At 37.2% G+C, this 119,573-nt stretch overlaps 1 protein-coding gene across 1 annotated transcript; it reads right to left on the bottom strand.

Moving 5' to 3' along the window:
- Positions 1-20,362: 20,362 nt before the first annotated feature.
- GUCY1A1 (guanylate cyclase 1 soluble subunit alpha 1) lies at positions 20,363-90,715 on the bottom strand. Its single transcript, XM_032148576.2, has 10 exons — positions 90,558-90,715; positions 90,100-90,173; positions 60,396-60,762; positions 53,506-53,567; positions 49,196-49,254; positions 46,211-46,920; positions 43,895-44,380; positions 40,178-40,321; positions 35,187-35,341; positions 20,363-27,395 (listed from the first exon to the last, which is right to left on the bottom strand). Exons 3-10 carry the CDS (start codon positions 60,648-60,650, stop codon positions 27,194-27,196), a joined length of 2,073 nt encoding a protein of 690 aa, XP_032004467.1. The 5' UTR covers positions 60,651-60,762; positions 90,100-90,173; positions 90,558-90,715; the 3' UTR covers positions 20,363-27,193.
- Positions 90,716-119,573: the final 28,858 nt, after the last annotated feature.

The raw sequence follows: 119,573 nt of genomic DNA, 5'->3' as shown, positions 1-119,573 counted from the left end.
ATCTTTTGATTATTTTTCTACATACATGAATTTTCTTTACTGTTACATAATTGAATTTTTTTTTAACTTTTAGTTTCAGGGGTACATATGCAGGTTTGTTATATAGGCAAATTACATGTTTTGGGGGTTTGGTGTACAGATTACTTTGTCACCCCAGCACTAAGCATGGTACCCAATAAATGGTTTTTTGATCCTCACCCTCTTCCCACCTTCCATCCTCAAGTAGGCCCCAGTGGCTATTGTTCCCTTCTTTGTATTCATGTGTACTCCATGTTTAGCTCCCACTTGCAAGTGAGAACATGTGGTATTTGGTTTTCTGTTTCTGTTAATTCACATAGGATAATGGTCTCCAGCTCCATCCATGTTGCTGCAAAGGACATGATCTCATTCTTTTTGATGTCTGCATAGTATTCCATGGTATATATGTACCACATTCTCTATCCAGTCTACCATTGATGGGCATCTAGATTGAGTCCATGTCTTTGCATATAGTGAATTCACATATTAATTCACATATATTCACAGGTATTCATTTTGTGAATAGTTTATTTCATTCCATGTCTAGTGCTGCGATGAATGTATATGTGTGCATGTGCCTTTATGGTAGAATGATTTATACTTCTTTGGGTATATACTCAGTAATGAGATTGCTGGGTCAAATGATGTTTCTGTTTTAAGTTCTTTGTGAAATCACCAAACTGCTTTCTGCAATGGCTGAACTAATTTACATTCTCACCAGCACTATATAGGATTTCCCTTTTCTCTATAACCTTGCCAGAATCTGTTGTTATTTGACTTTTTAATAATATACATAAAATAATTTTTAACTTGTTAAAAATACTTAAAAAAAAAAGCTATGTCTTTTATCTGTTCACCTTTGAGCAGCAATGGACCCATGCTGTCTGGTTTAGGGTGTGTCGTGGTGTCCTCCACGTTAAACTTTACATAGGCAAAAGATAAAGAGATTGAATTATTCTCTGGGAATGAAAAATGAGGAAAGCTCACTTAGAAAAAGATATGAGAGGAAATGAATAATGAGCATTTCTGCCAATGTCCCTTTCTCTCTGTCTCTTTCTATTTCTGTTCTTCTACCCTCACTTTCCCTTTTGTCCAGTAACTTTTTGCACTTATTGTTGTTTTTGTCCAACACATTTTTGCATTTGTAAATGTTTATAGTGTTTTATTTTCCAATTGTCTTATATTCATTCTGAATCTAAAAGAAGTTCTAGACACTAAACATTTACTGACTTTTGTTTGGCCCACAAGATATTACACAGGCTGTGATGTTCAGGGACAGAAGGATGCCTGCCAGCTATAGAGGATCTCAAAAGAGGGGTCACAATGCTTCTATAAAAGCTCCCTACCTATTGTCACCACTGCTGGCCAAGTAGCATAGGAATCATATCAGGAAGTAGTTTATGCTATATTCTCTGAACAATGCATTGTATTCTTGTATGTATGCCCCGAACTGAGGAGAATCAGTTAAAGATGAAAAGGAAGAGCTTAGGGAATGGCTTAGCCAGCCCTAAAAACAACATGAAGGTCAGTCTAATGAATTAACAATAAGTAAAAAGGCAATATGTGGCTTTCAGAAATGTCAGCTGAGGTGACTCACATTTTCAGCTAATAAAAATAAATTACTTTTGTAAGTTAAGTATTAAAAGTATCGTAATCGGCCGGGCGTGGTGACTCATGCCTGTAATCCCAGCACTTTGGGAGGCTGAGGCAGGCAGATCTCAAGGTCAGGAGATCGAGACCATCCTGGCTAACACGGTGAAACCCTGTCTCTACTAAAAATACAAAAAATTAGCCGGGTATGGTGGCGGTCTCCTGTAGTCCCAGCTACTGGGGAGGTTGAGGCAGGAGAATGGCGTGAACCTGGGAGGCAGAGCTTGCAGTGAGCCGAGATAGTGCCACTGCACTCCAGCCTGGACGACAGAGCGAGACTCCGTCTCAAAAAAAAAAAAAAAAAAAGAAGTGTTGTAATCATTGTTTTCAAGGCTTTGCTAGTTAATGTGAAAATTAGAAACGTTTGATTAAGGATAAAGGAAGATACATGTATATTTGGGGGTGTTCCCGGGTCTGTGCATGTGTTTCTCAAAGCTTTGGTGTTTTGCCGGTTTTTTCTATCATGGAAGCATGGCTTCCATTTTTGGATCATTTTATGGAGCAGCATGTCATTTAATTTCAACTATTTCTTATACAATGATTTGCTTTATATTCATGTGCCTCTTTAAGCTCTGTGGCTAAGAGCCGGATATTGATTCTTTGTGAAGCTTCTGCTGCTGGTCTTGGTTAGTCACACAATAATCACATCTGTTGTCATGATTTTTGCTAATATAGTCACTCAATACTTCAAGCAAGGAATTCAGAATACTTACAAGCAAAGAGAAAAGCAAATTCTAAATGACACATTCTGTGATGTGATTCTAGATCAATAGAACAAAGAGAGATCTAAGAATTCAGATTCCTAAAGAACTGACATTCAGATTTATTGTTAACTTGCCAATGAACTGTAAGTTTTGTCATATGAAAAAGGTAGTATTGAATATTAAAAGAAGCACTTTTTAAGTTACTTTTTTCTACATCAAATTCTTTTAATATTTACCTTGCCATCAGAACTTATAAACAAAAAACATTAGTCATGCATACATATATATATATATATCCATTTATTTATAAGGTTTAAACAACTATGTATGAAAGTTAAAAGAAATTAAAAGAGAATTAAAGATGATGCTTAGTATCAATGTTATAATAATTGAAAGCATTAAGTTAATTAAACACATCACTATAGCATACTGGGAGTATATGAAATTAAATAAAAATATGTTTTATTTTCAAGAAAAGGTTATGAATACCAGATTGAGCTATAAAGTTATGCTTCTGAAGTCAAATTGCTTAAAATAAAAACTAACTTGTTCTCATCTTCTTTACAGCCTAAGCTTGTACACGGCTGGGAGAGATTATCTTAGTCATTTTTTTTTTTAGCTTGGTAAGGACAGATCTGCCATGATTACGTCAAAGATTGATTGACTTTGAGCACTGAAAGGTATTTTAGAGGTCATTTAGTCAATGATATTTTCCTATATCTGGAAATCTCTTTATGAACTTGTTGGGGAACAGTGAAAACTTAAAATCTTAGCCAAGAAGTATAATTAGTAAAGTTATGAATTGTTGTCCTCAGAAAGTATGGAGGATATTAAGATTCCCATCAAACTAGAGCTAAATATACTTTCTTTCCCATAGTCTCACCCAGTGGAAGTTGGAATCTAGCTTTCAAAAGCTGTCCACAACTCTCAAAAGCCTCTAGATACTATATTAAAATATTGTTCTTCTCTAGTCTATGTTGAAACTACTTATTAGTATAGATATAAATAGAAAATAGCAGGGAATAAGAGCCACTAATTCAAGTATTTGGTTGCTTCTTTTTGTAACTTTATTTGATTTAAAAAACAAAAATTAGCTATGGGGACAGTTTAGTGTAGGAGTTAATTGTACAGATTCTTTAGTCAGACTGCCTGTTTTTCACCATTGGACAAATTACTTAATGTATTTGAACTACGGTTTCCTCACTTGTAAAATAGGAAAAATAACAGGTCAATATACTCCAGTGCTGAGAAGGTTAAAGATATTACCTACCCCACAGGTTTGCAAGTGTGATGCTTAAAGCAATGATTGGAAAATGTTAAGTCCTCACAAATTGTTAGTTAATATTGTTTTTGAGGTGGTGGTTGTTATTGCTGTGTTCGAAGTCAATGATTAATGAAACTAAACCCCATTTATATAAATAAATGTAATATGTCCACTGACAGTGAATGCATAGTGAAAAGAGCTGAACCATGTCAAACTAAAAGATCTAGATCACCCTTGTCAGTTACTTGCTTGGCAATTCAACCTGTCTGAGCCTGGAACTTCCCATTTTATAATGGTGATAGCATTGCCTGGCCCACCTTGCTCAACTAAGATACTAAGAGGATCAAATGAGACATCTTTGAAAGCTTCTTATAAAATTTAAAGGACTACATAACTCTGTTACTGATCATTTGGAGTTAGTAACAATAAGCCAAAGACTCACGTATGAAACATTGAGGGAGAACTGACAATCTGCAAGAAGATCTCTTGCCTACATCTACAATCTGAACTTTTCATGTTCAGATTACTGGTTTTGTTGTTGTTGAAAATAAAATCCAAATCTAACTAGATTCATAACATACAACTATATTATCAGTTTTCTAAGAAATATAGCATGAATAAAAATAATGAAAAGGAGGTAAATTGTCCATTAATATGTTTACATAAAGTATGAGCTTTTTTTTCCTGAATGGGTGCTTCATGGGCAACATAAAAAGTTAAAATTAGCTTGTGCTAATGTATTAAAATCTTACTAAGTTTTATTGACATTTGAAGCAAAAGAATTGCATTGAGTGTATTTACTGGTATGCTTATAAAACATACATCTGTAATAAAATGCCATTTAGAATATATTTTGAAGGATCTTTAACTATGATTTACAGTGTCTCCGCACGATAGTTCCCCCATGTGACAAAGAACATTAAGATATCAACCTGAAATACGGAAACAAAAATGCTTAAACTGGTTTGGCCACATTTAAGGAACCATTAATGATGCTTCACTTGAGAAGCATCAATACCCTATTGAAAAAATTGGAAAGCAAAGCAATATTTGTTCCAGTGGAATGATTCTAATGCTTTGTAGTTAAAAGAAAAACAAAAAACAGGAGACCTTACCTCTAAATTACCTTTGCAGTTTACAAAGTACTTTCACAGGAGTTATCCCTTGTGGTTTTCTATCACGTAGACAGTGTTTTGCTGTTTTTGCACATGAGGACCTGCAGCCCAGAGCAGTGAGGGGCTCACACGTTACTCAGGGTCTTCACTTGCCTCATTGACCCATTGCAGATCACCTAACCCAAACCCACAACTCTTTCCTGAAGATATCATTTTTTTTTCCTTTACGTGTCACGAGAATCAACAGTTGGTGTTTTTTGTTATAACACCTAGTAGAGTGGAAAGAAATTAGAAGATAAATATCTGCAACATTATAGATATGTAAATTGGGAGAATTCACATCATTTCCCTAAACTTTACTTTTCTTGTCTGTGAAAATGAGGTAATACAAATAGCAACTTAAATAGTTTTGTAGGGTTTTTGGTAAGGATCAAAAGAGTTAACACATATGAAAGCATTTTATATATAGTAATATGTAATGTACATTTAATTTTCTGTCTTTATTAAAAGGTTCTCTATTTGAATTATATGAATTTTAAACATTCTTAAAATGAGAAAATACCACAAAGGAGATAAGAGCATGAGTGGTATTCCTAATGGTATTCTAGCCTTGGACCCTGCTGTGGACAAATTGCTGAACCTCTCTAAACCTTAGTTTTCTCTCCTGAAAATAAAGCAATTACAGAGATTAAATGTGATGATATCTATAAAGGACATATTACAGTGATTGATACATGGTGATATGGTTTGGCTGTGTCTCCACACAAATCTCATCTTGAATTGTAGCTCCCATAATTCCCACGTGTTGTGGGAGGGACACCGTGAGAGATAATTGAATCACGGGGGCAGTTTCCCCCATACTGTTCTCATGGTAGTGAGTAAGTCTCACCAGATCTGATGGTTTTATAAGGGGAAACCGCTTTGGCTTGGTTCTCATTTTCTTCTGTCTGCTGCCATGTCAGATGTGCCTTTTGCCTTTCGCCATGGTTGTGAGGCCTCCCCAGCCATGTGGCACTGTGAATCCATTAAGCCTTCTTTCTCTTTATAAATTACCCAGTCTTGAGTATGTCTTTATCAGCAGTGTAAAAACGGACGAATATACACCGTAAATGTGACTTTTATCATTCATTTAAACATCCTGTTTATAAAAATGTAAATAATCCATTTTCACATATGCTGTGTTTTCAATAAAATAACTTGCTTAAATCCCATCCTGGCATGATAGAGAATTTAAGCCACGGTTTTCTGATCCTGTCCTCTTTTATGACTCCAGTCCCACAGACAGGAACCAAAGCCAGCAGAACAAAGCAGCCCCCAATGTGTTCTACTCTATTATCTAAAGTAAATGAAAATCAACCCGAGGTATGTTTTTATATTCTGTCTACCAAAATAATGTGCATTCTGTTTATTGAACTGCTCTTATTTCTTCTTTGCAATCTGTTACTTTCATTTTAATTCCTGCCAAGAGACAAATAAAAAAGTTGCTCATAATTTCTAAGGCGATTTAGACCTACTTTTTTGGCCTGTAATGGAAATCTGCGGTTTCTTTAGTCTGATCCTAGGTAAAGCTGATTTTAGTGAAGCCAGGGGTTTTTACACATTAAAAAGAAAAAAATAGAATGGTGGAATAAACTGAGTTCGGGAGTCCTGAGGTTTATGTGGATTCTCTTACCTATGTAACCACTAGGCATGCCGTGGTAGATAGAATAATTCCCACCCCCACACCCCTTCCCTGACAAGATGTCCATATCCTAATCCTCAGAGCCTGTGACTAGGTCACCTTACAAAGCAAAAGGTACTTTGCATATGTGATTAAGTCAAGGACATTGATATGCAAAGATTATCCTGAATTCTGAGTGGGCCCAATTTAATCACAACAGTTCTTATAAGGGAGAGTCAGGAGTGACAAAGTAAGAGAAGCAGGTATGATGATGGAAGCCAAGGTCACAATGATGCCAGGAAGAGGCCATGAGCCAAGGAAGGCAGAGGGCCTCCGGATGCTGCAAAAGGAAAGGAAATAGATTACCTCTTGGAAACTTTAGAAGGAAAGCAGCCCTGCTGACACTTTGATATTTGGACTTCTGATCTCTAGACCTATAAGCTAAAAAAATTCTGTTTTTTTTTAAGTCATTAAGATTATAACAATTTGTCACAGCAGCAGTAGGATGCTAATTCAGTATGTCAAGTAGATTTCCTAACCCAAATTCTGAGACATCTCAGGGACCTGGGTATGGACTGAATGTTTGTGTCTTTCTAAAATTCATATGTTGAAGCTCTAACCTCCACTGTGATGGTTTTTAGGGCCTTTGGGAGGTAATTCTATTTAGATGAAGACATTGATATGGGCCCTCCAAGGTGGGATTAGTATCCTTATAAGAGAAAGAGACCAGAGCTTCCTCTCTACCATGTGAGGATACATCAAAAAGATAACCATCTGTAAGTCAGGAAGCGGGACTTTACCAAGAACTGAATCTGCCTGTATCTTGATCTTGGACTTCTCAGTTTCCAGAACTATAAGAAATTGATTTGTGTTGTTTAAGCCACCCAGTCTATGGTATTTTGTTATAGCAGTCTGAGCTGACAAAGCAGACCTAGAAGTTACATTTCTATGTTAATCTTTCAGAAATATCAATAATAGTAGAAAGTCTCCCACTCTACTTCTATATACATCCTAGTACTGTGTGTGTCAATCTTATATTCTACTGTTGGCCATGCTGTGTTTCACTGAGAAAATGGCAATACCAGTGCTGCTTATATATAAGGTGGGATTCTCCTCTCACAGATAGCCACAGCTTTCTTTGAAAGAAGGTACATTTCCCGAGGATTAATTGTTAGGGAAATTATTGGTTTCTCCACTAGCCAGAGTTGTGCATCGCCAGCAGCAGAAGCCAGCTATAGCTGACTTAAAGGGAAAAGAAACATAAATATTTGGTAGCTCACAATATCATAAGGAAGACTGAAAAGATGGTGAGGGAAACATAAACTATGTGTAAATTCTACTCATTTCCTCCACAAAAGGGAATGCAAAACATCATTGATTTGGGTTAGTTGTACTTCATATATTACATAAGTATGAAGATTTGGGGTGACTTTTTACAAGGAGATAGCATTATTTAATCATTTTTGACTTGGGGAGTTAAAAAAGTATCTTTGCTTTTTGTGCTGGTAGGTGCATTATAGGGTCTAAAGTTTTTTTCCTACCTTCCTTCTCACAGCTAGAGAACCTCCTTCTACTACCATCAAAGTCCTTGATCTGTTTCCCAACATGAATTAACCTTTCCATGTTTTCATTACATTTGAACATCAGGAATGTGTAGATGGAAGCAGTTCATCCTGGGAGGTGAGAATGAGCATTGAAAGAGCCATCAGTGAAGCTGTAAGGCTGGGAAAGAGAAGTGAAGAGGCACATGGAAGTGTTCATCTCTGGGGCAGGGAAAAACAATCCGGAGAAGATGAGTCACACCTCATTTATAACCCGTGAATGAAAATCAATACTGTTACTTATCGTAAATTACACTGAACATAGTGCTTACACTTGAGTATCAATGCAGTAAAACCACTATGAGCCAATTGATTGACTTTTCTAGATCCCAATTCTATCATTCATCTTCTGGTATTCACCTTCTGGCTTAGCTACTATTTCCTGGCACAGATTTTTAATAAAGATCCTTTCTCCTTGGTCCCAGATGTAACCCTATGGTGTATGGTCTGGCATTTTAGGGGCTATCTATCTCTTCTGTTCTTACCTCAGTGTCCTGAACCACGCATATCGTCTCTGTAACCTATTGAGCCTAGGGGAGATAGGAACAAACAAAATAGAAGGGGTTCTAGGAAGCTTGGTGTTTCTCTGCCTCCCTAAATATGTCCGTGGTCCAGGAAGTAGGGAAATTATGAACTGACATGCTTATCTAACAATCCACAAAGTTATGGAAATGTTAGCTGTTAGTAGAGCTTGCCATCCTGTGGGCAAATACTAATAGAGTTACCCCAACCCTTAGGGAAGGACTGCAATAGTCTCCTGGGATTGAAAATGCTGATAAATATCTCTTGGGGCATTTCTTTAAAATACAGATCTCTGGAACCCAACCCTGCTGTTTTAATTGATAAATAAGTTGTTTCCGCGAGTCTGCACTTTTACAAGCACTCCCTCCCTCCAATGACCCTCAAGCAGGTGGGCCACATTTAGAGGTCCACTGTCTGGTTTCCAGGTGAAGTCTAATTCATAGCACTCTGATTTTCTCTTACCTGATCTCAAAGTTGAAAAGTAAATGGCACCCAATGTGCAGGGAACTCCCTGAGATTCCTAAGCAGTTTGCATCAAATATAAGGAAATTACATACAGAATATTTCCAGCTATGACAGTAATGAACTTCTTTTAGCAACTGCATGGCCAAACTCCTGCTCTTAGTGCAAAACTCCTCCTGGGAAGAAGCTACCCTTGGTATGGAATTGGTGGGGTGGGAGGCAACCAGACTGCAAGAAGTGATAGTCCAGAACTCGGTTTATTCTCCCTTTAACTAAAGATGGGAGACAGGAGGGAACTCTGAAGTCTCTTCTCATCCCACACTGCAGCCAAAGAGAAGTGGCACCCTCTATCCACATTTTTTTTTTACCTGTCAGTAAGAGATATTTCCCTGCCTTTGCCAGGTGATAAAAGTCCGCTTTATTTTGGTATGTCCTTTCGGGGAGGCGGAGGCAGGGTGGTGCCCTACCTCTCCCACCTGGAACCACTCAGGTTTATAATAGGTAGGGCATGCATTGCTCTCAACTCAGGTGTATTTCATCTTTATCTGTAGCTAAAGGATTCTGGCTCTGATTCACCAGGCTCAGTAATTGATGGACACAATCCATGGAGCACTATGAGGGTTTTCTTGATTTGGGAGCACGAAGAGGGGACTTCAGACTCTCCCCATGCAGGCTCAGATGGCTTGTCACATTGATTCTTCCTTTATTGTCACTTAAACTCAGGATTACATTGCTCCCAGGCTTCAAGATGGGCCTGGTCTAGACAAAAACTTTCAGTCTCATGATTATGTGAAACTCTCAAATAATGTGTACCATGAAGTGTGGAACATTGCCTGACACTGAGTTAGCCCTCAGTAAATTACTTGTAGCAGGAATTGTACTGATAATGCAAATCATTCCAATCTTCTTTTAGCCTTTCTTGCAGTGAGGTTGGCTGTGTCACTTGTTCAAGGAAACAGAATGTGAACAGAAGGAATATGTGTGTCCTCCAGGACTGAACTTAAAAATTTGCCACACATACTCCCCAAGATTCTTTCTCCAACTGCCCAGTAGATATCTACACTCAAGGTGACATTGAAGATGAGAGTGATCTGTTGGTCCAGGTCGTGAGTGGCTGGTGGAGCTTCACCCCTCATCAGCCTCATCCTTAGACAATATGTGAGAAAGGAACTGCTCCTGTGAGTCACTCAAATTTTGAGTTTGTTTATTGAAAGATTAGGCTACTTTCAAAGACACAGTACCAGCTCAGGACCTTGCAGCCTGCAGATTGCTTACTGTGATAACTCTGCTTCCATGAACATCCTTCTTAGGGCAAGAAGCTGAGTTAATTGTTTATCCCACACTCTATCCATCCAAACAGGTAAGGGGCTGTGCCTTGCCCTTGTGTGAAGAAACCAGGTTCTATTCAAAAGTGTTACTCTTTCTGTGAACAGGAGGCAAAGGTATGAGCTGAGACTCTACCTGCTCTCAAAATCATCAGAAAGAGGGCTCAGAAGGAGTCACGATTACGGAACTGTTGACTGAAAGACTCTCTGGGGACTCGACCCATGGCTATTAATGTCAGTGTCACTGGGCCACCTCAGATGCAAACCCACCACTGCTGTGTCATCCACAAAATACATACGGCTATCTCATATCAGCATTGTGGGAGAACCGTATTAAAGTGAACCTCACTTTATAGAAACTGTATTCCTGACAGCCACATACAGTTCTTATGACCTTGAATCAAATCGCATTTATATGAACCAAGGCAAGTAATTTAATAGAACCCTATTACAGAATATAGGATTCTCTACAGGACAGACTTTACACAGTGAACATTCACACTTAGTTTTATCATTAATTTTCATAGGGCAGGTTTGCTGTACTAGCTAGACATGCAAAGACTATGGGGCTCAGCAGGTAATATAAAGTGATGAGGCAGGTTGGGTGGGCTTGAGGTAAAAGTGAGTGTTGGGGAATGCAGTAAATCATGAATATTTATCCCACCCAAACGAGGCAGCTCCCACTCAGGGACAACGATTCATTGTAGAGACATTGTGGGCCAACTGATGCTACATACAATGAGTGATCTCGATTTCTTTGTGAAATCATATGATTTAAAAATGTTAGCATGATAACCTGATCCTACTTGGAAGTTAGTAAGTTAGCCTGCTGCATTCTGTAATGCTGGCAAAAACCATCAGATTTCTGGGTCAGTGAGTAAAGAATGTATTACTCACAGCAATAGCAATAGCCAGAGTAGCCAGTTTCTTGAGTCCCAAGTCCACAGGGTGACGAAAAGAGGTCCAGGTAACACCTGTCCATGCGGTAGGTTACATTACAAGAGAGGAACCCTGAGCTTAGGGAACATGAATCTTTTATACTGAGCAGTAAGCATGCCAGCCCCTTGTTCCAGAAAGAAATACTGTCTCTGTCTTCCAAGACGATTTGCTGTACAAACACCCCAGGAAAGCTGGTGCAGAACAAAGACACTCAGAACCTCTTCTCATAAGACATGCATAAATATGAGAGACCGCCTCCCAACAATATTCTCCCCCAGTTTCTACAACATCTTGTCTTCTGGAGAATTTTCCCATGGATACATCACTCCATCAGCACTCTGATTAATGTGATCAAGAGAGCTGGGCCTAAGTCTGTTCAATTTGGGTTACATAGCATTTAACTGTAGTTACTACCAACAGGACTCCAAGCAGTAGAATGAGGCCAACCTGCAAAATTGACCTGTCATGCCCTGCCTCACCGCCTTATCCAGTCCTGGACTCAACCAGCTGAACTAATCCCCAAACCACCAAGTCTACCTTAGAAAAACAGGTATGTTTTTCCTCAAGTTTCTCTAGTGATCTTTCCACTTAGCCAAAGGCATTATTGCAGATACAGCAGGGTGTATTTGCAATTACACAGACTCCACCTTGGCCCGCAAGGGGAAAGTCTAGGGTGATTTTATTACCATTCATAAGGACCCTGGCCAGCAAGTTGTGCATTAGCTGAATGCCTTTGGCAGAAAAGGTGATATATTTAATCCTTTCAGCTAAAAGGGAAAATTTTTAACTGTGTGATTCCCATCACAGGGATAACTGCTTGCATTGTGTGCATAAATGATTAATTAGTTATTCCTTAAGGAAGCTTCTCTAGAAATCAAGGATGGCTTCCCTTTGGAAACATCTCATAGTCTCATGCAGGTATCATGATCTACTCCTGGGATTTCCTTGAAGACACTTGAAGATCTCTTATCCTTCCTATGATGGTTACTTTTATGTGTCAACTTGACTTGGCGTCGGGGTGCCAAGATTAAACATTATTTCTGGGTGTGTTTGTGAGGGTGTTTCTGAATGAGATTAGCATCAAATTGATGGACTCAGTGGAGTGATTGCCCTCCCCCGTGTTGGTAGGCATCACCTGATCCATTTGAAAGCCTGAATAGAACAAAAGGCAGAGGAAAGAAGAATTCAGTCTTTTTTTCTCCCTCGTTGCCTGAGCTAGACCATCTGCATTAGTCCGTTCTCATGTTGCTATGAAGAAATAACTGAGACTGGGTAATTTATAAAGAAAAGAGGTTTAATTGACTCACAGTTCCACAAGACCAGGGTGGCCTTGGGAAACTTACAGTTGTGGCAGAAGGCAGCTCTTCACAGGGCAGCAGGAGAGAGAATGAGTGCTCAGCAAAGGGGGAAGAGTCCCATATAAAACCCTTAGGTCTCATGAGAACTCGCTCACTGTCACGAGAACAATGTGAGGTAATCAGCCCCCATGATTTAATTATCTTCACCTGATCCTACCCTCGACATGCGGGGATTATTACAATTCAAGGTGAGATTTTGGTAGTGACACAGAGCCAAACTATATCACCGTCTCATCTCATTGTTTCCTGCCCTTGGACTGGGATTTAGATAAACTCCCCTCAGTCTCAGTTCTTCAGATTTGGATTGAATTATACCACCAGCATTCTTGGGACTCTGGCTTGCCGGCAGACAGCAGATTGTGGGACTTTTCAGCTTCCATAATTACCTGAGCCAGTTTCTCAAAATAATATGTATTTTTGGAAAACTCTAATGTAGATTTTGGTACTGAGGCTGACTCTAAAGGAATGTATTAAGGATGAGTTTTCTGAATTCATTCCAAGGTTTATGGAATTGGCTGTCTTATCTGATTAGATTTAAAGATACCAGACTCTATTTCCTGCAGTAAAGAGTGCAGGGATAGTCAGTGGCATGATCTGGCAATAGAGATATGCAAAATACCTGCACTATATGCTTCCAGTGAGCCACTAATAAGAAGTAAGGAGGTGGGAGACTTTCTATACGATATTTTTGAACGTTTCTGGAAAACTAATGCATATAACAACATAGACTAGTTTGTCCTAATGTCATTGGAAAAGTTGCACAAAAAAAGAATGAGCTCAGGGATTCAAATTCCCAGCCATATAAATAATCAAAGAGCTTCTATGTGTACCCTGAAAAAGACCCTTATCTCCTGCAGCCACAGGACTGAAACTGCTAAAAATTAAACATAAAACCTCATTCTGCAACTGGCTAAATTACAATGAAGTTGACTTTCCAGCTTTGCAGGATTTCTACACTAAAGTGAGGGCATCAATTGGAAAGAATGGGATTCTGTAAATTAAAGATAAAGACATGAGCAAAGATCCTGATGAAGCTGGAGACACTGAGTCCCTAAATTCTGATGAGTCTTCTTTGCCAGTGGAAGAAGTCTTCTGATCCTCACTGAAAGCGGCCTCCCCAGCCCCAGTGGAACTAATTCCCTAACCCCTGGCAAAGTGGCCTCCCAGCCCTCCATGACAGTGGCATCCTCACCCCCAGTTGTATTGGGCTTTCCATCCTCATCTGAGGGGTTAACTTTGCATTACCTGACAAAATGGTAATAGTCTCTCTGAGGCATTGCTAAGCAAGACAATGCTGTTTCTTCTCAGGGCCCATCCGAACCATCCCTCTTTCCTTTTAGACCTATAACTAGACTCTAGTTTTAGCAGGCCCCTGAACGTGAGGTACAATATATGACCCATGAGGAGGTGCATCACACTCTAAAAGAACCACTTTTGCTTTCTAATTTATGCAGACAAAAATCCAGAGAATATGGTGAGAATGGATACGAAGCGTGTGGGATGATGGTAGAAGCAGTATACAGTTGGATCAGGCTGAATTTATTGACATGGGCTCGCTATGCAGAGATTCTGCATTTAGTGCCGCAGCTTAGGGAGTTAGAAAGGGCTCTAAAAGTTTCTTTGGTTGGTTGACTGAATCATGGACCACAAGATGGCCCACAGAGAGTGAACTGGAAATGTCAGACATTCCTTGGTTTAATGTAGAAGAAGGGATTCGAAAGCTTAGGGAGGTTGAAATGTTAGAATGGATTTGTCATGTAAGACCTACTCACTCACACTGGCAGTGTCCAGAAGACATACCTTTTGCCAATACTGTGAGAAATAAATTTGTGAGAGGAGCACTGGCATCCTTGAAGGGCTCCGTAATTTCTCTTTTCTGTAGGCCAGGCCTTATTTTGGGATCTGCAGTCACTGAATTAAGAAATCTACAGACAATGAGGGTAATAAAATCTGGAGTGGCAGGGGCCAAGTGGCAGTACTCAACCACCAAGAGCAAAATAGACGTGGTAACCTTAATAGAGAGCAGAGTCAAAGCATCCATCAGAATAGTGTGACTCATGTAGATATATATAACATTGGCTACTTAATCATGATGTTCTTATAAATGAAATAGATAGAAAGCCTACTAAATTCTTACCTGACGTATGTAAGCAAAAATTTTCACGTTAAGCAAACAAAAGTTTAACTTGAATCTTAAAAGCAGAGAATCATGGCCCTCAATCAATTCCCGGATTTGAGCCAGTTTACAAAGCCAGAGCCCCTTGATTGAAGGCAATGCTTGGCCCCCTTGAGGATGCAGTCAGTATACCACCAAAAACATATACTGGTAATGTTTCTCTCATTCTTCCCCAAAGGAATCTCCAGCCTTTTACCAGTGTAGTTGTGCAATGGGGAAAAGGAAATCATCAGACCTTCTGGGGAAGGAGATACTGATATTGATTTGAGAGCCTTGAAAGGTCTCTGTGGTCCTTTAGCTAGAGTATGTCCTAATGGAGGTCAGGTGTTCAATGGAGTTTTAGCTCAGGTTTAAATCACAATGGGTCCATTTCATCACTGAACCCATCCCGTGGTTATTTCCCCGGTTCCAGAATGCGTAATTGGCATATACATAATTAACAGCTGGAGGAAGCTCCACATTTGTTCCCTGACCTATGGAGTGAGGACCTGGTAAGAAAGGCCTTTGGAACTTCCTCTACCTAGAACAATACTAAACCAAAAGTAATACCACATACCTGGAGGGATGAGAAAAATTAGTGCCAATATAAAGAAAAAAGATACAGTGGATGGTGATTCTCACCATATACCTGTTCAACTCTCCTATTTGGCCTGTGCAGAAGACAGATGGCTCTTGGAGAATGACAGTTGATTATCTGAAGCTTAATTAGGTGGTTACTTCAATTCCACTGCTGTACCAGATGTGGTTTGATTGCTTGAGCAAACTAACACATTTCCTGGTAACTGGTATACATACAGCTATTAATCTGACAAATGCCTTTTTCTCCATACCTGCCTATAAGGCCCACCAGAAGCAGTTTGTTTTCAGCTGGCAAGGACAGCAATATACCTTCACTGTCCTACTTCAGGGGTATATCAACTCTCCAGCTGTGTGTCATAATTTAGTTTCCAGAAATCTTGATCACCTTTCCCTTCCACAAAATGTTACACTGGTCCATTATATTGATGACATTATATTGATTGAACATAATGAGCCAAAAGTAGCAACTACTCTCTACTTATTGGTAAGACATTTGTGTATCAGTGGGTGGGAAATAAATTGGACTAAAATTCAGAGGCCTTCTATCTCAGTAAGCTTTCTAGGGGTCCAGTGGAGTGGAGCATGTCAAGATATTCCTTCCAAGGTGAAGGATAAATTATCGCATTTGGCCCCTTCTACAACCAAGAAAGAGGCACAAGGCCTAGTGGGTCTATTTGGATTCTGCAGACAACATATTGGGATATGTTTCTCTAGCCCATTCATCCAGCAACCCAAAAAGCTTCTAGTTTTGAGTGGGGCCTAGAACAAGAAAAGACACTGAAACAGGTCCAGGCTGCTGTTCAAGCTGTACTACCACTTGGGCAGCATGATCCAGCCAGTGTCCTTACAGAACAGGTCCTTGCCATTGTAATTTACATGAATAATACAGACATAATCAATTACAACTTGTTTCCAGAGTTCATGATCCCCAAAATGGGTGCCTTCAATCTTCCAATATGTAGTATTCCAAATAGCAGACCAAACAGCTAGGACATTAGCAGCAACCTAAGAATAAGTAAAAATAGGACACAATTGGGTTTCAGATTAGCTGAACTATCAGGGAAACAGGCATGGACACACAGGAAAAATCTGTGACTTGAAGGTTCCATTGAGCCAGCACCTTTGCTGTAAATGGCAAAGTGACGAATAAAGGTTTCCCCAGAGTGATAGCAGCTACTTTTTATTTAAAGACAAGGTGCTGCTAGCAGTGGGATAGCTGCATTCTTGAATATACTATTTCCACTTACCAAGTAGGGATTGTCAGGCCCTCTTCATCTTATTAATCATTGAGTCTGAGTCAACCCACCCAAAATGAAATTATCAGGCTGGAGAGCCACAAGACTTTTATGGGTCAGGTATTTGGTTTTGAAGGAGCATAGTAGCAAGCCAAAAATGCTTTAAATCAAAGTGATTTAACAGCTGTGTCAAGGAGGTGATGAGTCGAGACTTCAACAAAGACTTCTGGGTGAAAGCTGACCCCCTTTATCAGAGGCTCCAATCACCAAGACTATCAGACATGGAGACTTGTATCTCAGAGAGGTCATGGGGGTTGTGGAGCTCCTTTGTTGCTTGCACTTATCTACTTACTGCTGTTACTGATCAGGAGAATTTTCCACCACTTCCTGGATAAGGCGTATGAGCACATCAATTTCTAATGTATATTCAGACATGGATATGACAAAAAATAATACACTGTATTGGCCAAAAAGACCACAAGCACAAGGTCACCCTTGCCTCCTTTCCCAACTCTAATTCCTGACAAAACTCTGTTAATGGAAGGTTTGCGTGTCCCATTCTGACAAGGGCCCTGAGTGTCAGTATATGACAGAGGCATAAAATTATGATTCCCTCTCCTCCCCAAAGTCTCTGCCCCCGGCTGTACTTGGGCAGTTGCTTGTGGCCTTTGATTCCACTTGGAGGCAAGGAGAGCTTGACCTCACCTCTAATAGTTTATCTCCTTAAAGTAGCTGAGATCAGAGTAGAGAGAGAGGGATGGGTTAGGTGTAAGATGTAGAGAGTAGCTTTCCACCAATAAGGGAGGAGCACTTACTTTTAGTTATGAGCACACACAGGCAGCTCAATCAAATGAACTTGCAGTGTATTCGACCTGCCCAACACTCTAATAGGTGGCAGAGTCCTCATAACTGACACCATCTGTTTCAGCTTTGGGGGTCCCTTGACCAAGCAGCCATAGCAGCATTGTATTCCAACTGTGGGTATGGATTTGTACCCATCACCTGACATGGGATTGACTGGCACAGAGACAACTTTTAAAAAGGGATGCACCTTAATCTGAGACATTTGGTGCCCCATTATCAAGCAAATACACTTAAGTTCTTGTCCAATTTAAATGCAAGTGCTATAGGAGTTTTCCAAGGCTACAGGTCTGACCTTAGCAATTTATCTACAATGTCAGTCTCTCATTCTCCAGTGAGTCACTTTCATCAGCATTGCAAACCCAATTCAGGGGCATTAAAAGCCCAAAGATTAGTCAATGCCTGTATTCATTTGTTAGGGTTTCCTCGATAAAGAACTATAATGCCTGGGTGACTTAAATAAAATAAATTTATTGTTTCTTAGTTCTGGAGGCTGCAAGTCCAAGATCGAGGTGTCACCATCATTGGTTGCTTCTGGGGGCTGTTGAGAAAGAACGAGTTCCATGACTCCCACCTAGCATCTAAAGGTTTGCTGAACATCTTTAGTGTTTCTGGGTATATCCAAGTAACACTGACTCTCTGCCTTCATCTTCACATGATGTTCTTCCTGTGTGTCTCTATGTTCAAATTTCTCCTTTGTATAAGGACACCAGGTATATTGCATTAGTGGCCCACCCTGCTCTAGTATGACCTCATCTTAACTTACCTCATTATATTTGCCATGACCCTATTCCACATAAAGACACACTCTAAGGTACTTGAGGCTATGACTTCTGTGGGGACACAGTTTAACACATAACAATGCCTTATGTATGCTTTCCTGTAGAAGTTCGTCAGCTCCAGAGAAATCTCCCCAAAAGGGACAAAGCTCCCATGGGAGCCAGGACCTACTGAAAAACACTCTGAGATCTTTGACTGTCATCTCTGAAAGAATCCAAGGTTGACATGAAAGACTGCAAGAAGGGCTCAGCCTTAAGACTTCCCAGCTGTTGCCATTCTTCCTCAACAAGCGTTATGCATCTACTGCCCTCATCTCTCAAATGAACTGGCCAAGTTCTAATAACTTACTCAATTTCTGCTCATAGGGGCCATATATTTTCTTCTTTGTGGTCAGTGTAAGTGTACATTGTGTTGGTCAAAAGATACAAAATTTCACTTAGGAGAAATAAATTTAGGAGATCTATTGTGCAATATGGTGACTATAATTAATAACAATGTACTGCATATTGGAAAATTGCTACAAGAGCAGATTTTAAATGTTCCCTCCAAAAAAAAGTGTGTGAGGTAATGGATATGTCAATCAGATTGGCTTAGCCTTTCCACATATATCAACAGATCATGTTGTGTATCAAAAATATGTACAATTTTTATTTGTCCATTTAAAATAATTACTTGACTAATTTTTGTTTTTAAAATGGATATATCTGTAACTCTTGTCTGAAGAAGGTCAGAACCTTCCTCTCACCCAGGATGGTTATATGTTATGACCTATAAGAATTTTCCAGGGCTACAGGTCTAACCTCAATTGTTTATCTCGTTGACTTGAGGCTTGAGGAGTAGACTTGAGGCTGACATCCAGTGGAGGGAGAATCTGCTCACCCAGTGAGAGTTAACAACAACCAAGCCACTGTCTAGGCCGCTGCTTTTGAACCTACTTTCTGATGCTTGAGATGCAATGTTTTCTTAATTCATTCTCAATAGCAGGTGATAAAATTGGGGACCATTTCTCACTCTGCTGATTTATAATTTGGTTACCACATTTGCCATCGATTCCCATGAACTTTTTCCTCCAATCTCATTAATCAGCTCACAATACCCCTACTCTTTCTCTTCCAGGAAGCCAAGTTTCTGTCGGCATCCCAACCTCATTTCCAAACTGTCAATAATTGTGAAGGATCTGAGATTTTACTCTACCTGCAAGTTAAACAGCTAGACTGCCACAATTTCATGGATGCTGGCAGAAGACGTGAGACTCCTGGGTCAGAGAAACAGAACTTCACAGACTCACACAACTATATCACCTGACCAAGGGCATCAGCATTATCTTGCACTGGTTCACTGGGTCACACACAGCAATGTGAAAATAAATAAACTACACCTGCACACAGTGAGTTGCATGGCAGAAGATAAATCCTGAGTTTAGGAACACAAATCTTTTATAATGGGCAGTAAGCCTGCCGGCTCCTTGTTCTTGGGAGAGACATTATCTCTGTCTTCTAAGGCTGCTTGCTATACAAACATCTTTGAAAAGATAATATAAAACAAAGGCAGTAGGTATCCCTGCCCTCTATAACATTCAAGCGACTGATAGAAAACTGTCTCCCAACAGAGTGCAATGGAGACACATTTATCCCCCAGTTTCTGCTACAAACCACTACACTTGGATAAGCCAAGCACAGTTTTATTTCTAAAGTTGGTGTTTTTTAAAACAGTTTTGACTTTATATATGATTTGAAAAACCGAGATTTTTTTAATTTTGTTTTTTATAAATAGAAATTAAAATGTTATTTTTAAATTTAGGTTTTAAAACAATTGTGATTTTATGTATAATATGAGTTTTGTTGGAAATAGGAGCTTTAGAAACACATGTATTTTGATTATGTTAGTACACTATTTAACAATAACTTTTTGAAAAGGGATTTGAATACATTGACCTGTACAGAGCAAATGCCTGACATAATAGTTGTTAATCCTGGTTTTCCATACTGTTACGTTGGAAGTTTTCTCTCTCTTTAGTAGCAAGACCTACATCAAAGCAAATATATTTGTATAACTTGGGACAATGGTGTTTTTCCTTGATACAAAGTTCATTTTTCTTTTTAAACATAACTCATTTTAAATTTTAAGAAGATTTTTATTTAAACACTTTTATTACAATATTTAGTTGGCAGCAATATCTAACAAGCTTCTGAGACAGGAGGTAACATTCTCATAGACTTTGCAACTCAGCTAGAAGTAAAACTTGAAATAAATATGTCATTTAAAGCAACTATGAAGGTAATAATAAAAGGAGTGTTGTTAGTACTAAGAAGGTTTTCAATGCAGGGTCCAATAGCTATATTTATATATACAGAAAAAATGAAATTAGTTACTAAACATAACAAAAAAACTTAGTGTACCTATAGCAATGCATATTTACCAAAAACTGGTGAAAAATATATTGAGAGATATGTGAAATATTTGCTGAAAAGAAAATTACTTGTCTGTATGTGAAACCCCATGAATCATTTCACACATCAGGACCAAAAAACTAACTCCTTTTATTCCTCAAAAATCAAAAGTGGTCTCATCTAAACCAAAAGTCACAGACTTGTCAGTTATTTATTGTCTTCTCATTTTGAACATTATCTACTATTTTTTCTCTCTACACAGTAAGTTCTTCATCAAAATTTATTATTTTGTCCCATCTAGACAATATGGTCTATGGTACTTCACTAGGGTGGTCTAAGAGTAGATTCTAGGGACTTCCCCAAGCTCTGGCAGTGCATGTGTCTTGTACGGGGCCATATGCACGTTTTTGGAGGGGTGATAGTCTATGTCTTTTATCCAGTTCTCAAAGCGATAAAAGTGAAGACCCACTAGCCAACTGTAGCAGTTTCCCAAGTAAAATATAAAGATGATTCACTGGGGTAGGTGAAGAAAATACTAGAATTTCTATTTATATTCATGCTCATTTAGAAAAGAAAAGCTGTCCTAATATGTAGTATATGGATTGGGAGCAGCATGTATCAGTCTACAGAGTTGTTGTGCTACAATATTAACAGATTGCAGGAATCTAAAAGGTTGGAGAATAGTGCTCTAGGGCAGTGAACATCAAGTTCTCGTATTTTCCAAAACATCTTTAATTTACATGTGCAAGGAGGTGAAGGAATAGTAAATTCTCAAATACTAATACATTTTCATTCACTTCAATGTCATAAGATACAATTTATTCAGGGGAGATGGCAGCTCATTGTGTTTAAGCAGTGTCCAGATGCTGCACATCGCTGTATCACTGAGAGTCATTATTTCTAAAGGCCCAGAATTCCCAGACCACTGTTGCCATAACTTTCCAAAGAGCTTCAGTTTTGCTGCTCTTGTTCCAGGTGTATAATACTTAACACATTGGGCTGTCCAACTTCTGTAGTAGCATTTTTGTTTTGCTTTGTTTTGTTTTCACTTTCTCTGAAACTACCTCATAGCTCTTTCCTCAATACAGATGGATTTGGCAGCATTTCAGATGGAACAAACATCTGAGTGGATACTTTAAGATTTGGGCATTATGCAAAGTCATTTTTGGCCAAGTAATTTTCCTCATAATCTGGAAGGCTCATTTGTGATTTAATTTTCTGACATAATATAATTTAAAAAATTAAAAAACTTGACAGGCAGCCACAACCTTATCTAAATACCTTCTACCAGAATATGTGAGATTAAGTCCTGGATATGCCATTTAAATTTTGTCCTGATTTTTACCCCAATGTTTAAATCCAAGATATTAATGTTTTCATAAAACTAAGTTTATGATGATGGAAAAAACTGCACTGGTGATAAAAGAAGTGTGGCTTTTAGAATATCACATTTTTTTCCTTTTGCTTAGGTTTTTCTGATTGAAATCTACGCATTGATAAAACTTTTGCTACTATTTTGGCAGATACTATATATGAAAATAAATGGACATAAATAAGGTAATGGGATAGTTTTGGATGAAAAATGTGTGGGTTATGTGGGCTAGTCAAAACAGATGCAGGTGTGGCTGTAATAAGCAAAACTGCTTCAAGGGAAATACAGATGGCAATCAAATGTACAGTGATTACTGCAGCTTAAAATAAGAATACTGAATGAGTGCACATCATCAATATAATAAAAGAAACATTTAAAGAGGAGCAACAGTTCATCAAAGATCTACTAGCTGATGTGCAAACAGCAGAAGAAAACTAAACTCAACAAAGATGACAAAGGATTAATTGCCTCCATTACTGTAAGCTTACGGCTTTCAGTAATTGATTCTTCCCATTTTCACTAAAGGATACAAATATTTCCCAGGTCTTGAAAAGTATCATAACAAAGACCATAAACTCTAACAGTCAATTTTGGTTGAAAATGACATTCTGGTTTTCTCTGCTTAATAAGTTAAGCAGTCCCTGCTTTTAGCCTGTGTTTTAACAAGAGAACTGCACTTTGCTACCATCTCTGCAGCACTGAATTTCTGTTTTGGAGGAGATGGTTAAGTCCCTCCTCACAGGAATTGCAAGGCGTCTCTGCCCTCCCGCCTCTCACATATGTTGTATTCTCCATCCCTGCACCCTTAAAGACAGTCTTCATTTAACTGTCAAAGTACAACCACCTAAAGAGTGAAATTGCATCCAAGTGCAAAATGAGGTGAAATAAATGATCCATGTTTTACTGTTCAGTGAAAGGTAGTGATCTAACAAGCTCCTCAACAAATATGTATCAAAGATTCAATTTTACTTATTAAAATGATTTATGTGGGTCAAACCCATGCACCTAAAACCACTGCAGTAATTCATTAACCCATTCTGCTTTGGGCTTCTAACATTTGCATCAACAAGGGCTTGACGGTGGATTTAAAGCATTTTACAGCACTAGACTTCATTGGAGCTTTGCATGTAAAGCTCCATCTGGGCAGTTTTCCAGCTGGGTAATCTCAGAGGACTGATGTCTATTCCTCAGGCACTACTTAGACTAGACACTCTTGTTTATTCATCTCTTTCATTTGCTAGGCCTACCACAGACCACCCTCTTCCATCCTATGCCTTCTTTTAACCTAACCTGGGACGGAGCTGGGAAGTCTTTGCCTTGGTGTGGCTGGAAATATCAGGGAGAAGAAATTTGGAAGAAAGGTTAGTAAAAATGCTGAAGCAACTCTTCTTTCCTCCCTACCAAATGATCTGAAAGACTAATAGCCTTGAGAGTGATATAAAATTCTAATGCCCGACATCCCAGCTTTATGCTCATACTTATGGTAAAATATCCAGGATATAAAATGAATCATTTTCCCTTGAGGTATAAACAGATGTTCATTCAGTCACCTGTGCAAGTAAATATCCACCCTATCCTTATCCATGCTGTTTCTAATAGTCTTTGGAAAACACGCATCTGATCATACCATTCTCTTGCTTTAAGACTTGATGCCTCTCTTATCTAGTAGCTTTAAAACTGTTGGAGAGGGAGTCAGTAGCCAATGGATCTAATTTTACTCATGTTGCTGCTGCTTTTTTTCTTTTCTTTTGTAAGATCTATTTTGAACAAGTGCCTCAAGTGAATAATAATAGCTCTTATTATAGTTATTAATATTACTATTATGGTAATGTTGATAACTATTTAAGATCATGTAAAGCTGTGTCATGTGTAGTTAATTACTATATATTAATATTACAATAGCAATATTAATAACTATCATGGCACACCTTTACATGACACACATACCCCTTCGTGATTTTTGCCCAGATGGTCTTTTGTCCTTATTCTCCTCCCTCCCAACTCATCCCAGGTAACTGGCTGTCCAGAATGCACTATGCACCCCCAAGATCCCATCTTTTTGTGTGCTAATTTATTTTCCTGGATCATGTCCTTCCCCATCTCTGCTTGATGAACTCTAAGACCAAAAGACTTCTCTCTAAGAACTGAGTCCCCTACTTTGTGCTCCCACAGAATGTTGCAATTATGTCTTACATTTGTCTTTCACTTTCCTTTCTTGATAGATTGGGCCATACTTTATCCTTAAATTTCAAAAATATAGCAATATTCCTGGCACATAGTAGGCATTCAATAAATTCTTCATGAATGAATAAATGAAAATGAGTAAATGAATCTATTCTTATTTAGGTTTTCTTAAATATACGCTTTGCATTTTCCTACAAAGTCTAGATAGATATAGAAAGACAAAGCAAAATGGAAAGAACCATTTTAATTCTGTATTTCCCTTTGCTTCTTGATGCAAAGCATCTTTAGAAACCTTCAGTATAACTCTGTGCTTGCCTGAGAAATATGTATAAGAAGCTAATTTATATAGTGTACCCAACACAAAAAAAACAACACGACAAGAAGCCATGAATGGAAACTGTATAACCAGAACAGAAGGAACAGCCTCTGCATTTTCAGGAGAAACAGTCTGTTAGGGAAGCAGTCTTGAGACCCAGTCTTATTTTTTAGAATAGTTAAATGGCAACATAATTCATTACCTGTAGTCCCCAACCTGATTACAGGCTGTTTGTCCACTATTTTTCCATCTTCAATACCTCAAAGCTCTGACTTGGGCCCCTTATTTATTTTAAGAATCTATGCTCCAGGGTGTCTACTCGGCTACCATCAGTGGTCTGGATCTGAAAAGTTTCTCCCTAATCTCTATGCTTCAAAGCAGGTTAGAGAAAAAAAGAAATTCCTTAAATTTTTTAGCATCTAAATTGTGAATTTTCTATGGACTCTGTCATGGAAATGTATGTTCATCCTCTTTAAGGTCCACAAATTATTCTCTATTTAATGGGCCTTTGTAGGCTGGTCTGGGGAACCTATCACAGATGATTTAACTTCTCTGTGAAAATATATTTTTTGGTAATTTTTTATTTAGATATAATGCCAAATTTATAGAAAAGTTGCAGGAATCATACAAAAAACTCCCATACAACTTTTCACCAAGATTATATACATTCCCCTCATTTGTTTTGTGTATATGCTAATACACCACAAACACACAAAATACTTTTTGAATTCTGATTGAATTTTAAACTTTTTGAGTACAGATGGCAAGCAAATTGAGGTCTGCTGAAATGTTTGATCAAGACTACATTCCATTTCATGCTTTTACATTTTCTTTATTTCTATTATTTCCCCATAATAAGAGTTCGGTTCCAGAAAGAAAAATGTATTTACATTTTTATTTTCCTTGTAAGTAGTGACTTAACTTCATATATTTGTGAGGATGTAACTATACTTTCTCAAGGCCTATGGCACTTTCCAATAATAGGGTGAGTGTTTATTGAGTCAAAGTCAGTCCTGTAAGATACTGGGTTATCACTTAGTAAACAGCATCATTGTAATATCTATAGTAGTACCCTTGGAATACTAGAGGCCAATCAGTAACGAATATTCCTGATGTCACCATGGGCTAACCTGGGCACTAATAGGGGAGTTAAAGAACTTTTAAACTCAGTTATTTCTCAGAACCCCAAATAAGAGTTCAGCCTATCTATGGCTCTGCTAACATTGATTTTAAAACTATAACATTCATCTTTTTCTTGCTTTAAATTCGAGCTGTTTTTAAAATCAAATCCTTATCCCCAACCAAAATGTAGATTTTTTAGTTCACCAGAGAACTTCAACTGACCTAATTAAAAATAAAAGTTCCTAGCTGCTTAAAGGTTTATGTAAAACAAAAAGAAAAAAGTTGAAGCTCCAGAAAAAATACTTAGACATTTCCATAATGTGGTCACTGCCTCATTTGCTTCATCAATACTAACAGTTTTTTTAATCAAGATATTTCAAGTAGAATAAAAACACTTCATATATGTACATTTAATGAGACAAAAAACTTGATTCTTAGTTCATAGACATACACCAAAATGTTCAGCACAAATACTCAAGAAAAATGAGATATCCACCAAAAGAACAAGTCTTATTTTCTACTTCCGTACTTAGATTTTCTTCTTAAAACTTTAAATGGCTCAGCATGGCAACAGAAGATGTCTGCTGAAGTAGGTCCATATTGTTCCAAGTGCGCCTGCACGTGTGTGTACGTGTGTAAATGTTTTACCAATGTCCTTTATGGTGGGTCCCCTGGATGATTACTTTACTCCCATGTTGCTTCCAGCTAAATTAGATTTGAATAGTATTACTGCATTTTAACAGAAGATATAAACCTCTTTTATTCTGAATAATTTGCTATTATGATAGTAAAATGAATTAATAGGAATTAAATTGCTAATATGGATTAAAATAGCTTTTACCATTGTAGAATTAAAAAAAAAGTCAAACAAAAGAAATATGTATTATTAAAACACACGTTACTATGGGAAGTATTTTTAACTTCCAGAACTAAAAATAATATTTGAAATTTACAGAACTATTTTATATTCATATTGCATCTAACCCCTAATTGCTTATTTTCTAAAAAGAAAAAAAGAAGAAAGTGCAATAGAGAAAAAAAGTCAGCCTATATTCAAACATATACTAACAGTTCAATGAGAAAATGCAATAAAATTCAGAGTTGAAAGTTTGAAAGAACTGAGGGTGACAAAGAATGTAATTTCTATTCAAAAACTTTTTTTTTAGACAACACTATCACAAACACACTTTAATAACCATGGCATTCCACCAGGATATGAGATTGCAGGTGACTCCATCAGTTTGTACAATTGACTACAATTATCTGATACATGTACAAGGTGCTGAATTTTGAGTACAGGTAGTAAGTGCTGGTTATATAATAGAAATACTCCCCCCAAAGTAGTTTTTTAAGGTTTTTTTTTTTTTTTTTCCAGAAAAGCTGAAGTACTGAAGTGAGTACATTTTGTTATGTTAAACAGGAGAAAGAGTAGATTGTGACTTGGCTCCTGAAATTTTAATACTGCTCGTTAGCCATCTACAATCCCTAAAGTGCTTTCAGAGGCTCTACACATCTTCAATGAGTCAAACCCCAAAGACTTATAAATAGGTATATAGGTTGCTAATCTATTCCCGATGCTTTGCCTAAAAAATTGGCGTTGCCATCTTCCACATCTTTCTTTTGGAAGCATGGTTTTGAGTTTGTTCCTTGTTGGTAAGCATCCAGAAAATGGCAGATTCCGGGGATTTCACTAGGGAAGTTTGGTGGAAGTTCCTCCCTTGATCGAGGGGTAAACACAAAACCAGGACAGTCTTTGAGTAATCTGAAAATATTAAAATAAAAATATTAAAATATAATACTGACATAAATGTCCACTCAAAAAAAGAAGACAACACAATTAACTGAATGTTACTGAGAACATTAATAAACCAGTGATTTTAGGTGTGACAGAAAAAGTCTAATGAGGTTAACAGACATCTTCACAGAAGTACAATGAAGAATCAATTCACAGTAAGAAAATTGTGTCAATTAATGTATTTCACTTTACATTATAAAATATTTTTGCAAAAATAATATCCACACAACAGTGCAATTCGCAGTAGTGAAAAAATAATCCAAAGATTTAATAGTAGCAAAGTATCCACACATAACCATAACAGTATTAAGATTTCCTGAGTTGAAAGAGGTAAGATGTCCATTTATCAATTCATTAATTTTGTAAATATTACCGTAATCATAGGCAAAAAAGGTAATCATGGGCAAGAAATTGTGAACCAAAATTACAATGACAAAAATGATGTGAGAACAACTTTTGAATCTTTCAGTAAAATTTTTATGAATTCTAGATTAGTAGGACTCAAATGAGATTTAATTGTACATATCACCACTCTACTTACTAATTGTTATTAGCAATATTTTTTCTCTTGAAATTCATCAGTTTACCAAATTATATTGTTTGCTATTTTACTACTTGTTCATTATGCTAAACCCATTTTAAATTCTAATCTTACTGATTAAGCTATTGGCGTCTCTTTCCATTTGCTTCCCTAGCTTTCCGTCAAATGAGAACTTAATGAGCCTTCTCTCTAACCTAATATTCAGGCCATAGATGAAAAATGTTGCATAGTTGTGGGCTCTCAACCAACTTCTACAGAAAAGCATTTATTATATTTACCCAAACAGACCATGGTCTTCTATCACTAGTCTCTAATGTCATGTCTACATTAAATAGAATGATGATGTTGAATTAGATTTTGGTACTGTGACAATGTCTGTGTACTGAAGACACCAACTGAATAGAAATCTGTCTCAAGAATGACAGTTTAATTTTCATCAGTACATCAATAAATATGTAATCTGCTAAACAATAAAACTAATGAAAATGATGCCTTAGTCATGAATTTATAAATATTTTTGAGTGACTATTATTTGAGAATATATAATGAAAGGTATAGAATTAGACAGTATTAAAAGTATAAACTTCAAAGTCTGATAGCTCTAGCAGCAAAGATGTCCATTATCCAGACTTTCAAATGGGGATAATAATAGTACATATTCCTTAGGACAGTTGTGAAAATTAAATAAATCAATTTTTAAAAACTGACTAGGCATCAGTTAGAAATCACACCACACCTATCATATTGGTAACAGTAAGTCTGACAATGTCAGGCCTTGGGGAATAGCACCCTTCATACACTGTTGGTGGAGCGTAGATTGGTAAAATCATTTTGAACAGCTAATTAATGCTTGGTAAAGTTGAAACTGGGTATAGCCTATGGTCTGGGAATACCATTTTTAGTTATATTATCTAAAGACATATGTATAAAGATATCTATTGAATCACTTTTTGTAATAATGAAAAATTGGATACACTCTAATTAACCACGGGTAGAAGATAGAGTGTGGCTCATTCATACTCTAGAATACATCTTATATCACATGCACATATAGTAACATGCTATATCTGGTTCATACTGGCTTGTGAGAGCCAACTGTCAAACATTCAGGAACTTTGTAAGACAGTTAAGCCATCCACAGCCTGAAACTTGCCAGAGTGGACATAGTAACACCACAGAAATTGGCAAATGCTAGAATCATGGATTCTCTACCTCATCCTCCAAAGCTGATTTACCAGCAAACCACTCCATTAGCAATAGTTAAAATGAATAATCTAGATTTATGACTAGATTTACATTTTATTAAGGAAACTATCACAGAAACATAATACTGAGTGGATTCAAGGCAAGTCTTAAAAGGATATGGACATGTTGATTGGGAATCTATTTTCCTCTGGCTTTATTTTTCTATCTGGAAGGACCTAAATGAAAGTGATATTCCTGCCTCTCTCTACCCATTTTCCTTCCTGGAAAGCAGAAGTGACATCTTACTGATGAGTTGTGGAGAAGCTGCTGAACATGCATCTGTATTTGGGAGACTGTCTGCAGAGAATACATATTCTCAGCTCCTACAAGCTATACAGCACATAGGATCCATTGTGTCAGAGCATATGACAGGAACCATGTAATAGTTTATATTTATATTTTATTATATTAATAGCTATTTACTTCACATTTTATTTTATTGTTTTTATAAAACAGAAACCCGAAAGAAATGTGGCAAAATGTTGATACTTAAATATTAGTATTGGCTACATGAGTGTCATCTTGTTTGCTTTGTTTTTTTCATATATTTAAAAATTAAATATAAAAATGTATACAACTATAAGAGTCTAATAAATAAAAACGTATAAAACTATAGGTGATTGAAAACATTTATCTATTATTTTTTCTATCTATAGCAACCCAACATTTCCTACTAAATATGGTAATGACAATTATAATCTCTTATTTAAATGTATTATATAAAAAGATTCAGCCTTTAGAAGTGGCTTTAAAGTGCATCATTTGAATTTATTAAGGGCCTTGCTCTGGATCGCACGTCTGGTAAGTGCTGTGTGTGGGAATCTAAGGCATGTCTTCTGAATACAACTTCTATGCTTTTTAAAGAAACTTAACAGACAAACATAATTAGAATGCTATGGAGTTAGAAATGTTCATTATATTGTCTTTTTTAAAAATCAGAATATATAAGAAAAACCATTCAGAAAAACAAACCATTTAGATGAAAGCTTGATGATAGTAACACCCAAAAAAGGCAGCAACAGCCCAGATGTCCTCACAGGTGGACATTTTTCTCTACACCTTCTTCACCAGACACCATTTTCCCCAAATTACTGCATCAACGCTCCAATTCTCTGTTATCTTTCCTATATTCCTTTATTCACTTTGTTTTTTCTTTTTACAGAAGTCAATTCTTGCTTCTCTAGCACAATATGCTCAGACTTCTCCTAAAAATAAGAGATTCTAGGCCTGTTTACCTCACACACTGGACAGCATCCATGCATCCTCCCCACTTGCCATTTTTGTTTCTAATGATCCCTGGATCACCACATAAACCTCTGACCTGAAACTAATGTAGTAGACTTGGATCCACTGACCCACTGATCTAATGTAGTCTCTATTATTCTCTATTAGTTTTCCTTACTTCAAAAAAGCAAACAAAATGCAGAATATTATCCCCTAAAATTAAAGTAAAACTCTTGACAATGTTTAAAAGACAGGAATGTATAATTGTCATTACACTGCTACATTCTGAATCACTGATTAGAATTTGGAAGTGGAAATTTGAAGATACAGGTTTTTGTTTGGTATAGATATGTATTCTGTGTCCTAAATTTACCTGTATTTCAGAAATATATCATGGAAGCTACATTCAATATTAAACAGATTATTTTATTATTAAAGAAATATCATTCCAGAATTTAATGTATTGTCAATAAAGCTCTCCAAAGAAAACTGAGTTTTGTATCTGTACACCTTCTTTAGCATCCGCTTCTTGTACTGTACTTTGAGTAAAACTAAAATTATGCCCCTACTGTTGACTAAATTTCCCAAAGCATTGGATGTTTAATTGAAATTTAAATTATTTATATTATTTTAAGTTTTCCTAGCATATGTAAAAGTGAAGTATCTCTCAAAGAAAGGAATTTAAAATGCTGTTAAAAGCATTTCACTTTAAGTATTTATATTTTGCCTAAATAAGCCAGTATTAACTACTGCTTTCTTTCCCTTAGGCAAGACATAAATATCTCATATATGAGAATAAAAGGAAATTAAATTATTATTGAAATCAATACAAAAGGAAAAAAGCTATATCATATTTGTCTATAAAAAGTAGAAATGACTTCAGCAAATGAGCTGAAGTTCAATATAAATTAAATTAAAATTTCAATGTCATTCATGTATGTGCATATAAACGTAACTGAAACAAAGAAAGGCAGAAATGTTAATAGTTACTATCTCTGGGTAGTGAGATTATGACTTATTCCTATTCTTTACCTATTCTTTATAATTTACTAATTTTGTAAATTTTCTGAAATGGGCATGTGTTACTACAGTAATAAAAAATTTATTTAAAAGATAACACCATTTATGCTATAAAAACCTATATGTGCATTTCTAGTAACATTGCCAATATAGTGAATCTAAGATTTAAGTCATGAGCATTGTCCTGTTGCCAGAAATATATGTCAACATGTTGTGGTCCTCTGCTGAAATACATGAGATCCTGAATTATATTTTGAAGAAAAATGAGTAGTTAATATCAGTGCCTCCTAACATGACTCAAGACCACCAGACTTTGAGATACAAAATGCAAGATTTTTAAAGAGTTCAGTTTTATACTGTTAAAAACAATCAATATAGAAGAAAAAGGAAAATATGGTTTTTATATGTAGAAGTTTTGTTTTAAGGTAGGATTCCTCAGTATGCACATATACACATAACACATCACTTAACATTGAAAGAGAAACACGGGTATCAGTGAAAGGATAGGCAACTGACTCCTACTTAATAGGATGATTCCTCTTAATGCCTACAGAGAGAGTAGACTCATATTATCCCAGGGCATGGATTCTCATCCCTACCTATTATACCCGGTAGGACCATAGGCCAATTACCATTACAATAAACCCCAGGGATTTTTCCAATTCTTAGGTTATACCGAGTTGTTTTCATATCCAGGAGTCAACAGTCAATCAGTACATACTTCTTGCTTTCCTTCTGCGTTCCACGTGCTGATCTAGGAGCTGGGGATATAGAATGTGTACCACAGGAAGCTAACATTCTGCAAAGGGAGGCAGGCAATCCACCCATAAATAAATACTGCATAAGACAATTTCAGATACAGGTGTGAACTGAGAAGATGAAATAGGATAATGAGAGGGTATGTGAGGAGAAGGTTGTTGCTATAGTTATGATAGTTAAGGAGTGTCTCTTTAAAGAGAGGAGAAGAAATGATCACTGTTAAGGTCGATGGTCTGAGTAAATAGGTGGATGGTGATATCATTTTAAGGTGATTGGTAAGCTTGCCCAGGTGGGAAGTGGATTTCATCAGTCTGTGTCGGAAATCACTCATCCTAATTCGGTCCAGTTCATTTTAATATGTGAATTAGTCATCCAAATGGAAATATGGAATAGGATATATGAGTCTGTAGCTCCGCAGAGAATCATAGGCTGGGCTAAAGACTTTTTAAAAAAAAAACAGAGTCATAAAAGTTCAGACACAGAAGAGAACAGGAACAGAGGCTCTGGGCACTGCAACAAAAGGTTTGGTAGGGAAGGAGTACCAAGAGAAGACACTGAGAAGGTATAGACATGGGGTAGTGAGAAAACTAGGTGAGTGTGGTGCCAAAAATTTAAGGAAGAAAATATTTAAATGAGGGAGTTCTCAGCCTATTCAAATGCTTCTGAGATGATAAGGAGAGAAAACTGACAGTGATTTTAGCAGGGCACAATGAAGACCTTGATAAGAACCGTTTGAGTGGAGTAAACACTGACTGGAGTGAGTTGAAGAGAAAATAAGAGGTGGAAAAATACAGAGAGTGAGTATAGACAACTTCTTTCAGTTTTGTTATAAAACAGAGCAGAAATTTAAAATTGTAGCAGAAGCCGGACTTCGAAATAAGGAAGTTTTTATTTTTCAATTCAGAGCTTTAATAGATATGGTTGTATTCTGTTGGGAATAATCATTTCATCAAAGAGAAATTGATCATAGAGAGAAAGAGTTAATTTCCATAGAAAAGTTATTGAGAAGGTGAGAGGAAATAGCACTCAGAGTAAAACTGTATCAACCAGGGGCAGGAGGGGAGCTGGCCCAATGTAACGGGAACAAAGAAGGAGGAGATGGGTACTGGGGCAGCTCTGCTGAGAGAACCTACAGCACAAAGATGGCAAAGCTCCTATCTGACTTCTATGCTGGTGGTGAAATATGAGGCGAGATTATCAACTGAGAGTCTGGGCTGGAAAAGAAAGGATGCTGGTGCTTTAAGAAGGGAGAAGGCCAGGTGCAGTGGCTCACGCCTGTAATCCTGCAATTTGGGAGGCCAAGGTGGGCAGATCACTTGAGGTCAGGAGTTCGAGACCAGCCTGGCCAACACGGCAAAACCCAGTATCTACTAAAAATACAAAAATTAGCCGGACGTGGAGGTAGGCGCCTGTAATCCCAGCTACTTGGGAGGCTGAGGCAGGAGAATCACTTGAAACCGGGAGGCAGAGCTTGCAGTGAGGCAAGACTGAGCTGCTGTACTCCAACCTGGGCCATAGAGAAATAAATAAGTGCAGAAGAAGAAGGGAGAAGATGTTATTAAAGAGTTATCTCTGAGAATAGGAAAGCTAACTTGCTTGGTGTAATTTAGCTACTGTATAAATCTGAAAAACTTTTTTGTTACTTAAGAGTTTCCAATATAATTAGACAAAATGTACATGATAGATATATTTCTACTTACCACAGATTGGTTTATTTTCTGGTTAAAGGTGGATAAGTGATACCAAAATGGTAGATTTTATTGACTCAGGCTGTACACTACATGTTGTCAAGGTGACAGTGAAAATAGAGGTTCTTCTGATGCTAGATGACACATGGCTCCTCTGACCATGTTAACACTTGCTGCCAGTCCATAAAACTGCAATCTTTGAAAAATGCTTGATGACCAGCTAGTTTTCCTCCGGTAAATTCTTCCCTGTATGATAGGGAGTTTGACTGGCTGTTGTCCTTGATTGCAGGGAGGGAGCTTCTAAAATTCTTGGATTTTTTGAGTTATAGGAGTATCTGTTTTCCATGAGGCTCTTGGATCACTTTTGAGTTTATATTAATGAGATGACTCAGAATGGGGGCAGGGCCCCAGGAAAATCAATCTTGTGGATAGAAGGTGGGGGTTTTGTGCTAGCCTAACCTCTGGGGAGGAGAGTGGGGGTGGTGACTGAGTTCAATCACATGGCCAATGACTCAACCAATCATGCCCACATAATGAAAACAATAAGACTCCATAAACCAAACTCAAAGCTCAATGAGGTGGAGCTTCCTGGTTTGTGAACCCACTGATGTGGTTGGAGGGAGATAAGTTCCGATTCTATGGAAGCTCTGCATTTGGGACCCTCCGAAACCTTACCCAATCTGTTTCCTCATTTGGTTGGTTTTGATTTGTATCCTTCAAAATAAAACTTTAGTAGTAAGTACAGCAATTCCCTAAGTATTGTGAGTCATTTTAGCTAATTGTCTAACTTGAGAGGCTCATGGGAACCCCCAAAATTGTAGCTCAGTCAGTCTAAATGCATCCTTAGGTCCTGAAGGGTGGCTGGCATCTGAATTAAGGGCAGGCTTGTTGGGTTCTGTGCCCTGTAACTTGTGGTTATGACCGTACTCAGTCTGGGTGGTTACTGACAGAATTGCACTGCAGTGTATTAGTTGATGTCAGAACACCTATCTACATACTGAGAGTATTAATATGTGCTTCTAAATGAAGAATGATGGAAGAATATGTAACATCTGTCATGGATTTATGGCTGGGCCACAAACACCTCAGGCGAGTCATTCTTAGGAGGCTAATAAGCAGTGTAAAAAAAGTTAAAGTGAGGATGATAAAAGTTATCACGTTTCTTTTTTCTTTATGACTAAGGAAGAAAAAAGTTATGAAGAATGAATCAAATCAGTGGGGCAAAAGGCAATTGAATATAAATAAAAACAAGAGATTTTAGGTGTTTAACATAATTACTACCTGTAAGTTGTTGGGCTGACATTGATTTTTCGTGGTACACTGCAGGACTCAAATTTGTTAGCCAGAGTGACATTATTTCCAAAAAGACAGTAACGGGGCATTTTAACTCCAACAACGCCAGCAAAAACTGATCCAGAATGCAGTCCAATTCGCATCTGAAAGCAAAAAATAACATGATGTTCCCAATCACTAGTAGAACACTTCCTACTTGTCAGTGTCGTTTGAATACCGTCTAAATTATTTTACCATTCACCCTCAGGACACTACCCCTCTCCTCAAAACCTTCAGCCAACTTCCCTCTACTCCTCACATGCAATTAAAAATTACTAGCGCAGAATCAATAGTCACACTTCTTAACTTTTTTCCATTTAGGTTTATTACACAAACCATCTTAATTGTGTCTGTCTTCAACATCTGAAACAAGTTTTCATGCACAGGGATCATAGTTACCACAGCAACATAGCAAGGGGAATATGAGCTGTTTATGTGAACCTGCCACCTCTCATTCAAGTGAGATAGACATAATTTCTGGACTCCTGGAATCGTTTTCCCAAACACTGACAAAGAAGGGCAAATGAAGCTAGCTCTAAGGATATTAAATATATTTTTTAGACATTTTACCTCAAAATAGCTTTACACCAAACACTATCCCACTGTTCTAATGACTTACAACTGAGGAAATGAAATTGTAATACTTAAGCAGAAAATGACAGAGGAAGCAGAAAGTGGAAGTTACTTGAGTCCGATGACAATGTCTGTATACATGAAACTAAAAATCCAGACTGATGAAAGATCAGATTTGTGCCACGCCCAGATATAAGAGGTAGACTGGGATGTGTTGTGGCAAAATTTTAGGAATTCTGGAAGTCTCCAGTGATTTGGAAAGCCACTGAGACAGAATGTTTTATTTTATTTATTTTTTAGAGACAAAGTCTTGCTCTGTCACTCAGGCTGTAGTGCAGCGGCACCATCATAGTTCACTGTAACCTCAAACCCCTGGGCCCAAATGATCCTCCCATCTCAGCCTCCTGAGTAGCTGGAACTACAGGCATGCACCACCACACCTGGTTAAGTTTTAATTTTTTTGTAGAGACAGGGCCTTGCTATGTTGCCCAGTTGATTCTCAAACTCTTGGGCTCAAGTGATCCTCCTGCCTCAACCTCCCAAAGTGCTAGGATTACAAATATAAGTCACCTTGCCTAGCCAAAGCAGGATATTTAACAATGGAATCTTCAAAGGTCTGATTACTTGATGATCTTAAAGGATTCACAAATACTTAAATAACTGCTACTACAAAACAAGCTAAAGTGGGGATATTTTAAATGACAATGATGACACCATGTTCATTATTTTCAAACTCTATGTTTACTCAACCATTTTAAAAAGTTGTATTAGATGTATGCCTTTTGAATGAAGACCAAGAACTCAGTAACTTAGATATAATTTAGAAATCAGAAGAATTCAGTTATGTCTAGTTTTAATAACTAATTTCAGATATCTGCTAGAAACTTTCCAGACTCATTTACTTTTAAGATGTCATATGAATTCTTCAAAATTTTCAAACAAAAGCACTAGATTGTGAATCAGGAACTTTGTATTCTAACAAACTCTACTAGTAACTAGTAGTCTGGCTTCCTTAAGTCTCTTTACTTCCCTCTGATGATTTTTTCACCTATAAAATGCAGGGGTTTGATTATTTTTAAAGACCTTTCTTCATCAAAGTTTTACTTCAACAAGAAAAACTTAAATGTCTGTTATATATCTGACTTTGTCTCTTTTAGGAGAATACTAATTTACACCTATAACAAGTGACAGAGAGAGAGAGAGATAGAATAAGGCTCTTCTGCCCATAAATATTGACTACGACTTTAGCATATTTAGATTGAGAAACTTTTGCTTTCTGTGAGCACTCTTCTGGTTAAACCAGTTTTTCTTCCTATACTTAGTTACTCCAGCTTATTATATGTTAAATTTACCATAGCATTTTTATCTTATTTCATGATTAAAATGTAAATATATTCTGCTCGTAAAAACCGAAGCCGTGCAGACAAGGCAAGTGTCCCTCCTAGTCCTTACACGCTGTGCTGCCTTCTTCCCCTTCTCCAGTTTTGAAACTCTCAACCCTAACATTTTCTTACAGAGCTTTTCAAATTCATCAGCAAGATTTAAAACACAACGTGTTTAAGACACACATCGTGCCCCGAGCATATCTCTTTTCGCTGGTAACAGACTTCTGTGTGAAATAGTGAAAGGCAAAGGCAGAATTCTGGCTCCCAGGAAAAGTTTGAATGGGAATCTACTAAGGGCATCTTCTACTTGGGATCACTTGTGGCATAGCCCATTTCTCATCATAAGCTTCTAGGCTTATGAAAGGAGGGGTACTAAAAGTTTGATTCCGTGTTCACTTGTCACCTACTGACTTTCACGGTTACACTCAGCCCACTGGTCTCTGTCACCAACCCACCTGCTGCTTTCTAAGCCTGACTGGATGGATGTTAGTGAGGAAATCAATAGGAATAAGTGAATAGATGAATGATTTGCACATGTGACGTGCTAGAGGAAACCATAGTGTTTGAAAAATAAAAAAAGAAAATATTTTCTATTCTTTCACTTCAATTCTATACCAAGAGGTAGCAGGGCAAGAAGCAGAAAAAGCCTGGGCTTTGAAGCCACATGGACATGACACAAAATACTGACACATAGGAGACTTGACTGCTCCTGTCTGCAAGTGAATTGTAGATTCCTCTTTAAAGTGTTATTGTAAGGATTAAATGAGACGATGTTTAAGTCACAATATGCTCCTTTTTGATACATGTTAAAGTTTCCCTACTAAAAATACTCTCCACTCTGCCTCTGTGATGTTTCACAGGTATCTCTTAAGGACATCAGATATTTCCCAGGACTGCAGGTTAGTACAAATAAAAAGGTATGATTAATGACTCCCTTTATAGGTCTTTTAAACTAACCTATCATTACCCAGGTAACTATATTTGAAACTAGCTATAAATAATTCCTCCATCTTACAAAAATCTAAAAATACATTTCTACGAATAACAAAAATGCCATAAATTCCCCCACCCCAAACATACACATCTTAATTATAAAATGCATCTGTGTGAAAATCACTTAAAAGGTTAATAGTCTAGATATTTTTAACATTTACGTTGATGCTACAAGCCCCCTCAAACAAATCAGAAAGAGAAAGAAATATATAGTCCTCCTCTAAAAAAATGCAATTATTGAAACTAAATCTGAAAAAGTCTGGTATTGTGATGCTTTTAAAACATACTTGCAAATTATTTTACACTCCTTCTATGGATTCATGGGCTCTGAGCCCTCTCTCCTCTGGGCAGACTTATGATTGCTCTGGCTGATAGAGTACAGTGGAAGTGTTGCTGTGTGTCTTCCAAGACTAAGTCATGCAGCTTCCACCAGTCTTGTTCAGTGGGACAAGAACCACCTCATAAAAAATACATATTAGCGCATCACATGTAACACTAACAATCCCAGCTGAACCCAATCTTTCAGCCATCCCCACCAAGGAATCTGACATGTAAGTGAAGCAGCAGTCTTGGAATGAATCCTCCAGCTCCAATCGTTGCAATCCCAGATATTCCAGGCACCCTCACCCATTTCAGTATTCCCAGCTGAGGTCCCATAGATTGTAGAGCACAGACGAGGTATTCCTGCTATGCCTTATCCAAATTTTTGATGCACAGAATCCATGCATAATAAAAGTTTGTGATTTTATACCATTAAATTTAGAAAAGTATGTTGCACAGAAACATATAAATGGGATGACAATAGACTTAGAAAATAGTTACGAAGGCTTAAACCTATGGCTTCTATTAAGGTTAAAGAGAGTTAAGGATAAACCTCTAAATATAGTTTTGTTTTTAAATTTCTTCTTTCTTCTCTATATGTTTTATAGCATACCAGATAAGATTTTACAATACCTCAAAGGCTTATTTCTGAACGTAGTCAACTGTGGACTGTCCTATAAAAATTAAGGGGCAGATTCAGTGTGAGACAAACAAAGGTAATCTGCTTATATTCTATCTGTTAAACCAATGCCTGCCATGTTAACTTTATTTCCTCATGTGTGGTGAGATATTAGTCTGGAATCTGGCTCATCTAGAAATTAACTTTATTTCTCCATGTGTGCTGAGATATTATTCTGGAATCTGGCTCATCTAGAAATTAACTTTATTTCTCCATGTGTGCTGAGATATTATTCTGGAATCTGGCTCATCTAGAAATTTTGAAATGTCATGTGCCTTGGAAAATATTGGTGAATTAACAGTCAACATCCATTCAAATGTAATATCCTCTCCTCCAGGGATTGGAAAACTAAAACTACATTTTCTAAACTAACTTGCAGCTTCTAAATGTGTTAGGCTTGGTAAATCAGATGCACAGTTGCATGGGATTTGGCAGGCACAATCTCCACTATAACTCAAGCACAATTGTGGAAGCCTTTGTGCTTTCTATAGCATGCTTAGTAGAGAGTCCATTTTCCCGTTACTCATTTTGTAAGTCATGATGCAGGATTGCCATCTTGCTGATTATACAGTAGACGTGGTTTTGGAGAGGCAGCAGCTTTCTGAACATGGCAGTTTCCTGACTGTGGCTTTGGTAGGATAGTTTTGGAATCAGCTTCCAGATTTTTGAAAATGCAGTTGTTCTGAAGTTTGCCTTTAGGAGCCATTTTACTTGGACAATAGAAAATACCCATACTGTGGGAGACGTTTTTTGAAAGCCCAACTTATAGATGGGTTCTTCTGTCCTCTCAATGATTCTGTAAGCCATTTAATATCCTATAATAAATTTCTTCCGATGTAAACAAGTTAGAGAAGATTGTGCTCTCTATATAGATTTTGCTTTCTCTCTCTCTCTCAACTAACCCCCAAATGATACACCACGGTTTTGGTAATCAACTAATACGCATTTGCTCTTGTGACATCTCCTGGACTATATATCATCTGTCTTACCTTGATAGGTTCTCCATGGGGAGACATAACTTCATCAGAGAGCTCCATCATCTTCAGGGCCATCAGCGCTATCTGAACAGCATGAGTATCACTCTCTTTGTGTAATCCCCCAGCTACACAATAGGCATCGCCAATGGTCTCCACCTAGACATAATATATTTTCCATACTATAAATAAACGCTCAGGAAGAATCACAGCCTACATTGGATAGAAGAAATTAAGTCATATAGCAGAAATCTCATTGCTCAGGCCTTTTGGAGGATCAGGGTTAATCAGATACGCCCAGAAATGGCTGTCTCAGGAAATGCACAAGGTTTAGACCAATTACATTGAGGCACTGCACTGAGAGGCAGCACAGTCCTATGAACACAATAACAGTTGGCTTCTACTCCCAGATTTGCCACGGACTCATCATATCATTTCATCCCTTTTTTTTCACCACATAAGATAGTTTTTGTAGAAACCGTGTATTTTTGAATTATAATAAATTGTTTAAAGATGTTGGGATCATTTACTCATTTTATATCCTCCTCATCATAAAATAGTATTTTGCCTCAAGTCACTACCCAATAAATGTCATATGAATGTAGTAAAATTGTGCAATGTAAAACCAAGATATTAATAGTCATAAGAGTAAAGAGAAATGGTTTTTCTAAAGGACTTTTGGGGTCCTCACAGCAATTACATGTCTACTGGATACTAATCACAATTATAGAAACCAAGACGTTGAACCAGCAGGTAAAAACAATGGTGGTGTTTGAAAGACCACTGGAAATCAGGCTATTATCAAAACTCTAAGTATTAACCTTATCATTATCATCATCATTATTGTTTTTGTTACAGGCAATTTTTATCTGTCTGTGATGCTGGCTGCAGAAAGCAGATAGTTAATTTTAGTCCACAAATAACCCCCTAATTCTAAGAGCTGCATTCTTCTTCTTCTCCAAATGTTTGTTGTAATTATAAGACCCTATTATTCTTACGCAAAGCCTCAAATGTGAAAGGATGAGGGTGAGAAAGGAAACAAGAAAGGAGGTGCAAATCTTCAGAAATTCCCTACTCAGAGTAAATGCTGATATCCTTATTATGGCTCCAGATTTCTTCCTGACTTGTCTTTCTCCTAATCTCTGACTTTATCTTCTTATTCTCCATATTGCTCACTTAGTTCCAATGTCACTGCCTTCCATTATCCCTTAAGCACATCAGACATGCTCCCACTTGCTATTCCTTTCTCCTGGAGCAATCTCTCTGCAGATAACCACTTGGTTGTCCCTCCTTTCCTTCAGTCCCTGCTAAAACCTCACCTTATTAGAAAAGCTGATTCCTACCCCCCTCTAAGAAACAGCAATCACCCCTTACCCACTGCCTTTCTTCTTCCCCTTAACCTACTTTACTTTTCTTTCACATTATTATACTAACTGAAATACTATAAATTTGCTCATTTGTTTATTGTCTTTCTTCCCCCTAATCATATGTAAGCCCTTTGAGTTTGTCTAGTTTATTGACTCCTACATTACCTGTGCCCAGTAATGAATGAACCAGGTGGCAATGCCACCCATAAGCTTTTTCTCAGCAATGAGTACATAAGAAGTGCTCATCATGATGGCCATCACAGGTGCTCAATAAATATGCTAATTAGAAGAAGTCCTACCCCCACCCCTACCTGATGTTAGGGGCCTACCATATCTGCTTTTGCAGCCCCTTGTGCATGTTGCATCCCTTCGTCATGTCATATGGAAATCTGGCATTGGTCCATTCTGCCCTCTTCTCCCTCTCCATATGTGAACTTTCCTCACAGGGATTGTACCCTCTAGCTCTGTAGCCATTGCCCACCCATGCTGGCAAATGCTGGATAACCAGTACATATTTGCTGAAACAATGGGTAAATGAACACGGAGAGAAACAGAAAAATGGCCAAAAACCCCAGAAAGACAGAGATAAAATAAAATTAAATAAAGCGCTAGTATAGTCCAGTCTCGGAATAAATAAGGTTGACTATTCTTTCAAAGCCATTTGCACTCATAGGGTAGGCTATGATTATACATTTTGTGTATCTGAAACCCTTCTATATTTATTTTCAGCTATCTCCAAGTAATCTCAAGCAAAATCAGAAGTGAAAAAAAAGTAGAAATGAGGACTGGCATAGAAGGTAATTTACTATCTAGCTACAACTCTAGTTAGATTAATCAGGGAACTCTGTGGCTGTTGTCCTTATAACTTACAGTGAGGAGCAGTTTCAAAATGCTTGTTAGGATATTTAAAAACTATACCCTATATCCTTGATAGAAATAACCAAAAGTAGAAGAGGGCTACTTCTGTTAGCAATTACAGCAGTTTGCAAGGAAGAAAGACTTCCTTCTCACAATTCTAGGAGAGGAGACAGTCTCAAGATAGAAAATATCTGCAAATAAATACAGTAAATTCCACAAGAGGCCATCAAACTTAACCTAACTGAAGCCAATTATTTTTTCTGTAATTATACATGGACCTCTTTTTCCCCACGGGAATCATGGCTCTGTTTGGAATTTCCTGTTAGGAATTTTTAAAAGTAAGGTTTTACTTCTAGCATCTAGAACAAAACAAGAGAAGAGCTTATGTATTATCATGAATAATATTTGTTTCTTCCTCAATAATTTATTTATTTCCTGTTGGGTTCAGCTCTGAAATGTGAGATTGTTATGTGGCAAGTTAAGAAGATGATTCAAGCCATACAAACGAGAAGTATGCTTTATTCTTAGTGCCAATGTCTAAAAGAAAGCAAAGTAATTTAAATCAGTAAAAACTTTTAATTCTAAAGAAGCAGGCAGAACTTGAAATCTCTTCATTAGCTCTCTTACTAATGGTAGTTACGTTTAAAAAAATAGGTATCAGGGACGGTCCCTGCTGTATCCCCAGTGCCTACAATGATGCCTGGCTCATCCTGTATGCCTGATGAATATCATGTATTATCTAACATAATCTTTATAACAATCCTGTTCATGAAGATTATGGGACATAATGTGTGTTATTCATGCGTATAAACTCTGTAAGTGAACATTATTTTCTCTGTCTTAGAAGTGATGAGAAAGGTTTTTTAACTTGGTCAGTTTACAAAGAAAGTAAGGCAGAGAACAAGATTTGAAGACAGGTCTTTCTTTTTCAAATGTCTCTGCCCTTGGCCAAGCTGCAAAAATGCCTTAAGTAGGTGATTTTGATTTCTGTTAACTGGCCATGAAAAGTATCATGTTAACTCTATATTGAATTAATCTATTTGAAGGCAATTTTTATAATCCTCATGTGTCTTTACTCTTACAGATACAAAGGATAATGTTTCCTTGTATAAGCCATACTTTGAATTATCTCACACTTAATAATTCAACTCAGTTTCCACAGTGAAGTGACAGGTTCACTGACTATTAAACTTCTCCTATTCACAGGTCCTACACCCCATCCTCCATTCTTTGAGCACCCTATCCTCCCTCCATTCTCTGCTCATTCTTTGAGAAGACAGTGTGGCAGTCCTCCCAGAACAACTATCTCTGTTTCTGGGCAGATCCAGAGCTATTTCTGGCTGGAAAACACCCACATAATGAATGCACCATACCTGCTCCCAGGACTGGGCTTACAAGACCCTACAGAGGTGGCCTTTCAGTTGGATTATAATTCAGGTCCTAGGCACAGTGCTTGTTCCCTGGTGAGTTTGCTGGTAAAACAATCATTGCCCTGGTCCACCCCTACCTTGTAGACATCCAGCTCTCCACACTGCTGGTCGAAGCGAGTGTAGAGTGCATTGAGCATGGTGATGACCTGCAGCGGTGAGCACTGGGAGCAGATGGCAGTGAACCCAACGATGTCTGAGAAGAGCATGGTGACATTACTGAACTTCTTGGCTTGCACAACTTGCCCTTGCCACAGCTGCTGAGCAACCTCACAGGGAAATATGGAGCACAGAAGATCTACTGTCTTTTTCTTCTCCTCCTCCAGGGCTTGGTGGGCTTGCTCAAGGGTGGCCTTCAGCTTCCCCAGCCTCTTCTTCAGGCCATCTTGAGCTCGGGCTTGTTCCCCTATTAAGACCACATCCCTCAGTGCATTGTGAATTGGGATGTCTGAGAGGTAGAGCCCTCGTCCTGTAAAATCTTCTAATCTGTCCACACAGGGTGACCCCAAAAACAAGATTGCACTGGATTCAACAATGTAGATCATTTGGCCTTTGAGGTCCATAACCTATGAAGGAAAGGATAACCAATTGTGGTTTATTCAAGTTTCCAACATCTTTCTGAGACAAAAGAAGGGGAAGTAGATACAGTAATAATCCCTTTGTGTTTAAACCTGCTGAAAAGGAACAATTTGCTTTCTTATAGTTCCAATTTTCTATGAGTTCTAAAATGCATGTGGACGTTTGAAGAGTATCTTAGAGTATACTCTACACAGAAATCAAGATTTACAATGAAAAATGCAAAACGCTCTTGCTTCAAGGCTGATGCTTCTGCTACTATATTCTTGTTAATAGTCTCACTTGATTAATCTGAAGTTCTATTTTTTGTATAATATGGTACTCATGAAAATGTGTCCTTCCTTTCTTCCTTCTTCCCTCCCTCCCTTTTACTTTTTTCTTTGTTCTATTTTTTTGGCTTCCTTCTCTTTTAGCATGTTTCTCTTCTCTTCCCCACTTCTCCCATAAGTACTTGCTCCATCTGGCAGGTATGGAAGTGAAAAAGTCTCTAAAGGTAAGATTTTTATCCTAATTTTTTTTCTGTCGTGAGAGAGATGGGGCTTCAAGTGATCATCCTGGACCACAAGAAGGTTTACTTCCATATGTGTGGACAAAGATGTGCATGTGTGTTCTTGCGGCAAAAAGCCAAAAGCAACCCAAATATCCTTCAATTGGGTACTGGTTAAATAAAGTAGAGCTTGGGAGACCCAGGCGGGCAGATCACCTGAGGACAGGAGTTCAAGACCAGCCTGGCCAATATGGCGAAACTTCGTCTGTACTAAAAAACACAAAAATTAGCCGGGTGTGGTGGTGCATGCCTATAATCCCAGCTACTCAGCATGCTGAGGCACAGAGAATTGCTTGAACCCCGGAGTTGGAGGTTAGAGTGAGCTGAGAACACGACACTGCACTCCAGCCTGGGCAACAGAGCAAGACGCCGTCTAAATAAATAAAAGTAGAGCACAACCATATAATGGGATACCACTAAGACTCCAAGAAAGCCAAATAGACCTATATCTAATGACATGGGAGGATGCACAAAATATATTGTTTTGTGATAAAAGAAGTTATAAAATAGCATTTTTTTGTTTTAAACAAAAATATATAAAAGTAGTTTTTTCATTTTTTTGCTACAATAAACACCTTTCAATATTACTCATTTTTTAAACATCTCAATATATTTTATTATTTTTTAGATAGAAAAACAATAATAAAGCTGTTTTCCTTTTGGGGAACAAATGGTGCTTCTGCTAAACTTATACATGTGTGAAACCTCTCTCTTAGCTTTGCTTGTATTATCAACTATGAGTTAGCAAACTTTCTTCCCTGAGACTAAATAATTACCAAAGTTCTCTACCATGAGATGACAGAATATGTTTTAACCTCCACATTTGCTAACAATTAATTAAATAAATTATTTGTTTTTTTCATGTCTATTAAATGTTGATTACAAGTCCATTTAGTTGCCTCCTACAAGAAACAAGTGACTTTTGTTTGTTGTAAAACAATACCTCTTATTATTCAACCTAAGTCAGCTATTTGGCAATTGAAAAACATATTTTTATATAAACCTTTATCAAATTTCATTATAAAACATTCCATAAAGATACTAAAAGGCAGACTGCATTCAATAAATATTTTTGGAGTAATTAATCAAGTAAGCAAACAAATGCAGAAAGAATTTTGTGTTAAGTTTACTACAGCTTTACAATTCTTTTACCATTGTTTTAAATATGTTTTATCAAAACATTTGAAGTGATGCATATATTTTTACCCTTTTGTTTCTTGCTCTTAAATGTGAAATAGCTTTCATATTCAAGATAATATTATGTTTTCCTTACCCTCGAAGATTTCTTCACAGAGTTGTCCCATCTCCTCACTCGTACAACAAACTGCATATTCAACATAGTCATGATCCCGCTAAATGTCTGGTTGATTTTTGGAGTCAGAATTTCAAAGTATTCTTCAAAATTAGGCTTTCCTTGAAAGTCTCTCCTGTTCATCAGCCTTCTGATGCCATTGCCAAATTGCAGAATTGTCATATCTTTGTCAAACATGAAATGGAATGGAAATGTCTTGCAGAAGAGCGATGTGGGAATCACCAGCGAGGACTGGGGTTTGCTGGGGGACAGGGATGGCTTGGTGCTTTTCACGTGAACGGAGTACAACAAATAGGGCTGATTCACAAACTCGCTGCAATCATTATGGAAGCATGGAGGCATTAACGACACTTCCACTTCCGTTTCATATAATACGCGAGCAGCTGCCTTTATGATGCCGGGAAGAATCAAGGAGGTGGTTTTCTTAGGGAAGAAGTAGTAAACATGTAGAAAATCATCCTCCTTATCCAGGCATAGAATGGAGGCGTCCTCAAGCCTGCCCCTTTTTCCTGCTTCTTGGCAATGGCTGCTCTGTTTCAGAAGGGTACTGAAGCTGTTTAAAAAATCTTTAAGGGTGCCTCCAACCACCCCAAGGATGTTTTCATCTTCCTCGTAACATATTTTAAAAAGTTCTTCACCAAGAGATTCTTTGATAACCTCCACTGGAACTCCTGAAATCACATAACACACGTTCTGCCATATCAAATATGCCACCTTGGTAAAGCTGTGCCATTATTCCTATTTTCAACTTGTGTTATTTGCTGATTTAGCTCCCTTTATATCTGCTAATAACATTTCCAACCAAAATAACAGCTCCAACCCCTATATCCAAATTATCTACCTAGGTTAGCTTCTACAATTCTAGTAACTGAAGAAAAATCCCAAACTAGTTCATTAAAAAAGAATGACCAGTTGAGTATAATACACAACTTTTTATCTCCCTGAAACCTAACTATAAAAGAACAATTTGAATTCCAGTATTAAGTACATTTTGGCAAAAGTCCTCTAATCTTTCTGTTAACAACAAAAGCAATCCATCCTCGTGAAGAGGATCTTCCTCTATGAGGGTTTCCAGCAGCAAAAGGGTCAGACACGGAAGTTAATTTAAAATTACTGGCATGAAACTCAGTTTTGTCTAGAAATGATTACAAAGCATTTTTTTTCCTGAATAAAATAGCATTCTTGTTGTTTAGTGTTAGCTGAATGAATATCTGCCTGAAATATATAATTTACTTTCTATAGCATTTTCATGAGTGCTATAAGGTTAGAAATAAGCCTCTGTATGTCTGTGTCTTTTTACAATGTTAGGCTTTTATTAATATTTTTTTAAATCATAAAAGCCATGAGTTACATGAACTTTTTAAGGAGGCAATTTTTTTTTTCTTCTTTGAGACAGAGTCTCGCTCTGTCGCCCAGGCTGGAATGCAGTGGTGCGATCTCTGCTCACTGCAAGCTCCGTCTCCCAGGTTCAGGTGATTCTCATAACTCAGCCTCCAGAGCAGCTGGGACTACAGGCGCACACGGCCATGCCTGACTAGTATTTGTATTTTTAGTAGAGACGGGTTTTTGCCATGTTGGCCAGGCTGGTCTTGAACTCCTGACCTCAGGTGATCTGCCCACCTTGGCCTCCTAAAATGCTGGGATTACAGGATCGAACCACCGTGACTTGCCAAGAGGCAGTTTTTTTTAGTACTTTCTGTTTACTTGTTTCTTAGAGCTACAAGCACACAGGCTCAAGTCACTCCACAAGTCAGTATTGTAAATGATACATAATAGTATGCTTAATTAATATAGAAAATATAAATGTTATAGGTTAAATATTTTGTAACAAAGTAACATTTGACATCAAAAGGAAAAAGAGATAGGAGAAAGAATTAACAAATGAGGGTGGGTATGGTGAAGAAGACAAAAGGAGTCTTGGTTTGGGTCAGGCCGTCTGTTGGTCTTATAAGAAAGACTCTTTGAGGTGGCAGAGGCTTTGGTGGCATATGTCTAGTTTTTTATCACGAGTGAATGTAAGAAGGTGTCAGTTAGGACAACTGTTTTGAGTTGTTGAAGGTTTAATTTTTTATAGTTACAGAGTCCTCTGGTGAGACCTGATAGTGGAAAAGTGTGTTTGTGTTTTCATCTGGTTGTATGTAGTTTTCATTTTTTAAATTTTGTTTATTAAATAAAACGTTATTTTTATTGGCAAAATACCCTACAAAATACAAAATGGAGTCTTTTTTAAAGATGAAGTTAGTTATGTCAAGGGTGCTCTGTATGATCTTCCCTTTCTATAATCTCCTTTAATCTTTAAACTCTGAGTACCACATTTTTTCTTATCTGTAACATGGGAAAAAGAATAGTGCCCTCTTCATAGCACTGTTGTGGGGCTTATGTTCAGAATAGGGCCTTGCTCCTAGGAGGGGCTCAATATACATTAGTCATTATTATTATTATTATTATCATTATCAATATCTTATACTTTTAGAAAGATGCAACCTTGTGGTTCACGTACTGAAACTTTGGAAAGGACAGCAATACAGTCACACATCAATTTTTTCTCTCAAACTAATGATTAATGTGAGAACACTGTTAACTTTTTTTCCCATGACTGTTCCTAACCTTTAAAAGCGTTCTTTATTTTACCTTGTTGAGTAGAATTTTTCATGCATAAATGAGGAACACTTAGTTAGGTTCAAGATCAAAACCTGTGAATGTCTGTGAGTCAGCTTCCCATCTAGCCTTATCTACTCCTCAGCAAGTAAACATAAACAGAGAAAATGCTTTAGGTCAAACAAAAAATATAGTATCAAAAAGAGTTACTCTTTACATTAACAGAATACCTAATATTGAACACTTCATACTGGGAGTCACCAACAAATAAATATGAATATTTTTGGAGAAAATGTGAGTTCTACAGGTATACGACATACTTTCTAATTACATAAACAATTCTATTACCTGCTGCAACTGCTTGCTCTGCAATTATTTTTTCAAAGTCTTCTCTTTCCAAAGATTTCCTGGAAATATTTCAATATTTTAAGTTATAAACTTATAAATACATGCTAAAAGTTCAGATTATAATATAAAGAAATAATGATAGAAAATAGTTTAAATTAGCCCAGGTATGGTGGCTCACGCCTGTAATCCCAGCACTTTGGGAGGCCGAGGTGGGTGGATCACAAGGTCAGGAGTTCAAGACCAGCCTGGCCAACATGGTGAAATCCCATCTCTGCTAAAAATACAAAAATTAGCTGGGCATGGTGGCATGTGCCTATAATCCCAGCTACTTGGGAGGCTGAGGCAGAAGAATTACTTGAACCAGGACCCAGGGGGCAGAGGTAGCAGTGAGCCGAGATTGGCCACCACTGCACTCTAGCCTGGGCAACAGAGTGAGACTGTCTCAAAAAAAAAAAAAAAAAAAAAAGAACGAAAGAAAATAGTTTAAATTCCCTTTTCTGTAGAAGCAAATCTTGACTATCAATTTTATGAGAAAGGAGCAACGACATGTACCATCCCGAACAATGTTGGAAAACCCCAAAATATACATGACATAGAATGTTTTGTTATTCTTCATAAGAAATATTTACCTTTAGTGAGCTTTACATAGACTAATACAGACAGTCTCAGACTTAGCATTTTTTTTTTTACCTTTATATTGGTTCAAAAGCTGTAAGCATTCAGTGGAAACTGTACTTCAAAGTCTGAATTTTGATTTTCTCCCATGCTACAGGTATGGAGTACAATGCTCTCATGTGATGCTGGGTAGTGGCAGTGAGCCACAGCTCTCATGTGGACATGAAATTGTGAGGGTAAACAACCGGTACTCTACAGTGCACTGTGTTGCGAGATGATTTTGCCCAATTGTATGCTACTTTAAGTTGCTGAGCACATGTAAGGTAGGCAAGGCTAAGCTATTCAGTAGGTTAAGCGTGCTAAATGCATTTTCGACTTAGGGTGTTTTCAAGTTATGATGGGTTTATCTGGACGTAACTCCACTGTAAGTCAAGGAGCCTCTGTACTCAAGAGAACCTTCCCTGGCTAGCAACCTCAAACATGAAATGACCAAGAAGAGGATGGTAATTCTGATAACCAAGAAAAACCTACATACGGATAGAATTCACTTTTAAGTAATATTATATATTTTCCTAAAGCAAATATATAGAATCTTTTGCTTCTTAGTTTAAGGCTCTATTTATCTCTCAGATATCATTATATTAAACTTTAATCCTTGATTTTGTATAAAAAATTAGTAATGAAAGAAACCTATTCTTCATTCAATTACTGCACTTGTTTTACAGCATAGAAATTGAGACCATAATAGCATGCTTTTTTACTGATAAAATTTTTTTGCCGTTTTAACTGCACAACTTGTTGATTCATGTTTGCCTAATTGTTTGTGATGATTTCTGATAGTGATGAGTGATTATGACAAAATTTGCCACGTGAGCAAAGCTAGTTTGTCCAAACAGCACATAGTGCAATTCAAACTACAGTTCCTACCCTCACCTTCAAAAAATACAAGTGGGTGTAAGCATTGCACATGCACCAGCAAACACATGTGTGCCTCATACAAATACACACACACACACACACCAGCATGACTTCATACATCTAGTGATGTGATCAAAAGATCCCAGAAAAAGAAACTAAGCAAGAACTCTCTGAGCAACCAATCCTGAGGGACATGATGGCTGTACTAACACTCATTCACTGAAAAAAAAAGAGGAGGGGGGCAGCTCTAGTCCTTCTTTCAAGGGCAGTTTATTGGTTGATATATTGGATTTTTGTCTGTCAATTCATAGAAGAGAATAAGCAGCACAAAAAAGAGTTAAAATTCAGCAGTTGGCAAACTGACAGCAATAAAATCAGCAGTGACTTAGCAACAAGCAAGTGAAGTAAAAAATCTTTAAGCAAGAGGATACCCCAAAACTAAAAAAAGCACAGAGGAGCCACTTAACACATCAGCAGGCAGCCTTATGAGCAAAAATCTTGTTTCAACAACTGAATAGTTCTCATCAAGACAATTTAAAAGTATAATCAGATTTCTTCTTTTATATTTAAGGAAATCAGGGAAGTGGTAAACAGAAATTTCAAAATTTCAAAAAAAATTATTGTTGACTTAAGTTTATTTTAAGAGATATACTGCTGGAAACACATCATAACTGACTATTGCAAGAAGCTGTAGGAACAATTCAGAACACAAAGCCCTGAGAATAAATTTTGAGTAAACTGGCTGCCAAGGACTTAAGCAGACAGACACAGTAGCACAGTGAGAGACTTGAGGCTATCTTATCAGCTTGACTGGGAATTAAGGTCAGAGGTGTTCTGGAATGCTTTTCATATTACTCGTGTAAACAAAGCTTCTGTCAGACACACAGATTCACACTCTCTACTTCTGGACCTGTCCATGACCCTTTCTTGGCTTGGTCCTGCTGCCTGCAGTCTGGGACCAGCTAGTCAGCAAGGAAAATCAGGCACATGTGATCCACAGAGCAGATGATCACTCATGAGTAGGAGACAGATGAATGAATTGTTAAAACATTCCTGACAATAGTACTGGTTTGTAAAACTTCAATGTTCAGTTCTGCAGATTTCAACACCAGTATTTATTCTATTATTTATAAATTAAATAATCCTTGAAATTTCAGGGAATCAAAAACGGGGCCTATTAATTTTTTTTTTTTTTTTTTTTTTTGAGACAGAGTCTCGCTCTGTCGCCCAGGCTAGAGTGCAGTGACACAATCTCGGCTCACTGCAACCTCTGTCTCCCGGGTTCAGGCCGTTCTCCTGCCTCAGTCTCCCGAGTAGCTGGGATTATAGGCATCTGCCACCACGCCTGGCTAATTTTTGTGTTTTTAGCAGAGACGGGGTTTTGCCATGTTGGCCAGTCTGGTCTTGAACTCCTGACTGCGGGTGATCTGTCCACCTTGACCTCCCAAAGGGCTGGGATTATAGGGATGAGCCACCGTGCCTGGCCCCTATTACATTTTCTGTCAGCAGTAAATGTGCTAAATTGTATTTGATTAACTAAATCAGATTTTAAAAATGTAACTTTAGAGACAAGGGGCAGTGGCGCATGCCTGTAATTCTAGCAGTTTTGGAGGCCAACGCAGGTGAATGCTTGAGCTCATGAGTTTGAGACCAGCCTGAGCAACACGGTGAAACCCCGTCTCTACAAAACAAAACAAAACAAAACAAAAATTAGCTGAGCATGATGGCATATGCCTGTAGTCCCAGCTACTCGAGAGGTTGATGTGGGAAAATGGCTTGAGCCAGGGAGGCAGAAGTTGTAGTGAGCCAAGATTGCACCACTGCACTCCAGCCTGGGCAACAGAGCAAGATCCTGTCTCAAAAAAATAAAAATAAATTTACAAAAAGTAACTTCAGGCCCATGCCCATAATCTCCGCTTTTTGGGAGGCTGAGGCAGAAGGATGGCCTGAGCCCAGGAGTTCTGGGCGCAGTGAGCTATGATCACACCACTGCATTCAGCCTGGATGACAGAGTGAGATCCTGTTTCTAAAAAAAAAATAAAAATAAAAAAATAAAAAGTAACTTTATATTAAGCCTCTTCAGAAGTGCTTTAAAGGAAAATTTCAAAGAATACTAGAAAAAAAGTGTAAACAAAGCTGATGTTCTGCAGTGCAAGCAAACTAGTTAGGAGACTACAGAAACATTTCCCTAAGGATGAATAAACAGCTGCTACCCCTGGAACCCGGAGTCCCCCTCCTCTTAAGCCCTTGATCCTTCTACCTCCTCCTGATGCAGACGCTAAAGTGTTAACATGTTGTTGAGGTGTGTGTTGGGGATGGGGTACCTGCTGGGACCTGGCTCAAAACTTTGGCAGCATCCTTCAGGCAAGAAGTCTTGATCGTTTGGGATCCATGACTTACCTGTTGTTAAATATTTTAGAAGTTACTGATTAGTACGAAAGAATTGGCCTTGCAGGAGCTTGTTAAAGCAGCAGTTTATAACCACACGTTTAAAATAATGGGCTTTGAAAAACCCAGGCTGGAACCCCAGCTCTGTCTTTTCCTCAAACAGCTATAAAATTCTAAACACTTCATATAAACCTGAGTTTAATCATTTATAAAATGTGATAAATAGATGCACTTACTATGAAATTAGTATCAGCTAAAGCGCTAAGTCCAGTTTCTGACGTACCACAATGATTCAATAAAGGGGTGACACATGCAGTAAATGCTGGCCATTAGTAGCAGTACTAGTCATTGTAATAAGAAGTTCACACAACTAAAGTGGTTTGACTTACCTGCTTTCTTTTATTTTGTGCTTTGCCAATGTTCTCTGAAATGCAAGGTTCAGCCGTTCAAACTGAAAGTTCAAAAGAAATGCTTTAAACATTCCTTTAAATAATAATTTGTTTGAAATTACATATTTAAAAATGCATCCTGAAGATTTATTTTAGAGAAGCAAACACATTATACAATTGCTTGAATGATAAATGTTGTGAATTTTCACTTTGGAAACTGGAAGTGATTTTCTGTGTGTTTTTCAAACTGGAGAAGAAGCAACGTGCTGAGACTAATCTGAGATTGGATATGTGTTGTGGCCCACAGGTTTAGCCTTTGGTGGTGGTCTCACTGACAGCCACAGAATAGTTGAGCTGAGCGTGAATCCAAACAGAAGATTTCAGTTTGGTAGTGTTAGGTCTTCTGCAATATAGGATTCCATGGGCATCGCTTCCTCTGAGTCAGGAAATCCCTCAATGGGCAGCCAATACTTCAATCTCAGCATGGACCAAGCCAAGCAAATTTCTGTTCCTTTCACAAACTCCACACCCAGCTGCCCCAGTGACTCTCTGCCCTTAACTATACATTCATATCATCTTCTTGTCTAGCAAACTCTGGAGTTATCTCTGTCTCTTCCTTTTTTGATCTCTTAAATGTAATCTGTCACCAAAGTTAGTTGATCATTTATTTGAAATGAGCCTTGGGTTTACCTTGGCTTATACTGATTTCCTTTCTTTGAACCAATAATCCTCATCAAATACTTATGGTTTTATTTTCTTTTATTGATTTCTGAGAATTTCATGAGTTTTCTTATTTTGCAAGACATTTGTATGTAAGCTTTTATATTTAATAAATACATGTTGAGTAGCTATTAATTTATCTTAACAGCTGATTGTCTCTAATAAATAAGTGGAAAGTAGAGCATTGATAAGCAGTATTGTCCATTTTTATGCATTCCATGTAAAAATCATATGTATCTACGTATGTACCTCTCTCTTGCTATATATGTGTGTATATATATAGATATGTATATAAAACTATATATTATATATATAGAACCATTGATTCTTTCTATATTTTCCCCAGAGGAAAGTGAAAAATTTTTTGCTGTTCCAAGTTAAGAAATTCCTTTTTCCTTAAGAACTATTTATATCTCTTGTAGAGTTTCCACCAGTCAAGTGAGGCACTGGAGTAAACCGAAATAGAGCAAGGTTCTGTTTTAATGACATGAGTTATGAAAAGGGCTTTTAGTTTTAAATATACACATACAAAGCTTAGAAAGAAAATTTAAAAATGTATTGAAAGAAAACACAATTGCTGAAAAAAATTAAAGAGAATTTAAATTTACAATGTGGAACAATTTTTCAGTCTGTTCAGGTATAGAGAGAAAGAATACTATCTGCCACAGGATGAAAGAAAAGCTGGTGGAAGACACACCCAGAGGGCAGATTTTGACTCGGGCCTGGTGAGCTATGTAAAGCCAAAGGGCAGCTGAGAAACATGTTCAAAAAAGAAACTATGGGCATATTTCCTAGACATCTTTCTCATCAAGGAAAAAGGAAGGTAACATTAAATTAGTGACACTGTACATGAAGTAAATCAGCCAGGGTGCTTGAAATGTTTAAATATCTCAAGAACCATCTACTTGGTACAGTAGAGAGTTACTCCAGTAACAGAGTATTAATGTGGATACAAATCCATGAAATCATGAGTGGCTATGAATTATTTGTTCCTGCAAAATATATTCATATGAAAAAAGAAGTCTTTAATAAAATAAGGGTTGCTGCCTTTGTGCTTGAGCTCTCAGTTTTTCTTCATAGCATTTGCTCACCAACTTTGTAAATTTTTCATAATCTGTCTCTTCCATTACAACAGAAGCTCCAAAAGGGCAGAGAGTGTCTGTTTTGCTTACCCTTCTATCCAAAACCTACAATGGTACCTATCCATAGGAGATGTTCAATACATATTTATTGAATGAATGAATGAATGAATGAATGATGTCCACCTGCCAGCTACTCAAAGTCTTGAAGGCTTAATCTATAAAATTTTATCTGTGAAGTGATAAAGCCAAATATAGAGGCGTTACTCTCTTAGCTTGTTTACAAACAAATTTAGGTTGTTTCCAATGTAAACTATTTCAATTATATTTGTTTATATACATATTAATTGCTTCTCGGACCAGGAACTTCTTTTTTTTTTTTTGGATATAGAGTTTTGCTCTGTCGTCCAGGCAGGAGTGCAGTGGTGATCACAGTTCACTACAGCCAAGAACTCCTGAGCTCCAGTGATCCTCTTGCCTCAGCCTCCCAAGTAGCTGGGACTACAGGTATGAGCCACCATGCTCGCCCTGACCAGGAACATTTTATGGGCAAGGGAGAAAGAAAACCCAACCAATTCTGCTACTGAAGAATGCTTTCTTCTTCCTCTTCAATGCTACTGGAGACACTCTACTCATTATGTCTCTGATTAAGCCATTGGGTATACTCTTTTACCCTTTCAGTCAAGATCCTTATTTCTCTTTCATTTCCTTCCTACTGCCACCAGAAATGTCTTTTTCTGGTCTTTTCCTCCTAACGTATACACTATCATTGTAAGAGGGGAGGAGAAATGGTCTCTTCCAATTGCTAAGGTTGGTGGAGCAAATGTATTTTTGGCTTTCCATTTTGAATCAAAATTTACTTTCCTAAAGCAAAAAGGAATAAAGTCCATGCAAAGCATTAGTAGCATACTTGACCAATATTATGAGTGAATAGGCTTTTATGGAAATTTACATTCATCTTATACCATTGCTCCTCTGGAAAATTTTTGTAAATTCAAAACAAAACCCATAAGAGACAGAGCTCACATGTTTTCCAGGCAGATTATTTATTGGTAGAGGCTGCTAGTGCATTGAATTTCCTACCTTGGTGCTGTACTTCCTGTGGTATATCCTGACCCTGAGATGATATGAGTCCACAATAAAATTATAAGCAGGATTCAACTATAAGTGAGATCTGTCACACACACAGCCAAACCTCAGGGCCTCATGACATAAAATCAACCACTTCAGGACTGCTCCATACCCCGACAATTCTATATATTAATTTTTGGTTTCAGATTTTAGAACTAAATCCAATATTGCCTTCCAAATTCATTCCTTACAGTTCAATATATGTAAATACTGTGTAGCAGTCTTTTGTAGATCTTTTAGTTGTCTATCACTAAAATGCCCTACTATTTGGGAAAGACTTTATTTTGAATTTTGGAGGAACACATCCTCTTATTTGTACAATCACTGGAACCTGAAGTATTGTAGATTGTGGACTTTCTGATTCACAGAGGGGACACTTGTTCCCCAGTTCAAATAGTTTGTAATGCTCTCAAGTCTGTTTCTCTTCACTAAACAATTATCTTTTGGCTTCATAAAGAATAAATCTGATTAAATTGTTAAAACAAGTACTTTTGCCACAAATATACCATATATGAATACTTCAGGAATAACTGCTATTTGATGCAACATTGCGGTCAACAATGTGAATTTTAATGAAAATATCATTGGTGTGGTTTACGGATAAGTCACTATTTTTATTGGCTTTTAAATTTTTCTATAGTGTTTAATGTTTTTCTAGACCAAGGATATTTTAATTCATAAGATAAATTGTAATACTGTTTCTTTATTTCTTCTTTCAACCTAATATTCTAGAACACATCTACAGATCTCATGATTCTCTTCAAATCCTCCTACTCTTACTAGGTACTTGATTTTGGATCTTATCATTTATGTAAGCATATCCAATTCAATTGATTCAATTCAGTAAGTGGTTTCTGATTTGCTGTGACTGTGGCTCCATTAAAAGCTCCTTCAAGACAGTATGCCTGAAGGAGCTTACAGAATTATTGGGAAACAATACCCATGGAAAAAGAGCAAACAATATTATATTATATTATGAAGAGCAATGGATTATGAATGAAATGCAGAGAGTTTTCCATTTCTCCAGTTATCTTTTGCTTTAAGCAAGAGATCTAAATTTATGTGCCTCCATTTCTTAAAATAGAAATGATAAGTTTGCATTAGATGATCAAGAAGACTTTTTAAAGCTCTAGTATTCCATTACTTGGGAACCTCCTCTCACATGTTACATTTGCTAAGGATAATACATTTTTATACTTGCCCGTTCACTAATAAAAATATAACCAGGAAGTTAATTCTGATTCTCTAAAACAAAAATTGTGATGTCAAATGCTATTTTAAGTATCTTCTTCTGGATTATTAATACAACGGAAACTAAATAGTAGTCTAAGAATTAAATCTATAAACTTAACAAATAATCAGTAAAAAAAATAACAAGTATTTATCAAAGATAAGTAGATGTTTGAAGTCATCTAGATTGACTACTACACAGCTCAAATGTATTCAACACTGGAACATTTACTGCCATGAGGATAATGTCTCAGTTGGAGAGGAGTTTTAGTCACTAACGCCAAACATACCTCTTCCATCTCCTATAGTCTTGCCCTCTCTGTTGCATGACACTGTGGTCAAATCTTAATGCTTATTCTTATAAACTCATGAACAAACAACATAGACTACTAAATTTTTTATATATAATTTTAACCTGGTATTGCATCCTAGTCTTTCAGTACATTTTCCTAGGAAAAAGGGAAGCGAAGTTTACAGCAGCCTGTATGGCTCTTCAGGATCAGGAGAAGGCACATCACCCAGAAACTTCTCCCTCAGCAAGAAAAGAGAGGAATGGAACATGCACATCCACAGAAAATGTTTGAAAGGTTCTCAAAATCTCTAGCTGAGCCAGCTGGTGAATGTCTTTTCCTGTCAAAACCAGTCTAAAAAGAAGCAAAGAGATGACTGCATACTCAAGTGTGCAGGCACCAAAGCAAAGCTACAAGGAACAGGAAAAATCAGGGAAATACGACACAACCAAATAAATAAATAAATAAATAAATAAACAAACAAACAAACAGATAAGTAAATTTACAGTAACCAGCTCTAAAGAAATGAAGAACAATGAATTCCCTGACAAAAAATTCAATATAATGAAATTTAGTGAGTTATAAGAAAACACAGACAACTAAATAAAATAGCAAGACTATGCATGAGCAAAATGTAAATATCAACAAAGAGATAACCACAAAAATAGAGCCAAGCAAAAATTCTGGAATGAAAGAATAACTGAACTGAAAAACTCAATGGAAAGGATTAATAGCAGACTTAAGCCGAAGAATCAGCAAATTCAGGGGAGGTCATTTGAAGTTATTCAGTCAGAAGGGCAAAAAGAAAAATGAATGAAAAAGAGTGAAGGAAGCCTGTGGAACTTTTGAGGGCACCATCAAGTGAACCAGATTTTTTTTTTTTTTTTTTTTTTTGAGACGGAGTCTTGCTCTGTCACACAGGCTGGAGGTGAACCATAATGTTTTTTAAAAAAGAGTCCAATATGTGTATGGCTTCCATTGTAGAAATTCAAAATTTACCAAACAAAATAATAAAGCCAACATAGTAAGGACAGGATTCAGGGAAAACACCGAAGCTATCTTAGCTTCCTCATCATCACCATCTGTTCATTTCTGTTCGTTTCACTCTGTCCTTGGAAATGAGAGCACCGATTGTTTCCCAGACTGTGCCACAAACCAGCTCCTTGAGGAGGGCTATATCTCTTAACCTAGCCAATGCTGGCTGTCTAGCAACTAGCGTGGCGTAAGAATAATTAAACATTTCCATTTCAAAGGTTATCTGCCAAAGTACTATTGTGTTAGTATTATATCTGAAGTAAACTCCCTCAACTTTCTGCTAAGTCTAATTTATCCATCTTTCAAAATTCAATTTATTCTTCCTCAGTCATTCCAGCCTGGATTGTTTACAGCAGGAATTAATTGCTCTATCCTTTGAAAGCTGTGTAATTTTGGTCAAGTCACTGAACTTCCCTAGCACTTCCTGGGAGTGAAACAAGATTATCTGTGAAATTCCTTTCAGTTCTGAAAATCAGCCAGTCTGTGGTTCTTTGGTGCTTTGCACACAGCAGAGGGTTGGTATTGAGTCAATTAAAAATTATCAATGTATTATGTTAGCTGGTGTCTGATTAAGTCAATCTCCAGCGAAATTCATAGGTTAAGCAAATCTATATAAAACTATGAAGACTGACAGAGGGAGGAAGACATCATGAAGACCTTCAACTGCTCTTCTATTTATTTGGGTCTGTGTTCTCTTCCCAGAAGTTTCCTTAAAGGTGGATTGACAGAAGGTGCTCTAGATCTCAACATGACACTATACTATGCAGCTTGCAGGGCTATATGAAGAAGTGTGAGAGCCACAGGTGTAGGCAATCACAGGCTCATGACTCCGACCCAAGGGAGAAGGTCAAGACTGGTTTGAGCAGAACTTCAGAATCAGAGCAAGCAGCCAAGCGAGATTTTCACAACTATGAAAATTGGCAGGGGATGTATGATGCTCTTTAAAATTAGGAGAGAAAACCCCAGCAGAAAATAAGTTATTCTTTGAAGAATTTAATTTTAAGATAGTAGCTAACAACTACTGACAGCTTATGGTATGGCAAGAGCTATGGATAGTTTCACTTAAAACTCATTAAAACTCTAGAAGGTGGGTACTATTATCATTTCCATTTCAGGGATAAGGAAGCTGAGGTAAAGAGGCATTAAGCCTGTTGCCCAAAATCATAAGGATTGTCAGACTGCAGTGTTCTTTTGAAAAGAGTTCAAGATCATAAATATTTTAAGATAAAACACAACCTAAGAACACAATTGCTTTAAAAGAATATTTTTATGTGTTTCAAGAAAATATTCTACATTTATTGTAGCCCTGAAAGTGAGAAAGGAAGTGTTTAAATTCTCCTTAGAAAAACATTCTTCTACAATTTCAAAGTATTACAATTTCAAAATCTGAAAAGCAAGTACTCACCTCTGGGAAAATCAGTTTGCAAATACTCTCTGCCAAAGTGTGAAGATAGACTCGGCTCCGACTGGTTTTTCTTTGAGGAAGACTTTCTTGTATGTTCTTCTCAGGAATGTCTTGACAGATGGGCACGGTTGCTTTGCAGCTCTCTGAGCTTCCTGCTGCCTCCTCTGCAGACTCGTTAGGAACTTGACCTGGTGCCAGTAAGGAGAAAGGACACTCTCCTGTGATCTTGAGATCCTTGAGCTTCGTGCAGAACATGGTGTTGGTGTCTCTTACCCTGCTGCGATCTCCTCCTGATGAGCTGTAGTTCTTATATGAGACTGACAAACAGAAGCCACTATCAATTCAAGGACACTGGTAACTGGGATGTCTATGGGCAGCAAAAAGTCAGAACAGAAAGAGGAGTGACTTTATGCACTGATGAAAACAGAAAAAGACAGGTGAGAAAAAGCAATAGTCATGTCATTTTCAAGTTAAAAAAAATTCTGCTGGAAATGCCACTTATAAAATGAGCAGGACATTTGGCAAAGATCTTTACTTAATATGTATGAATTTCACTATATTAGCAAAATACTTGCTGTTACTATTTTAACTTTTAAAATAAAAGATATTTTTCCAAAATGTTCTTAGCATCAACTACTGATTTCCATTTTTTATACTCATCTGGTCCAGTTTGATTTCACATGAGTGGAACACCACGGTTTTATGACAAAAGCCACATCTAAGTCTATGTTTTATTAATGCTTATACTACTACATTCTCATTACGCTCTCCTTTCTGAAAAGTCAGAACAGTAAAAACCAATGGCTTCCAAAATTACCTAAGAGAAAACAATATGTATAATGATCCCCAAGTACATGTTTTCAGATTTGAAACACCAACTTACAAAAAAAAAAAAGTTCAATGAAAAAAAAGTTCAATGAAGATGATTATGGCAGAAGAGAAATTTTATCACTTTAAATAGTAAAGCAATTTAAAAATATTATCATCAAAATGGAAAAACATCAGAACTCCTGATCCCCAAGAACATACGATGGGATTTGCAGGGGTCTCTGGATCCAAATCTAGTCAGCACTGTGGTGAGGCAAAGACTACCCCACTTCCCACTGAAATCATAAGCATCGCCATTCCAGCGTATTTTCCCCTGTAGTTTTGTTTTTGTTGATGTTTTGGTTGTAAATTCTCTCACAATTCACAACCCATTTATCATTAGCTGTTTGTTACTGGAACTGTCAAGTTGTGAATTCAGTTCATCAACAATACTAATTATCTTGATTAACTGGGTCTACCAGCTATTTCCTACTCTTGGGGAAGAAAAACAGAGTGGAAAAGAGCTCATATTTGCTAATCCCCACATGTACTAAGTACTATGTGCCTGACACAGTGCTGGGAACTCTATGTTTACAATTAATCCTCACAGCAACCACGTAACATAGGTATTATTATCCCCAATGGTTAAGAAGCTCAAAAGTTTAGGTAGTTTTCTCTCATTTGAAATGCTAGAGAATGACTGAACTAGGGTTCAAATGCAGATTCAGCTGACTCCGAAGCCAACGTGTTTTCTATAACTCCAAACTAATATTACTAAATTAGAGCAGTTTCCACATAATTGGGCTTTGTTTATCAACTAAAAATAGATTTGTATCTTGAAAATATGGTTTACAAATTTATATTAAAATTCAGTGAGGAACATAATTTCCTGCTCATTGGGTGGTGGTATCTGAAACATCCAAGATACAGCCTTATATTTGAATCTTTAGAGTTGGGGTTCAATTAGTTTCTTTTTTTTATTTTCTATGCTCCTCAATGTCCTTAATATGTTCCCAGTATGTAAAAGCAACAGCCTGTAAATTGTCACACCTAAGTCATCTAATAAGTTTAGAACAATGAACAACTCATTTTCTGAACTGGGACAAACAAGGAAGCTAAATTCAGTATCTGATCTCCATGGGATGTCATGGGACATTAGGTATAGAGGAAGATTATGGATGCTGGCAGGCCAGAAGAAGCTGCCGGGGCTCTGTTACCTGAAGTTATAACCAAAATCTATGCTCATATATAATTTATGAATCTTCAAGAAGGGACAAAAGAAAATCCTATGCATTTATGAGTAGAAAATTTGTTCTGCCAGAATAGAATGGAAGCGGTCTACCTCGAAAGACTACTGAAGTGGTCCAAAGGTAATATGGCTATAGGGGGAATGATTACTTAGATTCTACAAAACCTAAATATCTAATAATTTTACCCACATTTGTTTTGGGACTTAATGTAATAAATATTTGTTTCTTAGTCTTTACTACATCTCAACATAATTCTATTGTTGTTTAATAACTTCTCTTCCGATTTAAGCTTCAAATCAGTGATCAACTTTAAGCTTTAAAAGTGCTTTAACCTTTTCTGTAAAGGGCATGAGAACAGATACTGTCAGCTTTGCAGGTTACATGGTCTTTATTGCAACTATTCAACCCTACCATTGCAGTGTGAAGCCAGCCAGAGATGATATACAAATGAATGGGCACAGATGTGTTCCAATACAACCTTGTTTGTAAAAGCAGACTGTGAACATAGCCAGCAGTTTGCTGACCCCTGGTTGTAGAAAGCTGAGTATATTAACTAAAGCATTTTAATTAAAATATAATTTTGACTATAGGAGCAAAGTTATTTCCTCATCTCCTCTAGTCACTCCTCTCCAAAAATAACAGCCTATGCAGGTCCAGTTTTGGCTGGGGTCGGGGAGCTTGGAGAGTTTTTTTCATTATTATTTGTAGAGAAAAGGTCTCACTATGTTGCCCAGGCTGGTCTCTAACTCCTGGGCTCAAGCAATCCTCCTGCCCTGGCTTCACAAAGTGCTGGAATTACAGGCATGAGCCGCTGTACCTGGCTGGGATCCAGTTTTTGAACAACTTCAAAGTAATCAAAGAGAGTGTAATAGATAATACTAAATAACTATTTATACAAAAAATAGTACCATTATTTTATATTAATTTTCAGGGAAAAGAGCTGTATTAACTGAATGCCACTATTTCAGTTATATCAAAATCTAACTACAATAACTAGCAGAAAAGGGTACACAAAAACAAAAGGGAGACAACAAGAAATGGAAGATTATAGGTTAGGTCTGAGGATGGCATAGAATTATTACCAAAACAAATTATTCTAGTATATATTAGAATTTTAGTATTGGACTTAGAAGTTCGCCATAATATAGTTTATAATAGATCTTTCCATTAAACTTAACTCTCTCATTCACATTGGATTTCAATGCTGGTACCCAAGCCCAATATTTTAATTCTTATCTTCCTACTGAATCCAGCTGCAGCAGAATACAATTGACCAGTCAACCTTCCTTGAAATAATTTCTTTTCCTGTACTGCACAGTACTATAATTTCCAGGAAGTGTGCCGAACAGTGTTTTTTATTAAAGCAAAAACAGCCAACAGGAAGCAAGTTGTGCTTACTTTAAGATAGTTAAGTGTTTGGTCTCATTAAATTACATATGTATAAACAAACTAATTAGCATTCTTCATCTACTCAACTGATGAAATTACACTATGAAGCAGATGCACGCAGTGTTGATACCTTGGAAACCTGTTTGTCTTGCTTTTGCCTGCCAGGAATATTCCGTATTCCTGGCAGGCAAAAGATTGTTCCTCAACTAAACTAGTGATGATTTTTATGGGTAACGTTAGCAGTAACTTCAGAAATGGTTTGGTCAGTTGGTGAATTCAGTACATAGTTGGTTGTAGAAATGGTAGTAACATGGTAAGGGAAAAACAAATAAATTAAAATAATAAATTTGGCGACAGGCCTTGGCAAGAAGTGGAATAATATGTTCTCAGAAACTTGAAGAGGTACTTCTCATTCCAAAAGTTGATAATTAAACAGCCTCCAAATAAACTTAATGCTCGCTCTCTTTTTACTAGTGAGTGATTAACTTTGCCGTGGTGAGAATACTGACCCAGCTACTGGCCTAGTATTAATAACAGGGACAGAATATTGTGCAAGTAAGGCAACCCTCAATCATTTAAACTCTAGAATTTAAAATTTAATTAAGTGTGAACTTTTTTTTTTTTTTTTGAGACAGAGTCTCACTCTGTCGCCCAGGCTGGAGTGCAGTGGCATGATCCTGGATCACTGAAAGCTCCGCCTCCTGGGTTCAAGCAATTCTCCTGCCTCAGCCTCCCAAGTAGCTGGGATTACAGGTGGCAGCCACCATGCCCGGCTAATCTTTGTGTTTTTAGTAGGGATGGGGTTTTGCCATGCTGGCCAGGCTGGTCACGAACTCCTGACCGGAGTCAGATGAGTTCAGGTGATCCACCTGTCTCAGTCTCCCAAAGCGTTGGGATTACAGATGTGAGCCACCATGCCCATCCTAGAATTTAATTAAGCATGAACATCTTGTTTACTACATGTAACAAGATCATGTAGACATGTAACAATATCATGTAAGGAAAACACCCCTTATCACACTCTCTGGCACTGATATACTTTTCTCCAAAAGCAGGTCTTAAGGAGCAGATGAAAAGTTAGAAGAAGACACTTTTCAAAAGATGGCATACATGTGACCAACAATCATAGGAAAAGGAGCTCAACATCACTGCTCATTAGAGAAATGCAAATCAAAACCACAATGAGATACCATCTAACACCAGTCAGAATGGCTATTATTAAAAAGTCAAAAAATAACAGATGCTGAGAAGGTTGTGGAGAAAAAGGAATGCTTTTTAATTTACACTCTTCATGGGAGTATAAATTACTTCAGCCATTGTGGAAGAGAGTGTGGCAATTCCTCAAAGACCTAAAGACAGAAATACCATTTGACCCAGCAATCCTACTACTGGGTATATACGCAAAAGAATATAAATCATTCTATTATAAAGACACATGCACACATATGTTTGTTGGAACACTATTCACAATAGTAAAACATGGAATCAATCTAATTGCCCATCAATGATAAACTGGATAAAGAAAATGTCATACATACACACCATGGAATAATATGCAGTCATAAAAAAGAATGAGATCATGTCCTTTGCAGGAAGATGGATGGAGCTGGAGGCCATTATCCTGAGCAAACTAACCCAGGAATAGAAAACCAAACACCGCATGTTCTCACTTATAAGTGGGAGCTAAATAATGAGAACACATGGACACATAGAGGGGAACAACACTCACTGGGGCCTTTTGGAGCATAAAGGGTGAAAGGAGGGAGAGGATCAATAAAAGTAACTAATGGGTACTGGGCTTAAAACCTGGCTGATGAAATAATCTGTGCAACAAACTCCCATGACACAAGTTTACTTATGTAACAAACTGCACTTGTACCCCTAAACTTAAAATAAAACTTAAAATAAAGAAATAATAAAAAAAAATCGAAAAAAGAGGGAAGAGGCAAGCCTAAAAATTATGTATCCATCACAAAAGCAATTAGCTGTATCAAATGTCTACCATCAGACCTGGTACCTGGACATGCCAATATCTGTGATTAAAAAGATATGAGCTTTTTAAGATTAAACTTAAAAGTGCAGATTTTTAAGAGTAGCCAAAAGGAGGAGAAAACTTAAAAGCAAATTGCCTTAGTAAGGATAAAGTTTGTATACTTCAGTACAAATTGTAACAACTATTTTCATAAATAAGGAAAAAGGCTTAATTTTCAGGTAGACTGAAACTTAGAAAATTTTCCTTTCTCAAAAATTGAAAAATATTACATAAAATCCCATAAACCAGTCTTTTAAAATAGGTTTCTTTTCACTGTGTAGTAGGAAATGTTTATGGAACTTTCCCTCTGATATATCAGGAAAGCAGGACAAAGTAGTAGAAAAATTGGTGAGCATGTCCAATTCTCTCCGCCACAAAGTTAAAAAGTTAAAAAGAGACAAAGAAATCTCAGACTCCTTCATCCCATCATTCCTCTCTAGCACTACCATTCTTTCTTTACTGTTATCTCCTTTTTGAAAGGTTGGCTTTATGGGCTGTGTTCATTTCCTTACATCATACTTATTCTTAAGCTTAAAACTATCTGGCTTTTGCTTTAGTATGTTAGTGATATCTCTTTATTAAATTTGATGATGCCTAAAAGTCAAAGCTTAAGACTCTTTCGGCTTTTAACATAAATTCTCCATTCATCTGCATTTTCTTTTTAATCATTTCGATTCCAGTAGATTGCTTGGTATCACTGGATTGTCTTCTACGTCATTCATGCATTCATGCACTTGTTCATTTTTCTTCCTATTCAACAAATATTTATGGAGGTCCTGCTCTGTGCCAGGCATTCTTCTAGACATAAGGGCAGAGTGATGTGTAAAGAACACCCCTTGCTCTCAAGAACTTACAATCCAGGAGGAAAACTATTTCTGATATGTCAGTTCCAAGGGTGGCCTGTGCTGCAAAAAGGGGAGGCATATAGTGCTCTGAGAATGTAAATCAGAGATCTGAACCTAGTCCTCTCAGAAACATCTGAGCTGGGCCAGGCCACGAGAGTTCCAGAAAGAACAGCATGCTTGGGAGCCTGTGTTCTAGGAACGGAAATAATTCCAGTGTAGCAAAGGCATGAATGAGGTTAAGAAGGAGCAAGGTAATGGTGATGAGAGACAAAATAGGCAGAGGTCAGGATTTTGCAGAGTTCTACAAACCACATTAAACAAGATAATACTCTATTCTAAGGGCAGTCAACTAAATAACTAATAAGCAAGAGGGTAAGTAAATTAGATTGCATTTGTAAAAGATTATTTGGAATGTAGAATGAAAAATGGGTCAGAGTAGGACAGATGGTAGAACTGGGTTGGACAAAAACAGGACCCTGGGGGGAAAAATGAATCAATTGCAGAAGTGATTCTGAGAGAGAATCCGCAGGCCTGGGCTACTGACTGGGTGTGGGGACTGAAGCAGAGGGAAGACACATTCCTCTGACTTTACTTCTCAATACCCCAGCCAAGGAAAACTCCAGGGACCATAGAGCACAATCAAAATAGTCCATAATACATTTCCCATGACTTTGGTTATTCAATCTTAACCAAGCCTAGAGCTTGGATTTCAAATATTATATAACACCTTGTGGGAGTTAGGTTACTCCAATTCTGCTGTTAAAATCTCATTTTGGGAAGCAATTTCCCCTTGTTCAAAAGTCCAGAAATTGTTCACTCCAATTTCTGTTACTGAGTAGGGCATTCACCTTCCTAACGGACTGCACCTACATGTAAGTGTGAGCTGTCTCAAGCTACTTTTAAGGAGGAGGATGCTTACCTTAATTTTTTGTAACTCAAGAGCCCATATTGATGATTCTCCCAAAACAGAGAGAGGTCAACTCTAAAGACAACGGCAACCTCACTTTCAATAATCATATTGGACACCCCCTGCCCCCCGACCTGCCGGGTGGCAACCGCCTTGACAAAACTACAGTACTGGACACAAATTGTGTTTAATAAGCTGCATTAAATCTTTATTTAAAATAAGATGAGTGCAATCCATAATCTTTTAAAATTAGATTTAAGAGGCAATTCTATGGCATCTTTGAAGTAATAGCAAAATTCAGTACACTCTATAGTAGGAGATTTTAACTATTTGAATTCACATTTTGTTTCTCAGTTTTTATCAAAGTAATTACAGAATGTTTTATAACTAATTTAAGAGCAAAAACCTTGGGATTATAAATCCTAAAATATATTTTAAAAACTCTCCAGTGTGATGACGACTACAATTTGAATACATGCAGTTAAACATCTTCAAATTAAGTATCATCACTACTTATGGTGCATCATGCTGATCATGAGGAAATCAGATAAACTTTTCAACCATTTTTCCCTAAAATATATAAAACAATTTCTTGCATCTTTTTCTATGATTCTCATCATAGTTACATTCCTAAAATAGTTCCTTGCAGAGGCTTAGTTACTTTAAAATATACTTACTGAAAATACACTAATGATTATGAAATGAGTTAAGGAAGAAACGTAATTCCTTTTTACTCTGTAAAATCCATTTTGTTTTTATCTGTTTTCAAATAAGTACTGTACATTTCAGGAATGTCAATTGGCTCAGGCACATCTATCGCTAGGGAAATAATGCCAGGATAAAATGGCAGGCATGCTAGATCCCCTTTGCTCCCCATTCTTCCTCTTAGCCCAGTCTGACCATATGCTCTGTTGCACAATTTTCCTTTATTTTTCTCTTGTCTCCATAACTCAGCAGACTCAAGGCTTTCTTACAGTTCTTTCCTACCAACTACTTTCAATTTTCCCCTTAGGTCAAGGCCTACAATTGCTGAGGTGCAGTATTCATTAGAATTCAGTATGTCTTTTCACTAAACTTTTTATATTTTGGGGATTTTTTTTTTTTTTTTTTGCTTTTGTTAGTGCTCTAAGCGTTGAGTGATTTCACCCAAACACATTTTTTCCCTAAGTCCTTTTATTTTTAGTGCACAGTTTTGAAGCATATGAGGATTTCCAAGAACATCTACATTGTGTTATATCAGAAATACCTCTATACTAATCAGTGTTTGATTTAAATTTGCAAATAAGGTGAAAAGCCAACCTACCAACCTGGAAGAAACAATCAACAAGATCACATTCTCTGAGACTCCACAGAGTACATTATGATTTAGGTAAAATAATCTGACGAAACTTTTAAAGTGAAAACAAATCCTTGATTAAATAATTGGGCTAATTGATAGATTTCTTTTAGGTGACATAATGAACTTGATGATTACATGGCATCATAATTTCTCCATTTTCTCTTCTTTTAAATTTTGGTCACGCAGGAAGGCCTGGAAGTAAAGTAAAATCTCTACATCCTTGATGTGATAGACATACATAAACACACACACACACACACACACACACACACACACATACTTACATACACACACTTATTTTCCCTCTTCTGTAATGATGAGTTTTTTTGTTTGTTTTTTTTGAGGAGTCTCGCTCTGTCATCCAGGCTGGAGTGCAGTGGTGTGATCTCGGCTCACTGCAAGCTCCACCTCCCAGGTTCACACCATTCTCCTGCCTCAGCCTCCCGAGCAGTTGGGACTACAGGCGCCTGCCACCACACCCGGCTAATTTTTTTGTGTGTGTTTTTAGTAGAGACGGGATTTCACTGTGTTAGCCAGGATGGTCTCGATCTCCTGACCTCGTGATCCGCCCGCCTCTGCCTCCTAAAGTGCTGAGATTACAGATGTAAGCCACCGCACCCGGCCATGTAATGGTGAGTTTTTAAGTGCCTGATGTCTCATGTCTCATCAAGATAATTAGCATGACAGAGACTTCATAATTTGGAGGGTTGGGTTCACATAAATGTAGGTGTCATGCCCAGTTGTTCCCTGAGGCAGTGGAGTTGGCATAGCAGTTAAAAGCTTAGGCTACATGAACAGATGGCCTGTGTTTGCTCCCTGCATCTACCATGTGCTAGCTCTGTGACGTTAGTGAAGTTCTTAACTGAACTTCACCTCAATTTTCTCCATCTGAAAAATAAGGATAATAATAGCAACTATCTCATAAATGTGTTGTGAGATTAAACAAAGCAATAAATAGAAAGCACTTAGAAAAGCACTGCCACCCAGTATGGGAGGAATACATGTTGACTATCACAACTGCTACTCAGTGGTAGTGTGACATTGGACAAGTTTCATAACTTCATGAATTCTGTTATTTCACACATAAAATGGTAAAGTCATGATGTAACAGATTCAAATTAAGAATTTGGAATAATATATATAAAGTGCCTGGTCTTGCCTAGCATCCATAGGTCCATAATTTAAAAAAAAAGATAAAAGTCCAGTCTTGGATCAAGTCTTCAGTCACTTGCCTTACAAAAGCTGTGATGCTTCTTCTACTAGAGCTCTAGGCAACTTCTTGCAACAGGAAAAAAATTATCAGTGTCTGCTTGATAACTTCGGAGCAGCCCTAAAATTTTTTTTTTGGTACATACAACCAAATGTAAATGCTCATTGCATACTACAAGAGAATCGTGCTGACATAAGTTATTAAATAAATGATTGACAATTTTATTCTATCTTTTCAGAAAGATTCCATAATGTTTTATACCTATGAAACCATTTTTTTCATGCATCAAAGCTTGTTTAAGGGAACTCTGATAATATATCCAATGCTCATTATCCTATAAATATAGAAAGCAATCTTTACTTGATTAGCATTAGAGAATATACCAAGAAAGTTACATCTAAGTCAATAGTTAGAGTTCTTTTTATTGAATTAAAAAATAATAGAATTTGCAGCACAGCTTAGAGCAGAAAGATTCTATTTTGGTTTTATCTTATCTAATTCTATGACATAATAAGTTGCATGTCTAATTCCTTTAATGAAATATTAGAATATAAAAATTGGGTGACTATGTTGAATTTTAAACCTCATTTTCTACTCGTTAAGTCAAAACTATTTTATAAATCAAGCAAGCCTTATGCCATTGCACTACTCACTATTTTTTATTAATTCATATTATTCACAATGTGGAAATTTGAAAACAAAACAAAATCTCATAACAACCAAACTTAAATAGAAATTCTGTGGTATCTGATTTTCTTTTCTCAGAATGCCATATTGAGAAATGATTAGTATTTGTTATACAAGGAATCTTGTCTCCAATTATTGCTTTTATAAGCTAACTGTTCTTCTAAATATGGATTCAGTGATAATTCTTTTTTTTGAGACAGAGTCTCTCTCTGTAGCCCAGGCTGGAGTGCAGTGGCGCACTCTTGGCTCACTGCAACCTCTGCCTCCCGGGTTCAAGTCATTCTCCTGCCTCAGCCTCCCGAGTAGCTGGGACGCCAGGCGCACGCAACCACGCCCGGCTAATTTTTTTTTTTTTTTTTTTTTTGTATTTTAGTAGAGACTGGGTTTCACCATGTTGCCCAGGCTGGTCGCGAACTCCTGAACTCAGGCAATCCACCCCCCTTGGCCTCCCAAAGTGTTGGGATTACAGGCATGAGCCATCGTGCCCGGCCAATAATTCTTTTATCTACTTACTTTCTCAATGTTAGTTTGGTAGAAAGGTTTAGGTTGTGAGCAGGTAGAGGTGAGACACTAATTGGCATGTTCACTTGAAGATATTTGTGCAAACAAGATAGGTCACCCAGAGTCCAGTTAAAGTAAGAGACACAGGGATTCCTGACGAAAGTGAAGTGACTCTGGGATTGACCTGTGGAACACTTGAATTACCTTTCTGAGCAATGAGGAGATACCAAGGTCAACTCATTCTTGATGGGAAGGAAGGTGTGACTTTGTGAGTAAAGAACTCACCCAATGGTAGGGGAAAGACAAACTGGCTGGACTCTAACTTGTCATATTTGGAATAAGAGATTCTGGAATAAGAGACACTAGTGACTCTCACAGTTCTTCTAATCCAGCCTTTGGAAAGTTTTCCAAGCTCTTTGAGAGAAAGGACCAGAAACTTATACAGCTATGAAAAATTAAGACGTCTATGCAATGCTGTAGATAGAATCTTACCAAACCTAATCAAGAACATATTAATCGAGAAGTGTAGGCCTGGCTACAGAAAGAACAGCGAAGAGAAAAAAACAAAAACAAAAACACAAGCAGAATGAGAACGGATGTATTAATGGTGGAGGTTCAGGCGGTGGAGGAGCTGCAGAAGCTGGAGCAGGGCTGAGAGGGTCAGACAAAGCTAAGTCGCCATGCAGGAGAACACCAGGAGCTCAGCGATACATGAGCATTATATGAGACCTAAATTTCTATGTCCATAAATGAACTTTTACTGGAGCACAGCCACACCCACTCATTTATGCACTGTCTGTGGCTACTGTGTTCAAACCGTGCAGTTGAGTAACTGCTATGGAGGTCACATGACTGCCAATGCCTTAAGTAGCTACTGTCTTGTCCTTGATGGGGTCTGTTGACTGACTCCTGCTTTGAAGAGCTGTTGGGGACATCACATACATTATCTTATTTAATCTTCACAAAAGTCTTATGGGAAGGGTGTGTGAGTGTGTGTTTGTGTATTTTAGTATTTTTTACACAAGAAGAATCTGAAACGTCGATCATGTAACTTGTCCTTGGCCATAGCTGGTGAGTGGCAGAAACAGGAAATGAACCCAACCCTATCTAACTACAGAGCTCATGCTGTGGTGCTGCCTTGAGAAACCAGGAGCTTTTGACATATCATGGTGATCATTATTCAAGTTCCCCTACTAATAAATATAATCTGGGAAAACAAAAACTAAATTTTATCTGTTAATTAGAGTACAGAATAAAATGAAAGACCAGGTTGTTGGGCATGTCAATTAAGGTAATGAAGCTTAGATACTCCCAAAATGAAGGCATGAGAGATGCTTTCAGGGTCCCAGTGAACCCTAAGGAGACTCCCTTTGAAAACTTCACTTTGAGCCTCTCTAGTTTTAGGGATCAGAGAAGAATGGAAAGGCAGCTAAAAAGGCTGTTGGTGACTCTGCCACATTTAAAGGATCTTTACAACAAAGCAGAGGAATAAACTTTGGCAAAGTACGTTTCTCAGAGAAATTTTCTTTTATCACCCCAGAGAAAAGGCTCATAAAAGTGAAGTTAAGTGTGAGATTAGAGGCCTGGAGACTCAGTAGATGTTTCTTTGGAGGTGGCCCAGGGGACCAGGCTACTAAGGTATTAGTAATTGATGGGCAGTCAGATGCCTTTTCTAGTTTTCAGACCAGCAGTAAAGCTCTTTCTGATTCTTAAGACAGGAAATGAACTTTCGTCACAATACTGGGACACAGATCCTTGATGCTTATGCTGGAACCAGGTTAGCAAAAGACGTGGCAAATTACAACACAAATTCGATTCTGCCAAGAAATCATTACCAGAAATGAATTTTGACTTCTGAACATATACTTTGCAGGTATATATTTGGATGCCTGCAAAGTCCATGTTGAGAAAGGCTGAGTCTTTTCTCATGAAATCCAAATCCACAACTATATTCTTTTAATGCCTTCTGCCATCTAATTGATTCAAAAGAGAAAGTTTGAATAAATACCAAACAATTTTTCCTATTCATTTCAGTACCTCTTACATAAAAGTCAATATAAATACAGAGTCATTTGCATAATAGAAATTTAGAACTGGAAGAGGAGTTAGAGATTATTTATTGCAATCCCTTCCACTTGGAGATGACAGAGTGCAGACTTCAGTGATGTGGCTCAAACCCCAAAGCTCAGGAGGTGTATAAGTGAGACAGGAACACAGGCAGTTTGACCATAACCCTGGAGTTCACCCAATATACCCTGATAACCTCCTCTACTGAAAATGCTGAGAAGACCTCCTCTCTTCGTGGACCACCAGCCACCACAGGGAATACTTTGAGAAAACTTGAAAACTTAGTTATTTTAATTCAAATTTCACACTTCGCCATCTTTTGAGGGTTAACATAACTACTTCATCTCAGACCAATCAGAAGATTATTTTTCGTCTATACATCATGCTAATGTTAACATACATTATAAAATTGCTTTGACTGTCTACAGTTCCCAAAATGTTGCCCCAGACTCTTTTTCACAATTTTCTCATCTTCTTTTGCACTTTCTTGAGAAAATATCTTTTAGTCCCTTTTCAAATCTCTCAATACATTTTCTAAATAACTTTCCTCATTATCTTGTCTTTGTCACTTAATCAAGTTTGCTATTTTCCAGCCTTAATCAAACCAGCCAATGCAGGTCACAGTTTATCCAACTTTGGGACTGCCAATAATTATTCTCTGCTGAAATTGCAAGAACTACTGGCTCTGAGTCATCTGGTATAAACACGAAAGTGATACAGATAGGCTAACTAAATTGTTATCAAATTTATTCAATTTTTTCCATTTATTTTCCCTGGATTCTTTGTATGTGAAGACACAAACGCACCTATGTAAATGACACACAATTTGACAAGCAATTTTTTTGTTTTCCTATATATTCTCTTTTTCGATTTTACTTATTATTAGTGTTGTTTTTCAACTTTTTTCAGAAAAAGTGAAATCTCACTATACATAGAGTTTATGCATTTCCAAGGTCTGTGCTTGATAAAGAAATCAGCAATGCTCCTTTTTCACTTTGCTGTGAAATCAGCTAAATGAAAAACCACCCATGTTTCTATACTTGACTGCCTTATCAGAAACACTTAGCACAGAATCAACCATCATTTGGCCATTCAATTAATATTAACTAATCTCAATAAAATATATTAATATTAGGCTATTAGCTATAAGCAATATAGGGGGCAAAACATGAACCAGAAAAAACATAAAATACAAATAAAAGAAAGCTAAATAAAAGAAAGCTAAATCAGAGTTTCTAAAATGTCTTGCTTATTGGAAGTAAATTTTAAAATGAGTTGTCAGTAAATCCATTTATAATTCAATCAAAATTTAATGTTTCATAAGGACAAAAATATTCCTTTCTTTAATTTTCTTCAAAGCCTGATATGAGTGGGGTATATATACACACACACACACTGAATTTTCTTTTCTTTTTTTTTCTTTTGAGACGGCGTCTCACTCTATTGCCCAGGCTGGAGTGCAGTGGCGTGATCTCGGCTCACTGCAACCTCCACCTCCTGGTTTCAAGCGATTCTCCGGCCTCAGCCTCCTGTGTGGCTGGGATTACAGGCACACACCACCACACCCAGCTAATGTTTTTGTATTTTTAGTAGAGACAGGGTTTCACCATGTTGGTCAGGCTCGTACTCCTAACCTCGTGATCCGCCCTGCTCAGCCTCCCAAAGTACTGGAATTACAGGCATGAGCCGCCGTACCCGGCCGAATTTTCTTATGTAAATATAAGAAATTTTATTAAATAGCTAATGGCTACAATAAAAAGTGAGAATAAGTAAAGATAGAGAGTTAAAACTGTTTATAAGAAATATCAGATTTAGGCAGTGGTGGCAAAATCATGATCAGGGAAGCCTTCTTGGAATGCACAGAATTTGAGCTTATTTTTTTAAATGACTAAGTTCTGAAAATTAAGATTTTGGCAAGGGGCATGCCACAGAGAAAGAGTAGTGTAAGTGAAAGCAAGAAATGAAGGAAATTGTGGGAAAGCGGCAGGAAAAGATAGCTACTAGAGATATTATAAAATTAAAGTTGGCGTTATGTGGCAACCCACTAGATCTGAGGAATAGAATGACTCTGAAGTTTTGTGTAGAAAGATATAGTGCTGTTCATGGAAACAGGTAACAGAAGCAGAGCAGTAGGCCTGAGAGAAAGGATGTTGAATTTGTTTTAGATACATGTATCTTGAACTGTCAGCAGGGAATCTAAGGTAGAGGTGCTTTTGAAAATCGGAGTATTTACTTCAGAAGTGTGTAACAAATTAGAGATGAATTTGTACTCCTCCCCATAGCAGAAACCATTATAGTCAGGAGTTTAACTAAAACTGTTTAAGATCAAGAGGCTACATATATAGAGAGAAGATAACCAAATTTAGAACTCCAGGGAATCCTCATGTTTAAGGACTAGAGAAAGTATTATGACTATGACAGAGAAGCAGCAATTAGAAAAGTATAATGAGAATGAATATGAAAGAGGACATGTGTTCGAAAAGAAATGTATGCCAGAAGTCTGAAGAGGGTAAGGAGGACTGAGAAAATATCATTCGATTTTTAAATTAGAAAGATGTTTATGGCTTTTAAGACAAAATTTTGAATAAGAATAGTAGACTGAAAGTGGAAGAAAATAAGGAGTTATAGTGATAAAGTACTATACTGTAACTGAGTACAAATTACATTAAGATCCGTGGATTGGGAAACAGCAAGTTTGAAAGAAGGATTGTGAGGATATGAAATCCTTTTCTTTTGTTACCTGTATTTGTAGCTTTCTGTAAATAGAAATACTTACTATACAGAGCACAAAAATTAGCTCAAAGTACAGGGCCTTTGACTTCTGGTTAAATTGCAGAAAGTCACAAGAGACTCCCACTCCAACCCTAATAATGAGAACAAGTGAGACAAGCTATGCAATCATAATTTTTTTAATCCACCAGAAAGCATCTATGAACACTATAATTATTGAGTCATACTTGATGATGAAAGACTGAACACTTTTCCACTATTATTCAGGAACAAAGCAAAGATGCCTGCTCTCACCACTTCTCATCAATATTGTACAGAAGTTAGGTCCTAGCCATTGCAATCGGTTAAACAAAAGGCCAAAAGGTTGCAGGTTTATGCGCATGTGTGTGTGTGTGTGTGTGTGCGTGTGTGTGTGTGTGTATCCAATCGACCCTTGAACAACACAGATTCAAACTCCATGGGTCCACTTATATGCAGATTTTCTTCTGCTTCTGCCATCCCAGATGTAGCAAAACCAACCCCTTATCTTCTTCTTCCTCCTCCTACTCAAAATGAAGACGAGGGCGAAGATTTTTTATAATGACCCACTTGCACTTAATAAATGGTCAATATATTTTCTCTTCCTTTATGATTTTCTTTTCTCTAGCTTGCTTTATTTTAAGAATACAGTATATAATATATAATACATGTCAATCAACTGTTTATGTTATCGGTAAAGCTTCCAGTCACCAGTAAGCTATTAGTAGTTAAGTTTTTGAGGAGTCAAAACTTTTATGTGGATTTTTGACTGTGCAGGAGTGTCAGTGCCCCAACCCCTGTGTTGTTTAAGGATCATACACGCGCACGTGCACACACACACACACACATATATACTTAAAATTGTTCATGTAGGAATTCCCAATGGATATACAAAACAACTAGAACTAAGGAGTAAATTAAGCAATGTTTCAGGATAGAAGACTGATATACAAAATTCCATTATAACTTCTGTACTAGCCACAAATACTGGAAAATAATTATTTTAAAAACTCATTTATGATACCGTTAATAAATATAAAATACTTAGCAATAAATCTAACCAAAGGCTTATAAGACTTTTACACTGAAAACTACAAACATTCACGAGATAAATTAAGGAAGGTCTAAATATATGGAGAGACATATACCATGTATAATATTGTTAAGGTACAAATTTTCTCTAAACTGGTTTATAGATTCAGTGCAATTCCAATCAACATCCCAGCCATCACTTTAGTAAAAATTGACAAAATGAGGCTAACATTTCATTGATGACATAGGATAGCCAAATTAATATTAAAAAAGAAAAAATAGCACTGAAGGACTTATATCCCTGCTTCAAAACTTAAAAAGTTAAAGTAATCAAGACAGTGAGGTATCAGTTTGAAAGGAGTGACACAGAGATCAATGAGATAGAGATAGATAACTGGCGTTTGCAACAAAGGTGTCAAGGCAATAAAATCAGGAAAGAAAATATGTTTGTTTGCTTTTTAATAAAAATGCCACTGGAACAACTGGAAATCCATATAGAAATAGAAATAAACTTTTGTCCACACATCATACCATATACAAAACTTAAATCTTAATAGACCATGTCATGGTTTGGATATTCGAACCTTCCAAACCTTATGTTGAAATCTACTCTTCAGTGTTAAATGTGGAGTGAAATGGGAGATGTTTGAGTCATTGGGCAGATCCCTCATGAATGACTTGGCACCGTTCTCATGATAGCCAGTGAGTTCTTGCTCTACTAGTTCCTTCAAGAGCTGGCTGTTACACAAAAGCCTGGCATCTCCTCTCTCTCTCCCTTGCTTCCTCTCTCTCTGAGTAATCTCTGCACACGCTGGCTCCCCTTCACCTTGTGCCATGAGTGGAAGCAGCCTCATGCTTTCACTAGAAGCAAATGCTGGTGCCATGCTTCCTGCACAGCCTGCAGAACATTGAGCCAAATAAACCTCTTTTGTAAATAAATTACCCAACATCGGGTATTCTTTTATGGCAAAATAAACAGACTACGACAAATCGTAAACCTAAATACAAAAGTTACAACTATAAAACTTACAGAGGAAAACATAAAAGAAATTCTTTGTGACCAGGTTTGAAGCAAAGATGCTTAAATTTGAAAAAAAAATGAAATATTTAAAAAGAACATGATAAAGTGGACTTCATCAAAATAAAAAAAATACTTTGGCTCTTTGAAAGACATTATTACATAAACAAAAACACAAGTCACATACTAGAAGAAAATATATGTAACACACAACAGCAAGGGAGTTTAATCCAGAATATACAGTTTTCCAACTCAATAAGAAACTAAACAATTCCATTTTAAAATGGGCAAAACATCTGACTAGACAATTCATTAAAGAAGGTATATAAACAGTCAATAAACATTTCTTCATATGCTCAATATTATTAGTTATTAAACAAAAACCCATTAGAATGGCTAAAATTCTAGAGTTCGGCAATGTCAAGAGTTATTGGCAATGTGGAATAAATGGAATTCTCATAGACTACTGGTGGGAATGGAAAACAGTTTGGCAGTTTCTTAAAATGCTAGACATTCAACGAATGCTATTGTTTATAAGCAAAACTTGGGTAATTCACAAATTATCAGGAAAACTTGCAATGTGGGCAGAAAGGTTACCATAGTAATTACCATAGTAAGTAAAAGTGTGAACCCTGCCTGGCTACAAATACCGGTTCCATTATTAATTAAATGTATGACATTAGGCAAGTGACTTATCTACTCTGTGCATCATCCATTTTTTCATCTGTAGAACAGTGATGAGAATAGAACATTCCTCAAGGGATTTGATTAAAGTAATGCAGTTGTATTAATGCTTGGAATGTAGTATGTACTTAAGAAATGTTCACTATTATTAACTGGACTTGATATAAAATTATTGTAAAAACCTTTATGTTTACCTTGTTCAAGACACATTTGAGTTAAAGCAGCATTTCTCGAAATGTGGTTTGCAAACTCTTGGGAATGTCCTGAGACCTTTTCAGAGGATCTGCAAGGTCAAAACTATTTTCATAACAATACTCTAATATTATGCACCTTTTTCATTCTCATTCTCTCACAGATTGCAGCAGAGTTCTCCAGAGACTACATGACATGTGATGATGTAATCATTCTAATGGAATTTATATTTGTGTAGAATTTTCTAAATTAGTAGGTTTAAAGCATAAGTGTACATTTTTGGAGATTAACGCAGCTTGTTCTCAGAACTTCTATTTTGATTTTTCCTAACTATCAGTATACTTGCTATAATGTTTGTAATTTCATTATTGTCTAATAATTTATTATTTTGAAATCTTGAAGTTTTTCTTGGTCTTAAATGTAAACACAAGAAGTAATTCCACTTTGCTAAATTTTTTATATAAACTGTTATTATTTTAGATTTTAATATTTATTCTAATTTAAGACCAAGTCTATTGATTTTTTCATATACATATATATATATTTTTGAAATGGAATCTCGCTCTGTCAGTCAGGCTGGAGTGCAGTGGCACGAACTTGGCTCACTGCAACCTCTGCCTCCCAGGTTCAAACAATTCTCCTGCCTCAGTTTCCAAAGTAGCTGGGATTACAGGCACCCACCATCATGCCTGGCTAATTTTTGTATTTTTCATAGAGACGGGGTTTCACCATGTTGGACCAGGCTGGTCTTGAACTCCTGACCTCAAGTGATCCATCCACCTTGGCCTCCCAAAGTGTTGGGATTACAGGTGTGAGCCACGGTGCCCAGCCTGATTTATTTCTTATATTTAAGGATTGATTCTTGGCTTAAAAAGAGGAAACTAGAACATTTTTTCAATCCACAGCTGCACTATCTAGGACTGCCATTGTTAGCTTATAGCTATCCAATACTTAAAACTTCCTGATGAGATCAGTGGTGGTAGTCATGAAGGCTAGCTTTTGACACTGTATAATAAAGTGTGTCACCATTTGGAAAATGTGTAAATTTTAATGGACCAATATTTTCCCAATGACTGTGATCCTACATATAAGCTGATGAACAAAATCATGTATGAATGAAGGATCCATTCCCAAGCATTCTTCAGGACTTTTCTCTTATAATCACATTACCTAATCTTCCCTTAGAATCTTTCATCAACTCATCTGATTATTTATTCACTCATTCATTCATTCATTCACATATGCCAAAAATATTTATTCGGCACCTAGTACTACATTCTAAAGGATGAGATTTCAGGGATTAAAAACAAAAACAAAGAAATAAAAACAATCCAATCCTAGTTCCTTAAGGAATGTTTTGAGTAAAGGTTGGGGCGGACAGACTTAGACCACACAAACTCAGTTCAGTGTGATGTCATGACAGGTTGTGATGCGGACATGAAGAATCTGCATCTGCCCCTGTACAGTACACTGGTAAACTTGTCCTTGAAAAAGTGACACTTAAGGTGAGCTTTGTAGAATAAATAGGAAATAGCAAAGCAGAGACAACAAAATAAGGCATTGCAGGAGCAGAAAAATAAATGCAAAAGACAAAGACTTGAAAACAAAAAAAAGGTTGGGAATTAATTGCAGCTAAGACAACATGACCATAACACACTATTCAAGGAAGAGAATGATCAAGAATAAAGCTGCAGTCAGGCAGTAAAATACAGCTGTCAGATTACCCACTTAAGTGATAAACACTGCATGACTCCTACACCACTTAAAATGAGTTTTAACACATGCTCTGCAGCAAAAATTCTTGAGACTTATAGTCACTGGCCAATTAGTATTTATCAAGGACAGTGAATGTAAATAGAAACATAGCCAAATACCTTTTCATTGTGTACAAAATAGACGGTGACAACATGCAACTACTAATTTCCAGGACGCGCTGAAACAGATCCAATGTTAAGATAAAAATAACTAAACTAAACTGATTTTCCTCTGGTTTGATTTAGGTAGAGAATCAAGGCCATAACATGACGATGTGGAAAAATGTCCTAACTATCCCCAGGAATTAAGAAAACTAATAGGCAACGAAAGCGTTAAAAAAAAAAAAAAAAAAGCTCTTCTTAGGACATTCTTTGCTTTCTTTCGGTCTTCCTCTTTCTATTTAAGCCCTGTATTGTTGCCCAATACACCCTATTTAGGTCTCATTTTCTTATCTATGTCCCACATACTGAGCCTTTCAGTTTCCTTTTTCTCTTTACTTTAAAAAGCTATGTCCAAGTGTCATGCTCTTGACTGAAGGCAGAAGACAACATAATAAAAGTAACGACTGCTATTGGGCAACCAGGTTGTGCTGCTCTTCATGGTAAAACAGGCATCTTATTGACTCCAGGAGATACTCCAAAAGATTGCATCAACCCAAAGGAGATTTAGGCCTTAGGGCAGGACCAAGTGGGAGAGCAATTTTTGTGGAAGGTGGCCTTGCAATATCCCTTATACACCACTTTCTTGCTCTCAGCCAAGCCAGCAGGCAAGCCATAAAGCCATAGGTGGTAACCAGTCTAGGTTAAGATAAACTCTCATAGCTTCAAAGAGGAGGAGAGACAGAAGAGAAGAAAAGCAGTGACTTTAATTAGGATAATTTGTTCTCCAAAGTATAAACTCTTATCAGGGCATATCACAGCTCTCCTACATACCACTGCTGGATTTTTGTTAGCATAAGATGAAACAACAAGGGCTTATGAATTATTCTGAGCCAGTGACACAGAAAAGAAGCAGAAACAGATGCTCTGGTGTATTAAACTCTTATTTGGGATAGAGCTGGACAAAGAGGAATATGACTTACAATTAGTGACTACAAATATTTTAAAACATTAAAAGAAATAGAATTTTACCCAAAGATGTTTGTTTTCACTGGGAAGCCTGCCTTTTGCTAATCATATTTACAAATGTATAGTGCTAATCTAATATATGACTATCTTGCTTTACAACTCTTGTACTGACAATTTTATTGCATTTACCCAAATTTCCTTCAGTGCTACATTTGTAACTCTCTAAATACTTCACATATAGTGCTAAAGATCTTGATATAACTTTATGCTCACAAATACACAATTTAAAAGTTCATGTTATACTATGGAATATTGAAACTCCTTGTCGCATATTTTATTAACTTAATGTAATAAAAACCACATATCATTTAACTGCTTATAATGAGCATATTTGAAGCTGCAAAGTGATTGCAAATTGAGAACAATACGCAGCTAAAAATTCCAGTGCATATACTGTCACACGCCAAATAACAATGTTTCTGTCGGCTATGGACCACATACACAATCATGTTCCCGTATGTTTATAATGGGGCTGAAGAATTCCCATTCCTTAGTGACTGATAGCCATTGTAATGTCATAGCACAATGCGTAACTGAAATGCTTGTGGAGATGTTCGTCCAGGCAAACCTACTGTGCTGCCAGTCATATAAAAAGCATAGTACATACAATTACCTACGGTATATAAAACTCGATAGCGATAATAAAGTACTATTTTATTGGTCTATGTATTTACCATATTATGCCTTTTATTGTTATTTTAGACGGTACTAGTTTTACTTATAAAAATAACCGTAGAACAGCCTCAGGCAGTTTCTTCAGAAGGTATTCCAGAAGAAGGCATTGTAATCACAGGTGAGGACTGCTCCGTGCTTGTTATTGTCCCTGAAGAGCTTCCAGTGAGAAAAGATGTGGCAGTGAAAGACAGTGAAACTGAAGATCCTGACCTTGTGTAGGTCCATGCTAAGGTGTGTGTTTTTGTCTTTATTTTTAATAAAAAAGCTTAAGATGTAAAAAGAAATAAATTTTAAAAATAGAAAAAATCTGTTAGAATAAGCGTATAAAGAATGAAAATCCTGGACTTGTAATCTAACCCTTCTTTATTTTAAACATTTTTTTAACAAGTATTTTCCATATAACTTCACTGTTCCAAGTAGGCTCATCATAGCACATGTTTTCTTTGTTTCTTTCTTTCTTCTTCTTTTTTTTTTTTTTTTTTTAGATGGAGTCTCGCTCTGTTGCCCAGGCTGGAGTGAAGTGGTGCAACCTTGGCTCACTGCAAACTCCACCTCTCGGGTTCAAGCAGTTCTCTGCCTCAGCCTCCCGAGTAGCTGGAATTACAGGCACCCACCACCATGCCCAGCTAATTTTTTGTATTTTTAGTAGAGACGGGGTTTCACCATCTTGGCCAGGCTGGTCTTGAACTCCTGACCTCATGATCCACCCGCCTCGGCCTCCCAAAGTGCTGGGATTACAGGCGTGAGCCACCGCGCCCGGCCATAGCACACATTTTCACTGAGTGCCTATGAACCGTTGAGCACTTGTATTAGATGACTGTGTATAAAATGGGTAACTAAACAGAGATGGTACCTCTCTCCACAAGTATCAGTATAATAGTAAAAATTCAGCAAGTAGTTATTCATATCATAATAATTCTACAGAGGAAGCACAATGTGTTACAGGAAAACATAGTAAGTCATGCAATTTAGGCTTGGAAGTTCAGGGAAGGGTTTTAAGAAGCAGAGCTTAGTTTGAGATCTACAAGATGTATAGGTGTGGGCCCCACAAAGATTGAACAAGGGGAAACGAAAAGCTAGAAATGGAAAAGTGGTGTTCTCCACAAATAAATACTTCAAAGCTATGGCTTGGGAAGGCTCAGCATTACCCGTTCTGCCATACACAGGGTACACACACACACATCAAACACACACATGCATCCCCCCCACATACATGTGATCCCTGCAGTGAATCCTTTCCTTTCCTCTGTCTAGAATACCCTTCCTACTATTTGCCACATTTAAATCCTGCAGGTCCTATGATGTCCAACATCCTGATCTTGTTTTAAAACCTCAGCTAAGTCTTAGATTTCCTCCGGAAAGCCTTACTCAATATTTCCATCTTACCGAACTCTCTTCCTTCTCCTAACTTCTTTAAAACTTATTAAAACTATTCTACAAATATTATGCTCATTGTTAAGTGCTGACATGTATAATTCTGAGACTATTTCTTGGTTTTGTTCATGCAGACTTTAAATTCCTTCAAGTCAAGGAGTGTATGTCATAAACTTTGCTTTGTATCTTCCTCAGTGACAAGCATAATTCATAATAAACTTCATTGCGAGAAGTACAAAATAGTGGCTGAGTCTCTAAGAAGAGTGTTATAAAATATAAGACATATAATAAGTTGAAGCTTGCAAAAAAAAGAAAAAATGTCCTTTTAATTCTTGCTATGATTGCCAGATAAAGTGATGATAATGGCATTTTTATTAGCTATAGGAAGAGTGCACTGGATAAAGATATTCAGATCACAGTACATGAACAAACAGGCAGAACTACTCTGCTCTTGTTTTGTTTCATATCCATTCCTTAAGAAAATAATATCCATACTTATAAAAGTAGGACAAAACTAAAAATAACAAATTTAAGGTCCAGAATGTAGAATGATATCAAATATTCTAAATGAGTTTAAATCCATTAATTTGGAGAAATTACACTACAAATATTGAAAGCATGTGTGGATAAAATAAAGGAATTGTTAAAGTCATCTTTAAAAATATTGTGATGAAGAGAAGTGTTGACAGAGTCCAACCATTGCCTCAATTTTCAAAACTGGGAAGGTGGATTCCATCAGCTATAATTTAGAGAGCTGGACATTAACTGCAGGTACTATTCCAAAGAGATGATTACAAACATGGCATGCAAGCATTCAAAATGTGAAGTGCTGTTATCTACAAGCTAAGGAGAGGTCACAGGAACCTATCCTTATCAACTAACCTAGTTATCTCCTTTTGTTTTTAATGGCAGTTACTTGACATCTATTCTGCAGAAAATAGAGACTCATTTCAGGGAGGAATTTGATGAAGTCTATCTCAGTATACCCTCTTAAGTCACACAAAGGAATGTAAACTTCAAAGAGAGTTATTTGACTATATAACTGGTTGAACAGCCTTATAAAGAGGAATAATTTATGGACTAATGTAAAGCAGGAGTCTAACGTAAAGGAAGGTGTCTAGGAACATGCCAAAGGTGGTTCCAGTTCAGCATTGTAGATAGTTACTTGGATGAAGATGTTAATTACATCCTGATCAAATCTGTTAATTCCTCTGAATTGGTGAGAATGGCTAATCTGTATCAAGGACTCAGAATCCAAGACGACCTTGACTTTCTGGAACAACAGGCTAACTAAAGGTAATGATTAAATTTAATTGCAGTAAGTATTTGTAAAAGTCCCAAATCAAGTGGCCAAACATAAAATTCGGTGGGGAAAATAAGTGTATTTGCAGAAGAATGTGCAAAAAAGATACATAATTAAACAGTGTTGTATGAGTGCAAAAAAAAAGTGGGGGTGGAAAGAGTTGAATAGATTTCAGGCTGATTTACTATATGACATCCAGAAAAGATAAATATATCAGAGGACAGTCCTCTATGTTCAACTCTGGGGATCACACTTTAATAAAAACAGAAGTGCATCCAAAAGAGAAAAGCCCTGGTAACAATGAGACTCTCAACCCATGATAAATAAGCATGGGTTGAAGAAACTGAATATTATCTTAGACACTATTAAGAGTTGTTAGATGTAAAATCATTTTGTATAAATACTCTAAGAGGTAAAAATTAAAGATACAAATATTATAGAGACAAATTTGATAGCTGAATATAAGAAAAGAGTTCTTTATGCTCAGAGTTGGTCAAAGAAATGCTTACTGTATTCAAGATGAGTGTTGACAAATAATTTGCCAAAACTGACCTTAACATCCTCTGTGAATTAAAAAGTATGGTCCTCCGCTAAGAATGAAGTCTGGAGATAATCTGGGTAGACAAGAAAACCTGGAAAAATCCAGAATATGTACCATGGAGAATTTGATATGAAATTAACTAAAAAAGAATAAAATAGCTGCATAGCACTGTTAAGTATCCTCTAAGTTGAAATTGAAGTGAAGCAATTGGTAGTTGGCCACAAGATACAGTTATGTCTCTTTGTCCAGCTAAATCAACAGCAAGGAAGGTAAAGCAAACATTAAAAGTGAAGCTGACATTGGGAAGGCAGGTTCTGGTAGGTCTAGTGGCAAGAGATTTAAGGGTTGGAGCAGAGTTAAAATTGTTGGTGAAATAAATAACAGTTTACAAGCAATTCTGAAGAGGCTACAAACTATATGACAGAAGAGTACACAAGGGTCTCTGTCACCAAGACCATAGCTCCATGTGGTAGCATCAAAGCACAAACAAGCCTTAATTCAAGAAAAACAATGACAACGTTAAGCTCTTTAGACACCTACTATGCACCAAGCACTATAGATCCAACATTGGATACCGTGAAGGAGATTTGAATTTAGTGGGAGATGCAGAGGTTTAGATAGGTACTTTCAATGTCATGTGACATAGCAAAAGGGGATAAATAGATAGGCTGGACCTAGAAAAAAAAAAAGGTCAGGATTAAGAAATGGGTCTGCCCCATTTGCTTCCCCTAAGAAGGTGTTCACTCTCAAAGCCATTGTCTCGTGTTGGCTTCCTGCTAATTCTTAGTACGGTGAGATAGAGGACTTGGTATGTGAGTTAATTAATTTGACTTGGCCTCAATTTTATAAAATGAAAGATTTGTTTTAATGAAATATTATTTAATGGCCAGAAAGCATACCAGAAGTTAGAAACTACAGGCTGTGAGGCACATTCTTGTGGCAAGGAAGAGCCTGCTCCAGAGTCTCTCAAGTTTTAAGATGTAGCCATTCTCTCCTACTGTGGGCTGAGGGGGAAGCCCACTCTACAGCTCTTCCTTCACCCCTCCAAAATAACTCTGTTCATCCTCTGTAAGCCTTCGAGGCTATAGGGAGATGAAGCCTATTGGCATGAACCCAGGGAAGAAGAAAAAATACATATATAATAGGTAAGACATTTCAAAATGTTCTGAAAGAAAATAAAAGAAGCAGATATGATTCAGGATAGCCAGGAAATTACTTCACCCAAAGTAAATCAACTAGTAACTAAACATTGACAAAAGCTCTTCTTGTATCAAGTCAAGATGTAGACACCCAAAACAAACTATTGCAGAATGAATGTAGATGGTCAAGAGCCAAAAATATCTTTAATTATTGATACTTTAGAAAAAAAATTTGTTTTTACAAATGTGCAGAAAAGTAATAAATAGAAATGTTTAAGAAAAGTGGCTTGGGTAAATATTTTTAATTAACCAGTGTAAAAATAACGCCATCAAAATGGAATATTCTCACAAATAAAAGCCAAGCAACTTCTTAGTGAACCTGACAGAAAAAGTCATTCTGAGTAACAGCTTCCTCCAAAAATTTTTCCCATTAATGGACATACTTTTTGGCTTGTATTCCTGCAATATTGCTTTACCTTTCCATTTCCCCTTACTTGTAGAGATTCATTCTGGTGGCTAATTTGACGTTTATTTAGTTCTGAAAAAAGGTTAATTAGAAATTATGGGGGTACAGATCATGTTATTTTAAACTAACCTGTAAAGAAAGAAATATTATCCTCAGTCCACACTCATTAATTGTTAGCAAATGCAAATGCAGGATTTAATTTCCCTTGTATAGTTTCTGAAAAAATTCAAAGTTATACACTATCAATGTGTCGATAAAAGTGATGTTAGATAAAGATTCAATTTTTTTCAATTTCATTTGAAAAATATGACAAAATTCTTAAAATTCGGTCACAAAATATTTTACTGATGTATTTGTAATATATATACTTTAATTTTAATATTATCACTTAAGTTTTTAGTGAAATATTAAAATAGCTTTTCAAAATGTCTTAAGAAAGATCCCTTAATAATACATAGTTATAAGAGTTATAAGTACTAAAGCATTGTGAAATTTTTCACACTTTTGTTTTTGGTATTGCCATAAATAAATAAAATAATTTTATATTTCCTTCCTCATTCTCCGAATGACAGAAAACTATTTTAATCATGTTATTTAATACCTGAATATCTAGAAGCAAGACCTTTAAGGGGCTATTTATATTTCATACACTGAGACACTATACCAAGCATAAGTACTTTATATTTTGATTGGATTTCAAAGACAAAAATATAATTTTTATTTTCTGTCGTATAATAGAAAGAGATCTTACAATATAAAGTATAAATATACCTTCTAATTATAAATATAAGGTACCATCTATTAATTACAAATTTCCACTAAATACACTTCACAGACCTGTTTCCTAATACATTAAAATACATACATCTGGTCTATTTTATGTGAAATATTTAACTACTGTAACACCATTTAATTGTTCTAGAATTTTCCTTCTAGCCTATGTCTGCAGGCTGTATGTAGACAGCCTGTTGTTTTGATAAGAAAAAGTGTGGCTTACGTGTTTTTACCCCGTGGTCCTTAATTTTCTATTAGGACACAGGTACATTTTGGATATTTGACTCTGTACTATCGCCCTTAAAATGCAGCCACTCTAATGTTTAAATACAATTTTAGGGACTTCACGGCCCCTTGAAGAAGATCCACAGACCCAGTTGTTTAATGGCTGAACAAAGCATAGACTGCATAGACAACTTCCACTGAAGGAATAATAAAGCTTATATATATAACTTTCAGACCAATCAAGTGTTGCTTATTTTGGTTACATCGTTGCTATCATAACGTGTTAATTTTTTACCCCTGTACATAATAAGGTACCTGAAATGATTACTCTTAAAGAAAAAATATGTATAGCAATTTTAGGAAAAGCAGCAGACCACTTCTACACTATGAACCAAGACAAAAAAAAAATTATATCAAGTGCTTCTACGCTTACCTATACGTAACAGGAAAGTTTGACGTTCCTACAAAGACAGTTCTAGCAAGTGGTAGAGATGTATGAAATCAAATCAATAATTCATTAAATAGGCATTTAGTGAAATTACCATAGGAGGACTGATCCTAAAACATCACTATCGATATGTTATAAATGAAGTTCAAATGAAAGAAAAAAAAATCTGTCCTATTTAAAACTCAGCACTATTTCCATAGGTTGGAAATCAAGATGCCTTCAACCAGTCATCGTTAAGTGAGCCGTACAATCTTCTGGCTTACTTCAGAAGATGTAAACTGTTTATCGAGTGCAAAATGAAAGAATAACCATGTGAAAATCAGTGAGCAAAGAAAGACGCACGAAATCCATAGCCTGAAATCACATGACCACATTGCAACGCAGCCCCTCACACCATTGTCACTGTCAGGCAGCTCAGGCGACAGGGTGCAGACAGGCGCGGAGACCGCGGTGGCCCCCTGCTCACGGTTTCTCCAAGAGCCGCAGTCCTAACGAAAACAGAAATGGGACTGCTAAGCAGTAAATCATTCTGTCTCTCTCGCACACACGCGCACACCTCGTGGAGCCACTCGGCAGCCGCTGGAAGTTAGCCGGCTGCCTTCTCTGGGCAGCCCAGCGATCGCAGCTTTTGCTGTGGAGGAGGACGTGCCTCTTACCCACGCCGCAGCCGGCCGGGTGAAGTTGCCCTGAAGCCCGCCGCCGCCTCCAGCCCTGCTGCCTCCGGGGTCCAGGCATCCCCCAGCTGCGCCCGCTCGCTTGCCTGCCGGCGCGCTGGAGGCCGCAGCGCTGCACGGGGCTGGTGGGCTCTGCGGCCCGGGCGCCCTGGCCGTGGGAGAGCAGCTGCCCCGGCGCGCCCCGCGCGTTCTCACGGCCCGGCCCCGCGAGCGCAGCAGCTGGCGCGGCGCTGCCCGGCGCCCAACCCCGTCAGTGCTCCTCCCTCGGGCGCCGCGGGTCCCCCGGGCCCTGGGCCGGCCCCTCGGGCGTCCTCTCCTTTCCTCTCGCTCCTCCTCAGCGTGGGAACCCGGCGCTGGCTTCCCAGGGCTGGGCAGCTGGGAGCGTACCGAAGGTTTCTCAGGAGAGGAAGGAGACCCAGCCCAAGCCGGGGTCCCGGAAGAGGGACCGCCTGTCTGAAGAGCCCCGACCCGCGTGGGGATGCAGCGACCACTTACTTGGTCGCTTCGCACACCTCGGGGCTGTGCTTCCGGATCTCTAGCAGCTCCAGGGCGCGCCTCGGAAATCCGCACTGCGAAGGGAGAAAGAGAGCAAGCGTCAGGGGTGGCAGGCGGTGAGCGGGAGAGGGGACCCTGCAGTGGCACCTGTCAATCCCCGCGCGAGTGCACCCTGGGCACTCGCGGCAGCGGCACTTACGCTTGAGTCGCTCGTGTCTACCTGCTCAACAGGCTGGGCGGGACGCGGCGTGCCTCGGAAACTGTATCGCCCGCGTGGCTCCCAGACAGCCCTCCTTGCCTTTGTCTCTCTGTGTCTGTCTGTGTCTCCCTCTTTGATCACCCCCAAGGAACCCTTGCAGTTCCTTTCCATAAGGCATTCGATTTTTTCAGACCTCTCCCCGCCTCCTCCCCTTCTCTGCACTGAAAGACTGAAAAAGAAAGTAGCAGCCAAAACGCACCATGGTGAGATCACGCAGGGCTGGGGTCCCTAAGCTCCTCCAGGCGCTCCCCCCCCACAGGTGTCCTCCGCCTGGGTCTGTTCCAGGCTGCTCGCTGCTCTAGCGCAGAAAAAGTGTAGGAAAACTCTGCACCGAAACCTGCTTCTGGAAAACTGACTCTGCGCTGAGTCCCACCCACTGGGCTCAGACTAGGGCAGGGGAACTGAGTCTTGGTCTCTGCAGCCGCCCAATCGCCATACCAGAAATTACTGTGTGGAGACAGAGACCTAGGGGCAGGGGACAAAAAAAAAAAAAAAAAAAAAAGAAAAGAAAAAGAAAAAGAGAAAAATTGGAGGGGACTCCAGGAAAATTTGGCCCACTTAAAAAGAAAAACAAAAACATGTCTTCTCCACTATGCACTGGTCTGGAAAAACTGTGGTTTTCCACAGTTAAAAACTCCAACATTTCTGCTGGGGAAGTTGACATCTGCGCTGATGACTTTCTTGTTATGGTTTTCAGATTTGAAGCCAATCTACTCATTTGCAGATGCAATTTTATGGTTACAGAGATTTTACATCTTTTCAGTAAGGTCTGGCTTCTGTCTGGTTCAGTGCATTTAGTTCTATTTGTTACCTATGTGTGTGTTGTGATATTACGCTTTTAGTCACCTTTCTGACTTAAAAAAATCCCATCTTCCTGTTCCATTGTGAATTAACAATTAATCATGATCTTCATGTGATCCCTTTTCAATTCAATTCAGTTCATGGTTATCTTCCTCTTTTATATCTTCCCCAAATACACCATCTAATCTGGTCCCATTTTAAGCTAATCACATTTGCAAACTTTCTCCCAGTCTTGCCTACTGTGCTTGTCTCATAGTGAACATTAATCAGAATCAGGAAAAAAATACATTTAAATAAGTCAAGAACAGTTAAGAAAGTCAGCAATGTAAGTACAGGTAGTCACAGAAACTTTTGCCTTCCTGCCATCTCAGAAACTTCTCTTCCTCTACATTTAACCCATGATACTCTTTTAGATCAGTAGGACATTTGTACTAAGAATATTTAGAACTTCAGATGTAGAAGGAAACTTAAAAAATACACAGTAATTCATTAGTAAAAGGAAGAGGGAAGTCATACTATTTTTAAGTAAATGCTATGAACATTCAGAAGAAAATGAGATATTGTCTGACAGAGTTCATAAAGGAACAGTATTAGAGATAGGACTTGAAGGATTGGTCATATTTGGAAAAAGATAAAATAGAGGACTTTGTTGTTGTTTTTGCTTTTTTCTGACAGAGGGAAACTTCTGAGCAAACATACAGAGGTTGGAAATGCATGGCACTGTTATTCAAGAAACAAGGAGTAATACCATCTGGTAGAAATAAAAAGTACAGAAAGAAAAGTGTAGGAAGATATGGTGGAAAGATAGGCAGGGTTCAGATGCCTGATCCGCAGTTGTCATGTGTGGCAGGCTTGTATAAAGACTTTGTTGTTGCTGTTGTCTTCGTCTACTGATACCATTACCAATATTCCTTTCATTCTGGAAAATGACTTGTTTAACCCGTTAATTTCTACGTTTACTATTCTCAAGTTTTATAGCACACCAAACTCCTTGATTAGTATTGCATTTGACCCCAGTACATTCTGCCAGGAGCTACCGAGTTTTACCAAGGGTAGACTCTCAACTGGAGAGTATCTTGTCTTCTTCCTCCTCTATCCTTTCTGACTGTCAGACAATGGGGAAGAAGAGGAAGCAACCAATCTAAGCATAAGGGTGGCTAGAACCACCAGAAGGTGACTGCAAAAGACATTCTGTAATCTGGATGTTTGATATGCTCTAAAAAAGTAACAAGAGTTCCTTGATGTTAGGGAAATACTAATCTTCACAGCCTAATTTCCTAGCAATGAACATGGTTCATAACGGGATTCACTAAAATGCCTGCTGAGTGGATAAATGAATACCTGAGTATTTCATCATCTTCCAGGTCCAATCTTCTTTCTTATAGTTGACTTATGGGTTAAAACCTACTTTCCTCCACTTTATGGAGAATAAGAAAGTTGTCATGACAACTTAATAAAAATGTTAACAGGGAAAATTATTCAGTGTAAAGCAATCTCCCTGGCCATGTTGATGCTGGCAGAAAAGCTCAAGATATTTTTATCTCCTCTCAAGATGCTTTGTTTTTCTCGTACCTACAACCCACAACTGACAACAGTACGAAAGCATTTAAATGTACGTTACTTTCACACTTGCAAATGAAAGGACAATGGCAACTAGAGATAATATCTAAATCCTTGCTACTCAGAGTATGGTTTCTATATTAGCAGTATCCCATAACCTACAATCTTGTTGGAAGTACAGAAGTTCAGGCCCCTCTCCAAACCAACTGAATCAGAATATCCATTTAACAGAATCCTCAAGTGATTCCTATGCACATTAAAGTTTGAAAAGCACTGATCTACTCTCAAGGCATTAAGTATGATAAGCCTCAAAACACATTGTATGAATCTTTCTAAATTCAGGGATTTTTAGAACCCGCATTTTATTTTTCTGGGTTATTATTGCCATGTCAGTTCAAATAAAGTAATGGGACTAATGGTTTCATCTCTACTGACTTTGTGGACCATAATAAATTCATAAACCAAGGGGAATTAAGAAAGAGAGAACAGCAAAAGGGTAGAAATGAGAGAAGTGTTACATATATGTCAGGGGCAGAGCTTTGTTTTATTTTTAGCAAACGAACAAACTGTGTATTGTATTGTTTACCAAATTAGGATAACCTCTCAAATATAAGAAAAATAAGATAAACTTCTGGCTCCTTATTGCCTCCTTTTCTTAGTATTATTCATTTTCAATTTGTTTTAATGTACCTGGTTAAAGTTTACACTGGTAACTTGCAGTAAGATGATGCAAAGACTCCAAAATGTCTCTTTTGTATGAATGTAAAGCTTTAGTTAGAAAAACTAGATCTTATTAGGTTGGCGTCCACGCATTTCTAGTACTGCTATAGACATTCACAAAGCAGCCTGGACTAGAAGAGATTCTGATGGTAACAGAAATATTGTCCACTATATTTTTGCCAAGTAATTGGTGTTTGTGAGCAGTAAATACAGTGGTAGGTAGAATAATGGCACTCCAAAGATGTCTACCTGCTAATCCTTAGAACCTGTGAATATGCAGTTTTACATGGCAAGAGAGAAGTAAGGATGCAGATAGAATTAGGGTTACTAATCAGCTAGTCTTGAGATGGGAATATTATTCCAGATTAGGTGGGTGAACCAAATGCAATCAAAAGGGTCCTTGTAAAAGAAAGATTAAAGCAATAGAGTCAGAGTCAGAGTGATGCTATGTTAGAAAGAATTGATTCAGCAATTGCTGGCTTTGAAAATAGAAAAGGGGCCTGGTGCAGTGGCCCACGCCTGTAATCCCAGCACTTTGGGAGGCCGATGCGGGTGGATCACTTGAGGTCAGGAGTTCGAGACCAGCCTGACCAACATGGTGAACCCCCATCTCTACTAAAAATACAAAAAAATTATCTGGGCATGGTGGCAGGTGCCTGTAATCCCAGCTACTTGAGAGGCTGGGGCAGGAGAATTGCTTGAACCTGGGAGGCGGAGGTTGCAGTGAGCCAAGATCACTCCATTGCACTCCAGCCTGGGCGACAAGAGCGAGACTTCGTCTCAAAAAAAAAAAAAAAAGAAAAGAAAATAGAAGGGGCTTAGCCAAGGAATATGTGCAGCCTCTAGAAGATGAATAAGGCTAGAAAATTGTCCTCCCTTAGAGTCTCTGGAACAGAAAGTAGCCCTGCCATCACCTAGGTTTTAGTCTATTGAGACTCATTTCAAACTTCAGACTTCCACAAACTGTAAGATAATAAAAAGTGTGTTGTATTAAGCACTAAGTTCGGGGGTAATTTGTTACAACAGTAATAGGAAACTAAATGTCAAACTGTCTTTGGTGTTGGGCAATGGCAAAGGCTGGAAGAATTGTGTGGAGCCAGCATTTTAAAAACCTAGATTGCAGGGTGGGGGGAGGGGGAAGGGATAGCATTAGGAGATATACTTAATGTAAATGACGAGTTAATGGGTGCAGCACACCAACATGGCACATATATACATATGTAACAAACCTGCACATTGTGCACATGTACCCTAGAACTTAAAGTATAATAATAAAAAATAAAATAAAATAAAAACCTAGGTTGCCTTGAACACATTATTAGTAGAAATATGGATGTTAACTCTGCTAGTGAGGCCTCAGAAGACAGTGAGAGGCATGGTAGAGAAAATCTGTATCATCTTAGGGAATACATAAATCATCATAAATCATCCTGAACAGACTGCTGGTATGGTACAAATATGGACATTAAAAGTGCTACTGAACAGGATACAGGTGGAAATGAGGAAAGTGTTATTGGAAATTGTAGGAAAGGAGATCATCAGTTGATATGGTTTGGCTGTGCCCCCACTCAAATCTCACTTCGAATTTTAACAATCCCCACATGTCAAAGGCAGGGCCAGGTGGCGATAATTGAATCATGGGGGCAATTTTCCCCGTACTGTTCTCCTGGTAGTGAATAAGTCTCACGAGATCTAATGGTTTTATAAATGGGAGTTCCCCTACACAAGTTGTCTTGCTTGTTGCCATATAAGACGTGGTTTTTCTCCTCCTTCACCTTCCGCCATGATTGTGAGGCCCTCCCCAGCCATGTGGAACTGTGAGTCCATTAAACTTCTTTTTCTTTAAAAATTACCCAGCCTCGGGTATGTCTTTATTAGCAGTGTGAGAATAGACTAATATGTCAGTATACGGTGGCAGAAAACTTGGCCGAATTATGTCTCACAGATATGTGAAAGTATTGATCTTGGATATTTAACTGAGAAGATTTCTAAGCAAAATGGTGAAGGCACAGCCTCCTTTCTTCTTGCTATTGTAAAATGTGAGAAAAAAAGAGAAAGATTGAAGGAAGAACTGTTAAGCCAAAAAAGAACCAGAACTTTATCTGGGAAATCCTCAACCTATCCACACTGCAAATTTTGCTTATGTCATCTTTTGTCATGGTAAACATGTCTTTTTACTTTGCAAGTCTGAGAGATTTTATCATTTCTCACATTTGAAAAGCCTGCTACATGTCTAGATACAGGAGACCTCTATATGTTTAACTTATATTAAAATAATAGTCATGCTGACTCTTTTAGTTGCCAATAGTTAGCCCTGATATCTTTACATAGGCACTAGTATTCCATAAATTGTATGCACTTTGAATTAAAACAAAATGGTATCCTGTAGGCCCTGATATATTTAATGCTGTTTCAAAAATACTCTACCATAGGGGTAACTTACAAATTCAGTGATTTTGGAATACTGAAAAAATATAGAGTGGATACAGTGTCATATAAAGAAGTAAGATGAATGAGTTAATGGCTACTGCAAAATAAATGTTTGTGAAACTTGTTCAAAGGTGTTTTCGAGTATAACTCAAGATATGTCAGCACAAAATACCTCAAAAAAGTTGATCAGTTTCAAAAGAAAGCTTCAGCCAAACGAAGAAGTGGTATCTGTTAAAAAAAATTCCATGGAAAGATAGCTGTAGTTAAGCTCTCATTCTAAGTTGGTTCAACAACACTCTGTTTTCGATATTGTTTTTTTTCCTCTAGCTTAGTACCCATTCGCTATCTTGCTTCTTATGAGATTTCTAGACTTTCCAAAATCGTTGGTCATTTGAAGACAGAGTCTGTGTTTTATGGGTCTTTGACTTTACTATTTTTTTTTACATAGAAAACTAATGCCAGGTGCCAATCAAACAAAAAAATTATCAAAATAAGGATGAATGATCTCTTTGCTGTTGTTCTAGCATTTTAATTGTCAAGAGAGAATCATCATTAATCATAATAGTTAACATAATAGGATGATAATTATCCACCAGGCATTATTCTAAGCACTTTGTATGCATTACATTATCTGTTTTCCCTAAAATCCCTTTGAAGGTGAGCATTATTATCATGTCAGCTTTACAGATGAGAAAATTGGGGTATAGAGAGATTAAGCATCTTTCCTAAAATCACACAGCTAGGAAGTGGCAAAATTAGGACTCAAACTCAGGCAATCTGGCTCATAAGCCTGGGGTATTAATAATTCTGGTTACTCTGAAATGAGCTTGTGAATTATCAAAGATCACCAGTTCAGATTTATTTAGTCATATTCTTTGAGTAGGCTCCAGAAGCCTGTATTTTAACAAGCATCTGTAGATCATTCTGAGACTTGAGGATCACACGAACACTAAAAATGTCAAGGTTGTAATCTTATTGAAGAAGCCTTTGGGCGTTTGCACTCTGGTGATGCCATTATGTAATAGGCTTGAGTTTTCAATATTAGCACATCAAACGGATCTCTTGATGTCTTTGCTTAACATAGTTTCAGCTACCAAGTGACTAGTGGAGAATATGAGTTTCAATAGCTTGATTTCCTAATAGAATGGCTAACTACATAGGTGTCTTGTGTTTTCATTTAATTATGCATTTGTAGAAAAGGAGGGAAGAAGGGAGGGAGAGAGGAAGGGGAAGAAGGGGGAGAGGAAGGGAAGGAGAGAGAAACTTTACTGAAGGTCAGCAAAGCATTGGAAATATATCCAATAAAGTTAACTTATAAAAGAACATATTAAGGAAAATATACTTAGGTAATTTTTTTCCAATTCTTCAAATGTCACAAAAGTTGTCTTATTCTTTCTTCCTTTCATGGCAAAGCCTATTCAAAAATAATCATTGATTAAATGAAAGCCTTTTACAGAGAGTTGAAAAATTTTAACATCTTCTAATTTTAGACACTGGACACGTAAACAACCCGAAAGCTCCTGAAGTTGAAACTCCAAAGCTTCTTCCTCAACCATATGGCTGTCTGCTAGTTCAGGAGGTCTTGCATAGTTGAGTTGAAATAGAATTAAAAAAAAAAAATAACAGCCTTAATAGAACATCACATTTAGAAGAGCACATTTACTCAAAATTATTATAGAAGGTTTTTTTATTGTGGAGACTATGAGCATGAGCCCTTATATTTTAAGAAATATTCCAAAGTAATATGATCTTCTGATCTATAGGAAAGAGTCATCTGTATAAAAAAAGTTTGCAAACTTTCAAAGAATTTTTTTTTAAAAAGTAGACTTTATTTGCTAAAGTGCCCTCTCTTTAAAAATATTGTAAGAGATAAAACATTTTCTACTTCTTAGATTATACTTTCATAATTTAAAGCTGCAAAATATGGTATGAGAAAAATCATATGCCACTAATTAAGCTGTCCTGTAAAAATAAGCCCAGGAAATTTTCATTATTCTCACACAGGACACTCACTTACTGGGGATGTTTTGTATTAATGAGCTAATGTAACTGTATCAGAAAAATCTAATGAATGGGTATGAGTTTTGCTTTTGATTCTCACTGTGCCTTAGAAGTCAAGATGTTTTCTTTGAACCTAGCTCCTAAGTGTGTTTCATGCCTGCTTCTCCTCCTGGAAAAAAGGGAAGCACATAGATTTCAAAACTGTAAAAGGCAGCCAAAAACACTGAGATACTCTTAAATGACAGTCTCACCAGACAGGGCCAAAAGGCATATCCTGAGCCATGGTTTAAAAAAAGAAACTGATTCAAGTCTGAAAGTAAAGAGAACTCTGTTTTGACATAGGGAAAAGGCAAATTATGCAGAGGCAGGCTTGTTGAAATCTCATTTTATGAAAATGACAGCTATGGCTGCCGCTCTCATATTTATAAAATACTTTGTTTAAACAGTTGACAATATTACCTAAGAGAAATAATGTCTTACCAAATCTTTCTTATTACTTTTTAGAGTATTCTATTTTGGTCTCATTGTAAAATTAATGCAAGGAGCTTTCCCTTTCCAACACTATGGGAGATGTGCAGAGAAACCCTTCCTAGTGCTGAAAAGCTGACAGGCTGAATAAAAATTTAAATATGCTTTTAAGGCTTAACCAGGCTGCCTGTTCAGAAAAGGTAATGTGCTGAGACCAGAAACAAGGAGAAAGGGTGCCATTGGTAAGCAAGCATGGTGTCCGGCAATTGCCCTAACTGGTGGGCTTAGAGCCTCGGTTATCAAGTGACATGTGCAGGGGAGATAGAAGACAAAACTAGCTGTGCGAATCGAAAATGATACCACACTAATAGTAACCTTGGGTGGGGAAGGAGAGTGTTTGCACACAAAGTACCTTGTCTCTTTAAGTATTGGCTCACAGTGGAGCAGGGGAAAAAACACATCTCTACTGAAAATTTCTGATCACAAGCCTCTACTTATACAGTTTTTTATTGGAAATTTATACTAACTCTGTGGCTTGAAAATCCCCAGGCAGAAACTGTATTTGAAGTGGTCATGTGTTGAGAATGCCCCAGGAGCCAGGCAGAAGCAAACATAAATCCTCACTAGGAAAATACACTTTAAAGATAAGCTTCAAATAATCACTACAAATAAAGTATGAGGGAAAATGAGTCTGTAATAAGGAAGTTATCAAATACATGAGGAAAAAAGCTGCCATAAATCATAGACAGCAGAACTAAAGAAATTAAATCAGACCAATAAGGACTATAAAAGCAGAAATTATTCACAACAGAATATATGTTTAATATATATATATTTGAATAAAATGTATTTGTAGTATAACAAACCAAATAAATAACTTGACCAGTTTGAAACTAAAACCAAAAAGAACTCCCGGAAATGAAAAACACAATAATTAGAAATAAAGTTTCATGAATGTATGAAATAGATAAAACTGAAGAGAAAATTAATGAACTGGAAAATATATATAAAGAAATAATACTGAATTTAGACAAAAAGATGGTGAAAATATGAAGGATAGGTTAAGATGTTTGAAAGGTACTATAAGAAGAGAATAGCAATTTAGTGGCAAGGCAATATTCAACGTGATAGTGGTTAAGAGTTTCCAGAATTTAGTTCAGTCACCCATCCTCTGCTTGGCTCAATAATTTCCAAGAAAGATAAATATATTTTAAAATATCTAAAAATCCACTTACAAATACATTTGGTAAAAGGACCAAACAAAGATAAATCTTAAATGCAACCAGAGAGAAAATCAGATCACCTACAGTGGAATGACAATTAGACTGACTATCAGCTTTGCTAATTTCATAACAGAAATAATTAAAGGTGGAAGAAAACAATCTTCATAGCGTGAGAAATGCTGAGAGAAAAATTACTGTCTTTAGGATTTTATATTCAGCAAAATTGACTTTGAAGAAATGGTTGGTGGGGATGGAAAGAAGTTAATCTTTGAGATTTTAAAACCAACATACCTCCTATAAAATAATTTCTAAAGATGTAATAGAGAAAGAACAATTTCCAATCAGGAGATCTAACTGCCAAGAAAGAATAGTGAGGAAAAAAACAACAAATAAGTAACATGTTTCGGTCAAATACAAACAAAGAAATAGAGTGATAAACTTTAAGTACTTCCTTTCCTCAAAAAGAATAAAGCAAAGAGCTACAAACTAACTGAAGTTATTTGCAACAAATAATTAAAAACAGATTAACAACTTTGTAAATAGTCCACATGTCCTGCATTTTTCTTTGATATGTTCCCAAGAGTTTGGGTTTCAGAGAATGAGTTATTTAACTGTGACTAATACCACTAGCCAGATCATTTAATATTTTAATCAATTTATAATCTTGTCTGCTTTGTGTAAAGAATGAACTACATGGTTGCTATTATTTTTAAGATTTATGTTTGATATTTTTCGTTAAAAGTGAATCTCAAAGTATATTTCTTTCATAAGTGATTTTAAATATCTTACATGTTTATTTAGTCATTATTATTACCACAACCCCATATTTTTTTGACTGTCAGTTGATGTCCTTTGCCCTTGGTTGAGTTATTAGTGTTTTTCTAATTCATTTGAAGAAATTCCTCATATAGTGAGATTATGCACCTGAAATATCAAAATTATGAACCTCGACTTTGAATTCATCTTGATTAAATTACAAGAAACTATAGATTACAATAGAATTTAATGAGAAACCATGGACAAAAAGTACTCAGTGTTGGGCTGACTAATATCCTTTTCAAACTAGTTAAAGACTATTTGCATTATGGTGATCATAATAGGACAGTGAAAGAACGCAGTTGGAGGGCTAGGCAGGTAAGGCAAGGACTTATTTAAAATTAAAGTATGCACGCTCTGATTTTCCGTGTGATAATTACAGCCCCCTTTTATCTGTAGACTGACATTCAAAAAGAGGCAAAATCCACTCTTGTCAGATTCATTCATTCATTCATTCAAATACTTTTACCGAATAACAATCATATACCAGGCACTATTCTGTAAACTGAGGAACAAGCAAGGATCCCTTGCTTATTATTGTGGCACTCCACAATGACAAAACAGATGATTAAAAAGATTAACAAATAAAATATCAAGATGTCAGGTGGTAATATGTGCTATGGAGAAAAACAGAGCAGAGAAGAATGGTTGGTGGGAAGTGGTTAAGGTAGGAAGAATAGGGAATGTCAGCTGTGTGGCCAATAGATTGTTATTTCTTAAATCTCTCAAGTATGAAATATTTAAGTTTTGTTACAACCACTGTATCTGATTTCATTTTCGTTTGGAAAACCCATCACTGTACGCATTTCAAACAGAAAGGGATGCTAATAGAACTACTGAAAGACCTCAGGAAGGAACGTAGGGATGCCAGGAGGAACATACCCTTGAGGATGTCAGCTGCCCGCAGCAGGCATGAGGTTGATACAGATCTCAACAAGGTCCTCTGCCCCTGCAGGTGTCTTCTGCTGCCAGAGGAGAACAGTGCTTCTCCTGTTCTCTTTCATCTAAATCTGACACAAATTCTGAATCCAAATTAAACCCTGTTGGTGGAGGATTCTGGGAACTGTCCTTTCCATGCTCCCTACTTGCATTGCAAAAGCAAGTATAGAAAAAAAGGAAGTACAGGCCGGGCATGGTGGCTCACGCTTGTAATCCCAGCACTTTGGGAGGCCGAGGCGGGTGGATCAGGAGGTCAGGAGATCGAGACCATGGTGAAACCCCATCTCTACTAAAAATACAAAAAATTAGCCGGGCTTGGTGGCGGGTGTCTGTAGTCCCAGCTACTCGGAGAGGCTGACGCAGGAAAATGGCGTGAACCCGGGAGGCGGAGCTTGCAGTGAGCAGAGATCGCGCCACTGAACTCCAGCCTGGGCGACAGAGGGAGACTCCGTCTCCAAAAAAAAAAAAAAGAAAAAAAAGAAAAAAAGGAAGTACAGAAAGGGGCAAGAATGATGCAGAGTTGCTAACAGCAATCTGATACAACAGCAAAGTTTCAAAATACATTTATTAATACAAATAATGCAAAAGTTTGTTTTTGTCCAATTAGTCCATACGTTTATTACAGAGTATTAAATTTTCCCATCTAAGTTGTAAATGAATTCCCCAGCTTTGAGATGCTTAACCAGAAGTTTGAGGCGTAGAGAGATAATATTAGAAAAAAAGCAGGCTAAATAACGAATAACATAGAGAGGTAGAGTTGGCACTGAGAGGAAACACCGTTCTATTGCAATTTCTTTATGATTCGATTAGGTAAGTTTAATTTGAGTGGTATGAATATTAATCCAATCAAATATATTGTATATTCATTAACTTCACACACTTAAATATTTATTCTACCTTTCCATAAGATGAATTAATGTAATTAATGATATGGATATCATGAATGGATATTAATTTATCTATTCAGTCTTTCCTTCACTTGATTCAATTATATTTTATTCTTTGTTAACCTAACCGCTGGGGATTTATTTTTAATTAATTAATTTATTTTTTTGAGACAGTCTCGCTCTGTTGCCCAGGCTGGAGTACAGTGGCATGATCTCTGCTCACTGCAACCTCCGTCTCCCAGGTTCATGCCATTCTCACTCCTCAGCCTCCCGAGTAGCCGGGACTGCAGGTGCCCACCACCACGCCCGGCTAATTTTTTGTATTTTTAGTAGAGACGAGGTTTCACCGTGTTAGCCAGGATAGTCTCGATCTCCTGACCTCGTGATCCGCCTGCCTCGGCCTCCCAAAGTGCTGGGATTACAGGCATGAGCCACCGAGCCTGGCCCACTGGGGATTTTTAAAAACTGTGATCTAATCGTGGCTCCCCAGGACTTCACAGTCTAGAGGTGGACAGGAAATTTGAAAAATAATTGCAGCACAGTGATATAAATGGTATCATAGAAATGCTCAGAGGATGCTTTGGGAACTCATAAAGGGCCATGAATAATTTTGAAGAGTTGATGTTTCAATTGAGAATTCAGTGCTGTCTAGTAATTTTCCAAATACAAGTATAAATAGTCCAATTTTATAGATTAGGAAATTGAAGCTCCGAGAGGCTAAATATGTGAAGTCATACAGCTTGCCAGCATAGTGACTGATGCAGATTAGGAGTTCCTAATGTTAAGATTTGTTGAATGTGTGGAAGGGAAGGGTGAGGGATGATTTGGTGACTAGAGAATAGGGTATGAGGGTATGATTGTATTTACTAAAGTTTTCTAAGATTGGTATCTTCAAATTTCAGAAAATCAGATGTTTTTTGCTTGGTTCAGATTCTTTTTAAAGTCTCATGATGTATTTTAGGAGGAAAAGGGTAAAATTCTTATTGTAATAGTAACCTGTCAAACAATACCAACAATGAACATAAACAAAAATTAAGAACTTCTTAAAATCCACACATAATTAAGTTAGGTATTAGAATAAAGGGAACCAAGGAGACAAGGAAAAAGCTTATAAGAAAACACGACTATATCCATAAACTTTAATTGTGGTTTTTGCATCTTTGATAATTCAACGAATACTATTAAGAAGCCCCAAATATTTCATATCTGCTTTCCTTGCAGTTTGTCATCTAAGTCAGAGATTAAACATGTAAGAACAGACTGAGACTTCCAATCTTACTTGTATTCCTTTCACAGAACAATAATTTTAGCCTACAGGCCATGGAAAATAAATGGCCAATGTCCAGGCACTTTTAATGAGCTATATGATGATATTATCTATTTTAACCACACTGAAGTGGAGAGAACATTTTTTATCTCATTAGCTATCTGCTTTCCTTCTGCAAATAATGTTTGTTTTATTTTGGAGTTAAGATTAGTAAATAAAAAAAATAAAAAAGGACTTATGGGGTAAAACTTGTCTTATAATTCTATCTTTTCACAGGTAGCAATTCTTCCAATAGACATTCTTTCAACTATACAGAACAAATACACAGACTTTGTACACTTTTTTTTTTTAACACATCTCTTTCAGAGGGGAAGAACAGTTCAAGCAACAGTGACTATTACGAACATTAATTCAAGAAGAAGCATATTTTAAATTTTGCATTTCTTTAAAAATGTTCTTCGGTAAAAGAACAAGGGCAACTATAACTTGAGTTGATAAAATATTAATTAAAATAGGATTCATAACAATCTAAATTTTGAGTCTTTCAGTATAAACTTTATTTTTAGATCTTGTTCACTTTAACCTTGGTTTTATTACATAACTAAGTGAAATAAATTCTTCTAAATCATTGTACCTTCTCACAGTTGAAGTCTCTTAAGGATTATTTAAATTTCCTAGTAGATTGACTAGTCATATAAACCTTTGGAATTCATCTACTTACTTTTCAATTGCTGTAAGGAAAGAAAGAATGCTTTCTGTAATTTTAGGAAAAGCTCTAACTCATTTTTCAAGTGTTCTCTATCTAATTTCAGGTTTTCTGCACATTTCCCACTTCTGTAGTCAGAAATTGATAGTGAAAATAAATATCTATATAGATGTCTATCACTAGTATGGAAAGTTTGCATAAATGCTTATTTTACTGGTAATAAAGCAATTATCAGAAAGCTATAACTTGTTTAGGTCATAGGGCATGAATCTCACCATTTGAAGAGGCCAAGTTTATTCATCACAACCCAAAAAGGGAGATATCACAATTATACAAATGCTTAGTCTGTACAGATAGCAAAATTGAGTTATTCAGATCCCCAGCATTCATCTTAGTCAACTTAATTTAATCAAATGAGCATTAGCCTTAAGATAACTGAAAATCTCCATTAGAACAGCCTCTTGTTTTGGATATTTAAAGACAGCAAGATAAATGTAGGTCTTTTCTTAATGACTATGCGACTTCACTCGTATTCCATTCCACCTTAGGATAGCTGCTGGAGAATCTTAAATCTCTAAACCATTCCATGAAGATTGTTATTTGTATTAGTTTCTTAGGGCCACTGTAACAAATTACCGTGAACTTGGTGGCTTTAAACAACAGAAATTTCTTCTTTCACAGTTCAGAAGCCCAGTATTCTGAAATCGAGGTATCTCCAGGTTTGATTCCTGCTGGAGACTCTGAGGGAGAATCCTTTCTGAGCCTTCCACCGAGCTTCTGATGCCGCTGGCAATGCTTGGTATTCACTGGCTTAGAGTTGCCCCACTCTAGTCCCTGTCTCCATCTTCACATGATCTTCCCTCTATGTCTCCATAGCTTCTCCGTTTAAGTTTCTCATAAACTCTCATTGTTAAATTTAGGGGCCACCTTAATCCAGGATGATTTCATTTCCAGATCCTCACCTTAGTGATATATGCAAAGATCCTTATTCCAAATAAGGTCACATTCTGATGTTCCTGGTGAAAATATTTTGGGGGAGCCACAATTCAACACACTATACTATATTTGTCAATAATTGAACAGTTTCTATGTAAACTCCATGTTGCAGGAGTTTTGGTGAATGTTCCCCAGGCTGTTTTGTCATAGACACGTTAACCATTATGTCATTTGCAACATTTATGGTCTCATAATGTTATCCTTTCATTTTGTGCTATATACAGAGCATGAAAATCCAATCGATTCTTTTCCTTTTCTCTGAACCTAGTTTGCCATTTTATTAAAATGTTCAACTGCTTCTCCGGAAATCTAATCGTATCGTTGGAATATCATGATTGTAAAGAAATTCATCAACTGCAAATAAACAATGATGTGATGGTTAATTTTTTGTGTCAACTTGACTTGGCAAAAAGGATGCCCATATTGCTGGTAAAATATTATTTCTGGGTGTGGCTGTGAGGGTGTTTCTGGAAGAGATTAGCATTTGGATTGGTAGACTGAGTAAAGAAGGTTGCTCTCATCAGTGGGAGAGTGGGCACACTCTGTGATGGAGTAGCGAATTCTCTCTCTCTCCTTGAGCTGGGACATCATCCATCTTCTGCCCTGAGATATCAGAACTCCTGGTTTTTGGGCTTTTACACTTAGACTGGGACTTATACCATTACCTGCCCACCACCCCAACCCAACCCCTCACTCTCAGACCTTCAAGCTTGAAGTCAAAAAGTTTTAATAAGTTTATAAACTAAAAAGTTACAGTAAGCTAAGATGAATGTGTTATTAAAGAAAGAAAAAAGTTTTAAATAAATTTAGTGTAGCCTAAGCATACAGTGTTTGTAAAGTCTACAGTACCATAGTCATGTCCTAGGCCTTCACGTTCACTCACCACTCACTCACCAACTCTCCCAGAGCACCTTCCTGGCCTGCAAGATACCTCGATTCATGGTACCAGTTTTTATCTTTTATATCATATTTTTATTGTACCTTTTCTATGTTTAGATGTGTTTCTATATGTTTAAGTATACAAATCCTTACTGTTGTGTTACAGTTGTCCATAGTATTCAGTAGAGTAACATGCTGTACAGGTTTGTATCCTGGGAAAAATGGGCTATCCCATCTAGCCTAGGTGTGTGGTAAGCTATAGCATCTAGATTTGTCTAAGTACATTCTATGATGTTTGCATGATCACAAAATTGACTAAGAATGCATTCCTCAGAACATATCCCTGTTGTTAAATGATGCATAACTGTTCTGGTTTACCCAGGAATGTCACACTTTACATGTGATCATTTTTATGTATGCCTGTTGTTCGGTTGTCACATGTGGATTAACCTTTGTTGAGATTTTTCAATATTTTGAAATACAGCGTTGTTAGTAGTAGTTGCATTATAATGATCACAGATCATTATAATGTGCCAGACCTCCACTTTGTGTTTACAGCTTCTGCCATGCTTCATGACAATGATGTGTATTGATATGGTTTGCCCATGTCCCCACCCAAATCTCATCTTGAATTGTAGCTCCCACAATTCCCATGTCTTATGGGAGATACCAGGTGAAAGGTAGTTGAATCATGTGGGCAGGTCTTTCCCAGGCTGTTCTTGTGATAATAAGTCTCACGAGATCTGATGGTTTTATAAAGGGGAGTTCCCCTGCATAAGTTCTGTCTTGCCTGCAGACGTGTAAGACATCCCTTGCTCTTCCACAATGATTGTGAGGCCTCCTCAGCCATGTGGAACTGTGAGTCAATTAAACCTCTTTTCTTATAAATTAACCAGTCTTGGGTATGTCTTTATTAGCAGTGTGAGAACAGACTAATACATGTGTCCTATTGCCAAAAAAAAAAAAACAACTTTTTATTTTAACATGTAGATAAATCTGAAAGGCAATTATTTATCTGTTTTCAGATGCAAAATGACTGATATCTTTCTTTCAAGGAAGCTATGAAGGCACTAGCTGGTAAAGACATGTGCCCAGACCATAAATTGATATTTTGAAGTAGTTTGTGGGTAATTTCATAAATAATTAAATGTAAGAATAATGTATTATAAAGGCAAATTCTTTAAAAAGTATCCAGTTACATAATAGAAGCCAAAATAGATAAGAAATTGACTAAAGCTGGTGAAACTATACCAGTTACATTTATATTACGTGTTGCTTATGCTATTTTTAAATCAACCTTTTATTTTAGAACAGGTTTAGGTTTTACAGAAAACTAGCAAAGATAGTACAGAGTTCTGATGTACTCCACACCAAATTTCCCCTATTATTTACATCTGACATCAATATTGTACATCTGATATAATTAATGAAGCAATGTTGATACATTAAAGCTTATACATTAGGATTTTCTTAGTGTTTTTTTTTTTTTTTTTTAATTGGAGTCTCGCTCTGTCACCAGGCTGGAGCACAGTGGCGCGATCTCAGCTCACTGCAACCTCTGCCTCCCAGGTTCAAGGGATTCTCCTGCCTCAGCCTCCCAAGTAGCTAGGATTACAGGCACACGCCACCACGCCCAGCTAATTTCTGTATTTTCAGTAGAGACAGGGTTTCACCATGTTGGCCGGGAGGGTCTCCATCTCCTGACTTCGTGATCTGCCCGCCTGGGCCTCCCAAAGCGCTGGGATTACAGGCGTGAGCCACCGCGCTGGGCCATTTCCTTAGCTTTTAACTGTCTTTTTTTTCCTGTTCCAGGATACTGCATTACATTTAGTCATGTCTCCTTAAGTTTGTTTTGGGTTTGACAATTTTTCAGACTTTCCCTTTTTTAATGACTTTGATAGCTTCAAAAATTACTGGGCAGGTATTTTGTAGAATGGTCCTCATTTTCATTTGTCTGATACGTTACTCATGATTAGATTGAGGGTTTCTCTTATATGTTTTTGGAAAGAATCTCAGAGGTAAAGTGCCATTGTCATGACATCATATCAAGGGTACATCCTGTTGATCTTAACCTTGATCACCTGATTGAGGTAGTGTTTGTCCGGTTTCTCCATTGAAAATTTACTCTTCTCCCCATTTCCATACTTTCTAGTTTGAGAGGATGTCACTATGTGCAGCCACTTAAAGACTGAGGAAATAAGCTGCACTTCTTTGAGGCTGGAGTATCTACATCAATTATTTGAAATACTGCAGGAAAATTTGCTTTTTCCTCCTCCATTTATTCACTTATTCAATCTATTATTTATATTAGCATGGACTCATCCATATGTATTTTATATTTTGGTTATAATCCGATACTACTCTATTTATTCTGTTGCTCAAAATTTTCCAGCTTTGTCCCTTGGCCATATATTCATTGTAATGTTTTGTGAGTACTTCCTTACTTATTGACAGTAAAAGCTGCTACAAGCTAATGTTGTAATGTTGTATATTTTCTGCTGCAGTCCTAGATTCAAGCATCTCCAAGGAGCCTTGGTTGCTCTTTATTGAGGAATGATATTAGGATCCAAAATCTGGGCACTAGTTTTGTTTGTTGCTACTAGGTTTGTTTGTTGCTTTTAGGCCCCTCAGCTGACACAACAAGGAAATATATGTGTGCTTACTAACCACTGGATATACCTGTATCTATTAGTATTTCCATATTTAGTCATCTGTATCTATATTAAGTTAAACATGAGTTCCTAGTGCTGTCTCTGATTCGAATCCATTACCACATGGATTATTCTAGCCCCTTTCCTTTGCTTATTGTAACCAATAACAGGGAAAAATGGCAGGAAAAAACTGCCGTTCATTTGCTTTATTGCTCCATTGCAGTATTAGTAATCTGTATCCCCATAAAAAAAAAAGCTTTATCAACTAAAGTACAGTGTTTATGTCGTTTCTTTTGCCTAGTCTTATAGTCTACTCATTTCCAGACAGAATTACTTAGGTTAATACCTATTTTCCCGACCTCATTCAGTGAAGCCTTTTCATACATTTGAGATACAGTTAGATTATTGTGTCATTTTGTGCATTCCATTCTGGGATCCTTCACCCTCATAAATAATTTTATGTTAATTTGCATACATTAAGGTTCCCTCTCTGTGCTGTAAAATTCTTAGTGAAAATGCATGTTGCCATGCATTCACTATTACACTATCATATAGACCAGCTCTAAAAGTCCCCTGTGTTTCACCTGTGCAACCTTCCCCCAGAAGCAATTGATGTTTTTACTGTTTCTATAGTTTTGCCTTTCCCACAATGCCATATAATTGAACCCAGGCGGTATGTAGCTTGATACAGACTGATTTGTTTCATTTAGCAATTTATGTTTAAGATTCAGCTATGTGTTTTTTATTTGTTTGATAGCTCATGTCTTATTATTGCTGAATAATGTTCCATAGTATTAGGATGGACCACAGTTTGTTTATCCATTAACTTCTAAAAGAACATTTTGGTCGCTTCCAGTTTTTGGTGATTATGAATAAAGTATCTACAAATGTTCACATGCAGTTTTTATGTGAACCTAATTTTCAATTCAGTTGGTTGAATACGTAGGAATGCAATTACAGGATGGCATAGAAAGATTATGTTTATTTTTGTAAGAAACCGCCAACTGTTTTCCAAAGTGGATGTAACATTTTGAATTGCAATCAGCAATAAAAATGAGTTTCTGTTGCTCTGCATCCTCACCAGCAAGCAGCACTGTCAGATATATCATTTGTAAGTATTTTCTCCCAGTCTGAGACTCATCTTTTCATTTTTTTCATTCATTTTTTCCAGTGTCAAGATTATTTTTAAAAATATTTTTAAAAACAGTTATATATTTACAGAAAAAATCAAACTAGTATAAAGAGTTCCCATATACCGCACACACAGTTTCCCTATTAACTTTTTACATATAGTATATTTGGTACAAATCAATGAATCGCTATAGATAAATTATTTTAACTAAATTCCGTAGTTTATTCATATTCTTTGTTTTAATGTAATATTTGTTTCTTTTCTAAAATCCTATACAGAATATCCTGTTTGTATCCTATACATTTTGGTCTATAGTTTTCCCTTCTTGAAGTGTCTTATTTTTTTGAGACGGAGTTTCACTCTTTTTGCCCTGGCTGGAGTGTAATGGCATGACCTCGGCTCACTGCAACCTCTGCCTCCTGGGTTCAAACGATTCTCCTGCCTCAGCCTCCTGAGTAGCTGGGATAACAGGTTCCACCATGCCCAGCTAATTTTTTGTATTTTTAGTACAGATGGGGTTTCATCATGTTGGCCAGGCTGGTCTCAAACGCCTGACCTCAGGCGATCCACCCGCTTTGGCCTCCCAAAATGCCTGGATTACAGGCGTGAGCCACCACGCCTGCGTTAAAGTGTCTTTGTCTGGTTTTGGTATTAGGGTGGTACTGGCCTCATAGAATGAGTTAGGAGGTACTTCTTTTGCTTCTATTATCTGAAAGAGATTGTAGAGAATTGTTATCATTTATTTCTTAAATGTTTGATGGAATTAGCCATCTAGGCATGGTAATTTCTTTTTTGAAGGTTATCAATTATTTATTAAACTTATTTAACAGATAAAGGCCCATCATGTTATGTATTTATCCTTCCTTGTGTGAAATTTTGGTAATTTGTCCTTCCAGGAATCTATCCACCTCATCTAAGTTATCTGTTAGATGAAACTGGCCCATTTCATTTAAGTATATCCATACTTTGGGCATAGAGTTATTCATAATATTTCATTATTACTTTTAATATCCACAAGATCAGTAATTATAAACCTTTTATTTCTGATATTAGTAATTTTTGTCTTCAATGTTTTTGTCTTCATTAGACTGGTTAGGGAGATTTTCAACTTTGTCTTTTTAAAGATCAGCTTTTGGTTTTGTTGACTTTGATGTTTCATCAAAGTTTATTAATATCGCCACTAATTTTTATTATTCCATTTCTTCTGCTTGACTAGGCTTAAATTTCTCTTCTTTCTTCAGCTTCCTAATATAGAAGCTTAGATTATTTATTTTAAATCATTTTTCTTATCTAAATATATGAATTTAATGGTATAAATTTCTGTATAAGCATGCTTTCAGCTTACTATACATTTTTTTAAAATTTTCAATAGTTTTGGGAGAACATGTGGTTTTTGGTTATATGGATAATTTATTTCGTGGTGATTTCTGAGATTTTGGTGTGCCTATCACCCAAGGAGTATACACCGTATCCAGCATGTAGTTTTTTATCTCCTACTTCTCTCCCAAATCCCTTATAACATTCTTATGTCTTTGCGTCCTCATAGCTTAGCTCCCACTTACAAGTGAGAACATATGATATTTGGTTTTCCATTCCTGAGTTATTTCACTTAGAATAAAGGCCTCCAGCTCCATCCAGGTTGCTGCAACAGCCATTATTTCATTTCATTTTATGACTGAGTAGTATTCCACAGACTAAACAAATTTTGGTAAGTTATCTTTCATTTTCATTTAGTTAAAAATATTTTTAAATTTCATTTGAGACTTACATGACTCATCATATTTGGAAGTGTATTGTTTAATTTCCAAATATTTGGGGGAATTTCCAGTGACCTTTCTGTTATTAGTTTCTAGTTTAATTTTATTTTTGTCTAGGAGCATCTGCTCTATTATTTATATTCTTTTAAACCTTTTAGTGTGTGTTTTGTGGCCAAGAATGTGTTTTATTTTGGTATATGGTCTACAGAGCCTTACAAAGAATGTATACTTGTTATTTTTGAATAGATTCTTTTATAAATGTCAATATGATTAAATTAATTAATTAATGGGGTTAATCTATTTAGGGTTAACCATATCCTTATTGATGTTCTGCTTCCTTAATCTGTTAATTACCAAAATAAAGATGTTGAAGTCTTCAACAATCTGTTGTCTATTTTTCCTTTCAGTTCTGTCATATTCTGCCTTATATATTTTGATGCTGTCTTCTGTACATTCAACTTCCACCTTCATGAAGAATTGATCCTTCTAACATTATCTGAGGCCACTCTCTATCTCTGATAATTTCCCCATACTGAAGTCTGCTTTATATGAAATTAATATAGCAGTTACAGCTTTCTTTGACTAGTGTTAACATGGTATATCTTCCTCTATCACTTAATGTTTAGCCTGTATTTGTCTTTATATTTAAAGTGGGTTTCTTATAGACATCGTATTTGGGTTTTTAAAAACATTTACTCTGACAATCACTGTATTTAATTAGTATATTTATATAATTCACATTTAAGGTATTTCTTGATATACAGATACCTTGGTGATATTGCAGGTTTACTTCCAGACCATCATAAAATCTAATATTGCAATAAAGAGACCCACACAAGTTTATTTCGTAGTGCATATCAATATTTATATTATACAGTAGTCTGTTAAGTTTGCAATAGCATTATGTGTAAAAAATGTACATACCTTAATTAAAAATAATTTGTTACAAAATACTAACACTCATCTGAGCCTTCTGGAGTCATTATCTTTTTGCTAGTGGAGGGACTTGCCTCAAGGCTGATGGCTGCTGACTGATAAGCGTGGTGATTGCTGAAAGTTTGAGTGGTCAATGGCAATTTCTTCTTTTTTTTTTTTTTTTTTCCTTTGAGACACAGTCATGCTCTGTCACCAGACTGGAGTACAGTGGCGTGATCTTGGCTCACTGCAATCTCTGCCTCCTGGGTTTAAGTGATTCTCCTGCCTCAGCCTCCTGAGTAGCTAGGACTACAGGCGCATGCCACTACGCCCGAATAATTTTTGTATTTTTAGTAGAGATGGGATTTCACCATGTTGGCCAGGATGGTCTTGATCTCCTGACCTTGTGATCCACCTGACTAGGCCTCCCAAAGTGCTGGGATTACAGGCATAAGCCACCGCACCTGGCTGGCAATTTCTTAAAATAAGAGGACAATGAAGTTTTCCTCATTAGTCAACTTTTCCTTTTATGAAAGATTTCTCTGTAGCATGTAATGCTATTTGATAGCATTTTATCCATAGTAAAATTTCTTTCAAAACTAGACTCAATCCACTCAAACCCTGCCATCACTTTGTCAATCAACTAAGTTTATGTAATACTCTAAATCCTTTGTTGTCATTTCAACAATGTTCACAGCAGCATCACCAGGAGATGATTCCATCATCTGTTCAAATTTTATCATGAGATTGCACCAATTCAGTCACATCTTCAAGCTCCACTTCTAGTTCTCTTGTTATTTTCACCACAGCTGCAGTTACTTCCTTCACTGAAGTCTTGAACCCCTCAAAATCATGCATAAAGGCTGAAATCAACGTGTTCCAAATTCCTGTTGAAGTTAGTATTTTCACTTCCTCCCATGAATCACAAATGTTCTTAATGGCATCTAGAATGGTAAATCCTATCTGGAAGGTTTTCAATTTACTATGCCCAGGTTCAGTAGAGAAATCACTGTCTATGGCAACTATAGCATTATAAAATGCATTTGTTAAATAATAAGAACTGAAAGTCAAAATTACTCCTCGATCCATGGGCTGCAGAATGGATGTTGTATTAGCAGCCATGAAAACAACATTAATCTCCTTGTACATCTTTATCACAGCTCTTGGGTGACCAGATGCATTGTCAATGAGCAGTAATATTTTGGAAAGAATCTGTTTCTGAGCAGTTCTCAACAGTGGGCTTAAAATATTCAACAAACCATACTATAAACAGATGCCTTGTCATTCAGGCTTTATTCTTCCATTTATAGAGCACAGGCAGAGTAGATTCAGCATAATTACTAAAGGACCCTGGATTTTCAGATTAGTGAATGAGCTTTGGATTCAATCTGAAGTCACCAGCTGCATTAGCCCCTAACAAGAGAGTCAGCCTGTTCTTTGAAGCTTTGAAGCCAGGCAATGACTTATCCTCTCCAGATCTAAAAGTCCTAGATGGCATGTTCTCCCAAAATAGGGCTATTTTGTCCCCATTGAAAATCTGTTTAGTGTAGCCACCTTCATCAACTATTTTTGCTGCATCTTCTGCACATTGGTTGCAGCACTTGCTGCTTCACCTTGCATTTTTATGTTATGGAGACAGCTTCTTGCCTTAAACCTTTTGAACCAACCTATTCCAGCTTCCAACTTTTCTTCTGCAGCTTCCTCACCTCTCTCAGCCTTCAGGGAATTGAAGAATTGTTAGGGTCTTGCTCGGGATTAGCCTTTGGCTTAAGGGAATGTTGTGGCTGGTTTTGTCTTCTGTCCAGGCCGCTCAAACTTTCTTCATATCAGTAATAAAACTGTCTTGCTTTCTTGTCATTCAGGTGTTCACTGGGGTAGCACTTTTAATTTCCTTCAAGAACACTTTCTTGTGTACACAGCTTGGCTATTTGATTCAAGAGACCTAGCTATGGCCTCTGTCAGCTTTTGATGTCCTTTCCTGACTAAGCATAATTTCTAGTCATTTGTGAGAGATGTGTGACTCTTCCTTTAACTTCAAAACTCGTAGAGTATTGTAGGGTTATGAATTGGCCTAATCGCGATATTGTTGTGTTTCAGGGATAGGGAGGCCTGAGGAGAAGGAGAGAGATGTGGGGTTGGGGGGACAGTCAGTCAAGGAGCAATCAGAACACGCACAACATTTAGGCGATTAAGTTCATTGTCTCACATGGGCACAGTTCATAATGCTCCAGAACAATTACAACAGTAATATGAAAGATGACTGATAACAGATCATGATAACAGATATAATAAAAATGAAAAAGTTTAAAAAATTGTGAGAGTTACCAAAATGTGACACAGATTCAAAGTGAGCACATGCTGTTGGAAAAATGCTGCCAACAGGCTTGCTAGACCCAGAATTGCCACAAACCTTCAATTCTTAAAAAATGTATTTTCTGTGAAGAACAACAAAGTGAAGCGCAATAAAACAAGGTATGACTGTAGTTGGAATTAATATCTACCGTGTTTTCATTGTTTTCTGTTCATTACATTTTTTATTGTGTCTTTTCCTCCTTTTTTCTGCCTTTTCTGGTTTTAATGAGCATTTTACGTGATTCCATTTTTTTCTCCTATCTTAGTATATCATATTTCTTTTAAAAATGTGTTAGTAGTTGCTCTTGAATTTCCAACATACATTTTAAACTAATTTGGGTTTAGCTTTAACACTTTACCACTTCATGTTAGTGTAGGTGCCATATAACAGAATATTCCCAAGTCTTCCCTCCTATCCCTGTGACATCAATGTCATTCTTGTCATTGATGAATATTCCATAATTACTCATTGCATTGATAGAATGTTACTTTAAATAGTTATCTTTTAGCTCAATTATTATAAGAAAAAGAGAAAACTTTTTAAATTTTTTCTCCAACATGTCCTTTATTTATGTAGATCCAAGTTCTGACTTGCATCACTTTCTCTCTCCCTGAATAACTTCTTACATGTCTTACAGGCCAGTTCTGATGGCAATGAATCCTTTCTGTTTTTGTTTGTCTAAGAAAGTCTTCATTTCTCTTTCATCTGTGAAGGTTACATTTTTTAAATATAAAATTCCAGGCTGGCAGATTTCTTCTTTCAACACTTTAAATTTTTCATGACACTCTCTTCTTGCATAGTATCTTTCTTTCTTTTTTTTTCTTTCTTTTTTTTTTTTTTTTAGTAGAAGTCTCACTCTGTTGCCCAGGCTGGAGTACAGTGGCACGATCTTGGCCCACTGCAGCCTCCCACTCCCAGATTCAGGTGAGTCACCTGCCTCAGCCTCCCGAGTAGCTGGGATTACATGTGCTTGCCACCACGCTCAGCTAATTTTTTTAGTAGAGACAGGGTTTCACCATGTTGGCCAGGCTGGTCTTGAACTCCTGACCTCAAGTGATCTGCCTGCCTTGGCATCCCAAAATGCTGGGATTACAAGCGTGAGACACCACGCCTGGCCTTCTTGCATAGTTTCTGAAGTCCACTGTAATTTTTATCCTTATTCTTCTATAGATACTGTTCACTCACTTCCCTTAGATTCTTTCAAGATTTTTCTCTGTCTTTATATTTTTGCAGCTTAAATATTATATACTTAGGTGTAATTTATTTTTTTTTTAATTTTTAATTATTTTGAGACAGAGTCTCGCTCTGTCACCCAGGCTGGAGTGCAGTGGCGCGATCTCGGCTCACTGCAAGCTCTGCCTCCCGGGTTCACCCCATTCTCCTGCCTCAGCCTCCCAGGTAGCTAGGACTACAGGCTCCCACCACCACACCCTGTTAATTTTTTGTATTTTCAGTAAAGACAGGGTTTCACCGTCTTAGCCAGGATGGTCTCCATCACCTGACCTCGTGGTCCGTCTGCCTTGGCCTCCCAAAGTGCTGGGATTACAGGTGTGAGCCAGTGCACCCGGCCTTGGTATTTATTTTCTTGGTGTTCGCTAACCTTTCTGGATCTGTGGTTTGAAGTGTGTCATTAATCTTGGAAAGTTCTTGATCATTATTACTTCAGATATTTCTTCTGCTGCATTCTATTTCTTCTCCTTTTATTCCAGTTACATGTGTTTTAAATAGTTTGAAATTGACTCATGGTTTTTAAATGTTCTATTCTGTTTTTTTTTTTTTCATTCTTTTTTCTCTTTAAATCTCAGTTTGGACAGATTCTATTGTTCTATCTTCAATCTCCCTAATTCTTTGGCCATGCCCGATTCTACTGATGAGTCAATCAAAGGCATTCTTTATTCTGTTAACATCTTTTTAGACGTTTACCATTTTCTTTTGATTCTTAGATCTTTCATTTCTCTGCTTACATTACTCATCTGTTATTGCATGTTGTCAATTTTTTTCGTTAGAGATCTTAGCATATTAATTGTGGCTATTTTAAATTCCTAATCTGATGAGTCCGGCATTTGACACCTGAATCTCCTTCTGATGTTTGCTTTGTTTCTTCAGATTGTGTTTTTCACCGTTTGCTTGGTTATTTCCTTTTTTTGGTATGCCTTGTAATTTCTGGTGAAAGCTAGACGTGTTGTATTTGGTAGTAGGAACTGAGGAAAATGGTCATTTAGTTTGTGGATTTGTGTTAGGGTTGGTATTGAACTGTGTTTGATATGTGCTTTAGCTTTAGGTGCCAGAGGCTTCAAATCCTTTAGTGTTCTTGTATTTATCCCCGCTCTCGACTCTGAGCTTCCTAACCACTCCTCCTCAGAGAGTGCCTGTTTCTTGCAGCAATTTCAGCAACAATCCACTAATATTATACAGAAACCTTATTGGTGTGGAGGTAAAGTGTGGGAGATGGAATGAGTTCTATACTCTTACAATTAAATTTCAGTCTTTGAGTGGATCTGTGACTCAGGGCTGTGACTTTCACAAGTGTTTCTTCAGTGGCATAGTTTTATTTTTGTTTTGTTTTTCCTGCCCAATGTGAAGCAGGAAGGCTAGAGTTGGAGGAAAGCCTTCACTTAAAAAGGTAAATCCTTTTCTCTATAGACTAGGCCATTTTTTATGGAGAAGGCACTGTGACTATTTCACAATAACTTCTCTGTCACTTTTCCTACCAGAGCCAGGAGGGGATTTTTCTTAAATATTCACAGTGAGAGCCTCGTTAGTTTCCTGGTTAGTTTCACACAAAAGTGTGAAAACTCTTCCAGGATTGTGGCTCCCAAAAGTTCCCATTTTCACCCTAGGCCACACACAGTGTCTAGAAATTCATCAAAATTGCCACTTAAATATTTCTACAAGTTTATGTTTCCAGTGGCTGCTGCTTATCTGTGATCCTCTAGATTCTCAGATTTTGTTGTTGTGGTTTGCCACACCACTTCAGCTTTCTGTTGGGTCTAAAAAAAGTAGTTGTTTTACACTTTGTCAGCTTTTTCTTCTTGTAAAGGCAGAAGTGACAGCTTCTAAGCTTTTTACACACCAAATCTGAAAGTAGAAGTCTTATTTATGTTATATTCAAAACAGTTAATAACGAAATATTAAAATATAATTTGTCTTTAATGTATATAGCTTTGCTACTTTAATTTTTTTTTTTGAGACTCAGTCTCACTCTGTCACCCAGGCTGGAGTGCAGTGGCATGATCTCGGCTCACTGCAACCTCCGCCTCCCGGGTGCAAGCGATTCTCCTGCCTCAGCCCGAGTAGCTGGGATTAAAGGCACCTGCCACCATGCTCAGCTAATTTTTATATTATTTTTAGTAGAGATGGGGTTTCACTGTGTTAGCCAGGCTGGTCTCAAACTCCTGACCTCATGCGATCTGCCCACCTGGGCTTCCCAAAGTGTTGGGATTACAGGCATGAGCCACCGAGCCCGGCCTACTTTTAACTTTTTTAAATGTTTTTGAAAATAGATATCCTTTGAAAATATTTCTCAAAAGTGTTGGATTTGGACAATAAACTCTGAGAAAACTCAAGCACCTATAGTTATAAAGCCCTGTGCAAGTGTTTGCCTTTAATACCTTATGGTCCATTTATAAAGACTCACTGTCCAGTTATTGCAAGATTCAAATATGTTCCAAAATACAGCCATGTCCTTGTATTAGAAGTAAATAATATAGACTGCACAATGATTAAACTATACTTACCTGTTACGTACAAACAGCAGTTATCCCCATCAAGTTGATGAGAACATTGCTTAACATCTGTTTGTCTAGATAAACCCAATACATTTCTGTGATGAGGAATTTTCTTTGATTTGAATTAAATTACTTTTATTCCTAGGTGGGAGTAGATGTTAGCAATAATAATTTTCTTAGAAGTTAGAGAAAAGGAAACATCTGACTTCCTCTGTTTATAACAGAAATTTCCTTTGCTCCACATTAGAGGGGCCAGTGGTTCAGAGGTCTTTTCTTTCTCAGATGAAATTTTCTGTAACTGCCAAGTTTAGATATATCAAAAGAACAGCAAAAATGAAAAAGTAGATGTTACACACTTGAAAAAAGTGTTTAACACTTAAGTCATTCTTAAAAAGCAAGAAATTTTGCTTCAGAAATTTTGCGTTTGGGTATTTGAAACTATAGACTAGAAGGCGCATTGGAAAAGAACTAACACTTCTATTGTGAGTTCTTTAGTTGAGATTCAGAAATGAAGGATATCACTGAAGTAGGCACAATAAAGGAGCATATCAACAGTAACTTCACAGATAAATTTACCAACCAGGCATGGTCTTGAACCTGTAATACCAGCTACTCAGAAGGCTGAGGTGGGGGGATCGTTTGATTCTAGGAGTTCATGGCTGCAGCGAGCTATGATTGTGCCACTGTACTCCAGCCTGGGCTACAGAGCTAGACTCCATTTCCGTACAAACAAAACATGCCCAAAAATCAAATTATTGTACTACATATTATTATTAATTGCATATAAAATCAAGACTAAATGCACATTAAGAAAGCATAATATTATATCAATGTTAAAGAAACATCTACACAATGTTGTTGACTCCACCATAAAAATAAATTTAATAAGTCTGAAATTTGAATTAGTTTTTTTAAAAGGCAATCAATCATCATCTAGTTCCCAAATCTCAGTTTCTAATTCTACTCTCTAATAAAATAAAGCAGAG

The sequence above is a fragment of the Hylobates moloch genome, unplaced genomic scaffold (assembly GCF_009828535.3).
Source record: "Hylobates moloch isolate HMO894 unplaced genomic scaffold, HMol_V3 SCAFFOLD_3, whole genome shotgun sequence".
Lineage (NCBI taxonomy): Eukaryota > Metazoa > Chordata > Mammalia > Primates > Hylobatidae > Hylobates > Hylobates moloch.
Note: the sequence above shows the minus strand (reverse complement) of the source record. Positions and strands in the feature narration are given on the sequence as shown.

What these genes read in the sequence shown, in the direction of transcription:
- GUCY1A1 (XM_032148576.2), bottom strand. Translation starts at nt 60,650, where the DNA reads ATGTTCTGCACGAAGCTCAAGGATCTCAAGATCACAGGAGAGTGTCCT. An exon ending in AGAGCAAGCAGTTGCAGCAG is followed by an intron (nt 46,921 to 49,195) that starts GTAATAGAATTG and finishes ATGTGATTTCAG; the next exon opens with GAGTTCCAGTGGAGGTTATC. An exon ending in CTGTGAAGAAATCTTCGAGG is followed by an intron (nt 44,381 to 46,210) that starts GTAAGGAAAACA and finishes TTTCCTTCATAG; the next exon opens with GTTATGGACCTCAAAGGCCA.